The 101,918-nt window shown below is 41.9% G+C and overlaps 1 protein-coding gene across 1 annotated transcript; it reads left to right on the top strand.

The window, feature by feature from the left end:
* Positions 1 to 28,479: 28,479 nt before the first annotated feature.
* SUSD4 (sushi domain containing 4) lies at positions 28,480 to 101,113 on the top strand. The gene is made up of 11 exons (XM_086875215.1): positions 28,480 to 28,558; positions 29,936 to 29,993; positions 30,541 to 30,650; positions 30,816 to 30,971; positions 71,459 to 71,671; positions 78,906 to 79,085; positions 82,986 to 83,174; positions 97,028 to 97,219; positions 97,736 to 97,880; positions 99,120 to 99,502; positions 100,688 to 101,113. Exons 1-11 carry the CDS (start codon positions 28,480 to 28,482, stop codon positions 100,714 to 100,716), a joined length of 1,734 nt encoding a protein of 577 aa, XP_086731341.1. The 3' UTR covers positions 100,717 to 101,113.
* Positions 101,114 to 101,918: the final 805 nt, after the last annotated feature.

Here is a 101,918-nt window from a genome sequence, read left to right as displayed (position 1 = left end):
TAAGGCAATGAAACTGTGAAAGGTATTTGCAAAGCCCAGTTCTGGCCAATTATTGAATTGGCTGCAATATTTTTGATTAGTAACAATTACTCTAAAGCAGAAGACAACCTAGAAAAGCAGATTTTTTTTTTTTTTCTATAAAAATAACTTATAATGTGTGGGCTTGAGGGAACTAAGACATATATTAAAATCATTTCATATAATCCTGGTCTCTGCCAATTGAGAAAAACCTCCCTGGGTCTCTAGGGCTCCCTCAGGAAGCACAGCATCGTGACAAACCGTGGCTCTGATTCTCAGACCTGATGATAATGGTGACTATAGACCCAGATCACCTGAAAGCATCCCTTCCTAAATCCTGTTTTCTAACAGCTCTAGAAAATTACTTGTGGGATGGAATAAAAAATCACAGGAATTTAAAAAGCTATCCTGACAGGGATCAGTCCTCAGAGGAGAAGCATCTGGGTGCCCAAAGGGACAAATATCTGTCTGCAAACATGCTTCTTAGTGATGATGATACCCAAGCTGTAATGCTTCCTTTTCATCTAGCCCTTTTAACTCACTCCCAGCAACACAAGGCTTTGGCCTGAGATTTTCCCTGTCATCCATTTCCACAACCAAGATCTGTGAGACGGATCTGCTTTCAAATTGGATAAGACATGTACCAGGTGCCGCATCCATGAGCACTGCACAAACAGTGAAATCCAAAAATTGCCTTTCAGCACAGGCTGATTAAAACCAGTATAAAACAGAAGCAGGGTCTGCCTGAGCCTCCAGACCCATCTTATTGCTTTGGGATCTCTCTTGATAAGTGACAGTCTGCTCTGCTGGAATTGCAACACCATGCAACTTGGTGGTGAGTTTTAGAAGAGAGTCCTCTTTCTAAAAAAAGAAAAGTTCTTTTGCATGCAGGCTGGCAGAGCCCTGTGTCTTCTGTCACCCACAATATCCATTTAAAATTATATGCTCAGTTCCCAAGTGAAAAAGTTCTTAACTTTCTCAGTTAGCCTGGGAAGATATCTTACCCATCAGCCTGGGAAGATATCCCAGACCATTGTGTTGAATACAGGTTCCAGCAAACAAAATAGGCTCTGGTACCTTTTTCCAGCCTGGACCCTGAGTGGCATCTTTGCTTCAAGTGAATTTGCAGTGTATAAACGTTTGGGAACTCAGTATATGATTTCCCAGGTGATAAAGAAGGGCAATAAAATCTGGGCCACACTTTTCAGGGTTTATAGGAGTAACAGGAATAAAAGACAATAAAACATGAGTTATCACTGAAGTCACAAGCCTGACTCTAATACAAGCAAAGGTCAGATCAGATAATAAAACAGTTCATTCTTTCCAATTCAGATTAGGAGGTGCTCTAATCCTCAAAACAACCTTGTTGATTGTACTCACATATGCCAGTGCCAGTGGCTTGCTCTAAAAATAATAAATATGATTAATTTTAGTTTTGGACATGAATTTTTGACTATGAGGATCATGACTCAATACACAGGGAAGAGTCAAGGGGATGTCACCAGTTCCTCCTCAGTGGAAGGAGTTAGTATCACTTGTTTCCAAAAGCATTTTCAAGGCTGAAACTGTGTAACTGCAGAGACACAGTGAGTACTTGTGCATGGCAGGACTAGTGAAATGATAACGTGCCAGCTCCTTTTGGCAGGGCCTGGGTATTTTTAAGCAGAGCTTTTCTGGAAGTTTTCTTTCCAGCTCAGTTGGTCCCAAGCAGAGGAAAGCTCCAGGTCCCCATGAGCTCTGCCGGAATGTGCCCCTGGCTGGCTGGGGTGTGGTGCTGCTGCAGAGATATGTGCTGCCTGGGAGCTCACAACAAGCTCTATCAGAGGAGAATCAAGAGAAAAGACCCTCACAGGGATGTCCACCTCATTTTAAAGGTCCTCTGCTGAGAAACCTGCTTAAGAAACATGGCTAAAATGAGCCAAAGACGTATAAATGATGGAGAGGTGTTGCAAGCATCTCCTCCCCCAGAGAGGCTTTGGTGACAGTCTGATCTGTCCTTGCTGTAATGGTCTCACTTTGATTGTTGAAATTCCACTTTTTTTCTTTCAGCAGGTGGAATTTATTATGTCCATTTCTATCCTGTATGTAGCACCTTCTGTCTGTAAAGAAACATGGACAGATTGCAAATGATCCTGGGTATTGATTTTGTTGACACTAAACTTTAAATTTGGGCTGATTTCTGAGTAGGTATAAAGAATGTTGTGAATTTGTTTTAAAAAGAACTCCACTGAAACACACTAAAATTGGCAGGAACCATTTAAAATGTAACACAAGCCTTATTTGGGTTTTATAGAAATACATATCCTTTTCTCTGTAAGAAAAAAATTGGAATGTGGCATTGGGCTCCATGATGTCTGAAAAGTCAATTAGAATAAAGCATTGCCCCTGGCTTTCCAGGTGGCTGCATCCTTTTTTTCCAGCTAGGAAGGGATGCCCCTAACTTTATATTCATTACAGCTGTGCTGCCAGTGACTCCCACCAGTGCTGGAGCTGCCTTACAGACATGAGTGCAGAATCAAACTGTCAGCACAGGATGGATCCCAAGCATGAGCCCAGCCCCAGCTCACAACAACTGCTTGGATACAAATCTCTACCCAGGGACAAGCTTTGGGTGAGCCCTGGCATGGGGGAGAGGAGTCAAGGACTGACCCTCCGTGTCCTCTCACAGAATATTTTTTTTCTTGATTGTTAAACATTTTGTGAATATGACTGCAAGATAAATCTCAGTTGGGTAATTTTAATGAAATCTTGGAGGCTGGGAGAGAAAATTCAGGAGGTGTTTAAAGAAAGTGCTTCTATTTCACACTGTGTTGCGGCAGCTGAAATTAAATTCTGATTAATATTGTTCAAAAGCAGTAGTAAGTGACTGTACAGACCTTTGATTGTCAGTGGTTTTTTAATACATGCCAGAGGTCAAGCAAGTAAAAGACCAAGGAGATATGGCCAGGGGGCATGATGGGGAGAAAAAAGGGAAGGGGTATTAATGTAATACGTGTGGCATGTACATGCCTGCTATTTAACTACAGCTCCTGCCTGCTTCATACCCTCAGGCAGCCTGAAGCTAACTAATAACCCTGTCATCTGGAGAGAAAGCACAACACTGATCATCACAGTTTCACAAATAAGTAATTTTAAATTAATTATATCACATCCTAACAAGACCAGCTCCTATCTTACCTTGGATTACCTTATCAGCACTGAATATATTAATTTTGCAGATAGACCTGGGAGTGCTTGAGCAGCAGCTGATGCTGAGTGTCTCTGTGTCACTGCTTGCACCTCCCTGACCTCCTGAAGTCCTGATGAACAAAGCTCACCGTGCAGGGAAAGCCAGGGACTTTTTCCCTTTTTATTTAGCCTTGCCTGATGCCATCCCACAGCTGCACATCTCTCCCACTGAGGTTATTACAGTCACCTCAGCTATTCCAGATATCTCAAGGTTCAACCCAAAAACAAACCTGGAGTTGGTGACTCAGCTCTCCCATATGAAGCTATGCCCCAAAGCACCTCCCTCAACCATTTTGCTAAGCCCAGAGTCTGCTGGATGACAAAGCAGCCCCTTTATTTTGATATTCCAAGGATATGAATGGCACTGACAAGTTGGAGAGAGGAGAATTGTAGTAATGGTGAAGTACCAGAGTGGCTAGAGGGAGATCTTGGAAAGCTCTCAGCCTACCTCTGTAACAGCTACCTGAGAAATGATCCTTCAAAATGCTCTTTTTCTCCAAAAGTGCCTCTGTGTTGAAACAAATCAGGCTTACTGCATTTCCAGTCTCAGAAGAGAGCTGAAGCAGAATGGGAATATCAATGAATTGATGCAATTTCTTTTTCCTCAAAATTTTCATTTACAGGAAAGGTGTTTGAAATCAAAACATTGACATGATTTTAATGTAATCTTCAAGCAAAGAAACCCTCATGGCTTTGCCTTTTAAACAATAAAGGAGAAGCAAGGATATTTAAAGTAATGGAAACTCCCTTAGGCCAGCAAAATATTCCCCACCTGGCCTGGCATGCTACAAACTGGACACAAATTTCAGTTCTGGAAAAAATGGGGACAAGTAACTGCTATCACAAACTGTGTAGGAGACACTACATTACAGCAAATCCTTCAGGTCACTCTTTGAGCTCATGCAAGAAAGATTTTCTCCCTTCAAACCATTAATCACGCTGCTGATGAGTTCCAAGAGAAGCACAAGGTTAACTAATGTTCCCCCCTTTTGCAGACGTTTTTCTTTGAAGAGAGAGAGAGAGTGGCAAAGCTCTAGAGGCAGGAGTTCAGAAGGAGCTGCAAGAATCAGACCGATTAGTGTCCTCCCAACAGTCGTATTTTCACCCTAGGAAAATGAAACTTTGCCCAATTAGCAATATTTTATGACTGGTAGTAAAAGAGATCTCCTCTCTCAACAGCTGTTTATAGTTTTTCCAGTAAAAGTTACCTCTGTGAAAGATAACTAAGCCTAATGACAAAATTGGGAAATACTATGACATGTTTTCAAAAAGTTTGATCTGAATTCAAGGTTGGTGTGAGCAGGAGTGAATGATAGACTTGAGGCTCTAGTCAAAGTAAATAGTTTCTAGTGAGGGCTCATAAGGACAGTTGTAGCAGGATGCTCTGCCTGGAGTGGGGGGGAACAGCTCAAACAATACCCTGTTTGCAAAGCTTTCAGCAGTGAAAGGAGAAGGGGGCTGGCATGCTGCTTTTGGTGTTGAATGATGCTGAAAACAGCCTGACTCATCATTCCCAAGATAAAAATCCTGACAGCGATGTGAAGATGTGGCAGACCTGATAAACTACCTGATATAAAGGGACAAGCAAGTGATACTGCTGATAGCTTATCTAAAGATGCTGAGCTGGCCTGGAGACTTATGATGGACAGAAAATCAGTTTATATATAAAAACCCAGTCCCACTTTTTAACAGCAAGGTCTTCATAGAATCATAGAATGGTTTGGGTTGGAAGGAGCCTTAAAGATCATCCAGTTCCCACCCTCCTGCCATGGGCAGGGACACCTCTCACTACCCCAGGTTGCTCAAAGCCCCATCCAACCTGGCCTTGAACACTTCCAGGGATGGGGCATCCGCAGCTTCCCTGGGCAACCTGTGCCAGGGCTCACACCTTCCAACATATTCCTTCTTGCAGTGTGTTTGGAGATTCCTCCCTGGAGTGGGGACACCCCTCAAGGTTACTCCTTGAGGGTGAATTAAAGAGATTTGCCTGCAGTCGTTGGCACGGGTGAGTAACATCAATCTCTACTTAATTGCTTTTGCTTTCTGCAGTAGAATTGCTTCAATATTGCTTCAAAATAGTGTACAACACTAATAGTTATAGCTTCCTCTACTGTGTAGTAAATAATTTTGATTAAGATCTTTTAGTCTAGTCATTGTAATTATTTATTTTTATATAGATATATTTGGTTCACCATCCTTTACCTTGTGGGACAAAGTTGTATAACGGTTCAGTTACACCTATGTAATCCTCTAGCCATAAGTCATTGGCAAATCTGGGGCTAAGATTGGATCCAGCAGCAGCTGGACTCCTCTCTAGGAAGGAGTTTAGAAAGCGAGGGGGTTCTTTCTGTCCCTCATGACTCAGCAGAAGAGCTTCTCTAATAAACGTTAGCTGAAGCTCCCATTCTGCCCACCACAGCAGTATAACCAAGGCCAAAATTATGCAGATCAACAAACTCTCCACACTTGTATCACACTGATTTTTGAGTTATGGGAGGCCTGGACAGCCCAAACTGGGAACCAAAATGGTGCTGGGATCTGCACTAACTTGCGTCCCACCTCATGTGATCCCGCTGTCTTTTGGCATCAGAACTGAAAGAGGGAGATGTCGTGGCCCTGAGCTCTGGCTCCTCTCTAGCTGCTGACACACGTTAGGGACAGCTTGGCAAACAGCTCCTCTACAGAGTGTGCTGAGGAGCTGCAGGGTCCCTGCAGGTGCTTTATGTCCTGTGCAGTAAGACTGAACAAGAGCCACACATTTGCCAGGGGACCAATTTGAAACGTATGTTTTGACTCATTGGCTCCACGCAGGCACAGTGATCCTGTCTGTAGCACCACAGAGGGTCTTTCTCATTATTCTCCTCCCTGGGCCACACAGTTTACATGTGCTTTTATATTTTTTTTTCAGTGTAGGATTCTTGTCATATCATTTGTGGCTGAGACAGATCTACCCAGGGAAGCAGAGTCTTATTCTTGCGGCTTGAATCTGGACTCTGTATTCAAATCCCTGTGATCTTGTGAAGAGTCTGAGGGCAAGATGTGCATCACTGCTGCTCTGGACTGTTGCTGGTGGCACAACATGGTGCCTCTCAGGGGGACTCTGAGAACATCACAGTTAATGCCTGTGTCTCTGGGTCTTTTCAGCAAAATGGGTTTTCTTTCCCCACTGGTTTCAGACTGTTACACTGCAACACTGCTGGCTGGCCCCGAGTGCTCCTGGGGAAGTCCTGCTCAGCTGGAGGGAACTGTGGTGTGTCACCTTGTGTTCAGGACTGACTTCAACCTACCCCCAAGCTAACCAGCAGGCAGGTCTGTTTTAATGGTTTTCTACAAAAAAGCTGCGTGTGATCCCTTAGTTCGTGAACTTCCCCGAAAACCGTGACTATACTTGGATTTTCTTGTAACAGAGGGAGGCTTTTGTGGCCAGAGGAAGAGGCCTGCTCCCAAGCCTTGGTGGAAAATACTTTGGGAGGACTGCTCACAGGAGATGGCAGCTCAGATGTGGGTAGTGTCATAAATAAAGGACAGTTAATTTAAGAAGGGGAAAGATGAGATGAGAAAGTGTAAAGAATAATCATCAGAAGTTAAAAATCCCTAAGGAAAATATCAAGTCAATGTTAAAGGTCAAAGTAAGTCTATTTTTCAAGCCAAATCGTTGCCTTTATTAAGAACAAAAAGAAATGATAATGTAAATATCTTGATACTGTGTTTTCATTTCAGGCTTGGTATGAATACTTGTATAAATCACTGTCATTCAAGTCCCTCCTGTATGGATAAGGCCCATCTTTTCCACATTGTTTCTGTGCTTTTTCCATTTCTATCACATCAGCCCATTCTGACCTTGAGGAAGTCTCCTCCTGTATCTCTGTTCCCTTTCTGTAAAATGAGGGTGATAGTACAGCAAAGCTTCAAGGAAAAAATGCCCTGGAAGTACAGTTTCATAGTGGGTGCTGTGAACATAGCTCAAGGAAATAAGCTCTCAAGCACAAGGTGAATTCAGGTTTCAAAACAGCTTTGATGACAAGTCGATCTGAAATTTCTGTTCCAGTTGCCCTTGGCTTCTTGGGGTGTTCAAAACCATATTCCAGTGAAGGACCCTGGGGCAGCAGGCAATGCAATGTGGCTGTGGGCTCGCACTTGCTGGTTCACATCAGTGCCTTTACTATGTAGGGCTGTCTGCCAGTCAAAGGCTCCCCTCTTGCAAGCTCAAATTAACTTCATGTCGTTCAGCAATGCCTGCTCTGCATGCATCTGCTGCTTCACCTCTCATGTTTAGACTAATGAGGACAGAGCCCACACATCTTGTTAAATGTTTGCTGCAGTGTTCACTGTCACATTCTTGGAGAGGCTTGAAAAAAAAAACAAACACAAAAAATTAAGGCCAAGATTACCAGGTACTAATGGTAATAATGAACTTATTATTGTATTTGGTAAGAAAAGGGGTTCCTATGTTCATGGAGATGCTGGGAATATCACAGCACATCCTGGAGACCCAAAGGACGTGAAGGTGGTTGGAGCTAGAAGCCAGCATTAATACAGCAAAGGAAACCTTGCTTGTCAAAACTGATAATCTTCTGTGGTGAAATGACTGGTCTGGGACATGAGGGGAATACAGTGGGCATTGTCCACTTCAGGAGGACTGTCTGCCACAATACCCTCATGGAGAAGCTGAAGAAATGTGGGCAGGCATAGCAGAATGGGAGATGTGTTGAAAACTGGCTAAGTGCTGGGCCCAAAGGCTGGTGGCCCAAAGTGGCACCAAGTTTATCAGAGATCAGGACCAGCAGTGAAGCCCAAAGCAAGGGGAAGTGAAGACCAACAGGTGGAGGAAGGTGATCCTTCCCTTGTGTGTCTGCCATCCATAACATTCCTTGAGAAAGAGATGAGCTGCTACCCTGCTGTGTGTCCCTCTGCTCTGAGCTCTGCCCCAAGAACTGTGGGTGCTGAGTGGTGGAAAGAAGGCAGTGGGGCAGGAAGAAGGGGAGGATGACAGCAGCAAGGACGTCTTTCAGCTGCCTCTGGCTGTGCTGAGGTGATGTGTGGCCACTGGGGTGAGCTAGTGTGGGAAGGAGGGAGAGAGGGTCCAGCCGTGTCCCTCGGGGAACACAGAGGGTTGGAAAGCCACCAGGAACACCAGCACAGCCCTGCTGGTGGTGTGGGGAGGAAATCTGCCATGTGGGTCAGAGAGCCCCAGAGGGCAGAGGGTCCCAGCTCTGCCATGCTCAGGCTGCTGGGGCTGGCTGGCAGCTCCCCAGAGACCCTTTCTGTGGCAGGGCTGCTCTGTGAGCACAGCCTGGCTTCTGCAGGATGACTCCAAGCAAAGGGCTCCGACTGCTCCCTCTGAAAATGCTGGGAGTCTTGCTGCTCACCATTTGAATTTTGGAAAAAAAGACAGGGTGGGTCTTACCTCCTGAGCTAACACATCTGCAGAACTGAGGATGGCATGCTGCCCTTCGCCCAGAGGAAGTCAGTGCCCATCATGCTGCAGCAGGACAGAGGGAAATCCTTGGGACCCTTCCAGAGTGTTGAGCACTCCAGGTGCTGCCTGCTTCAGCTCTGTCCTCAGAACTGGGCAGATGGGTCCCTGCACCTCAGCTGAAGCTGGGAAGAGCTGTGTTCACTTGTCCCCTGAGTGCTGTCATGCAAGGATAGACAGAGGGCATCTGGCAGAGAGAAGGCATCCACTGCACATGGTTCTGTGGGGACACACAGCTTAGAGAAGGGTAGGCCATGGCTGGACCAGGCTGTCCTGGCCATGTGCCAGCTCTCAGGAGCCTCCAGGCCACAGCCATGGTTCCAGCTGCTGGCTCCCTGCCCATCCTGCTGCGTGGTGAACCCTGGGCAGGGCAGAGCTGGGAGCACTGCCTGGTTGTCTCCACTGATGGGCTCTTGCTCTCTTTTCTTTTGCAATGGGAGGGATCAGCAGCAGCAGGAGAAAGGGGCTGCCCTGGCCCTTTGCTCAGTGGCAGAGCCCAGTCACTGCCCAGGCTGCCAGAGATAAACTTCCACATGGGATGGTTTAAAATATTCCCCTCAAATGGAGCACCTGCTATGGATCACACGGAACTGCAACTGGAAGATTTAATTCAGTTTGCACAGAATGACTCAACTAAATGGTCTGCTGTCTGCAGAAAGGTAATTTTAGAAAGGAGCTTAAAGCACCTGAGCTCTTGTGAACTGTGCTAGGTTCTTTGCCCTTGATGAGAATGGTAATGCTCCACACTTGAAATGAACCATTGTCAGGGTGCACTGACTTGTTAATAGTCCCAGACACTGGCAATGAGAAGAGGAGCACTGTAAATATCACTTTTTCCTGCCTTTGTGACTCCAATTCAGAAAGACCAGATGGGAATAAAGTCTTTAACAGAAGCAGAGATATGAGGGTGATGAGAGCTGGGGACCTCAAAATTTCAGGCTTATGTTTTTGAGCAGCCACTCAAGTCAGTGCTAGAGTAATACAAAATGCAGACGCTCTGATTTTCTGTCGTTTCTTACCCTTTGTGCATTTTATATGAGGGACTTTGAAAACAAGAAGAGAGGGAGAGAGACTCTGGCATGAAGGGGGAGATTTCATGTGTGAATATGGCTTTCCCTTGAGAAAGGAAAAATGACTGCTGCCCATGGCAAGCAACCAGGGAGATGCATCTGGTACAGTATTAGGAGACAGGTACACTGCATAAAGTGAGGCAGGATATCTCTGAGACTTTGAAAAAGATGCAGAAGCAAACAATGGGTGGAACAATTGCAGAGGGAGACCTTCATAGGAGCATTTTGCACAATATTACATGTGGAGACGAGGGGAGAAGAGAAGCAGGATTGTTTGTCTTTTAGATCCAAGGTTTCTGGGTTCCTTTTGGTCTTCCCATCTGGGGGCCTGCTGAAACCTCTGTGTCTGAACGTGGAGAGATTTTCACTGAAATGCTGCACCTTTTAAGCAGCCTTATACTTACAGGTCTGATACAAAGCACAGACACAGCAGACTTTGAGAATGGCCACAGGAACCACAGAAGATACAAGGAGTTTTTAAATCTCAGTAGTCCAGTGGATAGTAATGCTGGAGGCAGGTTCATGCTGTAATTTGTATTCAAAGCCTGAACATTAAAGAGAGACCATTTCTAGCACCTGAAATTCAGAACAGGTCTGCTATTCACAGCTGGAAGTTAACAAATAGATATGATCTCTTATCAGTTTAATATTTGAAATGAGACACTTGAAGGTTTAATTTTCTCCAAATAATACAAAGCAATCTATGGGAGGAAGAGCAAATTGCAAAAATGAGTATGAAAATATTGTTCACTCTTTGTTATAACTCAGGAATTAGTGAGAAACACATGAAATTATTAATCACAACAAATGAAACTAAGAACATCTGCACACAACATATAATTAATATATTATTGTACACCTCTTTGCCGCAGGATGTTTTGGATAGAAGCAAGAATGGGCAGAAGAAACAATTAAACAGAATCAGTAAGAAAGGTCTCTCATGGTGCAGGAACAGGCTCCAGAAGACTGAACTAGTGACTGTCAGCAGATAGAGAGCACACCAGGGGAAGGAGCATGCTATGCTTATCCCATTTCTCATGCTTTTCTCCTACATACCTTTCACTGTTCAGCCTCAGAGACAGGATGCCGAGCTAAATGAACCTTTGGTATGACCCCGTGTGGCTATTCTCATGAATTATCCAAGGCACAGTTTATACATGCTAGGGATGCAATTCACATTCACGCAGAGCACCGGCTTATGGCTCTGCAAACTCTGCTGGGTATTTACAGGGAGAATTTAAGCAGAACCTAAGGATTGAGTTCATGCATTCATGTGATCCCATTTTGCCCTATCTGAAATTGCACACTGCCTCTTCTGTGGCTGCTTTTTGGCTTGGGTGCAATTTTAGATGCAATTAGTCAAACATCCTCTCCTGCCATATCTGCCCTGTTGTGAACAATTAGTGCTGCATAAGGGAATACATTCTGAAACTCGGATCCCAGGGATTCCTGTCAATTTACACTGATAGTATGCTTACAAGGAAGGAGCTGACAGTCCAGCTGGAATTAAGTGTTAGCAGCCATGGAGGCCACCATGCACCAGCCCACAGATGGTCCTCCAATTCTTGCTCACATTTTCAGCTTTGCCTGCCTTGAACATCCTTTTGTTTTTATATGTTACACAAGGTACTGAATTGAATATGTTTGAATGTCCAGAAATGCATTTCTTAATGTTTCAGCCACAAACAGAGTTAGCAGATATTTTAATGTGCAATTCATGGGAAGAAAATAATCAGGTCATTAGTTTCATACAGGACATTTTCTTCTTGCCAGAGAAGAGGGGACCAGCTGTTAGGAGGATGACCTGATGCAGTTCCCAGGGTGGCCAAGTTGCCTGAGTGCCAACTCCACTTAAAGAAGGCACAACTTGACTTAGCAAGAGAGAACAATTTGCTCTTAACAGCGGTTCTCAAAAAAAATCATGCTTTGTGGTGATGAGTTTTTCTGCACATTAAAGCCTGCTCATGGGTGGCTGGGTATCTTACAAACCCTTGTAGAAGTTACTTATCAGAAAGGAAAAAAAAAAAAAAAAAGAAAAAAAAAAAGAAAAAGGCAGCAAACTGCCAAGTCTCCCAAGTCTATCCTCATCCAGAGCTAAATTTTCTGGGGGAGGGCAAGAAGAGGTCGTTTTTTTAGTGATCAGAGCTCATGTGTTGGAAAAGTTATCAGATGCTGTCTTTTTTTAGCTTTGTAAAGCTATTTAGCTGTGTTCTGGAAGTAATTGCCTTTTAGTACTCTGGCTAATCAGATCCCTTCTTAGTTTATCCTGGACTAATTAACTCTCATCTCTTCAAATTATTCCCAGTGCAGCTGATCACCTAAAGACCTCCCATCCCCGTGCAGCAGCTGCTGTCCATAGCTGATAAGGTGAGACATTCTTCATCATGAGCTGTCTTCCCAAGCAAAAAATAGAACTAAATGCTAAGCAGTGCCAGAATAATGTACCAAATAGCAGCCTTTTCTCTAGCTGCAAATTTTTCCTCTCTGGGGAACACTGCCTACAGTTCTGGATGCTGTTTTTCTATTATATGGGTTGTAACATGTTACCAGGAAACAAGACTCCATGCACAAGGGACAGCTCAGCCTGATCAAGCATCTTTGCCCTCTCTGGCGTGTGGTAAAAGACTGCAGCTCTACTTGGGTTATGCATGAGGTGTGCAACACCATTTTCCAAGCATGAGCAGCAATTCTGCGTTACATATCACTGTGCTCCTCTGCACCTCTTAGACATGGGTGTGGATGCAAAGGATGGATAAATTAGCTGACTCTGTAAGAAGAATACAAAGCCACACAGCAATATTAAAGTTCAGGATTTGTCGCTTTGGAGACCTTTACAAATTTCAGGCACAAGAAAACACCAGTTATTTAATGCTGAAAGATAGAGTGAAGTGGGATGTTCTTTGGAAAAGAGAGAGTGGAGACCATTGAAAAAGTTTGGGTTAAACATGCTTAGGAATGCCATCCCAGGGGATTTGTATTTCCAGTGCCATAGCTGTGAGTCTATCACCAGAAATTCCCTGAAAACACTCAAAAGAGTCATAGAGAAGCTATGAAAGTCCACTGTCCAGGAAGCTTTTGTTAATCTTTCTCTGGTGCTAAAAGAGAAGATGTAACCTGTCTGTGTTACTTGTCCCTGAATTCCAGCCCTGAGGCTCAGTGTCATGTAAGGGAAGGTGGCACCAAAACTGTCTGAAGCTGTTTGCTTGTCAGAGCAGTCCCAGGTGGTGATGCAGCTGCTCTCTCCACCCAGATGGCCACAGAGAATCCTTTGATATATTTTCATATGACCCCTTCTGATTATTTACCTGCCAGCGCTTGAGTAGTCAACCTTGGCAACTTCAGCACTGGAACTGTGAAAGCCTTGACACTGAACCCAAACTTTCAGAAGGGCCCTTCCTATGTGAAGCACCCAAAACAAAGTTCTGAACAGCTGCTGTAATCAGTGGTGTCTGAAATCCATCTTTGGATCTGAGCATTGCAGCACGGCCTGCGAATCTGTGAGTTATTAACCTTCCAGATGGCAAGCTGAGGACACATCCCTCGAAAAATGGATGTAGAGTGAAATTTTAATTAACGGTCAATGACCTTTAAGAGTGAGACATAGTGGTCTATGTGCTATACAAGACATCACAGATACCCTGGGAAACTACTGAAATGATGAAAAACACTTTTCTTTTTTTGAAGTGGAACATTTTTCTAATAAGATTTCAGCAATCTAATGCAGATTGGAAATGTTGTTTTTCTGCTTTTTTCTCAAGGATTTTAACACCTTCTCAAACCTTCAGCGACGGATCATAAGATGATCAGATCATAAGATGATTGGATGGTCCCCCAATGTAGATTTATCAGTATCCAAATCCATCCTTTATCTTTACTTGTCCCAGGACATCAATGGGGAGTTAATCCACTGAGTGTGCCTTCTTGAGTAGGTTCAGGGGTGCTTTGCTTCATTCATATTCAAACGTCTTCCACTCTTACTCCAAGTCTTCCAGGATACGTCAACCACAGGGTCTGAAGTTTCTTGAGATCAATGATCCCTTTTCTTAGGGTTTTGCCTGTAGAAGTGTTGAGACCACCAGCACTGAGGGTACATCAGTGTTACTCCGAGGGGTGGGTTGCACACCAGGTCTGGTGATCAGCATCGAAGGGAGAGGATTTCTGCAAAGGAGCCGGATCCCACCTGCTGAACAGCCACAAGGAGGCAGGAGCACTTTGAAGTGTTTGGTTTGCAGGGAACTGCTCGGCTGCTGTAATCTGCCTTGCCTGATAGCTACACCTCCCTTGAGGAGGCAGCCCCACGACATTGATAGTATTAAGTATGTGATTCCTCTTGGCTGCAATTTTTCTGGATTAAGAAGACATAATTTGCACAATGCCATCTAAAAAGGATGCAGATTCATCTGTATGTTCAGGTTACATCTAGCTACTTTGAAACTGCAGGAGGCAGTGTGGAAACTGGAGTTTGGGACTGTTACTTGATCCCTAGTGCAATAACTAGTTTGAAGAAGCTGAATGGATAAGATTTCCACTGTCATTTAGTCATACTCGCCAACCTTTGCCCAGAGAGACTTGATCTGTATTGAGAGTTGGGGAATAATTAGATTTCTGTCTGCTCAACTTCTGAATTGTTATGACTCAGCATGACCAGTTCAGCTGAACAGTTCCCCTGATGTTAAGGGATTCAACTAAAGAAAACTCAAGCTCATTTTAGAAAATCAAAGTAAAATACATTATCACTAGGTTTTTTCACAATGAAAAGGAATTAATAACATGCAAGCTCATCCAGCTATCTTTCTACTGCAATGGTTGCAGCAAACAACATTCCTGTTATAAAAAGAAATTAATTTCATCATACCACTGTGGCATTCCCAATTTGCTCTATTTAAATATAAAAGATTTGTTTTGGGCCATATAATTCAGCCATACAGATTTTGAAAGTTGATAAATGGTCTGAGAACTGAAATATTCAAATTCCTACAACACAGAAAACCATTTATGTTTACAGTGAGTATCCTCACAGCAGTGGGAGCAGTGATACACCCCACAAAAAACTGCTTGCTTCACTTATCTCTCTGTCCAGAAAATCTGCAGGGTATTATCTAGAAGACCAAAAATCTTGGCACTAGAAGATATGAGAACCTCACTATTTAATGCATACAGAATACTTAAGATGAAGAGGGAAAATGTTAAAGATTTTCATGATGCCTAGTGACCCTTTCTGGATTTAAAACTTGGATAACCTGTCTAAGATGCCTAGAAAACACCTTATTCCCTCCACTCCCAACAAGATGAGATCGTTGAGATGTATATGAAGCAACCTTTTTACTCTTTGTTCTGGGATTAGCAGTAGAATGTGGGGCAGCGTTTTCAGAAGTTATTTGAATAAGGCTCAGTGAACTGCACATGGAGAGCAGCATCCTTTTGTACCTGTATGTGAGTTATGATTGCTTTTTTATGTGTTTTCTGCTTCAGGCTTTTTAGTGCTGCTGGGTACAAAGGCTTGCAAGGTTTTAAACAAATGCTTATTTAAATTAAATGTAGAACTATATCCATGCTTTGTTTCGTATAGGGGCTTGGGTTGGGCTTTTTGCTATTATGTGTTTTAGCCAGTGGGGAGAAAGTAAAGAGAGAGAGAACCAGTAGCTTGCTGGCTTCTCTCTCAAAATGAATGCATATCTGACTGCTTTGTAGAGGGCGATATATTCACTTTGCTGTTATAGATTCTTCAATGACTGCACACTAAACAAAACATAAACCCAAATATTGCTACAAGAGGACTTTTTTCCATAGCTTTTTTTTTTTTTTTTCAGTTTTCAGTATGAAACTTATCATTTCATAATTGAGTATGTTCATTTTTGTCTAAGAGACTAAAGAACTTTCAGATTTATCTCAAGACTTTGGAAGAAAATGAATGTGGCAATGTGATGTCAGAGCTGGTATCTTTCAAGCATGTTTCTCTGTTGTTTTCTTCAGAAACTGGTGGATCATTTCTATGAAAATAAGCACATAATCATTCCTAACTCAGCTTTCCTTCTCATCAGAGTCAAACTTTATAGAGAGCAAGAAATTTATGCAAGACATAAACATAAACACTATAATGTGATTTGGTTTTAATATATTCCCTCCTTTTGCAGTTAGAATGGGATTGAAGATTATTTCTTCTACAAAGACTGTAGACTGGTCAAGTATTTCTTCTGTTGTGCATAAAACCCTTTTATTTTACTGGTGTCAATGCACAGCCTTTAACTTTCCAATCTGTAATTCTAGGCAATTGAGCATGGTGTGAAGCACTTTACATGGAAATGCTCACTTGGGGATTCTCTGAACAGGCAGCAGACTCTCAGAGTTCCTTGGTGCCTGCAGTGGCAATGCCCACTGTGGCTGTGCTTTTCACAGCTGGAGTCTTCCCTCACATCCTCGAAAAGGTTAATCCATTATCATAGGAAAGTAATAGGAAATTCATTATTGCAGTCTCTGATAAACAAAGCTGGCAGCAAATTTTGGGGGAGCTGGCAGGGCCAGTCTAAGGACAAAGAGAATTCAGCCAGAGGAGACTCAGTCTTGGGGCATTAAGCAGTTTAGCTTCTCAGAGTGCAGGAATTCTATTTTAGAATTATTGACAACAATTGCACCTGAACCAAGAAATTAGAGCTAGAAATGACTCCAGAATGATTATCACAGATGGATATGTAATGTAACAGCCAGAGGTGAGAAAGATAATGCAGAGACTGAAAAGAAAGTGGCTCAGATCAGAAGTCCTAGGACGCTCATTTGTTCCACTACTAGAAAGAACAGAAGCCACCTTGAATTTCTTCTTTTCCAAAGCCATTCAAGACATTGCTTGATCAGAAGTGAATGCTTCATTGAAGTGAAATCAGAGCTGATGTGAGTTAGAAGCACTTTGGACGACGGTTAGGAAAAATGTTAGGGCTATGAACATCTTTTCCTAAAGGAACAGAAGTAGAAGCCCAATTCAGCAGCAGCTAAAACCTCATTGTTGCACAGTTGGAATTAGAAGATCTGTGGGCAACGTTAAATGAAGGTATCATTCCTCAATAGTTTTAACAGCACAGTGCAAGCATGACAATGATGAGATAGGAGGCAGATATGGGTGACAGTCTAGGAACTAAATCTGCTCTAATCTACTTGAGTGTGAATCCAATTACTTCAGCTGGATAACTCCTAGGAGTGATTCCAGGGTGAGAAAACAGAATTTCACCCCACTGTACTCTTTTGTCGTTGTGTGTTTTTCTTTATGATTTTTACCTTGTAGTCGCAGCAGATAAGGTGAAACTGTAAATTGTTTATTCTCAGAATTGCATATTCCCAAGGACTTTTGTGTTTGTAAAGCTGGAATGTGTTCAAGCATAGGAGGTACAGTCGGGATAACCTGTGCTAGTACAAACAGGAGCAAACAGAGTGCTGAAAGATTTCAGTAATGATCCTCTAACTGCTGGGGACAAAGGCAAATCCCCATGAATTACAAAGGACTTGTGATCTGGGTTTCCAGCAGGTGCCTAAAGCTGTTGTGGCAATCCTGCCTTTGCTCGGATAGCAGTGAGAATAAACAGACTTGTGAAGGGACAAGGAAAATAAAGCCTCTTTCTACCAGGATTATTAAACAGTTCTTCCTTGCATTGTGCACGCTGGTTTTAGGTGGAGACTCAACACACTGTGGGTTTTGCCTGGCCTCAGAAGCAGTGTCTGGGGGATGTTTGCAGCTCTGCCCCAGCCACAGCCAAGGGCTGCTGAAGGAAACAGGGTTGGGATGCCTGGGATGGGAAGAGGACATGGGTGCAACATCAGTCCCCCTCCTCACAGAACAATTAGGCAATGTGATAATTGTAATCACGCTTCGGGATATATTCTGAATAGCCCATAAATTCTTATGAATCAAATTGCCTTAGTCAGCACTGCAGCTTGTTAGCATTAAATTACCATGGTATATAATCCAGAAGGTAAAACCTCTAAATCTTTTGAAAGGTTTGTTCTTCTGACTAGTAATTTAACAATCTTGTAAGAAGCTGAGATATAAGAGCTTTCTGGCAGAGAAATAGAGCAGAGGCAATGAAAAAAGTGTCATGTACTCATCTGAATCAATTGTAGTGTCTAACTTACATTTCTAATGAATTATGAAAGGTGAGATGATTTCTTCCATTTTATTTTAAACTAACCTGGGATCAGACATTGTGATTAAATCTGTATTGAGCCTTGCTCCCTTACCTGTATATGTGTATGTGTGTGTGTGTGTGTGTGTGAGAGAGAGAGATATCCAGTGTGGTTTTTTGCAGGATAAAATATATATAAAATCAGGATTTTAATGTACTGCGTGTGCTTTGTTGCATTTGTTTGCTGTGTCCTGTCCATGCTTATGGAGATGACTGAATGATTATCAGTATTTGATGAATGTCTTCATTTCAGTGCTCCCTTACATGTCTCTTGGGCTTTGCTCTGCTTGGGTTTCCCACTGGTTTTGAAAATTATAACCTAAAAGCTCGACACAAAGCCCAAAGAAATAAATAAGCATATTTCTTTGGCCTTGAATGACTGAAGAAGTAGACAACATGCTAACTCACTACAGGGTCAGGCAGCTTTTAGTTTTGCTTCTCCTATGCTGATATTTTTCCTCTGGGAATTCTGTAAATGTTGCCTAGAAACACCTGTGCCTCAGAAGCATCTGAAGCACAGCAAAATAGCCATAGAATCAGGTACGTGGAAAAGCCCATCTGTTCCCACCAAACTAAATTTGAGGAGACAATTCCCATATATTTGTACTAATCAAAACACTGTTTGACCATTTTTTTTCCTCAAAGGTGTTTAACTATGTCTTGCATCATCCCCTAAATTTACCAGTCAACCTTGAAAATTTAATAAGTGCAATGCATTAATATAATATTCTGCTCATTCCTGAATAGGTATAAGTAAAGGTTTTAATTACTAAAATTATGCAGTTACAAAAAATGATTTAATGAAATTATTCTTCCTATTTGCATTCAGGGGCTGTCTGTATGATGAGGTGTGGTAAATGGCACTGAACTGTGGTGGAATAATTCCCAGTGCTGTAACTCTACCTGAGGACTGAGCACCTCAATGGTTTCAGCTCCCAGCAAAATCAAACCACGGGGAAGTGCTCTGAGTGCATTATAAGGAGGGCTAAACATAATGTATGGCTTTTGAAATCACTCTCCTTTCAGTTTTATTGATGGCCTTAAGATCTTGGCATGGATAAAATGGTCATAATCCAAAGGGAAATGTCTCTGCTTTCAGCAAAGTCCTTTCTGTAACATTTTTAGCCATGACTGGTGCAGAACACGTGCCTTGCAGGAGAAGGGTTCTGGATGATGCCTTAATTAATGTGCATCCTCTCTAATCTGCAATGATGTCTGTTTATTTCAAAACTAATTACTTCATTATGCATTCCTCTGCTAAAAAATCTTTGGTGCCTGAATGAGACTGCAAACTCTTTGGGGCAAAGACCACATATAATGAGATAACGTTATGTTTGCTAAATAATGTAAAAGGAAGAAAGCTTGTGAATAAAATATATGCTGAAGTTTTGTAACTCTGGTTATAGGTAAAATTTCACAATTTATCCTGCATTTGTAGTCATAAATAATCCTTTTCCTCAGATTTATAAATAAATCACCAGCTGAAATACAACCTGCTACCCAAACAGTCTCAAATGTTAGAAAAATAATTTCTGACTTGACAATGATGGACTGAGCAAGAACTCCTGGATTCAAATCGGTTACAACAAAATTTCACCATTTCCCTTTTCTTCATAATCTTTGTGTAAGGAAAGAGCTGCAATATCCTTCAAGACTATTCCACAGGCATTTTTTTCTTTTCTAAAAGTTGCAAGTGTAACTTTCTAATCTTGAGCATCCATCCCAAACAAGTCTGGACCCTTCTGTTACAGGTAAAGCTAAGTGGTCAGCCGTGGAATGGTAATCACTGCTTGCCAGTATTTACAATGGACAAAAAGAAAATAGGCTTCTACACATTTCCAGTGTTTCAGAAGGACTAGTTTCCCACAGATGAAGAGAGTGATAGTGAGAAAAAAATCTCAGAAGGAGCAAATGTGATGGAGAACTGTGAGCTCTTTCAAGAAGAGCTCATTAAACAGCCAAAAAGCTGTGATTCCAGTGCCAAGAAAGATGACAGCATTGCCTGAAAGCCAGATTCTGAAAAAAAAAAAAAATTGAAAAATGAAAGCAGTAATTAGGAATAAGCAGTGATATTCAATCAATAAATAAGGGCAACATATAAGGATCAATTATAGATGAGAATATATAAAGTGTGGGGAATGGAGGAGGGAAAAAAAGACATGACAGAAAAATCTTTCAGCTTGTTTCAGGCTGGGCACAAGGCAGTTTGGGCTTTTCTTTAGGGGCAGGACAGCCCAGTGCTGGGGCTGGTGGCTGCCCTCCTCAGCAAGGAGAAATCCCTTTGAAAAAGGGGCTACTATGAACTTCTCAATAGGTAAACCAAGCCTGAAGTTTGAAGCTCCAAAGAAGAGAAGGAACCACCTCTTAAGAGAGGAATGTCTGTCTCTTCCTGCCCTTTCCTGTCAGGACTGAGCAAAGCCTTTTCCACCCCAGAACAGGCTTCTCCCTCCCTGCACAGGAGCTCACAGAGCCAAGCTGCTGGCAGTGGCTGGCAAAGGTGGGGATTCAAAGCCCTCCTCTCCTTGCTGCTGATGATGCAGGAGCCAGCTCAGCCAAGGCCTTCTCTGCCCAGCAGTGCTTCCCCTTTAGTGCCACAGCAGTGGTGAGGGCAGAGGTGGCTTGAGCAGGTCCAGATCACACGGACCACCAGCTCAGGCATGCCTCTGTCACAGAACAGAATCAGAGAATGATCATCTACACCATCTAGGAGTCCTGCCCCTGCTCAGCCTTCTCTGTGCCAGGTGGCCCTGGAGCTGCTCAAACAAGCTCCTTTTTAGTACTCAGTGTGAGAAATTTGAAGACCTTGCTCTTACCTGAAAGGATCTTGTGAAGTGCTTCAAATGTGGTCTTGAAGTATTTTCATGAGAAAAAGTACAGTTGTGAAGGGACTCCAAATGAGGATAAGGGGAAATCCAAGTGAAAAAAAACCTCTGAGAAATCACTGTTTGTGAGCTGAACCAGAAAAATCCAGTTTGGATAGTTGGAAATCTTATTTTCACGTGGAAAGTAACCGAGTGTTTGAACAAACTAACACAAGTAAACTGGATGTCCTGGAAACTTCGGTTTAACCAGACACCAGTGAGCTTCAGCATTCAAAATATATTGGAGCAACTGAGAGAAATAGAGAGGTAAGGGACATATGGAAGTTTTGAGCTGAAGAAGATGTAATTAGCATTAGATTTTGAAAGCCTGTCATGTGAAGTTCTTGCCATCTCACCGCCACACATTGTCTGTGTATACCACACATGTCCATATATTTAATACCTGATGCTTTTTTCACCAAAAATGTGTTGAAATTGTTATTCCAAAAAAAGTCTATTTATGTTTCAGTTTGTGTTTAACACCTTAAACAAAACAATCACATATAAATAACATAGCCTTAACACCTAAGTACAAAGAAGGGCAAAGCTTTATGTGGCACTAAACTTCATGAAAAGGAATAATTAATATTATGACAATTACTCTGTTGAGGAAGACTAAACCTGGCTGGATTTGCTTTTCATTAGAAAGCATGAAAAATCAGATGACTCCCATGGGGATCTAAATATCTGAAAGTCATCTTATGCACGACAAAAAAAAGCAGAATTCATTTCTCTGTACAGCTAGGCTGGGTTTCAGCCATTGCTCTGGGGAGCTGCTGTCCCTGGAGGATGCAGTAGACCTTGTGCAGAAGAGGCAGGGATATGAAGAAAAGAAGAAAGCAGTGCCATTTCAGAGATGTTTCCAGTCCATGCTGCTGCCATTTGCAATAAACTGTCCCTGGCAGGCTGCTGCCCTCTCCCCCAGACAGTGGAGGATTTGCTCTCACGCCCATGTTGTCTGTTCCCAAACAGATTATCACAGGGTAACTCACCCCAATTTCAACAATTTCCTTTTTTCCTCACCCTCTTCTCCCACTTTCTGTTGCTCCCTACCCACAGCTTTGCCTCTATGGACCAGAGAGGGCAGGGACAGCCACCGAAGTCACAACCTGACATAGAACCTTCAGGGATGGCTGGACTTCTCCTGACCTTCTTGCACCCCTCCTGTCAGGAACTGCTGGTATAATTCTTTAGTTTGTTTGTTCGTTTGAGGTTTTGTTTTGTTTTGAGTTTCTTTTGCTAAAGAAGAATAGCTAATCGAACCTAATCTAGTTCAGGCTTCAATTCAAGCTAATCCTCTTGTTGCTATGAATTTCAGGGTGGCAACAGCAAGCAGGAATGGTGATCATATATTCTCCAGACAGCTTTATATTTGTTATTATCTCACCTGATAAGAGGTGACAGATAGTAAACTACAAAAATGTGTCAGCAAAAAGGAAGAAAAGGATGACATGTAGGGAAGAACCTGAACAAACCTGAACTGTTGCTCATACCGAGAGCCAGATGAACAGCCGATACAATTGGCACAACTCAGTGGTAATGTGGCTACAGCAGAAGAGAGTTATTTTTGTGTCTGTGTGAAAAAGGTAGAAAATAAACATGGAAATTAAAGATGAGAACAGCTCAAATCCAAATCTCTGCATATTCAAGGTCTGCTCATATCGAGTTATGTCTAGGGTCTTTCTTTCCTGTTCCCTTTCTTCTGGCTGTGCTAATTCACACTAAATGGCTGTTGCTTCACATTGTGGACTTTTGGAACAGTTTTGGAGCCTGATACTGTGGTTTTCAGTGTGTGCATCAGAACAGATGCCAGAGGAAGTTACAAAAATTCGAGAGTAACACTGACAGAACTATCCTCTTGCAGCTTTTCCATGGTTTTGCTATGAAATGAAGTTAATGCAAATTGCTGTATGCCTACCAAGAAACTTAAAAAATGTGTAGACATGGAATACATAAGATGCATGTAAATTAATTCTTAATTCTCTGAATTCATATTTGACCATATGTTATGAAGCTAAGGTTTTGAATGGCATTTAGTGAGGACTCAATATAAAAAATTTCAGCATCTTAGGAAGTCATTATGCAGCGCTATAAAATTGTGACATTTTAAATTTTTCTGTTATTCTACCTTTAAGATTGCAAAGGTAGAGATATTTGCACTGGAAGGGTTCTCAACCAGCTGCTCTATTTTTGTCACATCTTTTCAAAGAGTATGTTTGAACATATCTGCTTCAGCTCTCTCATTCTCCTCTCTCATGGGGACTGTGCTGCAATTCCTTATTCTTCTTTCCTTGTGTCCTCAAGGAATACATAAAGCTGCTCTCCATGCAGGGGAAAAGGTAGTGCACAATTTTTTACTTTTCTAGGTGGCTTAGATAAATGCTTCTAGGCAAACACACTCTGTCTACACCAACTCTGCAGAGACATGAGATGCAAGGGCCAGAATCCAAGGGCCGTGGAGGCCAATTTCTTCTGTGCCTGAGTGGAAAGCTCAGCTTCTCTGTTTGGACAAAGGAAGGCACATCCCTTCTGGTTTGAAAGACATTTTGCTTATCAGAAACATTGTGGAAGCTTCTGTGAATCCATCAGACAGAGGTACAACCCTACCAAACAAGCCACAAGATCCCTGCTGCCAGGGCTGAGCCCACAGCCTGAAACACAACCACAAACTCCTGGGAATTTTTTGCTAAGAGATAGTGAAGTGCCTTTGATTTAACTGCAGCTGAGCTGGGGTCTGGAGGCTGCAATTTTGAATGCAGGTACCTTTTGGGGGAACTGAGTCTGAGGGGTTTGGTTGTAGCTGAAAGTTCAGGCAGTGGTGGGAAGGAATTTGTGCCTTGCTGTCCCTGTGCAGCTCCCTGTGTCAGGGGCTGTGCTGCCCACCCCAAAGGCACCCAGGTCAGCTTCTGCCAGACTGATGAAGAGGTCTGAAAGTGTGATTTGGGAACTCTTCCAGGGGGTAAATGGATGGGGCTGAGTACCTTAATTTAAACAGACCAGTGAGTAATAAACTTGTGAGCTGGAGGTGAAAGACACTGGGATCCTCTTATGCAGAACTTCAGGTATCATAATGCAAAGGAAATGAACTGTGCCAAGTGTGCTGTGGGCATAGGGAAATTGATCATGAGTGTATCCTTAAGGGTGATGAATACCATTCAGGGCTTAGAATGGTGTTGCAAATAAAACACTACATATTGCATTTTGTGTTTTCAAGCTCCTTCTCGAAGGAGAGGGGGAAGAAAGGTCTGGGGAGGGGGGTGGGGGATGAAATGAAAAGCACTCATAACTGATTTAAATAGTTTCAGCTCCTGGAATTGTTTAATTTTACATTTTTCTGCTGGAAATTACTGGAAAGCAAGGGCCAAATGTAGTCATAGGACTAGTGGAAAGTTCAATTTGGCTGTAATCAGAAGAGTACAAAAATCTCCATGTGTTCAGCTGAAGAATTGGCCTCCCAGTAAGTGTGATTTGGTTCTGTTCTCCAATTAGCTAGGTATAATTTATTTCTGTGATTTCCTGTAAACTATGCTGATGGAAATAAAAATAAAGCGTGGTTTTCTGTTAACCAAAACTTTTCATTAGTAATGTAGGTCAGTAGGAAACAAAAAAGTAGTTTAAACTCCATACTCCCTGCACTGCCCGTTCTTCTAATGAAATGTAATTAGCACTAATTGGTAAAACTACACTGATGGCTGGTTATTAATGTTTGTGTATTGGTCCCAGATGTGAGTTTAGGGCTGTCAGTACTAATGGCTCAGTGAAGGAAAAAGAATTCTCCTTTCATATTCCTGTCATTTTCTTTTGGGTGACCCCTGCTCCCTTCAAACATGAGTGATTATGTTTAGGGAAGAGAAAGGTTCTTCTTAAATCCTGACTTTGTGAGAAAAATAATTCCTTCAACTGTCCTTTGAATCTGGTATGATTTGAAAAGAGCCAGCACTATTTAACATCTGCAGAATCAGTACTCTGCAATTTTAGGGCTGCTTTTCTTGAGCCATCATAACAGTTAGTGGTTCAGAATTCATCAAAATAATTATCTTCCTAATGGCTTACCTGTTTTGAAAGCACACTTATGAGGGAAGCCTCTCTTATAAGCAATCACCTTAAAGTATTCTGTTTAGAATAATTGCTTTCCTGCAATTCCTGCAATTACTGCATGTCCAGCAATCACCCTCTTCATGCTGAGGTAGGTGAGACAGCTGGCCTTTTTAGACATGGATGGAGGGAAATGATGAAATCAAGGTTTCCAGTGCAAATCTACCCAGAGACATGTTGGGGGGGTGGGGGAGGGGGGGGGTCAGCCTCCTGCAGAATCAAGCAAAGGCAATGTCATGGTGAAGAGGAGGGTCCCCAGGAGTACCCTTTTGGGGACCAGAGCACACTTGGGAATAGATTGGAAAGCACTCAGGAACCCATTAATTCCTGAATATTAACAGTAGAACGTCACCACTAACATCTAAGAAGATAAAACCTTCCTTTGCAAAGCATCTATTTGTTCTTACATGGTTTAATAATGGGCAATTCCCCAGGGTCACCCAGGCACACCTTATTTTTGTGAAATATCAGCTCATTAATATTTCTAAGTTGAAAGGGAAATATGGTGTATTCCAGGTATGAAGGAAGTGACTGAATGCCTTATCTGATGTATAAGGGAGTTCAACAAATGAGTTTTTACTTGAAAATGCCTGAAACTTGAGCCTGTTAAGAATACAAGTAATACAGCATATCTCAGGCTATTATCTTTCATAAGGACACAACAAGGTCATTATGAATCTTAGCCCTGAATAGTTTTGTGCCTTCCAAGGCATTCAGAACTCCCTTTAGCAACTCCTTGCATTTTGTTAGATGACACTTGAGCACTTTTTCTTAATTTTGTGTGCAGAATTGTGTTTACACCAGTAAATACCTGTGAGCTGGAGGCAACAGCTCTTCCTTGTGGCCGATGAAATGGGAAGCTGGTCTGTGGCCAGGAGGTCTGGAGGATGTTTTGCAACAATATGTACTTACAGTCTGGATTGATGCTCTGCAGCCAAATCTCAATGCCAGTCATTGCCATTTTATATTTTAAAATAATTAATTGCAGACTTCTGTGTTAAGCTGTTCTTTTCCTCATGGACTGACCACACCTTTACTCATTCCACTGCCACTAACATGCCCTGGTGTCTGTTTTTTCACAGTCCCACACTACCACAGGTAAATTCTCTCTTTCCCTCAGCTGCAATCCTCCCCACTTCCTTTTCACCCTTTCTGGAGCCCAGTTTAAGGATGAAACTTACCTACCCAGCAGCCACATCACCAGGACAATTCCTTCTGGCCTTGTTTTTGAGCAGGTAAGAGAGAGGTAAAATAGAGAAGGAATATCTTAATGTGGTAATTAAAACCCCCCAAACACTTAATCCAATACCCAATAATTTGGGTTACATTTTGCTAGCAAATAAAAGATGCCCATGACCACTCATGCATGCACTGAGGCCAACCAGAGTGTACCCAAGAATTTGGAATGCAAAGCCTCTTTCCCAGCTGACTCTTACCACAGTGTTCTGGTTTTGGCTGGGACAGAGCTGATTTTCTTCTTAGTGGGTGGTAAGTGCTGGGTTCAGTATGAGAACAGTGTTGACAACACACTGATGTTTTAGTGCTTAGGCTAAATCCAGGCTTTTCTGTTTCCCGTACTCTGCCAGTGAGGAGCTGCACAAGAGGCCATGAGGGAGCACAGCCAGGACAGCTGATCTGAGCTGGCCCAAGGGATATTCTACACCATAAAGAGTCATTCTCAGGATATAAACTTGGGGGAATTGGCCCAGAGGGACAAAACATTGCTGGACATCAAGGGTGGTAAGCAACTGTGTTTTGCATCACTTGTTTCTCTTGGGGCTTATTCCTCCCTCTCTGTCTTTTTCTCTCTGTCCATTTTTTTCATTCTAATTATTATTATCATTAGTATTCTTACTATATTTTACTTTGTTTCAATTATTAAACTGTTCTGATCTCAATTATTAAACTGTTCTGATCTCAGCCCATGACTTTCTTCTCTTCTTTCCCCAATTTTCCTTCCCTTCCTGTCAGGATGGTGGAGGACTGGGTGAGTTCATTCATTCCCTGGCTCTTTTTTTGAGTGAATGAATTTGTTCCCTTTGAAACAATACCTGTCAGCAGTTCTGGAAACAATTGAGTCCAGACACCTTCCCAATGAGCAGTGTGAATGAGACTACAGCAGATTTGGCTTCTCCTGTCCCACTTTGGCCTGGTTTTTTGAGCATTCTTGAATATTTTCATGTTCCATGGCAGCAGCTGTGCAACACAGGTTCATTTTGCAAGGGCACCACTTGGATGGGTGATGCCACAGAATCTCACATTGCCTTGGGTGCTTTGAAAGATAGTCTCTACTTCTTGACACACAGAGAAAATTACTGTATTGTATCCAGAGGGACAAATGCCGTGTAGGGTGGGCAGGGCCTTCATATTCCTAATTCCGGACAGAGTCAATGTTGCTGCTCTTGTCACTTGGCTTGGGGTGAGGAGTCGCCTTTTAGGTTGGATGCATTTAAATGAATTTTCCAATCTAGTTCTTTACCCAGTACAGACCTTGGAATAAGATAATCAATTAAAAGAGGGCACATGAGAAGATAAAAACAAAGAGAATGAAGCAGATGAGTGTATGGCAAGACAAAACTGAAATCCTGCAACTACAGGAGTTATACACACAATTGTTTATTCATGAAGGCGACTACAGAACCCCAGGAGAAGATGAGCTGTAAGCCCACAGCCAGCCAGAATCTGGCTGGGATGCCCACCCTACACTTGCTAGAAGCAGCCAGGAGCTGACTGTGTGCACCAGCTGGAGCAGAGCTGAAGCATCTTCCCTCCAAGGAGAGTGAAGCTGGCCAGGAACGCCTCTCACCACATGGCAGCACCCACAACCTGCCACAAGGAAGATGTGATCTCCCCCATTCCCATCACTACCTCGATGTTCCTGGGCCCAAACAACAGAAACCTGAGTCTGGAGGGTGCAGATGAGCACTGGCACTTTTCATCTTCATTCTGAGGGGTGGCATTTTTTAGCTGCAGAAGCAGTGCAGGGAGATGAAGCAGTTTTGTGAGTACACATGAAACAATAAAAATGTCACATAATCTCTCAGACTTGTTTCCAGCCCATCTGCACCAGCACCAGGGAGGGTTTATCCCCACCAGAGGCAATTCAGGGTTAGTCCCCACAGGTTTGAGGCTCATCTGTAACTTGCTTAAAAAAAAATAGTGGAGGGGCAGCCAAGTGTAGGAAGGCACAGAAATCATGACAGAAATCTGGGTGGGATAATCAGGGGACAAATCCTCCTGTATTTTACAGTCGGTGCTATGTAACAGCAGCTCAGAGATTCAGGTCCAGCCTGCTGATCACTGCTCTGGCCCCACTTCAGCTCAGGAGGATGCACTAGAATTGATTACAGATGTCAGATTTGGTCACAGAGCGGTTGTAGCCCTTCAGGCAATCCATCCATCCCTTCCAGAAACAAAGTCCAAGCCAAAGGGAAGCAGCTCCTTCCCCTCTGCCTTTCTGTGGTCGGGGCTGCCTCAGGCTTCATCCTCCTCCACCTTCTGCTGCTCCTCACTCAGTTTAGGCTTTCCTGGGCTGCAGGAGCCCTTCCCTGCTCTTGGCTGACATGGATTCCCGCTACACTCCTTCAGCCACTGGAGGGGCCAGCTCCCCCAGCCCCTTCAGCCACCGCCACTACCTTGCACGTACATGCCCTGCTCAGCAAGAGGTGAATTTTTACAGTTCACTAAGATTTTGAAGAGGAGCTGCTGCACAAGAAAATCTTGATTTCCTGGTGCTGTTTGGACCAGTGGTGGTCCTCCTCACGTGGGGTGGCTGACAGGTGCCTGGAGCACTCAGTTGTCTTTCCTCAGGCTGAATACTGTCAGAGGTACAGCTGCCCACATAGGATATCCCCACACAGGGGATAGGAATAAATGGCAGAAACAAGGGTTAAGTAGTACCTATCAATGCTGACAGACATTAGTTCATTTGCCTCTTCCTCCTCTGAAGTATCTGGGTGCTCCATCCACACTGAAGGTAGACATTGCATCCAGCACTTTGCATTTTAATTGATGGAGAACACAAATAGCATCAGAATGCTCAGGATATTATCTCTTGCTATTTTGATTTCAAAAATGAAACCTACCAAACCGGTAAAATAAAGATCCTCTTGTTACAGATAACAGGAATTGCTGCATTATTGTTCTGTCCTGGAACTTGTAGTAGCCAATGGCTTCTTGCTTCTGAGGAACATCTCTGTCGTGTAACTGTGCCTGTGCTGTATTTGCACGGCTTACGAGGGCTATTTCTGACCTGAACTCCCTCTTTGGGCTGGCTGGGGAAATGAAAACTGACCTGATCAGGAAATGATGCTTGGTGAAAATGCTCTTTAGTTTTCAAATTTTCCTGTTTAAAAGGAGCAGCAAAGGTATTTCAGACATAATACATTCTCTTAGCTGAACATTGGCCACATACTTCCCCATTCTTAGCAGAATACCTGCATTTTACTGTGAGATGCCCATTTTCTTCAGGGGAGATAAAGAACCGTGCTTCTTATGCTGGCGTTTGAACCGATACATGGTTTGAACTAACATTTCTCATGAAGAAGTTAAGTTTTAACTTGGAGGAGACAGCATCAGGTAGCTGAGACACTTGAAAAGAACTTCACCAGTATTTACTATTAACTTTGAAGCATCGGGATTTGCTATATAATATTATCCCACGTAGCTTTGGGTCTGTGTTTGTACTGAGCATAGGTGTGTTTCATTACAAATGTGTCTTTCCCTGTCCCTGGTTTTGCTCCACTTGCTGTGTGCCAGGAGTGTGCCAAACACCTTCATCTGCTTAGCAGAGCCCTCTTCAGCTAGAGGACACCCTCTGCTACCCCTGAGCAAGGGAAGAGATGCGATGCCCGGCTGCGGGCAAAGGGGCGATACCCCTGGGAGCACGCAGGGAATGGCAGCAGGAAACACAGAGCTACCACAGCTGCTGGAGCCACGAGACCGCGTCTCTGATTCAGTGATTCGTGGCTGTGAATTTCACAGATTCACTAAATATAGCCGGATGCTGATTCCTAACAGCAAATCGCTCCAGCCGGCAGGCCCAGGCGTCCCGCCGTTCCCCGGCGGCAGCTGATGGGTGAGAGTGCTCAGGAACACACCTTCCCACTCCCAAAAACTGTGAAAGACGCAGCGCTGCCACCGGCGCTGCTGAACTGCGTCTCGTATCTAACGTTCTGCCTACGTGACGAAGCACGGGGCATTCCAAAGATGCTCCCTCAGAGCTGCGCACCACGAAACCGCGTTTGAGGTGAAAACCGGCAGAGAGAAACGTAGCAGAAACTACCGGGAGCGAAGCCTTAACTTCGCCTTCCCCTACCCTGGGCAGCGTTGGGGCGCCCCCCGGCGCGGGGCCGGGGTGTCCCCTCGGGCCGGGCCGTCCCGGGGTGCCCGGGCGGGCCGGAGCGGAGCGGCGGCGGGGCCGTGCCCGGCTGCCATGCGTGCTCCGCACGCCGGGGCTGCCCGCGCTCCCGCCGCGCACGGCTCCCCGCGCCTCCGCTCCGCTCGGGCCGGCCGGGCGGGCCGGGCAGGTGCGCGCTGCGGCGGCCGCTGCCCCGCTCCCAGGTAGGGCCGGCGGGCTGCGCGTCCCTGTGTGCGTGTGCGGTGTGTCGGTGTGTGTGTGCCAGCGTGTGCGTGTGCGCTCCGCCCGGCCCCGGCAGGCTGCCGAGCCGCAGCGGCGGAGGCGGCGGCAGCAGCCGCGGAGGTACCGCCGGCTCTGGCGGGGGGGCCCCCGCAGGTAGCGGCGGCGGCGGCGGCGGCGGGGGCAGGGCCGGGGGAGCCGCGGGGCCGGGAGGGCGGCGGGAGCGCGTCCCGGGGCTGGCGGGGGGCGGCGCGGGGGCGACCCGCGGAGCCGGCGCGGAGCCCCGGGCAGCGGCGAGGCGGAGCGGCTCTCTCGTTGCAGGTGGCGGCGAACCGGATGCCTTTGGCGGGCAGAAGATGTGTCATGGGAAGCAGGCGAGCGGCGGCGGTGCCCTCCCGGCGGCTCGGCGGCGGGCGCTGGCCGCGGCGCTGTGGCTGCAGCTGGCGCTGAGCCTCGGCCCGGGGCTGGCGGCGGGCGGTGAGTGAGTGAGGGGCCCCGGCCCCGTCCCCGGTCCCCTCCTCCGCCCGGCCCCGGCCCGCGCCACCCCATCCCCGGCCGTCCCCGCAGCCCCGACCCGGGGGGAGCGGGGAAAGTTCCCCCCCTGCGCCCCCCACCCCTCCCGTGCCCGCGGCGGGGGCGCGCAGCCTTTGGCACCCTGCGTGGGGACCCCCGGCAGGAGAGAGCCTCACCCCGGCCCCGGCTAGGGAGCGCTGGCTCTCCCTGAGTACAGCTTCGTCTTGAAACAGCGTAATTTTTTGAATTTAAAGGAAAAAAAAAAAAAAAAAAAAGAAAATAAAAAGAAAATCCGCCTTGCCCCGCCGCGGTCCGCTCAGACATCTCTTGGATGACTCTTAGTGCGAAATCCCCATGCAGCAGGGGAAAGCAGGAATTTGGGGAAGAAGCTGGCGATTCGGGTTAGCAAATGCAACGTCCTTCAACACTCTCCTAGTGGAGAAGCGACCCAGCCTCATTTGGCCTTTTTAATTTTAATTACTTTTTTAACACTATCATTTAAATTATTGAGCCTGTGAGATATTTTCAGCAGGTACTTTTAATTACAAAATTGTTTTAAATTGATTCCATAATTAGACTTGGATTACTGGAAAAGTCTTAAAGTAAACTGCTTTGCTGTAAAATGAACTTAGCTGTGATAATGAGAGCAGCTTCACATTCCTGCTCCAGCATAGTATTATATATTTGTGTTGGGGGAATAAGCCATTTTATGATTGAATCGCATCACTAATGGCAGACAGAGCCCAATATAAAAATTGCTTGGGCTTCTTCTCATGCCAAAGACTTATGCCAAAATTTTCTAACTCGAATGCCTAAGCCCCAACAGCTCCAGTCCAGATGTGCTTTCTGTCACTGAATATGGACTTACAGGAATACGGCTGAAGAGGACTTCAAAAGGTCATCTTGTCCATCCTCCTCCTGATGTGATTCAGTCCTAGTTTTCTCTCTGGAGACGATAATGCCATTTTCTGATAGAAATCCCGTGACTGCAAATGTGATTCCAGCTAAAAAAGCCTTTAAACTGTTGCAGTCACTACATATCCCTCTTCAGAAATCAATGGCTTTTTTTCTTTTTTAATTTTATTTTATTGCCACTGTGTAACCCTTGATTTCCTGGGCAGCTCATGTTTCGGTGTGGTGGTGCTGTTCAGCCTGTCCTGTGCCTTTCTCAGGACTGGAGTTGTGCGTGCTCCTGTCCTTCTCTAACCTCCTTCTTATGGCTCCATTCATAAAAATGAAGCTATTCTAAGGCCCCCTCCTCCCTGAGGCTCTGCATATCCCACAGTTTGATTGTCAGCGCTTATTTAGCGGATTAGTGCAAGAGGTTCTTCAGAATATGGTTCATATCTCCCTCGAATGGAATAGTTTTCATCACAGCCTGCAATAAATTGTTGTGCAATGCTGATCGTTATTAATGCTGCTGCCTTTCACCTCAGTAGTGTAACTAATTCTGTATCGAATTTCATTTGTAAATCATTTTAGCATCTTTCAATAATTTGGGGTTTTTTTTCGGTCCACAGTCTAGGAAAAGGCAATGCACTGAACGATTGTGCATAATCACCAGTGAAAAACATTCATTGCTGTTCTGATTATTATTGCTATTATTTTCCACTGTGGCTGTGCTCAGAAGGTAGGCACTGTATAAATCCCAGCAAATGTAGAGTCCTTTCATGTGGTAGAATATACGGTTGTTGGGTTTCTTTCACCCTGAGTCATTGGAGTGGTAAAAATAATGAGCTTTGTAATTAGAACAGGGGACTGTGAATTAGCATCCCTCCTATTTTAGGCTCTGTTGTATCTGTGAGCAAGCTCACTGTGCTTACGTCGCTTGCTGTGTTTGCTGTGAGGGCTCAGCTTCTGGCTCCCCAGCCCATGACCCAGAGTTTGGGAACTTGTAAGCAGCTGTTGACCAAAGTTGTGACTTCCTGGGACCTTTGAAAATTTCATTTCCGTAGGACTCTCATTTTATGGATTTGTGTATTTAGACACAAGGCACGCGGCATTACTGACTGGTTTGGAAAATGTAGCTCCAGTCTCTTTCTATCTTCTCATTATCTGTTAAATAAGGATAATCATACTTCTCTCAGAGATTTGAAAAGAGCTTTGATGACATTTAATGAAAATAATATGGAGGTGGAAAGAATTTGTTTCTAAAGCTTTAGAAAAACAGCACTGACAATATGCTGAAATAAAAACTACCTCACATATTAAAACATTAGAATGAATAATTTAGGGTTATTTTTTCTAGAAAGCAATCCACAACTTATATTTTGAATCCCATTTACCGCTTCTTCCCTTCCTTGGCTGATACCAGGATTTGTCTCCTGTAATAATCCTGTCATGACTTGTGTGACTCCTTCTATTTTATATCTGACTAAGCTCTATTGATTGTCACGTTCTACCATTTCACCCCAAATCAATACTACTTATAACTCTTTTTTTCTTGTCAATAACCCTACAGAGAATAACTTTGTTTATTACACTTTGACTTTCGCAAAAGTGAATCTAGCGAAAAAATTTGCTGTAGAAGTGAACTCAAGTGAGCAAACCTTTCATCTATCAATATCCTTCATTCATCCCTGATGTATTTAAAACCCTGCTGATACTGAGGATAAAGTGTATCTCTCATACTTCAGCCTGTGGCTTTCATCTGTTCATTTTTGTTTACAGAATCACAGAATCTTTTAGGTTGGAAAAGACCTTTAAGATCATTGAGCCCAAGTGTTAACCCAGCACTGCCAAGCACCAAACCATGGCCCCAAGTGCCACTTTTAAATACCCCAGGGGTGGCTGACTCAACCACCTCCCTGGGCAGCCTGTTACAATGCTCAACCACCCTTTTGGTGAAGAAATGTTTTCTAATATCCAGTCTAAATCTCCTCTGGTGCAACTTGAGGCCATTTCCTTCTGTCCTATTGCTCATTACCTGGGAGAAGGGGCCATCCCCCACCAGGCTACACCCTCCTTTCAGGTGGTTGTAGAGTGATAAGGTCCCTCCTCAGCTTCATTTTCTCCAGGCTGAGCCTCCCCAGCTCCCTCAGCTGCTCCTCATTGAGAGGGACAAAAAAAGAGACAAAGAAGTTCAATTGTCTTCTGTTTTTGAGGTTTGTTATGTGGTCTTGTACCCAGATGTGACTTGGGCATGTGCCTGCTTTGTTGTCGTGCGTCAGCTGGGTGAACTCTGTTCCTCTGCAGGGCCCAGTGGGGAGTCTAAGGGCTGCAGCACACATCACCACAGCCTTGGAGAGGGCCATGACCTTGTCTTGCCTCCTGGCCTCGGGCAGGGTCAACATTCTAGCTGTCTTTCATGGTCTGTTTCATCTCTTCCTTATTCCGCTGCAAAAATGCACACTCCAGTTCCTCCAAAGCCTGGATTGGTGCAGTTTCTCTGAACTTTTCCTGAGTTTTTTGTCATACTTTCTGGATTGCTGGTCATTCAGACCATGAGCTTGCTCTCATGGAACCACTTCCCCGTGGAATGCGCCTCGCTGGCACTGAGCAGAGCTGAGGAATATCCTGTGCCATGGAGCTCTGCTCCTGCTCAGATATCCCAGGTTTCTTTGTTGCTATTGCAGGATGATGCTCGGTTATATTCAACTTCTGGTTTCCTGTAGCTCCCAGGGCGAAAATTGCTTTTTTTTTTGGCACTGTAATCAATATATGGTGTTTCCCTGGTTGCATGTTCTGCAGGCAACATCCCTGCAACATCAGTAGTGCATTTAAGCTGGGAAGTACATTATGCGTGATGGCAAAGAAATCTAGTGTTTTGTGAAACCTTCAAATGTACTGAATTTTAGTGATTCTGTGAAGAATAGCAGTGAGCTTCTTTCTCTAGACCAAGGCTGAATTGTTACCGCTCTGTGATTGTATTGCATTTGATTGAAATTTTGGTTAAGCCCTGGTTATGGTAACTAACAATTGATTTTGGATGTAGTGGCCATCAAAAGCACATCCCTCAGGTTTCTGAGGATGGTGGACTGGTTCCCCTGGGGTAATAATACAAGTTTTTGATGGGTGCTGATGATGCAGGTCTGTGATAGGGCTGACTTTTTGGCAACCTGCAGTTGTTTCTGTCAAGAAAAGCCAGCCAGAGATTTCCCATAACTGCCTTACATGTGATTTTGGGATTATAAAGAAGGTTTTCTGAAAACTCTGAATATTTTTTGATACCCTCTTACTAAGTCTGTGGTTAATGTATTTTACTGTCTCCCTCTCAGTGTGTCTGCTTTTCTTATCAAGCAAAATACATATTTCAGCCTTGAATTCCCTGCACATTTGATGAAATCATCAGTTATTTAGCAGGATTGTTTTTAACCTCCAGCTTATTGGAGAAGCTCTGTGTTTTGGAAGGAAAAGATTTCTCCCATCCTGACAGGATCTCAGTCCCAGCTGTATCTCATGCAACCTCTGTTCTCAGCAGTTAAGTACCATTCCAGTGCTGCTCTGATTGCAAGTGGCAAGGCCTGTGACATCAGAGGATGGCAGTTCATCATTTGTCTTAGTGGCACATCCATCTGCCTACAGCCTTGAGAGAGGTGGGCATATTTGATAGATTAATGTTAAATCAGTGTCTTAGCACTCTGCAAGAAGGAGCATTATCACTGATGTGCCGTGTCATTTGGAGACTGAGGTTAACTTCTGCTTCTCTGCTTTGCTCCCTTACTCCCAGGATTGCAATAGAGAATCTTTGATCTCTATATTAGGGATGATTACAACTTTAGGAGAATTAATTAATTATGCTTTGCTTGATTTTCTCATCTGTAAAGTAGATAAGCGATGTATTTTGTGGGCGTGCTATGAGGGATTTTGAGAACCTCCCAAAGAAAATGTTGCTGGAATGAGAAATAGGAATTTTAGCAAAGTATAAACTGAGCTTTATCAAAGTAGAAGGTTCTTACTATTCATGATTTTTGTTGTTGGTATTTGTGGAGTTCAATAATTAAACATTCTTACCAAAATTGGGAAAATGCTATCTTTTTTAACTTTTATAGATTCTTACGGATTTTTTTCTACAGCATTGATCATGTGCTCAACTTTTTCTTTCAAATATTGTCAAACTCTGATTGCAACTCGTTTATTTTTATAGCGAAATGCACATTATTAGAAGTAGGAAACCTTGTACTTGTGCTGTGCATTTCCATGAGGTTTTTAGGCAGGAAAAGGACAAAAAAGTGTGGCCTGAATTCATATTTGCTGTGTGCCAGTGCAAATGTGAATGAAGGCTGGGCTACACTTACTGGTGAGCATTGCTCAGTCAGAAAATGAGCTTGAGGGATAAAGTGGTGTAGTGTGTACAATTTGATTCACTAAGTGGAAAAATTTGCTTTGCTAACATATTAAGGGACTGAAGGAACAAGGATCCTACCAAATTCAGCAATTTAACTGTGAAACTGGCATCTCCTCACTTGGTTTTACGTCTCCTCAGCTGCTTCCTTCGAGGTGGCACAAGCAGAGCATTACGAAACCAATTGTGGGCTGTACATCTATTAATTCTCACAGTGGCGTGGTTTGTAACAGCAGTTTTTGGTGTCCACCTTCTGTCTGACTGTGTTACCCACCCCATTGCTTCTGTCAACACCAAGTTTGGCCTCCTGCTTTTCAGAGGGGGCTCCCAATGGCTTTTCCTGAACAGCTGGGCTGCTGATGGATTTATCCAAGTCGGGATGTTTCTTTCTCCTTGTGCTGTAAACAGTGAAAGAGGTCGGTAGTGCCATCTGTTCTCACTGAGGTCCTGTGGGGCAAATGTGTTTCCACTTTTGTGACCCTTGAATCTTTTAAATTGAGTAGTGTCCATCCTGGGTTCCTCTTCTGTTCCAGAATTTATCAGGAACATTTCTATATTAATTGATTTTGTCTGTATGACCAACTTCAGAAAGGAGAATAGGGGCTTTTCTGCCAGCACCCCTACTTACTTTTGATAAACATACCTCATTAAACCCATAATTTGACAAATATTCTTGATTGTGGTAGCTTAATAGTAACAACAGTAATAAAAATGTGACTTTTTTTTCATATAGCTCTTCTCATCCATGGAGTTCAAAGTACATTACGAAGGAATGTAAGTTTTATTATGCTCCTTTTTAGATGGAGAAATGACTGTAGAGTGATTAAATGTCCTGAAGACACTTTTTACGTAAGAAACAGATGTTGCCATATACAGGGAAGAGATCCTTTGGATCTTCATCCGGCACTTTCTTCTGTAAATAGAATTTAGGGAAATTCCTAATCCACATTTTTATAATATGGTCTCTATAATAGGATTTTTTGGCTGTGACTGTCTTCTGATTTAGATGAGCAGCTGATTTCCTATTCACTTAAATTGCTACTTAAGCAAATCACAGAGAGTTTTTCCAGTGTGGTTTATTTGCCTGACTCCTTTATGTCTGAGATAGCACATGGCATTTTTCCAGACACCAAAAACATTTTCAGAATAACAACAAAAAGAAGTGTTATGAGTTAGGGCAGAGCCCTGAAGAATGGTATTATGCAGGTTTCTCATGGTGTAAAGCCCATATTAACAGGAAGGGTATTTCTGCCTTGCTCAGTCATGTGGTTCATGATCACAGTTTACACGAAAGGGCAACATTAGAGAAGTACTGCATGTGCTTTAAATTAATTCTAACACACTTGAACAGTTAGAGAGGGGAAGATCATTACATGACAGGGAGTTCCATGCAGGATGTGGCATGAGTGCCATTGCCTTATACTGCCCATCCCACTTTGGAAATCAGTGGATGTGTAATGTGCTCCCATAAAAATACGAGTTCAGTTTACAAATGTTTGCTCATGAAAACATAAGATGTAATGCAGTGGACACAGAAGGATGAAACAAGTCTGGTCTCTTGACCCTTTCTGCACACGGTGAGGCACAGCTAAGGGTGCAACAGAGTTTCTGTGTAAAGCCAAATTCTGCAACTAAAGAAATTTACATAATCTGGAAAAAATAAATCTGGAAACCAAAAAGAGGAAACAGCTTACAATAGCCTGAGGAAGAAAACAGGTTATGTTACTAAGGGTTAGATTATGGAGAAGTTGGGTTATCAAGGGTATCATGAGATAACATCCTAAAAATACACTCTCTTGTACACTGCTAAAGAAAAAAATGGGATATGGCATGCACATGAATCAGAGGAATCATTATATCACTGGACTTCCATTCTGGAGACCGAGAGAACACGCTAAAAAAGAAGAGGTTGTCTTTGAAAATGCAAAGCCTTCAGATCTTTTTTGGTACTGCAGAAAGGCAGCAGAACTCATAGCTGTTTATCTGTCAGGAGGCTGGAGAACACCATACAGATTCAAGAGAAAAGCTGCCATACATGCTGGGAGGGAGGAGAAGATGCTCAGAAAAAGAAGCCTGTAAACTTGGGGTCCTGTTCTCACTTCTGTCATTAGCACCAGCCAGTGTGTACAGTAAAAAACTATGGAACAGAAATTTCATTGCCCTCTTTCAAGACATGGGACAACACACTTGAGAGCAGAGTCACAGAAATAGGACTGGAGCTCAGAAGTGCCTGTAGTTTGTCCTCCTGCCCAGAACACAGGCATCAAGCATTTACCTCAGGCCTGTTACCATTTGAGACTTTAGGCTGGAAACTGTACTGTTTATCCAAATGCTTCATTCTCTAAACTTTATAAAATGTTTTTGTCAAGTCTAGCTCAAATTATCATTGCTGTAACATAGCTAAATCTGAGGACTTCCATGTCTAGGAAGAGAATCTGGTATTCCCAAGTGTTACTTCTATTCCCAAGTGTTACTTCCTCCACCATGCTGCTTGTCAGTGCAAATCCATCAGTGCTGTGTCTTGGGCCATCCTAACTGCTGCTGTCACTTTCCTGGGTCTGGCTGGAAGAACACAGACTGTCTGCCTCAGCAAAGAGTCTTTCAAAAGAGTCTTAATCATTAAATAAATGGATTAATTAACAGCCTGGGAGCTGAAGTTTAGCTGTAGTTGCCCAATGCTCATGTGATGCTGCCATCACAGAAGGAGCTGTTGTGATTCTCGATGGTGGAACTTCCATTTTTCTGGTTTAGAGAAGGTCACAGCTAAGTTTGTGCCTAACACAAGATCAGATATTTTACCAGCAGCTATCAAAAAGGTCAGCTTTACCTTGCTTGTTCTGAAGGGCTTGCAAGGATTTTCCAAAGCTACAATTGGAAAGCATCAGGAATAAATCTCAGAGCCCTCCCATAAAAGATGCTTATTTACTCAGTCTGTTCTCCTTGGGGATATTAGACCAACTCTTTGTACTTGATCATGATGTAAACAGTATGGTTATTGCCACAGTAAATTGCACCCAAGTGAATTTGTATTTTACTTCTGCAGACTGAGTGAAGTTGTATATACTGAACAGCCCTGTGGTGATAGATTAGATCCACACAAAAGCCAGTCAATAGCTTAAAACTTCCATGTGTTTGCAAATAAACAATTTTAACTGGAATTTTGATATGCAGCTGCTTAACAGCTGTCAGCCCCAGTGCCTGAGTTCCCATTTCCAGTGAAATGGTTGCTAATTGTGGGTATCCAGAAAGACTGTGTCACTCAGGAATGGCAGGGGGAGAGGTGGGGAGTATTGCAGAGTGCAAGGGGAAGAGTTGCTTGGTTAGGCTAGAATGGAAGCTGGATTTAGAGCAGCACTAAGAGCTGGGTTAGCAAGAGGAGATCTGTGGTAGTGTGGGGACTGAAGTCAACAGCACTACTTGCTGTAAGAACTTTTAGCTGTAAGAACTTCATGGAATACAGTGGGGGTTTTTTTTATGTATTTCTAACAGTCTGTGGAAGCCTACCATGCTATTGCTGTGTTTGTGTAAGAATGATTTGTATTCTGAAAGCAATGGGTACTTATGAGACAGAGAGGCATTTTTCTGTATCTCTCCACTTAGTTGACATTTTTAGGGATATTTTGTACACATCATCTTACTCAGAGAAAACACAAATGATCCACTTAGAACTGAAAATAAATAATAAATAATTTGGTCTCCTGTAAATTGGACTTATAAAATAGCTTGATTGCAATTACCAGCTTTGCAGTAATCTTGAAGGAATTAAGATGAAATGGTGTTATCATGAGCAATAGTAAAAATGAAAATACACAGCCATTTGTCTTGATCTTGTGAAAGTGCAGAACATTCTTCTCTCCTCCGAAGGGGGACCATGGCCCCCCAGAAAGTAGAGTCACAACCATTCTGGGGCAGCACCAAGCAACCACAATCCTGGGTCCTGCTCTATCCCTCCTTGGGTTCAGAGATAATCATCCTGGGCAGTTCTTTCCATCACTGACTCATAACATCACATGCTCTTTTCTCTGCACTTCTCCAAGGCCTGAGGTTCTTTTGTGGGGCCAGGGAAGAAGTATGGAGGATACAGTCTCTTTTCTTTAGAAAACAGGTTTCTGATAATAATAATTCCAGGTTAATACCATCTGGAGTTACGTGGGTGAGCTGGCGGGTGTGACATGGTTGTGACAGCACAGTACCCACATTTTAAAACTCCCCCTCACTCTGCGCGGTGGGATTCATGTCCCAACAAGTGAGGCTGTTGTTTCAGGCCTTGTCCCCTTCTCTTCTGACACTCAGAAATATTTGCCCAGATGGAGGAATCTGCCTTTCAAGTCTAGCAGAGTCCTTCCCTGCTGGTGGCCTGTGCATCATCTGTCACTGCTGCCTTTATCCAGTGCACCTGTCTTAGAGATCAGAAAGGTACAGCCTAGGACTGATTTTGCCAAGACTAGGCTGGTCTGTAGAGGCTAGGATATTTAAGTTCAAAGGGAAAATCCCAATGAAAATACTCACCAGCTAAAATATATGAATGATTGCACAATGTGTGCAGATGAAGCCCAACTCCATTATGGAAAGTAGGTCATGATGGGACATGCCTCTGCACAGTGGCTGTAAGAGATGCCAGTGGAAGAAATTGCAGGAAGGGGCATCTGGTTATAAAAGATGGGTACATATCTGTCTTTACATGCAGGCATGCACTAATGCACTTAGCATGCACCTCATTAATCTTATGGATAGGTGGATGGGTAGGGAGGAAGATGAATAGAGAGATGTATGCACATATGCTGAGTAAGAGTAAGAAACAACAACCAAAAAAACCAAACCAAAACCACAACCCAGGAATGAATAGGCAAAAAATATACTGCACTCATTGACACTCTTTCCAAGGTTCTTATGCTGGTTTTAGCATTTACAAGGTTGCTTTTTCCTCTGAAAAATGGATGAGTGCTGCCTCTAATGCTTCTCTTTAGGCGCAAGGGCGATCCTGGATTCATGTGAGGGATGGAGAGCGGGATAGTGTTGGTATATTTAGATTCTATTTCATTTTTATTTCATATTCAGTAACGTTACAGAGACGGACTTCATTCCTCATTTCAAAGAGAAATCCATCAGATAGATTGTGTTCACTGTGGGGAGAGGAATTTTGTCAAAACCAAGATGAAAGATGCCTTTCTGCAGTAGCCTTGATGTACTGGGAGGTGTGTTTCCTGAATGCTACTGGTAGGTGTATTTTTAAACTCTGGGTTCTGCATGTGAAAGGGTTTTCTTGGTTCTTCCAAAAGGCTGTCTGAGGAGCCTTGTACTTAGACCAGGTAGATCTATGCTGCTCAGGAAGTCAGTATTTCAGCTAGGCCAAGGTTACAGGACTGAAAAAAAGAGTATTTTGGACTTTTTTTTTTTTTTTTTAGAATGCCAACGTTATGAGAATGTTAATATATGTAAGGGGGCACTCATTTAAAGTAGCTCAGAATTATGTCGACTAGAGGTTTTGCTGCAGTGCTTTGGTATCACAGGTAAATGATTCATGACTTTTGCCATCCTGGCATGTTTAAAGCTGTGATTTAAAAATGCAGACTTTCAGGGAAAACAGTTATAAATCTGATGTGGTTTTTAATATATTTTATAAATCTGATCTGATAATTATTTTTTTCCAAAGGAACAATTTAGCAGCTCCCAGCTGCAACTCTGTAGTCATCTTAGCATTTGCTTTTTATGATCCCTTTTTGCCATACTTAATCTCAGTTTAATTCTTTGGTTGTTTTACTGGAGAGGGAATAGTCCTTTGGTAGTGCATATATACCTATAGTGTTAGAAAAAAATATTTTCCATATGCTGATGTTTTCTGTCCTTGCAGTCAAGTGATTCTGTTATCGTAAAATCTCCTCTGAAGTGCAAACCCAAGGCAGTGCAGGGAGCTGCAGCAGGGTGTCAGGAGCCAATGGGACCGGCAGCTTACTGTGAATGTTAACACGAGACTGCTGTTTGTTAGCTTGGAAATCCATTTGCTAGTTTTTCCCTGATCTGAACGTGTTTGGAAATAGGATGATGTAGGCATTTTCCTATTCATCAGCTTTCCATTTCTCCTGTGAATTTCCTGTCTTGCTCAGGGAAGTCATTCAGGCTGTGGGGACGCTGGTCACCAGTGGCACAGCCAAATTTCCTACGAGAGCGAATTTGGATCCTCTGTATTACCTTTTATATTTGACCTTGGGAATGGAGGAGGCAGGGGTGAGAGCAGTTTGTATGAGATGAAGAGATTTGACCTCATGAAACAGTTCTAAAACGATACCCCCCTCAATTTACATGCTGGGAAGAGGAAAATCTGCTTTTTCTACAACACAAGATGGTGCTGGTCCTTCTGGTTGGATGTACAGCCTCTCATTTCAGTGTCTGAAGACCACTCGTTCTTTCTTTCTCCCTCACATCCTTGTCAGTCCATGCTTATCTCTTCCTCTGACTTATTTTTAGAAGCACTTACCTGAAAATAAAATGAACAGGTGGACTAGTACCTTTTCTGGGAGATTCTGTGGGAAGCTACAAGGCAATTAAAAAATGTTTAATATGTCTCTTTTTGTAATTTGGCTCCCATTCAACCTTCTCCAGATCATCTGGTCTCTCTGCTGTCTAGATCCACTAGCTTTTAAAAAATGTCTTCATGCACACTTTTTAACCATTCACCTTGACCAGAAATAAAAAAAAAAAGAGTCAGAGAAACAAGACAGGAATGTGCTAGATGGGGGAAAAGGTAGTCAAGAGATGTATTATTCAGAGCTTTTTGCAGAGCTTCCTTTTTCTTCCTAGTGGTAATGGTAGTTTCACTCTTGATTCTCTTATTGAAATTGACTGTATTCATTTGGATTGTTCTGGGCTTAGTGAGTTTTGAAAGCAAGGGCTGGTCAGTGTCCAGTCCTGAGTGTTCCTTACTATCAGTTCATATGATGCATGGTAGGAAGGGAATGATCCTGTACATCCAAGCTTAATAACCTGAATTTGTAAAGCTAAATAGCAAAACTGCTACTTGCATGGCTCACTATTATTTTTAGCACTGAAGAGGAGACAGTGGAGCAAAGGTTCATCTTTCCATACCAAATGTGCCTTTTCTTGAACAATGTGGTACTGCTGAGAGGCTTAATGTTCATCTTTCTGTTTTTAACCAGGTTTCTGTGAGATGCCATGCATCTGTTTGGCTTCTGTTCATAATGAGCTCATTCCTTGAGAGAATGGCTCTCTGCTCTTCTGGTACTGTACAGGCTCTTGTACCTGACAGAGACTTTGCAACTTGAATTGTTGCTGGAAACATCCAAAGTAGAAAATGTGACTGATTTAACTGAAACAGCAACACAGAAGTCTGTGGATTTGGTTTGTGCTGTTTAAAGTATAAATGTTTTGTCCATTTTCCTTCAGAGTGCTAATTATTTTATGTTTAAAGAATGATTTTTGGAGGTGAGACAGTTGGTAGCAGTGGTATAACAAAGGAAAAATCACATTTTCCTGTGGAATAACTGATCCAGATTCATTTTGGAAAAGTGCACTGATTTCTGAAAGCTTTTGCTCCCAATCTCCTGGAGTGCTGCAAAGCCTACCAGGCTGCATGGCCTCTGCTCCTGCCAGGGTTACCTGGGGAATACTTGGTCAATAAAATCCTCTGTTGCACCCAAGCAGTTCCAGTTTCTAACATTGGATTTCTAAGCAAAAGAGAGTGGTGATACTGTCAGATTTGAAGGAAAAAAACATATTTGCACCTTAAAAAAGCAGTGAAGTGACTTGGGAGTTTAAGAACTGTTTTAGAATTAGCTTAAGCACTGAAATAAGCTTGGTCTTTCAGTGAAACAAAGGGCCTGAGCTACTGTGAAAGTACAGGGCAGACCAGAGAGGTGCTACTGCCTTTGGGAGACTTGCTAAGGCTGTGGCTGAAGCAAAAACCCACATTCAGATTACTGAATAGTGGGGTTTAGGTCCTAGTCTGTGGCTCATAACTTGATAAGGAGATTACTAGTTTTATGGTGAGTTGAAGAAAAAGAAATTTTTTTCATCACTTTAAGAAACTGCACATACAGCCACTTTTTAATGGAAAAAACCCACCTTACCAGGATTTAAATCTAATTTGAATTATCTCTTAAGAGGGACATAAGATGCTGAATGTCAACTGAGTGATGCTTGTATGTTCTCTGTAGTGAAGTCTTGGTCTGCTACATATGGAAGACTTATCTGAGCCAAAGAGGGAAGTAAGGACAGAGAATAAGGAGCACAGGGGAAGAATGTGCCTTGCATTATCAGGGGATTGCAAATTCAGATAAAGTAAGACACAGACATTTTGTCAAAGAAGTTGGGTATGTAAGTTTAAAGCTTGCTCTAGGCAGTTTAACTTAGCCAGCACTTCAACAGCTGATAACCTAAAGTGACACTGACCTTGGCAGACTTACAAGGGCAAGACTTGCACAGGGATAAATTATTTCTTGATCAGTTCCTCAAGTACATGAGATGCAGTCCAGAATTCCTTTGGTATTGATTATGGATGTTTGTTTTATCCCAGAACAAACATTCTGATTGCAGACAGCAGAAGTAGAACAGTCTCTCTGTATGTTTGAGCTTTTTTCTATCCATTTTATTATATCCTGGGGCATGGTGATGCTACTGAGTTTGTGCTGTGCTGCTCTCTCCACTTGCCTTCTTGACTCATCTGTTTTTAAAGCTGTAATGCACAGAGTAGGAAGTAGAGGTTTTGTTCAGTAACTATGTGTACAGTCAGGATTTTTGGCCAGATTGTCTTTTTTTCTGGCTTCATTGCCTTCATGCCCAGGAGATGTTTCATGACCTTGGTGTGTGGACACACAACTCCAATAGCACAGATAGTTTTCAAGTGGCTGCTTTGAGGCTGTCAGTGTTTAGAGACACAGTGGAGGCAACTTAGCCACAACGTCACTATTTTTAATCCACCCTCTGTGTACTGAATCACCGTACCTCTTGCTAAATCCGTCAGGGTCTGTGGGTGGTAAATGCTGCTAGGATGTAATTCCTTTTTCTTGTGAGGAGCTACCCAGACTCAGGAAATAAAATGCCATAGTGGGAAAAGAGCTCATCTGTACCCTCCCCATGCTCATTGTAGTGATTTCTGTGTAGCAGAATCGGGCAGTTCTGTAGTCATAGACCTTTCCTGGAAGGTCATCATTTGTGGCCCAATGGACAGAGCCTGTTGGTTTCTTGGACTAACTGAATGCTGTCAATGCCAAAAGTCCCCCAGATATTTTCAGCTTAATATATAAAAATGCCTGTCATAAAAAAAACCCAAACAACAAAAAACAAAAAACCAAGAACCCAGCCCCAAAAAATGTTATGTGATACCTCTGGGAAAGTGACAGCTGAAGGGTCCCTTCTAGATCTTCTGTTGAGTGACTTGCTGGGTTCAGAGATGCTTTTGCACATGCTACTTTGCCCATCTGTTCTCCCTGCTTCCTCAGATCCCCTGAGCAGACAGAGGAGTACAACTCAGAAGACTTTTCTCTCTGCTCTTCAGAGAGAAGAAATTGTGTCAACTGCAATACACTATTTGGATGCAAAAAACCCTGAGCTGGCAGGTAAAAAAATCTCAGCTAGTATCCCTGATGTGTGTAAGGTGAGCTGCCCAAAGAATCCCAGTCCCCTTGGTTTAGCAGTGGTCACTGAATTACAGACCTGACATTTTTGGACAGCTGTGTTTTATTTGCTTGCCCCTCTGTTAGATATTTATGTGAAGGATATAATACTGAGGTGAGAAATGGTTTAATTTATACCATTTTCTTTACCAGCACGGCCTTTAAGTCAATAACGTGTTGTAAGATTCAAGCTCTTTCTGAGCAAAATCTCTGCTGACAGCACATGATTGATTTAATTTTGCAGATGGGACAGATTTCCGTGTTGTGTCTCAACCTGTCTTATGATTACTTGCACACAGACCTAGCCACTGACAACCCAAAAATGTTAATGTGGGTGAATGCTCACACATATGCCTTACACATATGTGAACACCCACTCCTTTATGCGTTGCTGGAGGAAAAAATATACTTGTACACAAGAATCCTGTTCTTTATACATGGGGAATAGAAGATGCAAAGTTATGCAGCCAGAAATAGGAGCAGGGGGTTGAAATGTCAGCTTCTAAAAAAATATAAAATTAATATTCAATGGTTATATATTCAAGAGGGCTGAGCATGACAGGGATTTGTACTTGATCATCAATACTTCTTCCTTCAGTAGGTCAGCACTTGTTAACTCCAAATCTAAAACTCCTTTCACCTGGAGGCCTTCTCTTACCACACACTTGTGGGATACCTGTCTGTCCCACAGCCCTAGGCCACTTGACACTAATTCCCAGTAATTGCTGTCAGTGTTGAAGGAAAAGCTGGTACTGAGTCAGCAAAGAGAGGGAATTGTTCTGCTGTCCCTGGAAGTTTTACATTTAGCACCACATTTAGTTGTCCCACAAGGCTGCTGTGGCTTCCCCTGTGTATTTTCTGAGTGTTGTCTGGTTCAGTGAAGACCACAGGAGTTCTGCATCAGAAGTAAAATATCACAATTAAGCAGAGAAATTCAGGTTCCAAATTTTAACGGAACTATTTCTTATCGTAGAATATTCTGAGTTGGAGGGGGCCCGCAAGGATCATGGAAGTCCAGCTCCTGACTCTGCACAGATTGCCCCATGGATAATCCATTTAGGATCATACTTTCAGAGATACACAGAAAGCATTTGAAAATATAAAATTTAGCTCACTTTTCAATTTTCTTTAACTTAGTGCCAATTTAGAAATTGATATTTCTGTTCAATAGACTTAGGTTGTAGTAGACTAATGTCTCCACAGCAGAACTTTTCTACCCTACTTGATCCTGTAACTTATAAAACTGAGCAGGGGAGACCCTGGGTCTCTCTGAAGGCTAGATTATGACTCCAGTTTATTTGCACAACTGATGGCTTGAATTTCTTTTAGGTTCCAGAGTTTGTCCTCTAAGAATTTATTTTCCCGTTTAATGAAAAATCTTTGCCTGGGGCTGAGCCCTGACACATGAGGTGGCATTTCAAGATCAAATGTTATTAATGTAAGAAAAAAAAAAAACAAACCACTGGAGACCACTGATTTAATTGAAGGACTTAATTTTCAGAGGTGATTTATCCCAAATTTCTATAAGTCCATGAAAGTTGTGATTTTTGTATAATTTTTTGAGACTGGATCCTGACCTGAGGCACTTCAATCATATGGCACCATCAGTGAGGAAGGACTTCTGGCCACTGTACTGAAATCTCTTTAAAACGTGACCATCTGCCTAGCGTTCTGCAAAGGCAGGAAATACTAATTAGAGAATATTCTGACATCTCTGGATTTGTGACACAGCTGAGTCTGACCCAGTATATTCACAAAATTGAAGTTGATGCATATTGAAAACTGCACAGCTCAGTAACACTTTCTTTTCTGAACTGCTTTACCTTTGTGTAAATGTCTTTGTGAATGCCTTTTAAAAATATACTCATTTTGTCTAGTATATTAGACAAAATGAGTATATTTTTAAAAGGCATTCAGTTCAAATTTGCATGAAAATGGTACTGTTGCTACAGGATTTATTATGAACTGTTACATAAATAATCTGCTTTTAAACAGCCTCTAAATACCTATTTATGCAATGTAGCAGTTGAAAAGTTAGTATATATTTTAAGACTGACAGTAGCTTACTGTGTTCAGCATCTTTGGCTTGTACAGCAGAACATTTTTCACTTAACAACATATTTGAAAAACCAAAGCAAATAGCAAGAGACATACTGAACACACACACACACACACACACACACACACAGGATTTAAATATAAAGTTCAAGCCACATAATGAGGCAGCTGCGAGCAGGAAAGTATTAAATCTGATGTTTTTTTAGTAGATGGGTTCCTGTGCTTAAATGCTATAAAGGTTATTTGTCAATAGATAATGCTGTACATGCTATGAGTTGAGTGACCTAAGCTGAAAAGGTTTCTGAATGGATAAATGTTAAGCACTGGAACTGCACAGTCTGATCCCCTTACCCAGGCCCATGAGAGGACTCCTCTTCAGCCACGCTGTTCAGCTCTGCCTTGCTCTGTCTGCAGAGCTGCTCACAGACCTGCTGCCTGCCTAACAAGGGCAGTGCCTGCATCCTCTTGCCCTTTTAACAGCAGTGGCTCTTAGTGATGTCTCCCTGCTTTTGAATCCAGCTTCTGACTCTGAAATGAGAACCTCTCCCATGGCCTCTGGGTGAGGTCATGTGTCCCCTGCTACCAAAACCGACTACGTTCTGTGAGTGGTTTCACCTTTTGTTAGACCATTAATGAATCTTGCTCCAAACATCAAGCTTAACAGCAAAATTGCAGGTTTTTAGTAGGCAGTGAAATAATCTTGACATTGCTCCAGGCTTGTATTTGTGGGATTTTTATGCAATGTGCTTCTGGAATGGAGTGGAATATTGTATTCTGCCTACTCATTCTTCTGTTCTTCATGTAAATGTATACTCAAGTGTTTGCTGGAGGCAGTGATTTTTTAAATCAAACAGGTTATATTTATTTAAGCGTGGATCTTCTATCCACTCCACCCGAGCAGGGGACAGCTCCTAAGATTGATTATTCAGGATGATTCGTGAATATGTCTTCTGCATGTGCAGGAGGGCACTTGTCCCATTCTGAAGCAGTCACCACTTCTGCTCCCAGATGCTGCCTCTGCTTTGGCCGTACCATGTGAATTCTCCAGGCACTGCTTCTGCCTCCAGGTGCCCTTGGAGCAAGTTGCCATAGTGTAGGATTTGTCTTGTTCTTAAGTTTGTATGGCCGCGCCGAAGAGCTGCTGTGTGAAATGAAGGCAGTGCCTGTCCCTGGTCTGCCCATATGGGCTGATCCACAGCGATTCCAGTGCATGAATGGAATGCCATGCAGGAACAGCTGAGAAGTCCCTGTGCACCTTGGTTCACTGGGACACAGTGGTGAGAATCCAACCCATACCCTGCCTGCGGGGTGAGTTTGTTTCAGGGGTGCAAAGCTGTGGCTTTATATTTGAAATCTGGAGGAGTAAGTAGCTGAAGTATTGTTAGTAAGTTGTGTTTCTACTCAATTTTGAAATGAATGTATGATTTTTTCAGGTCTGTGTTAACAGTGCCAAGTGGGAAGACTCCTTGGGCAAAGGGTCTGACTGCTTAGAAATTAAAATGGTGCAGAATAGATGTAATATCTAGAAGATGATAGTTTTATCCTTTGGGCATATGTCTGTGTAGGCTGAAGAAATTAGTTGAGCTGGTCTCCCACCTCAGTTTTCTTAATGCCCTGTATGTGTTTTGCACAACATTTTGGTTTTATAAGCAATCATGCACATGTGGTTCCTGATTGCTGTGTTTCAGACTCTGGAAAGTTCTGACTTGTATAATGGGTGTGGAATTATAAAGATTTAAATGGTGAAATATGTTAAATAAATAATATATTTCTGTAGAATCATCCTCAAAACTTAAGACTCAAGATATTCTTTGTTCTGAATGCCTCTTGAAGACTAGCACTTTCTAAATCACTGTCTTCTCAATCTCTTGGAAGGAGGGCATGATCACCTGTAGCTTACAGTCTGTCCTTGTACTAGGTGCAGTCCTTTGAGATGCAGAGGCCATAGGTAATCAATCCTGCATTCATTTTTCAACAAAAGAATTAAGCTGACTGAAATTCAGTAGAATTTTGCATGGAGAGAGAACTGCAGAAATGTTGTGAACCATGCACTTAGACTTTCACATTTTTAACCTGTTTGCCCTTGTGCATCTGTCTAATGTGTGCAGATGTCTAAGATTAGCACTTTCTGTGAGAAAAAAGGTCAGAAAAGGAAACACTGACCATATATATTCCTCGTTTTCTCTGTAGTGCATTAAGCAAGAGTGCAACGTGGCAAAATTTTTATTGATGCTTCTTCCATTTATTCTCACTGAGAAAATTCCTATAGAATCGTGAACTGTTGTGACGTGAGCCTTTTGTTTCATTGTGGTAACAGTAAATTTTGAGATCACAATCATACTCCATAGGTGAGGTCTCAGCAGAAGAGATGGAATTCTGCCACCCTTTGTCACTGCATCTGTTGTATCACAGGTCTTGTCTTTGGAATCTTGATCCTAAGAACACCGCTGTGGCCATGAAAGGGCAATTTCAGGAGAGAGTGCAACTTCTCACTACATGATTTGGAAGATCAATTTGATTTTGGCTTGTGGAATACTGGGTCATTGAGAATGTGTTCTTCCTTCCCTTAGTTATGAGCTCTGTAGCTTCTGTCTGCTGCCATGTACCGTGGGATAGGGTAGTTGATCCAGAAGATCCAGAGTTGATCCAGAGAAAGATGGTAGTGTGCTTTGGCCATGTCTTCAAATCATGGAAGAAGCCTTTAACCATGGAAGAAGGTTTTATAGTTACAGAAGCCATGTGGATATTGAATTAAGAACCCAGAAGACACTTCAGACTGCAACAGGCTACTGACTACTTGCCTTTGATTTTGGACGCAATGTTCATGATGTAGCAAATTGTGTAGAATGTTTTCTTTTCAGGGATTCGCTTTTTCCTTGGCCAGACATGGGAACTGAGATAGCCCAGTGGAAGTTTCATCTCTGTATTTGAAATGATGGATGTAGAAGGTTGAAGATGAGTTGTCTTTCATAGGAGGCGTAAAACTGCTGTTCACGGGTATTTATCTTCTTTTGTTGTACAGGAGAGAGTGGAATCTTATCAAACTACACCAGGGAGATGTTTTCAAAGCAGAAGACTATAACTGTCTGTTCTGGTCCTGTGTGAGTGTCTGAGAGGAATGTTTTAAGTCAGGGTAGCTGCAAGCTGAGCACTTCTCTTTAAGTCTCATGTTTGACTCATCAACACTTCACAGTTGGCTGTAACAAATTCCACTGCCTGGTCTAGTCTGAAGGAACTATTTTTCCTTTGCTGTTTGTGCATCAGTATCCAAGTCTGGTGTTATGCAGGCGCACATTTTAAAGGGGAGCTCATTTTCAGACACTTAAGATGTTATTAGTCAGTCTGGGGCTTAGCAGATAGAAAGTAGCTTGGGGGAGAGAAGAAGCTTAGGGTCCTGGTGGATAAAAAGGTGGCCATGAGCCAGCAGTGTGCCCTTGCAGCAAAGGCAGCAGCAGCATCCTGGGCTGCACTGGGAAGAGAGAGGGACTGGAGCTTGTTTCCTGTAAGGAGAGGCCAGGAGAAGTGAGGCTGCTCAGCCTGGAGGAGAGAAAGCTCGTGGAAGCTCTTACTGATGTGTGAAAATAACCTCAATGAGGAGGATAAAGACAGAGCCAGGCTTTCAGTGGTGCCCAGCGGCAGCACAGGAGGTAAAAGGCACAAACTGAAACAAAGGAGGTTTCCTCTGAACATCTGCAGTCAGTTTTTCACAGTGAGGCAGACCAAGCACTGGTTTCCCAGAGAGGTGGTGGAGGCTCCATCTAAGGAGATATTCAGTGCCTTACTGGACACAGTCCTGGGCAGCCTGCTCTAGCTGTCCCTGGTTGAGCTGGAGCTGTGGACTACATGATCAGAAAGTCCATGCCAGCCTCAGCAGTTCTGTTGTTCTGTGATATACCACATATCACCACACATCAGAGGAAGCCTCTCTGTCAGATTTGTCCATCAGTCCTGTCAGGGAAACGGGAACTGTGGGAGACTGGAGCACTGTAGAGTTCTGGAATGGCTGAATGCAATGTGCAGGTCATGTTCAAAGTACCTGGTCTTACGACAAGGCTGTGGTGTGCTCAGAACATAAAGAAGCAGATTTAGATCTCAGGCCTGCTATTTCAAATTTTAAGTGTATCCAGCAAGATTTGTATACACACATGTGGTCATTTTTGCTCATCTTCCAGAACCTGGATAATTCCAGCCTGGAAATATGGCCTAAGAAATACTTAATTTAGGCCACATGTAACTACTCTTCCTCCCCTTTCATATCTCTTCTAACTTTAGTCCAGAAAAATGGTGCACTTGATCAGGGTGAAACAGTTTAGCAACCCTTTCAATACAGAGTTAAAGATCTGTATTGCAATATAAGTGAAGGGAATGACAGAAAATTAAAATGATGAAGACATTAGGTACAGCACTGCTATTGTGCTTTGCTGTTAGTGTTACCAACCTTGTTATTGCTGTTATGAGTGGCATAGTTGTTTTTAGCATAGCCTGGCTACCATCCTCAGCTGAAATTAGGAAGTTTGTTGCACTGGTGTCTTGATGAACACACGACATGACCGTATGCTGCCTTGGCTCAAGAAGGACCAAACTGCTTAGGCACAGGTCGTCTTCTTCAGTGTCCTTGTGTTGCTGCTTCCGTGGCAGGAACAGATGGCATAGCAGGAGTGTTCCTGGCTTGGTGAAAACAGGATGCAGAAGGTCAAATGACCTGGCTTTCATTGGAATATACTGGCTATTACAGTTAGGTGTTGTCTAGCAAGCAGTGCTAGATGTAATTCTCCATTGCGCGGATTATACCAAATATCTCTCAAATATGGTGTGCGCATACCACACAGAAAGGAAGATTTTTAGAAGTTGCAAAGTGAGTGATTTCACAGACATTTTCAGATATTTCTTCACATATCTGATTGTGAATGTGTGGATAGGTTTTTGTTGTGTAGCAATGAAATGGCTGCTCTGTTGGCAGCATCTCGTAGTTGGTTACATAAAAGCCATCATGGCCTTGAAACCTTGAATCTGGACAGAGGGATGAAGAATATTATATTTTAAGCTCATGATTCAGTGACCTTAGTTCAACAGTGACAAGAGATTCCTGCCATCTAAGTAGATAATTAAATGAACTCACACATGTAAAATGGATTTTCTGGTTGCTCAGATGTCTGTATCCCACACGGTCTCCTCATGACCTTTCACAGTTTCATCAGAGGTGCCAGTTTTGGATGAGATTGTGGAAGCTGAACAGTGCTTGGTTGTAGAATTTAACTCTTTGGGATCAGAGAGTGCTGCTGGGGCAACGGGAGAAATTTGCAATCACCCTCTACTACGGGTTCTGTTGTTCTACTTCATTGCATTTCACATCCATGTGAAAAGGAAAATTATTTTTACACTTTTTCAACTCTATTCAGTGGTGTTTGCTCGGTGTATTTTGGTCTTGTGGATATGCTATTAAATTTATGGTGGCTTGTGATTTCCTGTTGTACTTGTTCCTGAAACTGGGGAGGGATCTGCAAAGTGATTTTACCTCATTTTCTCCTTGATTGCTTTAGCATTAGATTGATCTACATTTTCTTTGTTCTGGCATGCATTTCTTGGCCTCTTAATTTTCAGCATAAAATGTAAATAGTTACTCACTGATCCACGTGTATATGAAAAGGTGAAAGAGGTCAGTGAAGAGTCTAATGATGAGAGGGAGAGGAAAAGTGCTTTTGAAAATACGTTTCTAGTTTGATTAGATTTTACCCTAGTTCGAAATATAAAATCTTTGCAAACTTGTAACTCCTGTAACGAGGTTTGGTTACATATTCAATCAATTCAATCTTCTGGCCAGCACACCATTAAGGAGGCATTTTCTAGTTCATAACTGCAGGAGAGACAATACAGAGACTTTGTGAGGAAGGCCTTGTGTGACTGTGAGATGGTCTGTTTTTTATAATTATCTTAATTGGTCTAGTAAAATACATTTCTTTTTCTGACAAATGCCTTTATGTATCCTGGAGGCAATCACAGCTACAACAGTATTACTGCTTCTCTGAAAGTCACAGCTGAATATGTCAGTGGGAGTCAAAGTAAAAGGTGCAATAGAAATGTTATGAATTATTATTAAGATACATGAGAAAGCTCTGCAGGGAAGAACTGGAACATCTTGGGAAATGGTCTGCAGTCAGCCAGCTGGGAAGGCTGAAGACAGAATGTTAATAGAAATGTTGTTTTTAAAAATCACCATGACATCAACATTTATATCAAGTGCCTTGTGCTGGAGCTGCTTATATAACTGAGATTATATTAGGTGTGATGAACAGATGTGTAGTCGAGAGGGGTTGTGCTGTGTTGGGGAAGGTGGAGTTGGCAGCGAGGCTTGTAGCTAAAGCTGCTTCAGTAGGAATCCTTACTTTCAGTGCCCTGTAACTTTTTACTGAAGCATTTAACTGAAATTCTCTGTTCTTGTTATCTGGCTTAATAGCTTCAGATTTTGGGACATATTAGGGCAAGATTTTTTAAATACCTGATTGTGCTCACTGTGTTACCCCTTGGGTTGCCTGTTAAGATTTATTTTGGATATAAGAATTAAAGATAGCTTCAACTGACCAGTGTTACTGGTGGGGGTTCCAGTAACATATTTTTGTCAGTTATAGGAAAGAAAAGCCCAGAACTGATAGGTACCATCATCAGAGAAATCAGTCTGGTATTTCCCTGGCAGAATTGTCCTCCATTAGTAGGAAGAGAAAGGGAAATGTCACAGTTCCAGACCAAGTAAACGAAAACGTAAGTTTTTGTAATTGTGAAGTAAAGCCCCTCTGGCAAAATTTCTTGGTTAGAGGTATGATAGTTAAGAAATACCAACATAAAAAGTCTTTATATTGCGAGTACCTTCTAAAAAATGACATAAGCAATTCAGAAGTGGTTCAGGGACTAGAACAAGTGATGAATATTTCACTAAATGTACTGTTGAAGATACTAGTTGCAAACATACTATATCCTTTTTTTATCCTTTAAGCAAAATATGCTTTAAGGCAGATTTCTTCTGAAGAGCCATGGCAGGAATAGGATATAAAGTGCAGATGCTACTCTGTAGAAGTGCACTTTTAATATTGCCTATTTTTATGACATTTTGAAGGTCAGCTGTCTAGGGAACATGATTGGGTTATGCAAGATGTTGAGAGGTCTGAGAAAGCTCTGCTGTCTTTTCTGGAGAGCTGTGGTTTCATCCCCCTTCTTGCCAAGGCAGCCGTGACATATATAAAACCTGTGTTCACACAGACTTCACACAGAGGAAAGAAGCTGCATTGTTTTCTTTTGCAAAACCCATAAAAGAGTTTATGTCTAGATAGTGAAAATTTGATAATATTCTACTACCCTCCTGTATTTATATATGAATATCTGCTTGCAAAGGGCTGGCTCTCTTGAGTAGCCTGCATTGCTTGTGCTACTCACCGTGGCTGAAGTGTTGCTGCATTTTTAGATAAAACAACTGTTAATTAAAGTTATTCTCATCCCAGTCAGATTTTTTTCCTTCCTCTTTGCATATTGAAAGGAGACAGTTACGCCATAAATTACATCTTTTCACAAAACCTTAGGATTTGGCCTTAAGGCAAATAAACAATAAACAAATAGGATTTGGTCTTAAGGCAAAGTCACTGCTTCTTGGAATTCAATTTCTCAGCTATAATTATTTTCATTAATTTCTCTGTCACTGTCAATAGCTTTTTCTTCTCTACAGAGACATCAGAGGCTCCCTCTCGTGGCTGTGTTAATTTCATTTGTATTTCAGGTTTTTTTTTAAAGAAAGCTGAAAAAAGCAGAGTGCCTCCTAAGATTGAAAGCCCAAACCAAAAGAAAAAGTAATACTAATACTAATACTAATACTAATACTGATACTGATACTGATACTGATACTAATACTACTAATAATAATAGCTGTTGTACAGAAGCAACAATGTAGATTCAAAACAAAGAGGGAAAAGGGAATTTCTTGCAGGCAAAGCTGAAGCGTATTTGCAGCACAATACAAGCTATAACAGATTCATACCTCATTTCTAATGAAAAGGTGCTTAGATAGGAACAGGATTCATATTTCTACTGAGTGAAAATTAGACCCGTTTTCTCATTTAGAATGAGAAACTACTTTGATTTTTGACTTTTCTTAAATAGAATTGTAACGCACAGAGGTTTTTTTGAAATAGTGATGGGGTCTGTTGTGCTCAAAAAATGCATCACCCAATTCCCATTAGTAATTTATTTTGTATTTATTTTCCTCCCAGGCTTTCCAAGCATATGTAAAATAATTCAGCAGTTGGGTTCTGCTGCTTGTTAGGAATCCATCTGGTAAATAGCATGGCTGCAGGAAGTTGAAGCCAATGCATTTCATCTCATGGGCAAAGAGAGTGTGCAGGCTGCTGTTGCTGCAGCTCAGCTGCCACGCTACCTGTGCAAAGGGGATGGGACAGACACCAGCTCCAGGCAGCCCCTGCCAGCCCTAGAAGTAGCACTGACCCTCCCAGCTGCCAAAGCAAGGACTGGTTTTAAGCACCAGTTTGAAGTGCCCTTCCCATTGGTACCCTGGGAGTTGTGCTGTCCAGTTCATTCACTTTCTGTAGGTCATGAACGAGCTGTGCTCCCGCCTCGCCGCCTTCTGGCTCTCCCCTTTCACTTTAAAAACTGCCCACAAACACAGCAGCCATAATATACAGCTGAAGCCCTTTAAATGTCCCACTGGTTTATGAAACTGGCAAATTTTCTGCAAAAGTTTGATGGAGCCTAGAATCTGTGACAAAAAAGCACAACCAAAGTGCAGAGAAGCTTGTGGGTTGTAACTGGATTTTTATACAGTCGTGATTCTCTCAAGGATTAGAGTTTCACTGGAGTCTGTAACAGTAGATGAGTTTGAAACACTTCAGAACCTTTCTCCCCAAAGAGAAAATGTATCACACAATGTCATTACCAAAAAGAATATAACTCTTCATTGCCATTATAAATCACACTAAGGCAATTTCCTCCCTCATTTGGGTGTGCTGGGTTTCAAAAGTCAGTGTAGCCATGTGGGTTTTTGGCACCAGATTAAGTTTACCTGATTAGTGATTAAATGAACTGTAAAAGAAAATGCTGAACTCATCCCAATTTGGAGTATCTGCTCTTGTAATTTTTCCATACCACGTAGAACAGCTGATAACCCTGAGAGAGCATCCCTTGCCTCCTGAGAGAAAGCTGAGATATTTCAGCCAGGAGTGCATACAGAGGCTTTGAGAAGTAGCAGTTTCCTCAATTTTTCCATGGGATACAGTTATTTTACCTCAGCCTTCACTCAGTTTCCAGTCAGGCTTGTGTATGTGGTGTACTGTGTGTATAATTGTATCTATAGGAAATATGCTGAGTTTTGAAATTCACAGGGACATATATCTGTACAGTTTTTCCATTAAGATAGTGGAAAATAAAAACAATACAGTTATCATTCACATATATATATATATCATATATATATCATATATATGCATGCCTAGTTTCAGCAGGCTGCTGATCAGGCACAAGATGCTGCATTTTACAAGAGCAGAAGGTCTAAATGCTTGGAGGACAGGCCTGCTTCGTGAGTGGGAAAGAACTGTAGGTGAAGTCATATGTGATATCTCAGTTAGGGAACTTGCAACTACCTGTGCAGGTCTCTCCTGCCTGATGTGTGATGATTGATGTGCCTTTGGTGAGCAGCATGTGGGCTACCAAGTGGCTTGAGTCAGAAATCAGGAGCAGAGAGGGTTCTTTTCATCCCAGGAACAAGTATTTCTTAGCAATAAGCCAGGAGAGATCCACTAAAGTCTCTGTGTTTATAGGTACAGCAATGTATTCACAGACAATTAATGACATGTGAAGAAAGGTGGCTTTTTCCAAGAACAAATATTTAAAAAGTTAACATTTTAACTTTTTAAACATTTTTTTATGTTAGGTCAGACTGTGTCTGAGACCAACAAGTGGGGCAAGATGCTTTCTTGTCTGTGGATTTTATTGCCTAAACTCAAAGACCTCATGGAGAACAATCCTCAAAGGGGAAAGCAGCTTGGTCTGCCAAGAATAAATGAATTAAATGGAGTTTTGAGATGGGGTTTAAAAGACAACTGGACTTTAAAGGGGAAAAATGGGAGAATAGGAAGGTGTCATAAAAAGATAAATTTAAGCTTGAGGAAAAACAAAGCGGCCAAAACGATATCCTGGGGAGAATGTGGAAGAAAATTAGGACACAGAAAAAATGGAGAATAGGGATGTATGTTGAGGAAGAACAGGCTGAGGGTCTGGAACTTCACAAGGAAAAGAAAGTAAAACAGTGAAGGGAACTGGGGCTGTGCTCTCATTGACCAGGGTACAGTCCCACAGGGCTTCAGCAGAGCTGGGGGCTGGTGATGGGGCCCAGGAGCAGCCCCAGAAGCAGCCAGGGAATGAACCCAGAGCAGCAGAATGCACTGATGGGTCCAGCATCGCTCCAAGGCTCACCCAGAAGATGGGGCTGGAGACAGGCACAGCTCTACAGCATAGCCCAGGCAAGGTCTGGGAGCCCACGGCTGGGCTACCCTGGAGCTCCTGGCCATGGGCAGAGGGTGTGAGCAGGGGGTTCCAGGTGGGCCAGTCAGTGCCCTCAGGGTCCTGGCAGAGATTGACACAATGGCAGAGACATTGCTGGGAATAACAGAGGCATGGGATTTAAGGCAGTTCTAGAGAGGCAGTTTTGGCACTGGACATTGGATCAAATCATATTGGGCAACTCCCATCAGTCAGAATGGGAAGGAAGAAAGGCAAATATTTTAATAGAGGTGTTTGGAAGGTGGCACCCAGGAGAGCCACAAAAGAAAGTTACATAAGGATAGAGGAGACATGGAAACAAAGGGGCATTATTGTTCTCAGGAGGACAGTAAGATGGGTAATGATAAAGAGAAAAGGGTCAACATAATGTGGTGGTCAGGGAACTGGTGCAGGGACCATATCAATATTCTTTTCCCACCAGCATTATCAGCAACCAAGCTCAGAGTTTTGAGTTGCTGGGGCCAAAAAATACCCATGTGTTTCATGTAACAAAGACAAGCAGTCCGCCTAATCTGGCAAGGCCTCCAATAATTTTGCAAGAATTGGGTGGTGAGGCACTGGCACAGGTTTCCCAGAGAAGCTGTGGATGCCCATCCCTGGAAGTGTTCAAAGCCTGGTTGGATGGGGCTCTGAACAACCTGCTCTAGTGGAAGGGTGTCCCTGCCCATAGTACAGGGGCTTGAACAAGTTACTAAAAACTAACTTGCTTTTAAAATTCTTTCCAACCCAAACCATTTTATGATTCCATGATTTCTGACCTTCCTAAAGCAGTTATTTCTGGTCTCAAACAAGCTCCAAGATAGTGTCAGATCATGTAAAAAAAAATAAATAAAAAAACCTTCAAAGGTGGTCAGAAACTGAAAGTGGGAGTATATTCAGGCATGTTCATCTCACTTTTAGCCATTATGCTGTGTGACACACTGGATGAGGCACTGACTGGCTGGGGTTTGGCTTTCTGCTCACCACTGTCCCGTTAGCCCATGCTGCTCATGACCTCTGTTTGTCTCCATGACCCCCACGGATTCTGGTAATCTGTAAGTCTGTCTTCATTACAAGGTAATCTGCAGCCTGGTTATAGGAATTAAAAAATCATATGTAATCATTAGATTAGGACTGGCATGCTGTAGTCACAACAGCTGCTGAAAGGCCACGCTGACTTTATAAGCTGCTCAGCTAACTCAGTTATTCGGGGTACATTTGTAGAAAGAGCTTGTAAATGTAAAGTGTAGGTATAATAATTAGGAAGAACAGGATTTTCTAAATAACCCAACCGCTCTTGCAAGTCAGGAAGCTTGATGTGCTGCTCCTATCAGGGAGACTGCAATTCACCAAGTGCTGGAAGGCAGGCTCGGAAAGCTGTGCACGGAAAGAAATGGCTGAGCCAAATATTTTGTAAAAACAAAGTAAGATTTGAAGAGAGAGACTCTGAATTAAATCAGGCAACCTATTATGTGCGTGGCTGTAGTCTGGTGTAAGGAAGGAGCCAGACTCCTGCATTTATTTAGGTCTGCTTACTATATAATTCAGGGTAGTGAGGTGAACTAAGGATGAAGCATTAGCTTCAGCATAGAATTTTTATTCTGATCACTGGAGCCTAAAGTTATTAAAAGAACAAACACAATTATGATATCCTAGGGGACTGGCACAGATATAAATCTGGATATGCTGCCTGTTTCTCACAAAGTATGTATGGATCTGTGTGCTGCCTGCTCTTTATTTTAACTAGGTTTGCTGCAACTGTTGCTCTGAAAAGAACCATCTAACATTCTGGGGAAAGAGAGGCTGCAGAAATCATCAAATGAATATCTATTAAGAAAAACAAGTTTCAAATAAATTGCTTGTGTATATGGTTAAAACTCCTGTCCCTTCAATAAGAACGAACTATCACTTTACTAGCTGTAGGCCTTTCCTAGTTCCCAGTTAATCAACTTACAGTACCATAACAGTTTAATAACAGCTTATTCTTCCTCTGTTTCTTCAAAATGATGAGAAACTATTTTCATGAAAGGTAGGGATGTGAATGCTTTCTGAAGAACAAAAGCCCATAATCTTTAAATTTAACTAGCATATGCGATTTTCAGATTGGCTTTTCTGAAAATATTTTGAGCATCAGGTAGTTCAGCAATGCCTATTATCTGTGCACAAGAATACCCTAACTCTCAATCTTTCAGCTGACTAATAGTGATGTGTATATATTATATAAATTGTATTAGACTTGATCTGACAGTCTCAACTTCAGTGTTCTCAATTCCAAGTACTTTATGGAGTCCAGTTTTTAGAGGTGCCATCAGAAAAAAAAAATAAATCAAGCTTTTCTGATCCAAAAGGGTAGGCCATTAACATTTAAGGAGGCTCCCACAGTGTCTTACCAGCCTCTAAATCTGTCCTGTGGGGCACTGCCCATCTCTGTTGCCTTTGACTGTGGGCCTCTCCCTCTCTTCCCCCTTGTCCCTCTCCAGTTCCATGTTTTAGCGTCCTAGGAACCCTGTTGGGCTGCTTCTTGTGTTCCCTCCTCCTCCTCCTCTCTGACCTGCTAGTGGTATCACCATCCAAACAGCTCTCGGTCACCTTCCAGGCTAACATATTTCTGTATGTCCCTAGATCCCAGTTCTGTGCCTTTGCCAAGTCTCTCCTGCTGCTCCTGCTCCAGTTCCTTTGGATTCTCTCCCATCCTCAGCTTCCTCTTCTGCCTAAGTTCACTGCCATAGAACTGAAATGGAGCAACTTCCAGTATTTCCCTAAGATGCTATCTGTAATATTCACAGGTTAAAGGGGGAAAAAAAGAAAGAAAACCACAGGATCTGGCAATCAGGGACTTGGATCTCTCACTTCAAAATTAGAGATTTTAGAGTTGTTTTAAAGTAGTGAAGTTAAAAATATTGGAGGTATGATATAAAACAAAACATTGCTGTATTAAAAGGGAGGTTGTGTCAGAATAATCTGTTAATCTCCTGAGAAAGCAGCTGGTTTCTCAAGGATGGAACATACAGCAGATATCGTCCATCCTGACTTTTGTAAACTAGTTTAAGTATTTGTGAAGATCTGGGGTCATGGAAGAATTGGGAGAATTGATAGAAAACTGACTAGAGGGTAAACAGACTGATTTGTAAGGGGAAATACGGGACCAGAAGGGACTTTGTACACCAATGATCTTTTGGTGATGCCACAAAAATTGGTTATGCCAGTGGAATTTGTCATTAACATTTTTCTGGATTTTTTTATTTTAGGGGGTTAAACATGGTGGCTGCGTAGTTGCACAGCATTTTAATTATAAATGTTTCCATCTTGCTCACTGTCTCTTCTGTGACTTTGCTCTGAGTTGCTTGTTCTGATGCTGTGAGCAGCCTCCCATTGCTTTCTATCCATTGAGAGTTCCTTGGAAGGACTTTATGAGGAAAATGGGCACATGAGGATCAAGTGTAACACAATTATGAATCAAAAAGGAAGGGAAGAAAAATGTGTCTGCATCATCTTGACCTCCCATTGATTTTTCCATTCTTCTCAGTATGGACAGAATAACTCACAGGACAGAGCACTAAAATGAGTAATTTAAGTTAAAAGTGTTTGGATATGATGACAATACTTCATTATTAGTGCCCAGCCAGACTCCTGCTGCCTTTCTGTACAATTTTAGGGTTATCGCATACTTGGAAAAGACCGAGATGATTATGTTCCATTTTTCTTCAGAAAATGCATTCTCATGAAGAGAAACAGAGTAAAAGCTGTGTTTTATGCTAACAGTACTAGCAGAACACAGAAGCATACAGGAACTTTTCAATATAGAAGAAAATCAGTTCTCCTTGGGTCCAGATTAGGACCAAAATCAATAAGGGTATTATTTTTTTTTCCCCAGTGGATCTTATCTGCTTGCTTTCTAAAAGCTTTGCTTGAGTAGAAATGCAGGGTGATCTGAAGCAAATGTGGAAGGTGCAATGCCAGTCCTCATGTGGGAAATACCTGGTGAACCCACAATGGCACCATGTCTTCCTTTACATCTTCTAGACCTGTAGGTAAGTAACATCCCAACTTTGCAAGGCTAAGTAAATAAGTACCTGCAAGTAAAGCACATACAGAGGAAAAGGTGAATAAAAAATGTATGGCTGTGATGAGGTTGCTGTTTAAGAGGAAAGGCCATGGTTTCATGGGTAGGTGCATATAGGGAAAAATCACCATAGGGCATAAGAGCTGTCAGAGTACCCAGCAGCACCAGAGGATTTGTGATAAGAAATCAGTGCAAAAGCTGGAAACAGTGTCTGTCTGCTCTCCTGTTTTAGTATGTACCAGCTTGTTAAATCCCCTGTCTCTCAGTCTTCTCTAGCGTGTACTTCATTTAAAAGTTTCATATTACGATATTCACACATTAATCCTGATTGTCCCCATATCCAGTTCTGCCTGGTCTTGGGAAAGTATAAAATCCATTTATACAGCACAGTTGAAAAGCAAAAAATGCTTGGATTACCATACTGTGGTATACAATAAAAATATAGAGTTATCTAGGGAAGCCTGCAGCTGATGAGAGCATAAATATCAACCCCCCAGCTCATACCCCTGAGTATTTGATTCCAGCATCTTATAGAAACAAGCATCTCTGCTGAACAGTGTGACATTTCATCACTTTGGATTTGCTGTGATGAATAATATTATATGCTATTGGTCTAGAAGAAGTATTGTTATAGTAACTAGCTCATGATTCATTTTTTATGGGGTTTTTTTGCTGTATTTCCTAAGGGTTGCCTGTCTAGACTAAGATTGTTTAAACTAACTCATGGTAATTATTTCTTTCCAGAGTGCTAAAAATATGGGACAGATAAACAACAATACTTAGATACTGCTCTTTGAAAAACACAGCAGACCCATAAAATTCTTGAAATTATGGGAATATTGTTTTATTTTATTTGTTACATTTTTATTAGTGGCCTCTCTATGCTGATATTAATCCAGTTTAGTGACCTAAGGCTGGATTCCCGCATTGACAGTATTGCAAGTCTAATGAAATCCTTAGACAGTTAATATATGAAATGTTACATCTGAGGATGAAAACAGAAATAGGGATGGTTGGTTTAAATCCAAGTAATGAGCTCACTTACTCATTTAAATCAGTAAAAAGAAAATCTTGGCATAAGTGATGTCTTAATATTTTATGTTCTGGACTTGCACATATTTAATTCCTTATGATGGTGCTTATGGGTCACCAGTCCACAAACACACATTGGCAAATATCTTCTTTATTACAGTGCCTTATCAGCAAAATGAATAGGAGGATGTGTTAGGTATTTGCCCATTTACTGAAGCATATAGAGAGCTTAGTGTGCATTTACTGCATTCCTGTTTTTGCTATGGTAAAAGGTGGTGTTTGATTATTTTTAATAACTGGATTGTTTCAAAAATTAGTCATCCTTGTCAAACCATGTTTAGAACTTTTTATAGATAGAAATTAGAATAAGTAAATTAAATAGAAACTAGAATAAATAAAATAGAAATTAGAATTCATAGAGGTTCTGAAAAGAAATGTGGAACTACCATTTCCAAGAAGAACCTTTTAAAAGCAGTTTAAATTACCTTAAGGATAATAAATATGCACACAGATAAGCTTATTTAAGCACATTTAGTATTTTAAATTAACTTAGAAACATGAAATATTATTGGAAATTGAAGGAGTCATTTATTCTCACATACTTCTTTTTCAGAGAATAGGAAAAAACCTCTCTGATTTTATACTTTTTTAATTCCTGGTGGAGTTTGCAGCTTGAATAGAACTAGTCATTAAACTGAACTGGGTGAGTAAATGTAGATTCAGAATATATTCACCCTATATTTGCAGAAAGCTGACCAAACTTTGTCTTCAGGTTTTTAATTATTTCTTCCTAATACTTGATTTGAGCTTACCCCAGTCTAGGCCTCAGAGTACCAGTTTTATTTTCAATTTTCAATGGCTTTATTGGAAAAGTAAATATCCAGTTTAAGAGTTTAGGAGCTGGGAGGAGGTTTTGGGATTTATTGTGTGGTAAATTGGCTTTTTTCACCCTGAATTATATCCCAGGATAGCCATGGTAACTTTCTGTAACAAAAACACAGAAGAAGTGAGCTCTGTCAACAGAACCAGCAGCAAATTTGCTTTCTGCCTTTTGTTTTTCATTTAAGTGATGGCAAGTTCAGCAGATCACAGAGCAGCACATGACATTTCATAAGGGTTCATAAATTATGCAGTCAGACTTGTTGTATTACAAAAGCCTGGGAGTAACAAGTGCTTCTTGCATTATAAATGAAATGGTTTATTTACAAAGATGACATAGCTATATTAATTGTGAGAAGTTGTGATTAAAGGGATAGGCCTGTGCAGTTTAAGATGTTAATTAGAAGAAACTCCTTTTCCAGAAGAAACAAATGCATGTTTTTAGTTTGCTGTGGGTTTACTGGAGAGCTTTGCTGATTGTATTCTGAATCACCTTCCTTTTCCAGCAATTTTAAGTGGTTTTTCCTTGTGTATTAGCCTGATGTCAAGGCAGTAAAAGAATCCTGCATCAAGGTTCACATTCAAAATTAAAACTGGTGATGGTTTCCACGGGTAGGAAATTCAGCTTGTTCCCTGCTGTATGACACTGGTCAGGCACCAGCTGGGGTGTGCTGTCAGCTGTGAGTGTTGAATGGTAATTGGAGTAACTAATTGGAGGCGTGACCCCTGAAATAAAGATGCTGTTATTACATCTGCAGTCGTCTATGCAGCGCCCAGGAACCTGCCCTGCTGACACTGCAGCTTGTGCTTCTTTCTCCCTGCTGGTGTCCCCAGGGAGGAGCAGTTCCTGGGTGGTTCCTAGAAGAATCCATTTTGTCCTCTGAGGACACTTTGTCCTGTTTACGGCTCCTCACAGTCCTTCCCCCGTACCCACCCTGGAGGGAGCAGCAATTCTTGGGCTTTCTAGGGAGATGCCGGTTTGTTTTAGCACAAAAATGCCCAGAGACTTGTCATACCTGGGTAGGGATTTTAAGGTGGAGCTGATGGTCACCCTTAGGAGCACCTGTGAGTGGCTGCCCCTTTCCAAGGGCCCACTGAGAAGAGGAGAAAGGCAGGTGGTGAACGTGGTGGTGGGCAAGATTTGGGAGCACGGCCGTCTTCAAGGAGAGTGCAAGGGCAGGCAGTGGGTTGTGGTGAAGGAGGATAGAAAACACAGGTGGGAGGCCAGGGCTCTGCAAGGAGATGAAAGATCAGGAAAACAAGGAATTGCAAATGAGTCAACCTTTCAGCCTTTTGAATGAGCAATTGCTTCTCTTGGAGTCTGTTGCCCTTCATGCAGAGCTTTCATGTTTGTTTTTTACTGCAGATGGGTCAGTTTGGCACTCACGAGCTGCATTGCACACTGATCTTCTTTTTTCTGCTATGATGCTCTTGTGTTATAAGAAGGATAAAGAAGCTTAATGGTGTTCTTGATTTAATAGATCAGCTTGTGACTTAAGCAAAACACCTGCCCTTGGAGGTCTTTTTTGCTGTTCTGTTTCTCCCGCAAAGTAATTTGAACTTCTCTGTTTCTCCCAGTGGCTTGTTAGGCTGCCCTGGGCAAGGCTTAGCCAAGTGAGGAGGGATTTCCAGCAGTGCTGGGAGATGGGAGCGTGTTCTGCAAGGATAGCAAGGGAGGCTGTGATTCACATCTTAAACAGGGCAGGGTTTTACAAAGCTGCTGAAGTCTCAGGGAAGCTTAAGCGTTAGTGACCCTTCAGGGATTAAGGAGAGTTTGGATTTTAGCAGGCATTTCACTAATGAAATCATAGCTTTATAATTAAATTTCACTTCCAAGTCTAGATGCTAATCGAAGCACATCTTTCCTTTTCTTGTTCCTGGGGTACATGGGTAGCTCAATTAACATCATCAACAGCAAGGAAGCAAAAACAGCCAGAGGCACACAGCGCTGTGCCTGCGTGGCTTTCACAGAAACGGGGCAGAAACTCCTAAAGGGATGAAAACGACTTTCCCTTTGTACAAGACAAGCAAGCCCTTGGCATGTTTGCACTCATGGCCCTTTTGTTTTAGTCACAGAATGGCTTTTTGCTGAGAGCTGGCCTAAGATAACCTGTTCCTGCAGCGTTTACACACTCCCTCTAAAATGTGCGTGCAGGCAGTCTGGTCCTGCCACACTCTGTGAAGCCTCTGCCTCTCTCTGCTTCTGGTTGAGACAGATTTAGTGAACCCAAATGCAGGTGTTGATGTAAAAGAAGCCCATTCTCCATCCTGCTGAAGACAAACACTGAAAATACTCTCTATCTTGAATATTATTGCACATTATATGTCACTTCTCATTCACTGGGTGTATGTAACAAACTGAAATGAGTGATGCCTCTGTTTAAGAATGAGTGCAGCCAGTTCTGAGCTCACATGCATCATCAGTGTGTCACTGAAATGTTTTATAGCAGCTTTAGGGGCAAAGAAGTCCATCAAATCTAGATTAGAAATCACCTTGCCAGCATCATGAATTTACAAGGAGCTGTAAGATATGGAGGTGAGGGAAGGGGGGAACAAGGAAAGCAAAACATGAAACTGAGAAAAAGAAACAGAGAAAAACAGATTTATGGAATGAACTGAGGGATTCTTCCTCATGCCTTTTTTTAGGCATGGCTGAAGCTCAGTTGTGGCTATCGTGATTTCTTGTCATCACACATATGTAATTTTCTCCTGGATTCCAACCTTTCAGGTTTTTCATTGGGGATGAGATGAATCATTTTATGTTTGAGAATGTACAATGCAGGCAGAATTTTAGGAGCAATCTGATCAAGCTTTTTGCAATGATTCATTTTATACCCCAAGAACGGCATTGCTTGTTTTTCAGTCTTCTCGTTGACCTTACGTTACTTTACCTGACTGACAATACCAAGTAATTTAGGTAAAGTAAGCATCCATATAAACTGCTTGAGAGTTATCCAAATAAAGAGCATTGCTATTTTCTGGTTAGTCCAACAGTAGAAATGTGGTAGGTTAGTAAATACCAAACCCAAAATACATTCTGTATCAACTGCATGCTTTGTTGGTGATGATGACCTTATGTACTCATTAACTTTGCAAGAAGACATTATTGTCCATGATGTTTTACACCATATCCCTTAAAGGTGCTGTGATACAGAAAGTCTGCCACCTGGACCAAGTATTAACCTATTTTGATTACTGAAATTGTCAGTTCCAGCAGTAATTGTGTAGTCTCTGCTTTAGGGATTTAAAGCCAGGCAACAGCATCCCATAAAGTTGCTGCTAATGATGCAGTATTGATTATGATGGCTTCTGGCCTTACTGAATTTTTACTATATAGGCAACATGAAAGTTTACTACTTTATTTAACAAGTGTGTTGTATAATTTTTACTAGTAGGTGGTGATAATGAGCTCCCCTTCCCACCTTTTAACCATGAGAAAAAGTCCAGTAACCTTCTTTTCCCCAAAGACTCATTGAAAGGTTTGTCAGGAAACAGAATCCATTGTAGTTCTAAGTAACTTTTTACCTTATTTGATATACCTTTTTCCTGAAGGATAGCAGCTTTTTATTACAGCCAAAAGATTGTCTTTCTCTTCCAAAGACTTCTATTGTGGCTCTGGGTGAGAAGTCTTTTGGCTTTTTTCATCAGGTTCTAAAGGGATTGGAGCATATGATGTCTATAGCATCTCATCTATAATGTAAGATTACTCCTACCATTACATAGTTACTGTATCACAACTTGGAGTAGCTGCTCTTAAATGTATAGTTTTGAAAAAGAAAAGAAAACAAAGATTGTGAGAAAAAGAAAAAAATTACCAAGCTGTATCTCATTGAAGGCATGTATTTACAAATTTTTGATAGGATAGAGCTTAACTAGATGAGATTTTATGGAGATGATCATTGTGTAAAGGGTCCAAGTCTGCTGTGATTAAGAAGAACTGGAAGATGGCAATTCTCAGGGATGTTTGAGCAGTGTTGTTCTTGAATATTGTACCAGAAATTTTATACTTAAATTGGAAAAGACTGATGGACTTAGCTGTCAACTAAATAAGCTGTTGAAATTTCAGCACAGCTCTTGTGCAAGAAAGGAGCAGCCCTGGTGAAAATCAGAGCAGTTCCTGGCATCTGAGTGGTGGCAATTGCCCCTTTGGAACACCTGCAGTGCCTGTTGGGCACTGGAGATCCTCAGCCCAGGGGCAGCCTCCCCACACCTTCCTCATACGTGTCCTTCCTCCTTCCCAGCCCAAGCACAGCCTTGGCTTCACTGCTTTGTGCCTGGATCATCTGGATCATCATACAGGTGCCTTCCACCGATTCCAGCAGGACTTTGATTTGGGCTGAATCTACTGTTGCTACCTATGGAGCAAAGAGGGGATTAGGGTATTGTTTGCTTTGCCTTCATGGCTTTACCATGAGATGTTCCCATATTGCATGTGCTGTCTGCCTAACTGGCTCTTCCCTGAGGCTTTTTCCTTCTCCCTTGCTTCAGGAACAAGCCAGGAAGCAGTGATCCAGTACCGAGTCCATGTGTCATCTCTTATGCAGTAGCTGAATAAAAGCTGGCTGCTGGCTCTGTAGAAACTAGAGGGTGCATAATTCAATTTTCCCATTTGTGTCCCAGTTCCAGAATTGGGAATTCCCCTTGGGGATAGATTTGTCTTCTTGCTAACTGCACTCAAGAAAAAAACCTGAGAGACCAACACACTGCAAAAGGATCCCTAGGAGGAATGAAAATCTTTGGTTGTGAAGGGTCACCAGAAAAGTGGCAGTAGGGTCACAGAATTAGCATGCACCAAGGAAGAAAACATTCTTGCCTTCCATGTTGGGTTTTGTGCTGATTTTAGACACAAAATCTCTAACTTTGCATATTTAACTTAATGAAAACTGAGAAATGAGCTTGGCTCATTTGGTTTTTTTTTTTAACAGGCAAATTGTGTGTGACCTCAGCACCTTTCCTTTTTTGATGTTGTTGCAGAGGCAAAGTAGTAGGCAGTAGTGTACTTTTCCCTGATGCAGCCAGTGAGAAAGGACACATATCTCAAGGTGGGTTGCAATATTCCTCGCCTGACTGCAAATTCCAAGATTACTGAAGTAACAAAATTGATCTAAATGTCATGTTATCCCTTGGTTTAATGGGAAATAATTAAGATCTTCGCTGACATTATTAAAGGACATGGGTTTGCTGTCTGAAGCATAAGAAGCTTATTTTTAATCTCCAGTAAAAATGGACAGCCTTTCTCTGTTAATAAGTGTTGCCTACAGCGTGTAATCCCATGATCATAATGACGGTGCTTCTCCTTGTTCATCCCATTGGCAAATGACAGAGAGCCTGGGGCAATTTGCACTGGAGGACTTGAGATGTGTGGCAGATGAGCAGGCATGGGTGGAATTCAAGGATGTGTTTGACTTGGTCACTGCACTGACCCTTCAGTTCCCAGGACAAACTGCACTGGATGGAGGAGTGAAGCTGCACAGCAGCAGCTGCTCTGCTGCTCCTGTGCTGTTTCAGCCAGGAGAGGGGATGCTGGTGCATAGGGAGGTCCATGGGTGTTGGAGCACTACAGAGAGGCACAGGCTGACTGTTGGTCATGGAATTCAGGCTGGGCTCTGTCCATCACATCACATCCTTGGGACTGTAGCCTGGCTGTGTTCAGCACAGGACCTGGAAATCAGGAATGCACAATCCACCCTTGTGACTCCACAGTGTGTCCTGCCTCTGATCACAGGAGCAGGTAATGGGAATGGGACACAGGGGCTCAGTGTGGGCCTTCTGCTTTCCACTAGAGGCTGTCAGCCAGGGGACTGAGCAGAGACATCCAGTGCTCAAATGCAAGAGCCCTTCATCACCTTCAGTGCTCTCCATTTGGCTGCCACAGCGTCACAACAAGCTCTTGGCAGAGGCAATGATTTAGCCTCGGGAAAAGGAGATTTATTTTGAAAAGTCCTTTACTATAATATCTTCCTTCTCTCTGACTGCACCGTGGAGTCATCTCAATCTTATCATGCAGGAAGTAGCTGAGGCTCTCTGATACTATTCTTTTAAAATCAAAACATTAAAACTACCATGCAATGATTTTCACATTTTCCAGGCATCCCTCCCGCAGGCATTAATTGCCCCCCTGCTGTTCCTGTTCCAAAGCTATTTTCTCTTTCTGTATGCAGCCCTTGTTCAGTGCTGCACTAAACCTTTGCTGCTTTGCAGTAAAAAAAGCTTCCACTTCTGCAAAAGACATTGAAATGAGCTTGATAAAGTGATGAGCAGTCACATTTAATGGTTGCAACTTTTGGGGTTTAGTTTGTTATTTTACAGTTAATTTTGTAGAGGTAAAGGATTTAACAAACTCCCTTCTGGTGTCAATGAAATAATACAGCGCTCCCATAACAGTGTTTGGAAAGTGTGGTAGGGCCACCAAGCCAAAGTGATAAAGGGGTCACATTCATCCAACGTCACAGTGTCCCTTTCCCCTGTGGCAGATCTCCCTCCCATTTTGAAATATCCCTGTACTTAGCAGTTCTCTTGTTTCAATTACTGTGTCTTTGGATGGCAGTTAAGTTTTATGCCTCTTTACTTCCTCTTCCTCTCTGCTTCTGACACATTATTATTCTTACCAGTGGCTGCACGAGACCTCCAAAATCCCACAGTCCCCAAAAGTAATTACAGATACATTACTGAGCAATCCCCACTGGTAGGCTGGGTCAAGTGCTTTATTTTTATCCAGGGCAGCTACCAAGGAGCGTGGTTGACTTTTGCTTCCCCAGCTGCTGCATGAAAAGACAGGAGTGCTTCTGTCAGCTGAGCATTTCAGCTGTAACTGGGGGTGGTTCCTCTCCCAGCTCTGGAGGACCTGGTGCCCAAGCAGGGTTGTTTGTGATCAATATGGAAGATACGAGGTCCTCATGAAGCTAATGGATAAAGACAGAAAAAGCATGAGGAGTAAATGAGCACAGTTTGACTGTACCTTTGTCTGGCGCAGGGTTTGATGACCTGCAAGCGTGTGCTGATCCTGGAGCTCCTGAACATGGCTACAAGACGCCCAGCGCAGGTGTTTTCTTTGAAAGCGTGGTGGTCCGGTTCCATTGCCAAGAAGGATACAGGCTCAATGGTACTTCCAAAAAACTTTGTGTGAGACACTTTAATGGCTCCCTGAGCTGGAAACCCAGTGATAAACCTGTGTGCCTACAAGAAGGTAAGTCAGTTTTCTTCAAGCTCTTCACCATGTTGGTTCTTCTCACTTGTCCATGTTCCATGTCTGTGTGTCTCTGGACAGAACACAGCAGGCTGGACTCCATTTCACTGTGTCTTAATGGATGCATACTTTAATTTTTCATCCATAATCCTTGTTTGTCAGTTAAACTTGTACTGTGAGAGGCTGTGTGTGTTGAAAGGGGCATAAAGAAATGTGAAAACAGAATTTAACCTCACCTTTTAACTAGTTACAAATTGATGCAGAGAGGAAAACCAACATCCATCGTAAGTTAACTGTAACTATTTAATAGAGCTGCCCACTTAATATTGTTTTATGCAATATTTTACTAGACAAATACAATCAATTTCCAATGCTACTGCTCCTGCTAATCAGTAATTTTAAGCAACAATGTTTTATGATGTGTGCATAAGTCAAGTAGCAAAATCAAATGCACATAGACTGCAAAAGTTTAAAGCCAGGGTAGAAGTTTACTCTAAGATAATTCAGACTCTTATGGCATAAACCAATTTATTTTTATTGTATATTTGAAATTGTATTTGGTTTTAAATACTTAGGATGTTACATTGCTTTCTTCTTCTAGGTCTTAGAGGCAGGATTAATTTGAATTTTATAACTGCAAATTTTGGCCAAAGTATGCCCAAGCAGCACAAATTATTTATTTCACCGAGTATATTGAAGATATAACCTGTCCTTGATGTTGATTTATTTTTGGTCAACAGAGCTATTAAAGTCAAGAGACATGAAAAGTGTTAGTTAAATAAAGTGTTTACATTTTAGTGTTGTGACTTCTCCACTGAAGACATTAACCATTGGCTCATTGTCTTCATGGTGGAGCGAGATAAATTCTACTTCAGGTTACCTTTCACCATTTAAAATCAAGTAAATATATGGACTTTATTCAGAGCTATTTGAAGACTTATGTGGCTCACAGACACACTTACTGCATAGGATCATGCATCACTTAGCCTTTATAAAAGCTGCAGGTACTTGTTTGTGATCCTGGGGGGCTGGGTGTGAGAATCCTGTGCCAGGACAGGGATGTGCCACAGCAGGGACAAGCACAGCACACTCAGGATGTGCATGTGAAGGGAACAGCCCTAAACAGTGGCCAGTGGGAAAGAGGTGCGTGGGATATTGGAGAGAGTAGTCAGAGGCAGCTGGTAAGGAGTGCGTGGGCTCTCAGGCAGCTGGCCTGTTGGCAGGAGAGCTTTTGGTAAAAGATGTTCTCCTGGACATGTGTGAGGCCAGGGGCTGCAGAGCCATGAGGGGCACAGTCGTGAGCTGTCCCATGAGATGACAGCTGATGTCTAGAAGTAAAGGCAAAGGGGTGCCAATAGCACCTCATCATATGGTCACATGGGTCAGCTTCAAAGGAACAACATGTTGCCTTTAAAAATAACTCTATATGAAAATTGTGCCCTCTTCTGTGACAGCCACTTTTCATAAATGACCTTGTCTCTCATCTCATGGTTATTTAAGAAAAAATACATAGAGAATGACAGCAGCCTGTGTCTAAACTGGCTATAGGAACTACCAGGAAAAGCTTTAATACTTGGAAATTCTGTTTCCTTCAGTACAGCAGGGAAATAGGAATGTTGATGTGCATCTTTGAAATGTTGCCTGTATCATCCACTGCAGTTGTTAAAATAAGCATTAATGTGTTTTACTGAATATTCAAACCTCTTCCCAGGCCCTCCAGCCCAGTGGAAATCTGCGGAGGAAGTTTCTGATCACAATGCCATCAGCAAAAAATTGCCACTAATGTCATTGTGATCAACACTCGAGCCAGGTGTTCTCAAAAAAGAAAGAAATTGGAAGATGAGGATGTGATGGATGATGTGACAACAGTTGCTTTAGAGATAATAATTACTTTCCAGCACAGAACGCTTAAAAAGGATTGCTAGTCAATGCTCTGATCAAGCAAAGCACTTAAGCTGGAGCATAACTGTAATTATGTGATTAGTCTTGTTAAAGTTCTGTGCTCAAAATTAGGCAGATGCAAAAATGCTTCTTATTATTTGGACCAAAGAGTAGGACCCTGATTTAGGATTTAGTGGAGCAAGTGCTTAAGTACTTCCCTGATTAACATTATAATAATACCTCAGGTATTAGATTACAGCATTAATTCTTCTTTCCAATGCACAATAGCACCACTGATTCAGAAGAAATACTAAGCAAAGGCTCAGTGGCAGTCCATGAGGCCTAAGCATTGGCTTAAGTGATTTTTAGATTGATCCTTTTGCACACTGGGAGCAGAATATTGAGAGAGGGCCATGGCAGGGAGGTGGACAATGTAGGAACGTGGCACATCTGGAGACGAGTTAAGAGTGAATTACAACAGGGTTTGTGACTCTCAGCTGTCTAATGACATACATAAAAGTCTTCATTGCAGAAATTCTGTAATGATATATGGAAAGAAATCTGAAATTTCTAGCACCTGCTGGAGAAGGGAGAAGTTAATGTTTTCCCATTCATCATTACCTATCACAAGGTGAAATAAACTTTATGCTGCATTTACCATTTACAGCAGGGGCTGGCTGCTCCATGGGCTATGGCATGCTCTACATGCCTCTCATCCCAGCATCTATAAATGTCAGGCAGTGCGAGCTGAGCTTGAACAGTAAAAACACTCTGTACTTTGGAGTTCATTTATCCTCAGGAGTTTGGATTCAGCAAAGGATAATTATATGTCTATATGTTATGTACATTTAATTGTCGTTATGTGTTTACTAGCACAATCTCTAATCACAAATGGATGCTATTTACCAAAGGAAGCAAAGCAACCTGTTTCAGAATGTAATTGATTTTAGAACTAATACGTTTGCCTGGAGCTCTTCACCCAATCAATTTGATTTTATAGGTCTGTCATTTCTCGTTAAGAGGCAGGAGATTTTAAGTGTCAGGACGAGAATTAAGTTGCATGACTTGGTGCCCAATGAATTCCCTGTCAAAAATCTGTATGCTTAGAGTTATGTTCTTATGTTGATCTACAGCATGTTGTGACTGTACCTTTCATCAGCTCTAATACGGTTATGCACATAAATACCAAACCTCTGAGGTAGGAATTTTGTATTTACTGTTTAAGAACAGTATGTCATGTTGTTCACACTTTAATCTAATCTTCTCCCACTGTGATAATGTGGCTGCTGAGGCTGTTGCCCTACTTGGAACAAATGCTAGCTCTTTCCTATGAGATTGAATCTAAATTTACAGTCTGCATGGAGATGGCAACGAAGCAAGAGCTGTGCCCTCCTCTCCCTGTGCTTCTGCAGGCAGACACCTTGGAGATGTTCTCAGTGCCTCATTCTCCCACTGACAGGGATGATAAACCTGCAGTGAAAGTAGTGGACTAGTAAATGGTTTGGCTACAGCTTTCCTGTAGGACGTTTAGCCCTCATTTGCTTTGCCTTTGTCCCTGAGTCTGTGAGATGACTGGAATATTTTTATTTCCCCATCTCTTTTCTGTCTTGCTTGGTGTTTGCTGATTCTCAAGTCTGGTTATGAGCACTCTGTGATATTTGTAACCAGGCCACAGCTTACTGTTGCAATACAAGCAAAGACAATAAAGTGTTGTTTAATATGCACTAAAATACTGTGTTTGCCATCCACAGAACAATCCTAATAACGTGCTACTGTGGATTTAACACTAGTTTAAAAAAACAGGAGACAATATTGCTCTTAAATGTGTACTTTAAAGAGCACACAGTGTAGATGAGCTGTGCCTGCATCAAACCAATTCTTCATCGTACTCCTTTCATCCTTCCTCCCTGTTTCTCTCTGTTCCCAGCCTGCCAGTGGTGTGAGTCGGTGTAGTCAAGGCTTATTCAGAGACTTGGCCACAGTGAGATACATGGGACTACCAGACCTCTGCCTTTGAATTTACATACAGATAGTAAACAGAACTGTGCCAGAGCAGGGATTGGGACATTGTTCTTCAATTGTACATGCTTTTACAGTGTTGCAAAGGTCCCTGACATGGTTTTGACCAACATGCAGCAGTACTCCCAAGTGAATCCTACATGCACCTTCTTGGATTAGCATGGACCAGGGATGATTTTTGCATGGTAAGGGCTCACCTGCAATAGATACAAGCCATCCCAGGCCAGCTGGTACCCATGGATGGTGTGGCTATCTCCATGGTGTCATAGGTCATGCTTTCCTTCGGTGTTGCTGTGGTCCAAGTGCTCTTGGGAGGAGGCAGGGTGATCTTCCTTCCCCATGGCCTGGAAGGAACAGTTTTGAGAGGTTCTGCATGGTTGGCACCTGAGAAAAACACTCTTACTGTACTGTTTAACAAATTTTCTTTGTCAGACTGATCTTCTGTGATGGGGGGGGACGCACTTGGTTTGCTAAAGCCAAGAGTTCCTAATGTACAAATCTTCATGAAAGTTAGGGCAAGGTGAGCCCCCGTGCCTGTCAGGCTGTTGAGCCTGCTGGCTCTACCCCACCTCTTTCTGCCCCTGCAAGATAAGAAATGTGTCCTTTTGGCTGGTTCATTTTAACACTCACACAGTAGGTATAAGCAGATCATGTAAGACTGCCAGAAAGGAGTGTAAGTCATAGCCTTTGCTGTTTGATGCTGGTTAAAGACTGTATATTCCCTTAAATGGTTTAGCAGCTTCCATGGATTTGCTGAGAAGGACTTAGAATAAAGTAGTTTATTTTCTAGGACAGGACATTTTAAAATTCAGTCACTTCCTTCTAGCTTTTCCAAGCAGAATTTGTGCCAGCTAATCCAGTTGTTTGTGGAGAGGTGGCTACTGCAGTTTATGCCTGACTGAGTGCTAAACAATATGAATTCAGCCAGCGGGAAAGCATTTGCTTGCAAGGCATCAGGAAAAAGAGCTGTAATATTGTGGTCCATTGGTCTGGTGTTTAGCTGGGGCTTGTAATAAGCCTGTTATCAAAGTCAGCCAGGATGTGGCAGGCGGAGGACGGAGCAGTCTGCAACTTATCGCTGTTCTCTGCCAACATCTACCCGATTAAAATGATCCCATCTACAGCTGCTCCTTGGAATAATAGGGATGGAGTCACTGTGATAGATCATTGTTACAGAATCAATTTCCCCCACTTTGAAAGTGAAATCTCATGTTTTACTGTGCTGTGTGTACACACACCTCCTTTATTTGTGTAGCAACAGAAAGATGTTGTAGCAAAAGAGGGAGCTGTTCACTGACGTTATCTTCTGGCATCCATCTCCAGCCTCCTGCTGCGTGGCTGCCAAGCAGGTTCTCCATCTCTCTCATCCCATCCTCAGAGGGTGCCCAGGACAGCCTCTTCATGACAGCATTTATGGCTTAGCGCAAGGCATTTCTTCTGGGACATCCTCCGCTGTCTTCTCTGCTGATTAACTTTATAGAGAGAGAGAAAACTGTTCCGTCTTTGAAAGTAATGGCTGCACCCTTGGCAGTGTATTTTACAACCTCTAGTTAGGGCATGGATCCTCCCAGACTTGTGCATTTATAAATGAATAAATTCTAAGGAAACTTCTTGCTGCAGTTTCTCTGCTGGCCTGGCAGGCTGCCAGCCCTTCCTGCTAGCAGCAGCAGGAGGCACCTGCAGCAGCTGCCAAGAAGCTAAAAAGTAAAAAGAGAAAGGGAAGAATTTTTAACTAAAAGTTTATTAGTTAAAAATAACGTGCTCAGGCCCCATACCAAAAAGTTAGCTAAGTACAATGTATTTTAGAAACATCTCTGTGATGAGAAGGTACAAAGTATGTTTTAACCAGGGGAGCAACACTGTGCCCCTTCCGGTCAGTAAAATTTACTGATGGAGTCTCAGAGTAATAGACCTCCACCTTAGTTTGCCTAACTAAATAAAAACACTATGAAATACATTTGCTCTTGGTAGTTTGTGAGTGCTGTGCTAAATGACAGTTTATTTTCCTTGTACTTGTGCTTCTAAACAAACAAGCTGTCACTGTCACTTTGCTTAGTGCATGCTAACAATTAATTGCTAAATACAAATTTAACTTTGCCTTTTCCTCTTTAGCAAGAATTACCCATGAAAATGGCAGAAACTTTCTCTTCTATGCAAGTCTCAAAGGATTTATTTATTTTTTTACCTTAATAAATACAGTATTCCTAAATGCATATAATTGTCTCACAGGAGAAGTGTTGGGGGAATAAAACAGCGTAACACAGGCTTATAATATTTTTTCTGTCTTTCTCGTGTTTAAAATACTTCCTGGGTTTTGATGCCTGGAAACTTTTATTACCATCTCTGTCATGGATTGACTGCTGGCAGACAAATAAATTTTTTCTCCCAATATTTAATCTTTCCCTGTCTTCTGTTTCATCTCACTTTGCCTTTGTGATGAGGATGAACTTTGAGGCACTTAGACTATTCCCTCATACCCTCTTGGCTTGTTTCTCTATTATTCAGTATTACCAGGGGATTTTTCCCCTGCTTCCACTTTCCACATCACACCACTTTCAGTGTTCTGAGTTTCATTCTGTATTTTGGTGTCTTGGGCACTGGTACCTAGAGTGAGATCTGTGACTGTCTGATTAATGTGTCACAGACAGGTGCTGGAGCCCATCCCTGTATATCACTTCAGGTCTGCAGTCCCTTCCTGAGAGTCTTTTACAAGAACTCGAAATGCTGCTCAGGACCCTAAAAATCACATCCTCTAAGGGCATATGAATGCAGGCACACAAAACTATCTGGTTTAAAACACAGTCAAGGAGATTTAAAGTGAAGGCATCCTCATCATGAACTCTGTGGAATGGAGCTGGATAAATCCTTGTGAATGTACCTGATTTTCATCTGTCTCTCTGCTAAAACTGCAGCTTTTTCTGTGTTCCTCGTGCCATATCTGTATTTATCTTTTCTTTCGTCCTGTCCTTAGTGCTGTCAGAGTCTGCCTTCACCTGGAACCTTGGGATAGTCAGACTTTGGGGTGTAATTTGCACACATGATGAATGGAAGGTCAAAATTAACCACAGTCTTCATAAAGGCTCCTAATTCTGTTGGTTTTAAAAAGGCTGGGGGAACGATTCATTACTGTAGCACCTCAGCTTCTCCTGCAGTGCTACAGACTTCATAAAACGGTGGTTTACAAGGGAAAGGGCACGTTTACTGAACTGCATGTATTTTCCAAACAATTTAAGCAGAGCACTTATATTGAATGCTAACTTCTGTTTAAGAGCTTGATTACTGAATAGCTAGCCATGTTTATTTAATTAAGTTACTATTTCTTTCTCTCATGAAGTCACAGATTGCCTTGTTCCACATGTTGAAGATGCAGAGGTTCATAACAAGACATACAGGACTGGCGATAAGTTAATAATCAGCTGTCATGAAGGATTCCAGATCCGTTACCCTGACTTAGACAACATGGTTTCCATATGTCAAGACGATGGAACATGGGATAATCTACCCATATGTCAAGGTTTAGTACTCCAGCACGTCCTGTTGTATAGCTCATGCATCTTGTGATAGTTTGCCAATATATTTTTTCCTGCAGTTGTAAGAATGTCAGTGATCTGATAAGCTCCACAGTGCAGTGTTTGAGTAGTGCTGCTGCTAAGATTTTTTTGATTTCTCCTCCCCTTTGCTCACTGCAGGAAAGATGTCGCTTCTTGAACATTCCCATGCTTATAAAACTACTTTATATACTGCTTTTTTGTTTGCAAATCTCAAATCTGACACAGATACACTGCATCAAAAAGTTAAAAAGACAGCCAAGGTAATGAGCCATAAGTTCTGATGGGCATCTTGCATTTTTTCAGCAATTAATATGTGGAAAAATTTAAGCTTCTAACTGCACTTTATCTTCCTTTTCCTTGTGCAGAAGGCAGGAGTAGAGGAGAGAAACTGGAACCTGTTCTTCTGTCAAAGTTTTCAGCAGAACTGCTGATTAGATTCACAGTCCATTAAACCTTTACGTATTGACTGAAAATTCAGGGTGTGCACGGGGATGATTTTGGCCAGAAAAGCCATTAGCTGTAGAACTAGAAATATCAACATCATGGGATCCCAGCTCAGCTTAGACTGTGAGAAATGGCTGGGGGAAAGCCAGCTTTAGTGAATGAAAATTCAATAACCCTGGGCTCACTTTCCCTTCACATTTCTAATAAGCGCGTCTGAGTAAAACTGACTCCGTTTCAACCAAGTCACGTCTTGGTAACAAGCTTGGCCCACTGAACAGCAGCGAGAGATTTTAACTGAGGAGCAGACTGGGGTAGTCCCAACTTTCCTCAAACCCATCTGCTGCCTCGTAGGGCTAACACTTCTCTGTAGGCACCTAATTACACTGTCACAGCAATTTGCAGAGTCAGGGCAGGCAGGCAGGGGAGCTGGGACACTTCTCAGCAGCAATAGCACATCAGTCTGTCCCCCAAGATCTTGCCTTGGGCTGTGGCAGAAACTCAGACATATTACCAGGCTAGCTCAGCATTTTGGATGCACACATTGTATCTGAACAGGCCTAGCAGCAAAGGGGAGGCTTTGCAAAACCATAACAGAACAGGCACCGATTTTGGGGCATCCCATCAGCGATGGCGTCACAAGTGGCGATATGAAGTGTACAGCCCCTTTCTGTGGGGGTGCACCTCACACCTAATTTAGGTAGATTAAGACTCTTGCAAGAGGGGGAGATGAATGCTTAAAAGATTGATTTGCAGATGCTGTATTTGCCAAAGATCCAAACTTTGTGACAGGCAATATTTACTGAGTAAGCAGAAGCACCCCAAGTACCCCTCGGCTTGTTACTTCTGCTGCTGTGTTTATACTGTGAAACACAATCAATTGCTCCTACTCAACAGTCAATATGAACTGCTTTTCAAAATAAAAGCAGTCCTAATAAAAGTTAAGAAATCAACTGCACAAGACCCAAGTGCTGTGATTACCAGGCAGGCAGAGAATAGGCAATTCAGATTCCAGACCCTGCCATATTTTGCCAAATTCCATGAAGTTACTGCAGAATTCCAGAATTTTCTTTTTGCTACGTCAGGCACTGGTAAGATCAAAACCACTTGTCTGCTTGCTCTAGGTAGGCTGCCAGTTACATTTTTACGGCCTTTTCATTACAAAAGAGTCTTATGACACTAAGATACCTTTTTTTCCCTGCCAGAGCAGTGGGGAAGGATTGTACAATGTATAAGAATCTAACCTCTATTTTTGCCATGAGATAATAATATTAATTACTAGTATTATAATGATAATTATTATAATAATTTATATTATTATATTATCTATATTATTCTACAATATAATCTTACTTAACTTATTATATATAATATAACATGATATGATATAATAGTGTATATAATATATAGTATATAATATCTAATATAATTATTTATATCTAATTAATATATAATATTATTTATATTGTAATAATTATTATAATATCATAATATATTATAATTAATTAATTATAATTAATATAATTAATATATTATAATAATTAATATAATTATATAATTAAGATGTATATTTATATATAATTATATATATAATTATATATAATAATATATATAATATTATATAATAATATATATAATAATATAATATTATATAATAATATAATATAATATATATAATATTATATATATAATTATATATAATAATATATATAAAATATATGTAAAATAATATATATAATTATATATAATATAATTAATATAATTAATATATTATAATAATTATAATTATATTATATTATATTATATTATAATATAATATAATTATATTATAATAACGTCATTATGTTACTTAGCAAAAACTGGAAAAATTAAGTTTTTCAAGCAGCTTGACTTGTTTGGAGACCTAGGAATTTTCACAAATGCTTGGCTGTCATACATATACAAATAAATCTCTGTCCTGCATGAACAGGAACATAATGAGCATTAAAATTCTGAGCCAGCAGGACCAAATTTTCCCTGCTGCAGTTCAGAGAAGAGTAAGCTTGGTCTTGCTTGGGCAGTCTGTGCTCTTTCTGTCCCACTGGGGGCTGCTTATGTCGTCCTGCTCGATGGGCTGCTCAGTTTGCAGGAATTAGTGTGTTGTGTGGGGCATTCTTGATCAGAGTAGAAGCAGCAGCCAGCAGATAGGATGCTTGAAGCTTTATTTGAGCAGGGACATAACCAACTGTTTCAACAGCTACAAAATCATTGCTCTGGTGGTACAGCATGCTGAAAAAAGCTTTCAAGCTTTTTCTTTTATTTTCTTTTGGGTTTGTTCCTCCCCCTCAAAAGACCATTGCAAGGAAATGGCTGCTTGAAATGCTGCTGAGGCTTTTTGTTTTAAATGTCAGTACCTTACCAGAAGTTCTCAGACTGATTTTTGTTTCCTTCTCTAGCTTAAAATTATGGGAGTCCTATGAACATCCTTCACAAATTCCTAGTAGTGGCAAGAGACCTATTTATGGACTGCCATAATGCAGCTTCCATTAGTCACATGATTCTAAAATACTGTTTTTCATTCCATGATTACTAGTCATCTTTTTTCCACATTATTGCAAATTAAAAAATTAAACAGTATCAAGTATTACCCAAAGGGTCATTTCAGGGCCATGAGGAGTGACATGCTACAAAGACATGCCATCTGTTAAATTCACTGCTCTTTGCTGCCCCAAGTTTGGTTGGTGACCATTTAACTGTCAGTGCTCAGTACCAGCCATGATACAAATCCCTCAGGAGTAATTCCAGAAGCAGAACTGGAACACAGTCTCTGATTCTGACTACATTTGCAGTTTCTGACGATAACAGGTACCTTAACTTTTTGATAACCTAGTCTGAGACCTCGCTCAATGTTTATCATGGGACTGCTGCTAGGAAGTCATGTCCCTTTAAACTTTCTCAGACTGGAATTTCAAAGTCATTAATTCTGCCTGCAAATCTTTTACAGTTGCGTGCACATTGTCACAGGACCGGTTTTAATATTTAAGAGGGTTTACATGCCTGTCATTTTTAGGAGGAGGAATAAAACTCACCATTTATATAAATGACAGTCTTCATTTATTAAAGATTCTACCTCAAAAAGAAATTGCCATCTGCTGAAATGGTGAATGTTTGTTAAACAAAATACCGTCAGTTTTGGAAAACCTTTCCTGGATTTGTTGGGAGCTAAGCCCACGCTAGCAAAGCGTGTGGGCTAAACAACAAAAGGGTTTGAAACAGGATAATGAGGCAGATATATCTGAGGGAGATGATGCAGACACGCCATTCATAGTGGAGAGGATGAAAAACGGCACACTCCTCAATTTAGAAACTGTAACTGAGATGTGTGAAGATGACTGAGATAAGCACTTGATAATAAAAGAAACCTCCCTCTTCTTAATTTGCAGGTTGCCTGAGGCCGTTGGTTCTTCCTCATAGTTACATTAACATATCTGAGTTCGGGGCCTCCTTCCCCGTAGGAACAGTGGTGTACTATCAGTGCTTTCCTGGATATAAACTAGAAGGGGCAGAGATCCTTGAGTGCATGTATAACCTTATCTGGTCAGATAGCCCACCTAGGTGCCTTGATGTGGAAGGTAAATGTCTTACTGTTTGTTTATCTTTCCAGTTTGCAGGATCTGCATGCTCTCTGTGATTCTATCTCAGGGCTGTAGCCACGGCTCCACTCTCAGTGGTGTTTCCACTGGCTGTGCAGAGCCTGTGTGGGTTCTGCTGTGTGCAGCCTGCTGTGCCCTCAGCTCTTGGTGTTCCCCAAGTAGTGTTTGCTCTCGCAGTGTCCCAAGTGCAAGAGGGAAAGCTCCTACTGACTGCTTTGCCTTTAAAATGCAAACTCTCTGCTGCCTTTCTGATCAAAACACTGAAGAAGTTACATAACTCACCTTCCTGTGCAGATGGTCAGAGCTCCTACACATATGGGTAGATTTCCATGATCAGCTAAAAAATACTCCACAGAAGCTCTTGGTTTGGGCTGTGCCAGCTGCAGTCATTATTCAGCGCCACACGCCGCTGCACACTCGAGTATTCGCTGTCTCTCGTAGTAGTTAACCTCAAAGAAGGATTGACAACTAAAACGACTGAGCTAATTTATTGATGAGGAACATAAAAACCATTCAGTGTGAAAACAGGTAGATCCTACTAAGCCAAAAGGAATAATCTGTGACTAGAGCTGGGATGGAGGGTGTTGTAGTACATTTGTATTTGCAACCTAGACATTTAAAAGAGTGATACCGGATGGATTGCTCCATACATTGCCAAAACTGCATAAACTGCCCTCCACCATCTTTACATCTTGAATGAAACATCCTAGGGAGTCATGAGAATCCAAATACATCCTCTGCATTTGGTTCCCCTGAAAGAATTACATTTTTGTTCTATTTCAAGCCTGTAAGGACGCTCTCAATGTGTAGAATTTAGCGAGAAGCAATTAGAGGAATTCATATGTGATGCTTATGTCACTGAACTAAATGCTAAGCATTCTGGAAGTGCAAAAATTTGCCAAAAGCATCAACAAAGTGGTAAACTGCACAAAAATAATTAAATGATCCTTATTTTTAGCTGGCAATTCAAGTTCCAAAATTCAAAAATGCCTTTGCAGTTTTGGAATGACAAAACAAGATGATTTTTTTGTTTGTTTATTTAGCTCACCATGAAAGATTAATCCTCAATCAGCTCTATGTAAGCCATTTTTGGAAGGCTTGTTTGTTGTTGTTTATAGCATGGAAAACACATTAAAAAATCAGAAGGACCCTGTTAGGCTTAATCCAAACAATATAACTGATTTAATAAAAATGACAGTTCTTCAGTTAGAAAAATAAGAGCATGAAAGTCAAGCATGTGAAGCAGAAAAAGTTGTGTCGTACTGTCACTTAATACAGGTGAGGATCCCAGCTGCTATCAGAATACCCAAGAAAACTCATGTGCTCAGTGTTTCTTGCTTGAATTATAAAGTCACAGAGAGGCTCTTTTTCTTGATAATTTAAAACATGAGGCAAGAACTTCTGCCCTGACAGTTCTGCATTTTCAATCACACGTCAAGAGTTACCATCCCTGCTGAACTATGATGATCTGTGATGGAGAGAGCGGTGTGTGCCAGACACTGAGCCAAGGCCATCGGGGAGGCCTCCTGAGTTCTGGTTTCAATTCAGCCTCCCTTTGAATCACTTTCTTACTGCTCTCTTTAAATGCCAAACCTTTCTGTGCTGGTTTCACGTGGGCATCCCATCAGTGCATCTGTTAAGTGAACCACAGGAGACCAAATCTGGAGCACAGCACTTGCAAGAGCTGGTTCTGCTCAGCTTTGAGGGAGAAGAGCGAGCTTCCAGCAGCACTGAAAGGTCACTCCTGACAGCTCTCCTTGTGAACTCTGCTGTGGGGCTGCTTCAGCAGGTGTGCAGTGATCTTCAAAAAAATCCAGATAGAGTAAATCAATTCGAGATGCCCTTGTTTGAAAGTGCTTGTTGAAGTGATTTATGCAAAGAGTGCCTGTCTCCAGGAATTTTTTTGCAATCCACTACTCTTAATTAGTGGACAAAATTCCTTCCCTGCATATTTTTTTATTCTCCACCTTGCATTCCAATGTCAAGCTCATTCTTCAGCATTCCTTTTACATGTGTGGTGTAATCTTACCAGGCAGTGTTTTTCGCAGAGGGAATCTTCAAATAACAAATTAATTCTATTTATTTCTTTTCCATGTTCAATTAAAAATGTATTGTAATGACATTTCCTGTTCAGTATTTTAATATGGTAATGATTAAAAGCAAATGACTGCTAGGAAGCTATAGTAAACCATTTGAGAGCTTCTATTCTCCTATAAACAATGCTGCTTGAAGCTTCCTCATTTAGATGTATGTTCTTGTTGAAGCCTCCACAGAAGGGATTTCCTAAATTTGTGTGTATTCACAAAAATACTGTACATCAATCTGGTGAAGTTTTTCCTCTTTGTTAGGGCAAATAAATTCTGAATGAAGGGTTTGTAGCTCTGTTTAAATAGAAGGTCATACCAGGGACCACGCGGCTCCTATTGGACATCAGGCTTTCTAATGCTTCCCAGCCTTACCCTCAGTATTGCTGAGCACAGAGCTTCCACCAGCTTGGGTGAGAGACTCATTTTTGTTTCTTAAGTTTTTCTTAAGTTTCTTTTTTTCTGATAAGTGAAATCAGTGCTGCTGTAGTCAGAGCAGAGATTAGGGTCTGTGTCACCTGGCGCTGAAGTGCAGCCAGCAGTGCAGAGCCAGCAGCGACTGCTCAGAAACAGCTGTTTGCATCTGGCCAGGGCACTGGGTATGGCTCTGGCAAAAAAGGATGCCTCTAGCTCAGATTGCCAAGTGTTTGCTGGTATGAGATCCTCCTCTTAAATGCTTGTACCTTTGCCAGATTTAAAACATTTGGATTGATTTTTCAGCCTCAAGCTGAATCATTTGGGTGGCTTCAGTTGAAATGGTTGAGCGATATCAGAGAAGGACAGTAAAGGTAACAGTGTTTTTTACCAGTTCTAGAAAATTTTGCAGTCATTTAGAAGATAAGATGAAGCATCTTCATACTGAATTTTCTTCTTCTTTAACTTCCTTAATTTCCTTTTTTTTCTAGTGGCCTTCCACAATTACGCATAAACTTTTTAAACCTTCTTTTGTACTGAAACTCAATAGACAATTCCAAGAAAATTGAAGGAAAATGGGATTTGGGTTTTTTAATTTGATTTTTAAATTGCCAATTTGGGGTTAATTATCCATCTGTAGAAACTTATGTAAGTTAGTGATTGCTTTCTATAAAATCTGGTATGCAAAACTCGGGTGCAGAATTAATGAGAGTGAAGAATACCACATGGGGTATAAATATTAATTGTAAAATAAATCAAAAGGCTTCCAAAAACATCAGAGGAGAACAAATACTTGAAAACATACCTGTATGGAACTCTGTGAAATGAAACATTTAAAACTAAGAGATGTTTATGACATGGTACTCTAAAGTGAATTAAGATGTTACACAGGATTTTGAGGAAAAAAACCCCAAAGACCCTGAACCCAAGAAACCCCAAACCAAACTGAAAAAAAAACCCTTGGCCATGAGTACTTTGGGAGCATGATCTGCATATGATTACATTTCTTGCCATCTGGAGTCTGTATTTTAATATTTCATGCCCTCTGGAAATCTTCCAAGGAGATGTAGGGAATAGTTCTTATAAAGAGCTGGGTGGGAGTGGCAAGGGAAGCAGAAAAAGAGAGGAAGGGCTGGGATAATTTGATTATAGTGCCAGGAAATAAAGCAGTTGTGTGGATAGGGTCATTGGGAATTCCTGGCTTTGTATTTAAGAGTAAAAGGGAAAATAGGTTGATTCAATTTGCAAACAATAGACATGATCCTGTTATCTAAAATGTCTTGTTTCAGCATCATCCCAGCTGAACAGAAAAGCTGGTCTTGCAAGAAATCAAATATATTTCAATATCAAAACTTAGTTCTGCTTTCTGGGACCAGCTGAGGTTAAACTTGAAAGAATGTAAAATAGAAAATTTCAAATTTTTGTACGTAGATTCGAAATTAAAATGAAACAAATATGAGGAATGGACTTCAAAGGAGAGATTCAGTAGAGAGTAAAAACACAGAATAAAACCTGAAGGTATTTCTGAACTCTGGAATAAAAACCCACTTCATTGTGAGAATAGATGAAAAAATACAAAGCTAAGCAACCATTAAGATACTGACAGGATTCTGAAAACTATAGAAACTGTGGAAGAAAGGTAGGAGAAGGAAAGAATTAAGAAATTTTACAACAAAGCTGGAAGTGCAAGGGAACCCAACCCCTCTTACCTGAGCACCAGGAGATTTCTGGAGAATAAAAGCGGGTTAGCCAGATGAAAATCAAAACCAACAAAGTATGCTTCGGAGAAAAATTACTCTGGAAAGACAGGTAAAAATACAGAACAGAGCTTTAAATTTTTCTTCTTATAAGCCTGGGGATAGACACTCAAGGAGAGGGGCTGATAATTCTGACTTAGAACCTGGAAAGTAAAGGGTATGACAGAAGGGGGTGATATTACAGATGAAATGCCATAGCCTTGTAGTAGTTCAAAACAAAATAGCTGAAACTTTGTAACCAACTCCATGCTGGACACTTTGAAGGAAAGCTTCACTGATCTACATTCTTCTGTAACAATTCCTAATGCCACGAACAGTGATTGACACAGAGCTGTCGGTCTGATAAACTAGGAGCTTAAAATCCTTTAAATTCCTGACGGAACAGAGCCACACTGAGAAAAAAGGATAGAAGTCAGCCTGTAATCAGTTACGTTCAGGAGATGGGATGAAGCAAGCAATCCTAAGCCTGAGATGTTATACATTGGTACAAATGGATTTCTCTCTGTGCTTCTCTGCTGACTTTGAGAAGGGTTTAGATAAATTCCAACATGACAGACTGATGTGTATCCTCAGGGATGATAATGTTGATGCAGCACATCTCCAACAGATAGAAGTCCTGTAGAGGGAGCAGAGGGCAGCAATACAAGCAACTTATGAAACACTGTGGTACTGAGAAATTAAGTGAGGTAGATACCAGGATTCTGTTTTAGGTTTGCACCTACTCAGCTTGCAGGCAGGAGGGAGAATAAATTAAATCTTACTCAACTGCCAAAGAGGTCATCCAGGTTAACTGGGTTAATGTTATCATAGGACATATTGATAGCCTGGTTTTTAATAGCTCTGACTACAGTGGTATTTCACTGCCTACAGCAAAATGTGTGACTCAGAAGCTACAACCAGCAGTAAATGTTCAAATAGCAGCAGACAACCATATATCTAAGGACCTTTACTAGGGCAATACCTTTATGTCAGTGACATCTTTAGCCTGATACCCAAAGGATGAAATAGGCTGACAGCGTCTCACCCTGGGGGTGCTTGTCGTGGAAAGCAAATGTGTTAAAGAAGTTTAAGAGTATATTTTTCTTTAGAAAAAGTAATTCAATAATTCTGCTTGTTTCTGCACGGTAGACAGTTGTTTCATTCATCACCCAGGAGTGCAGAAATTATATGCATCCATGTATGAGTGTGGAAGGTGAGCACTTTAACTTGGAGTATCTGGATTTTTGTGTTGTTGGAAAATGCTGAACTTGATCTGTTACCCACAGCTGAAGAGGTGTGGAAAAGAAATGTATTCAAAAGGAGCACAGTGACATGAAATGCTAGACAGAAAAGTCAAGTCATGCTGCTAAATAGTCATCCAATCTCTTAACTCCAGCAGCTGCATTGCAAAGTGAAACATGAAGAAAACTCATCTAAATCCAAGATAGAATGGATACACAACAAAGTGGGCTTTTTGCAGCTCTTGTTGTGAGGGATGGAGGATAGAGAACAGACTCCCAAGTCAAAGACATGGAAGAACATAAATAGCATTATATTTCTAAGTGACTACTCCTTTTTTGCATTGCAGAAATCTTCTTTGATTTTGGCTGGGATTGAAAAAGGTGCTTTCTCCACTGTCCTTAGTTTTTCAGGAAAGCAACAGAATGACATCTTGTAATCAGTTTATTTCATGTCTTTGGTATTGCTTGTCGCACAGGACTGCCACAGTTAATCATTGTTTTACACCTGCTCTATCACCTCTGTAGCTTTCAGAAACTCCTTAGCATTTCCAGAATCAGCCAGACATCCCAACTTGTTCATGGAGCCATAATTTCTGCCCTGAAGTTCCATATTAGCTGCCAGATGCATGTAGAGTTTTACCCATCGTGCTTTAAATATGCTGTGGGTTAGGTAGGGAAAAGCAGACAAAAATTCTTCCTGAGGGCTATTTTATGATATTAATCTTTATCTGACAAGGCTGCTTGGAAGGGAAAATAATGCATTGCCTACCTTGAAATCAAACATCTCTGTCCTTTATGGACATGTTAATTAAATTTGGCCACAGAGTGCACTCACGGAACATCTTCCACAAATGGAGGGAGCTGTAGCTATGGACTCTGTGCATCAGGAAGTCTACTCACCTGTTCCTTTCCAGAGATAAAACCCAATATTTAAAGGGTGGCACTTTCACCAATCAGTGTAGGCAGGCACTTGGGGAACTGAATATAAATAACAGAAACCAGCACTCCTCCATGCCTTCCTGGCCTTGTAAGATGGTGTGTGAAATTACAGTGCTAAGATCATCTGCATCCCCCCCCTTTTTTTAGCTTGTAACTCTCCATTGGGAATGGGACCTTGTGCTTTTTCCTTCCTTATGTGGTATAGCTTGATTTCCTCAGCCTTCAGGTAAACCCTGGATTACAGCTTGTCTATTCCAGCATTCCTTGTCTCCATCAGCCCCTCATGACTGTAGGTAACCCCACACAAGCTCAAGGGATTCTTGCTTATAGCAAAGAGGAAAAAGCTATTCAAAAAACGGGGATTAAAGTAACATTAAAACCCACTGATATATCCAGCTTTCAGGGAGCATTGGCTTTTTCAGACATTCCTGACAGGAGCCTTTGGCTGTTTGGTTTTCTTAGCCATCTTCCTGACTGTTCTCTCTTCCCTCTTCTATTATACTTTTAACCACTTTGACCTTTTCCAGTCCTCAGGTTATCCTGGGATGCCTTTCAAATACCCAAGCCTTGATTTATTTTGGAGTTTTCTAATTCCTTACTGCAAAGTGTCTGTGTAATCCCAGCATCAGCTTCTCAAAGTCCTAAAAAGACCTTTGCTGATCATAAAGCCATTCACTCATGAGGGAAGGAAGAAACAAAACTGGAAGCAAGTGATGAAGAAAACCAAAATTATCTGCTGTAAATGAGACCACAGTGCTCCAAGCACTCACACATTAATAATGAATATAAATATTTCCTTAAATGTAATTGCAGAGCATTTGCTAGAAGTTCTAACTCTTTAGCTGCAGTCTTGTTATAATTTTTTTGTAGTTTAAATGAAATTTTCACTGTTTAACTTGTAATTTATAGGAAAAAGATCACTTGGGGTGTGCTTCATCCTGTATTTGTTGTGAAATGCATTTGAAACTAAAGACTTCAGCATTGATATCAATGTTTCACAGGATGCTGTGCTGGGAAGGGCAGAGTTGTTGAGGTTGACTGTGAATTTGGCATGATGCTCCTGTAGGAGCTCAACTGACTGGAACTGCAAAACCTTCTGTGTAATTTGCAGTTCCAGGAAGGCAGTGTGTACTGTAAGTGATTGTAAAACATTGCTTCCATTTTGGAATCAGCTAATATTAAATTATTATTAAAACGTGTTTGAAAATAGCTTTATACTGTTTCATGAAATTCTCAGCGAGATGGTGTTTGTCAAAGCTAGACCAGAGAAGCGGCTTTTCTTTAAAAAATTAATTATTCAATTAATTTCATGCTCTGTAGAAGGTGATAAGTTCTTCTCACTGTGTGCACATTGAAAGGTTTACCCCACTGTCAGAGCTGGTTCAGAATTACCCAGGGGGGGTTTGCTAGGGGTACAGCCAGCAGTCTGGAGCCAAGAGACCTGGGGTATGTTCCTGCCTACTTGAACATTTACTTGCTGAGTGGTTGAGAAGAAATTGTTTACCTGTTAGGTGTCTTTCCAGTAGAAAACATTGAAGTGGCATTGTGAAGGTTAAGTAATCGAGAAAGGTTAAGATTGAAAAGAATTTGGATACTATTGGCTGAGAATACTATACTGTTAATAATCCTTGCTCTAGGCTTTCAATAAATAAATTCTCTGGCAACTTGAGAGTTCAAAGTAAGCATCTTGTATCTTCATTACTTTACATCTTCAGTCAGGCTTAAATAGGATTTACTTTATATATGAGTAGTCAGTTGTTTCCCCCAAACTTTCTATTCTGTTATTACTCTTGGTGCTGTTGTTTTGCTGTGGGAATGAGTAATCAGAAAATTTCCTGAAAGCATGGTGTCCCTTTCAGAACACAAATTCAATGCCCTCCAGGTTTGTTCCAGTACAACTGTAATAGGCACCAAGCCTCCCTTCACAGTGCCACCAGCATTCATTGAAGGGATGTTTCATTGGGATATTGTGAAGCTGATGTTCACCATAAATGAAAATTTACTCCAGTAATGCTTTCTGTTCTGCTTACATTCCTGAAGAGTGTCATTTAAAAAAAAGTCTCATTAAGAAGCTGTTCTTAGAACGAGATGTTTTGACAGGGCTTATTTTAAAGCAACTGGATTTGCTATTTCCTTCCTTTTACAAACCTGTAAATTCCATCTTCAGGCTTTTGATTGGATACGAGCAGTTAAGTCCTGTAGTTTTTCTTACATCCTACTTAGAATACTGGACATTTTAATGGGAATTTTTGTTTTGATGTTTTAGAATTTAAATACATTGGGTTTTGTAGATTTCTGTAAATTGAAATCTAAGTATAGAATAGAAAAATCCCTTTTTTAGTATTTAAAGTGCAGAATTCATTTCCTCAGGCTCTGTACTGTGCAGTGCAGGTGTGATTCATTTCCTGGTAGTACCTGTGGAAATAGGTCTGTCAGGTGAACTGGACAGGAATTCTTTTGAATATGAGAGAAAAACTTCTTGGTTGATGATCTGTTCTATTCTGAATGTATGAAGGGTGATGACACTGAGGGAACCAAGAAACCAAGGTGTTTTTATTAGCACAGTGCTCATAAAGAAGCAGGAAAAGGAGCAAACATAATCTTCATCTTCTATGTTCCTATAAAAAATATAATTTTCAGATCTTGCATCTCTAAGCATGTGCTTGTTTGGAGGGAGTATGTGGAAAAAGATCCCTCCTTAGGCCCCAGAAGCCAGCCAGTAAAGCTTCAGGTGGGGACCTGGCCACCCTCGATGGGAAGGGTCAGACCTGCTGGGACGTGCACAGCTGTGGTCTCGTGGAGTAAGTGACAGCTTGAATTAAACACTGGTTGGGATGCAGTGGCAAGCTGACAGCTGTCCAGATTCCTGGTGATAATTAGTGTCCTGATGTGTACAAAAATGACCAGTGAGGGTCAGGAGGAGCTCTTGTTCTCTTCCAGTTTGTGAGCAAAGCAGACAGTGTCCCCCCCCACCCTCAGATGATTCTCTGAGTGAGACACACCAGCATTTTCCTGCACAGTGGAACTGACAGGTTTTTATCTGTGTCTTTCTCATCTGGAAGTTTCATCTTAATCTGTTCTCACCCTTTGCATAATGAGCAGGCATTCACCATGTGTTTGGAAGAAGTGTTATTCTCTATAAGGTGCAAATGTCTCTAATCCTCTCCATTCCTGTGTCAAACAGAGATGGCTGGCCTCACACCGGGGTTTTCTGCTAACCCAGCAAACCTAGAAATTAATGTCCTACACAAAAGGTGAACTGGTAGCTTGAAACAAATAATCACTGGTGGAAAATCAGCTTGCTTGTTCCTATCCCTTTTTTTTATTTTTTTTTTTTTTATGAGCAAATGTCCTGTACTTCAAGACATTTTTGCTTTTAGTTTTTGGCTCACATAAAAAACTCTGGGCAAAACCTGAGTGATTTACCACCTGTCTACTATGACCACAGACTAAAACCACTAGCCTTTGAGCACTGACTAAAAAACGGGTTTGAGCAGTGTAAATATCTGTAACTCCACTGTTATCTCTCTACCAGTGGCTTTTAAACAGTCATGCAGTGTCTTTATTCTCTGCCACTGATGTTAATTGAGAATATGCTAATGCCAGAAAATCTTCCCTCCCTCCTCCAGTTCCAGTGTCAACATTGCAGAATTACTGCAGCATCCTCAGGGCAGAGTTTAAAAAGCTTCTTGACCATAATGGGTAGGAAAAATCACTGGGTGAACCTCATTAATTCCTCAAGTGCCCTCAGCCTGTGCCACCCTCTGCTGGCCCTGCTCCCAGGGATGCAGCTCTGCGGAGGCTGTGATGGAGAGGATGTTCCGTGGGGCATACCAGCCCAACCACTGCTCCAGGCCACAGTGTCACCCTGCTGGTAACACAAGGCTCAGCTGCCCAGGTTTTAAGCTCTTCTTGATAGTGCTAGCCTTTCACTAAAATCAGCCAGAGCAGAAAGCTGATCTCAGAGGAGAGCCCTCAGCTCCAGCAGCTCCTGGGAGCAGGCAGGGAAGTCCATGAAATTGAATCAAATCAGGAATTCTTCCCTTCAATTTCCTTGAGTAACAGGACTCTTGAGCATCCAGCAAGGGATTTGTTTGCCATATAAACACAATTGCTCTTTCTTTTTGATGAATGATTCAACTTTTCAGCTGAGAATGCTGAGCTATAAAGTTCCTGTAAATCCCCTTACAGTCTGTGGCCAATTGCTGTACAAAGACAGATCCAGAGACCCAGGATCACCTGCTGCAGAACCACCAGCAGACACTGTTTGAATTATGTCCATCCCTCTGCCAAGCTCCGAAGTTAAGGACACAGGCATGTGGTCTTTTAATGCTGGTCGTCAGAAAATACTACTGGATTATCCATGCTGGATGTTGTAATTAGAGCATTAAAGTCTCCACAGCCTTATAAAGGGAAGATGCTGAAAGCTGTTGGTAGTAAAGATTTACTATATTTAAGAACAGCACTTAGGGCTTTTTTTGATCTGTGGGAACATTCTGAAGTAGAATTCCCTTGTTTCTGTGATTATTGTGCATCCTGCTATTGGCAGTGAAAATGTACTTGTCAGATATGCTTTTATTGTAATCAGTTTATGGCTCTTTTCATTCTGTGAGTTTGATGCATTTGCCTGAAGTCCATGGCTTGTAATTTCCAAACACAATTAGCATTCATCACTGGGAATGCTAGAATTTTAACTGTCCTAAAAAACTTCAGTGGCCTTAGGTCACCTGAGTTTCCCTCCATTTGATCTGACACATTCCTTTAATCCGTGTAACTGGTATCATATACTGGCACCTGGCATAAATAAGGGTTCAGACCCCATAAGGTGACTGGCTCTGCACTAAAAAATTTCTGGCCAAGAGCCAAGAGAGTTCATCAGCCCTCCAGACTTTCATAATCTTTCTTTTCTGTGGTCAAAACCAAGGCCACTTGCTGGCTGTCCTTCCACTGGCTTTAAAGGACTTTGGATCAGGATGACCATGGGAATGAAGTGAGTTGAGAAAAGGACTGAGTGTATGACTAACTGCTCAAAGTGAGTTCATTTAGGGTTGTTTGTGGCATATCTTTGACTTGATTTGTGAAAAGAGGCTTTGAACCTGAGTGCTGCGAGCTGTACGTGTGGGCCAGTTTGCCCATGGAAGAATCCCTGACTCTTGCAGCCCAGTTGACATAAGAATGAAGCACTGTTTCAGCTGAGCTAAAAGCCCTGTTCCAAACCTGTTTCATTGCATCTGCTGGTTCCCAGTGTTTCATGCAGGAGCTGTTGGCAGGTATGACTCCATAAACCTCGATTAATTCATGACTAATACTTGGCAGGGCAATGAAAAATTGTTTGCAGGAGTTCACAGGCAGCACCAGTACACAAACATTTCTCTTGAAATACAGATGTGTCCGTGGAAGGGGTGGCATTCTTTTTAGTACTGGGACATATCCTACACAAAGAGTGATCCTCTTGTTTTTGGGTGTTATAAAACATACCTCCATTTGTAAACAGACTGACAGCTCCATATCTGGGTTGTCCCCACATGCTTTAAATCTGCCTGGAAATGTGTCATTCCTGAGCTGACCCACATTGCTGGGATGCCAGCTTTGAGGGATTTTTCTATTCAGCAGGCTGCTTTGGCTCTCAATGACATTAAAAGGTTAGGGATGATGTAGCAGCTACATTGCTGGAAGGGAAAATTAGTTTCTCTGAGTGTTGCTCTTCGTGATAAGGTGTGTTCTACTTGCTCATTGCTAGAAAGGTTGTGGGCATCTACACATTTCTTGCACATTGCCAGAGCTTGGCAAAATTCAGTTGCAGAGAGCTTAAATTGTTCTCTTCCTTTATTCTCTTGCTCTAATCATGGGTAATAAAAATGTACCAGGTTTCCTTATGGTGGGTCAGGGTCATGGTTCCCACTGATCATTTTCTTTTTAATACAAGAATTATTAATAGGTGCTTTCCTATGATTTCAGTCTGACAACCGAGCTCTAATCTTAAGAAAATTGTTTTCAATATTGAGTTGACTTCCCAGTAAAGTATTCCTCTTTCTTGTGGGCCCAGAGACTTTGGAAAGTGTGCAGAGCATTGAGGATGTGAATTTTTATGTGAATTACTTACTCTGATTTCAAGTTATTATTAAGCCTTGCCAGTGAAAATGCAAACAAAACCATGTCTCTAGAGGATGGGGAATAGACATTGCTGCACATTGTAATCAGCCTCTCTTGAAGATTCATTTAATATCTTGTGTATTTTTTTATGAAATGCATTATTCATGTAACAAGATTCACAGGGAGAAGCAGCTGAATTGTAATTTCTGGGAAGATTCTTCTTCCCAGAGATGTCATTTTCATTATTTAAATCAATGCAGTAGGTCTTGTCTGCATGAGAGGCATGAAGTGAAGGGAAGGGCCTGTAGATGGGGCACTGAGCCAGCTGGGAACTGCCTCTGAAGGGAAATAAAAGCAGCCATCCAGTAACTGAAGCCACTTTTGGGTCAGTATGCCGTCATTTGAAACATCATTAGACTTTGTAGGGTTTTTTTTTTTTTGCTCTGTGCTAGAAGCACTTAAGAAAGCAGTGATCAACCAACACTTACACAGTGGAAAAGTTTCCTCTCCTGTAAAAATACTGCTTGTGAGCTGCTTTCCCCACTGCTCTTTTCCAGAGCGCTCCCTCAGTTCTCCATGGAGTTAATCTGACTGGGCTGTCCTTCCAGGGCCGACAGGAAAAGCCCCACATGTTTATATTGCAATTCTTTCTTATTTACCTTACCCTAAGTAAACCACTCTACTTAATTAATACAAGCTCAGCCTCTGCTATATTTAAGACCTCACTCCACCAGTGGTCCCACGGAGATCAGTCAGGCTGCTCAGAAATAACAAAACACAAATACCACCAGTAGACTTTAAGCTCAACTTAATAAAATTATGGTGATACAGACCGCACATGCTTAAGCAACACTAGGTGCTTTGCATCTCTTGCAGCACTGCTGATGGCAAACTTTATTTTTAAAAGGAATTTAATTAATGCATATAACCATTTAATTACATTAATGGAAGAAAAAATAGCATGTTACAGCTGAATTATAAATGCTTCACAAAGAGCATGATTCTCCTTATTTTGGCTGCCCTGCTCCATCCCCATGCAGCCACTTGATGGGCATGTGTCCCTTTTGTCTTCCTCTCACCCTCCTCTGCCCACAGAGGATAGGAAGCTTCCCAGATTCCACCTCAGTGACCCCTGGCATGTGCATCCCTCCACTGGTGTGGCTGGGCACCTGGCCTGGTGCCACTGGGACGTACCCAGAGGTGCAGGGAGCTGAGAGGGAGCCTGAAGTGTGCCTGCTGCATTTTGACCCTCTGAAGCTGCCCAGCGGTGGGTCACTGGCATTAATGTCTTTATCCTTTTCTCTTTGTTTGTTTGTTTGCCCAAGTCTGTCCACTACCTCCAATGGTGAGTCATGGAGACTACATCTGCCACCCGCGGCCTTGTGAGCGCTACAACCACGGGACGGTGGTGGAGTTCTACTGTGACCCTGGTTACACCCTCACCAACGACTACAAGTACATCACCTGCCAGTATGGAGAGTGGTTCCCCTCCTACCAGGTGTACTGTGTCAAAACAGGTAAAGGATGGTCCTCCCCTAATAGTCCTATCTTCTCATGGTCCCTCGATTTGGAGCTAATCTGTAGGTTGGTAATGCCTGGTGACCTTCATCTATGTCATGGTTAAGTCATGAGCATTGATTTTAAGATGCTACTATTTTCAAACTGATTTTCAAGAGTCTCAGGTTTTGAAAAAGGCTAAATATAATGCGTTCCTGAGATCCTGAACGATTCTAAACCATTTTGATCATTACCTCTATAAATGTATTTTTTAACATCTGGATATTTTTATGTGCATGCAAGGTAAGGTCATGATTGCATGTATAAAAGACAAGTCAAGAGGGAAAAGCAAGATCCAGCCTCTGTGACAGCCTAATGTTATGACTGCTTTTGGTACATGGCAAAGGGTTTATGTGTGTTTTTACAAGTTGCATATTAAAATTGTCTGGTCCTAACTGGCACTTCTGAGTCGTGTTGAATATAAAACAGCAACTGGAAGATACAAGCACAACTCTTGTATTGTCTTTCTGTTACAGAACAAACCTGGCCAAATACACAGGAGACCCTCCTGACTACATGGAAAATAGTGGCATTTACTGCTACCAGTGTTTTATTAGTACTGCTACTGGTTATTTTAGCCAGGATGTTCCAGACCAAATTTAAGACGCATTTCCTTCCACGGTTTGTACTGGTTTCTTCCTTATTTTGAAGGTTGAGGGCCTTGATTCAGTTTTCACACTCAGCACTCCTTGCTGGAGAGATGGAGTAGCTCATGAGCCTTGCAGATGCTTTGTTCTGCTCTGAGCAGAAGTCCCTGAACCTCTGGTGTGGAAGGGCATCCCCAAAAACCTGCAGTAGTCCTTCATGCAGCTAAGATAAAAGGCAAAGTTTGCCAGATTCACTCTGGGAGTAATTACCGCTCTTCTACTGAGAGCTGCTGTTTCTGTCTGTAAGAATAGCTGACAACATTTTTAAATACTCATTTTCAGGTGCTGGGGGAATTAATTTTTTAACTACTGTAGACTTAGTAATGCAAGGTTTAAGAAAGAATTTCTTTTTTCTCTATGGAGAAACTTATATTAAAGGTTTGCTTTAGCTTCATTAGTGTTATTTTCATCACAATCCATAAACGTCTCCTGCATCTTCCTTTATTTCCATAAAATATCATGGAGCTGGCAGCATTTGTCATTGATTGACATAGTGTTCTTCATGAGGAAGGCCTATAGCCTGGACTTGTCTAGCTTACAGCTTAAATGGCTTTCAGTCCTCTCCTTTTCAGATGTTTTCATGTCTTAAAAGTACCTGGGACCAATTCCCTCCTGCCTGGACTATACTGTGCTTAATAGGCTGCTGAACAGATACTTTAGGGTTTAACGGCCTAATAGAAATGTTTTGCTTAAAAAAGAAACCAGTTTAATACTGGTTAAGGAAGCCTCCATCCCTTGAAAGCAAGGCCTGAAGGAGGCCACAAATCCTGCCACCAAACCCTTGTCATCCAGCTGTAATGATCTCAGTGCCTGTTTACTTGGGCTGTAAACACTTTTGTGCTCTAGCATACATTTTGCCAGGGGTTCAGACACTTCTGCCTGGTGAACTGTTGAACTACATCTGTGATCTTATATCCTTGATACCTACTGTGCACAGCACAGCAAATGGTGCTCCTTATCTCTTCCTCTTACCTGTTCACCTTCCCTTCTTGGAGCTGTTCTTCCCATTACCGGTTTCATTTTTTTCCCACTGTAACAGATTCCACCTGTCAACCCAAGCATAGTTTGGCAAACATTTCTGTGATTGTTAACGACCCTGTAGCTTCATTTGGCATGAGTAGAAAGTGCTGTGTTTACTGAAGTTCAGCTGCTGCTCCGAGTTGCTGCTGACACGCTCCTGCTCTCTGCGATAACCTTTCTGTGTTTGACGCAGAGGCAACCAGGAGGGCTCCATGGGCGACCCCGACTTCGTGGTGGTGGATGGTGTTCCTGTCATGCTGCCTTCCTACGATGAAGCTGTCAGCAGCGGCTTGAGTGCCCTGGCACCCGGATACTCAGCCGCCGCAGACCAGGGGCATATTTTGCAGCCAGAAGATCAGAATCCTCCTGCTTACCCTGGTCCCAGGATTCCAGACACGCAGCCCAGTGAATTTGAGACCTGTGACAGTAGGTCAGGTTCCTCTGAACTGCTCCAAAGTTTGTACCCATCCCTGACATGCCAAGCAGCAGTGCTTCCTGGCTCAGATCCAACTGACGTACCCCACAGCACTGATGGGGACGCTGCGTCCACGAGTCCCCGGATCGATATCACAGATGGTGAGTCTTGCATAGGTGCAATAGGTGAGTCCATGAACAGGGGACATCATTTGTTTGTGCTGGCAGAGCAGGAATTCACCCAGCTGACTCGTTTGTACTTTCTCCGTGGTTTTGTCTATGCCTTAATCTGAAACTTCTTTTAAGTCACAGAATGCTGTGGTTATAGAATTTCCTGTCTGTGGTATGTCCTTGCTAGCTGTGGTGCATGTGATTTGAATGCCAGGTCAGGAGGCTCCTGTCCAGACCCCAGTCTCATCAACAGGGATGTACAGCAGCAAAGCCAACCCTCACCTTGCCTGTGCTGGTCTGTTCATCTGCTCCGCAACTGCTGCGTTCACAGCTCCTTCACATACGCTGGCTTTCACAGCAAATGACAGGGTTTTCTCCTTGAAAGAGAAAACAAATCATATTTTCATACTGGGCCAAAATTAGCAGCCTTTATTAACAAACTCATCAGATGTCTGTGCATCCAGCAAAATGTTCCTTCCCTCTGAGGCATGTGAGCCTTAAGCTATGGACATGGAAGTCACAGCGTAAGGAGAATGTGCCCACGGGTCCCTGTGCCAGGAGGGAGCTTGCCATGTATTATTACCTGCCTTTAAATCAAACATGAACATGCACTGGCACGGTTTCATGGAGTTCTGATTGGTGCTGCTCAGCCTGTTAAGGAAACCAGGTGGCTTTCCTTGGAGACATTTAGAGAGAGAGTTTCACATCCCACTCTCCATTGTCTCTGAGCTGAAGCCCAGTGTCCTAAATTCAGTGTGGGTGAAGGTCTGGGTGGAGGAAGTGTTCTGCTTTCAGAGGGGTTTGGATAGTTTTACTGATACCACAAGGGGAACAGTACACCCAGGAGAGGAGGAAATTAAAGGGCTGCCAGTGAAAGTCCCAGCCACCTCGGAATGGTGCTTCAGTGGTTAATGTAGTAGCAAGGATTTTGCATTTAGGTTTTTGTGGTCCTAACTTGTTGGAGAAAATCTGTGTCGTTTTAGTTACCTAATTTTCGTAGAGGTGCTAGAGTCTGAGTGGGTCTAGAATTGGCAATATCCCATGTCTTGTTCAGATATTTGCAATTTGCAGTTATGTCCATTTCTGGTTTTATGGAATTGGTAACAATAATACTCTGCAAAAGTGAAAAGGGAAATTTGCAATCAGCAGTCAATGCTATTTCTTTGTTTCTCCTAGAGATTCCTTTGATGGAAGAAGACCCTTAGCCTGCACTGAGTTGTGTCTTCATCACATTGCACTGTTGGGTGACATGAGTCATGAGGATTCAGAGATAGAAAAGACTCTCTGTGGATTTGGGGAGGGTGTTTTCCTACTTATCAATCTTCCACATGATGATATCACCAGGTTGGGTGTATGTCTTAATCCACAGCAGGGATAACAGCGTCGGAATTTGGAACAGCAGCAATTTTATGAATGAATCCTGGGGATTTGTTGAGAGCAGATGTAGAAAAACAACTGTGGCTTTTTAGAAATGAAATGTGTATCTGCATCGCAGAAAGTCGTATGGCTCTGTAAGAAATGCTATTGGATTTTGATACTAACTGCCTCACAAAAGCATGTAAAAATATGTAAATTTGCTTATAAAGACTGCTTTAAATGATCTATGGACCTCTAGTTTATGAAGAATCCTTTCAAGTTTAAAAAAATATCTGTACTGAAACACACATAAAAAGAGAGGAAAGATCCTCTTTGACTTTCCTATGATAACCAGGAAATTTTTGATTTAGTTGTTGGTGACTTTGCTTCAGACCATGTCTGCAGAAAATATAACAGAAATGATTGGATTCATATATACTTTGATGTACAATAGCAAATATATATAAATATATATATATATATATTTAAAAACTCTTAAAGAGAAAGAAAAGGAAAGACTCACAGGTAACATAACGATCTGGAGATTTTTTTTAAAGGTAAGGCAGAATTTATATAATAGACAATATTCAAAGTATCAATATTTGTATTTATGCAAGACTTCTGTGACTACATTGCATTTGATAAATACTACTGTAATATGAGAGATCTAGAAGATGTTAAAATTATGAAATACATGCTTAAGAAATGTTGAACTGCCATGCTTCAACCTTTCTTAAGCTCTTAAATATATATATATATATATATATATGCAAGTAATCTACAGTCATAGCCCAGAGCACTGCCTTGTCCTGTACATTGTGGTAGTATTCTGAGCCATTATTGTAGAATACTTTTTTAAAAAAATAATAAAGCTGAGTTTCAGTTCTTTTGACTTATCTGACTATTGTGTAGTTGACCTTTTTTTCCCTTCCTCACTTCTTTCCCCAGCTCCTACCTGAAGGTAGGAGGTAGCAGAACACCTGTCCTGTGGCATTTTCAGCTTTACATCCATCATCCAGCTGGAAACTGAGTGTGGTTCTGGTTCAGCAGA

Source organism: Cyanistes caeruleus, chromosome 2 (assembly GCF_971803275.1).
Source record: "Cyanistes caeruleus chromosome 2, bCyaCae1.hap1.1, whole genome shotgun sequence".
Taxonomy (NCBI): domain Eukaryota; kingdom Metazoa; phylum Chordata; class Aves; order Passeriformes; family Paridae; genus Cyanistes; species Cyanistes caeruleus.
The sequence above is the reverse complement of the archived record's forward strand: the minus strand, read 5'-3'. Positions and strand labels throughout refer to the sequence as shown.

Bases quoted from the DNA above. Each gene is read 5' to 3' on its own strand.
- SUSD4 (XM_086875215.1), top strand. From the start codon at position 28,480: ATGGATTCCCGCTACACTCCTTCAGCCACTGGAGGGGCCAGCTCCCCC. The intron at 30,972-71,458 runs GTGAGTGAGTGA...TGTCTGGCGCAG, and splicing joins CCCGGGGCTGGCGGCGGGCG to GGTTTGATGACCTGCAAGCG. The intron at 71,672-78,905 runs GTAAGTCAGTTT...TCTCTCATGAAG, and splicing joins ACCTGTGTGCCTACAAGAAG to TCACAGATTGCCTTGTTCCA.